The sequence below is a fragment of the Lepus europaeus genome, chromosome X, assembly GCF_033115175.1.
Source record: "Lepus europaeus isolate LE1 chromosome X, mLepTim1.pri, whole genome shotgun sequence".
Lineage (NCBI taxonomy): Eukaryota > Metazoa > Chordata > Mammalia > Lagomorpha > Leporidae > Lepus > Lepus europaeus.
This window is the reverse complement of record NC_084850.1, coordinates 48,670,303-48,813,695: the sequence shown is the minus strand read 5'-3', so window position 1 is coordinate 48,813,695 and position 143,393 is coordinate 48,670,303. Positions and strand designations below refer to the sequence as shown.

Here is a 143,393-nt window from a genome sequence, read left to right as displayed (position 1 = left end):
AGCAGAGAGCTGGATCAGAAGAGGAGCAGCCAGGACTCGAACCAGCACCCATATGGGATGGCACTGCAGGCTGCGGCCTTACCCGCTACGCCACAGCGCTGGCCCCATTAATAAATAAATCTTAAAAAAAGCAAAAAAGAAGAAACACTGATGTCCCCCAAGATATTAACTGGTGTTCTGAGGGGAAAAAAAAGATTCGATCAAGCATGTTTGCGAAATGCTACAGACTGAATCTCCCTCTAAGAGACTCCCAGAACACATTAGCATATGAAAGCTCTAAGAAGTCCTGCCAGAAATAAGATCCTTTTTACCTCTGTTTAGCATTTCCCAAACATATTTGACCATGGAACGTTTATGTTTTCCTCACTTATTAGTATCTCATAGGGCATCAGTGTCTCTCAGAATGTAATATTGGCAACATCACCAGAGATATGGAGAGGTAGATATAGAGATGTATGTGTGTGTGTGCATGCATATGCATGCATATGTGTGTCTATATCATGGATATTAATGAGTTAACATAAGTTCCATGGCAATAAATTCCAAAGATATCTGTAAGATGAGGTAGAGTGGGATTCAGGTTTAAAATAAGGTATTGATCGATGATTGTGCATTCTGATAACATTGATACTGGCCTGCAGTAGGTTATGAGTGCTGTTCAAAATGAGCTCATATGTTCTGGCCTGAATGAATTACCCCTAGGCTACTGAGAACCTGCAAATAAGATCGAGCCTTAGGAAAATGTATAAAGGTACAAATTGGAGAAATATCAGTGTTATATCCCCAAAGCGGAGAGATGAGCAACTTTCAAAAGGGGAAAAAAATGGATTCTGCAAACTGAAGACTGGTGGACTTGGTTTGAAGCAAGATTCATATCACTCTTCCTCTTACCCATTTCAATACTTCTTTCTGTTCCTTGAACTTTTCATGCCCATCCTTGCCTGAAGTCTTTGCATTTGCTGTTCCCTCTGCCTAAGGCATGGACTGGCAACCTTTTTCTGTAATAAGCCAGTAGTGAATATATTATATTTTGTAGGCCACGTGATCTCCATCCCAACTATTTAGCTCTGTTGTGGAATGCAAATCAATCATAGACAATACATAAACAATCAAACTTTATAAAATACAGTAATTGAGCCTCTGTCACCCACATAGGAGACCCAGATGGAGATCCTGGTTTTGGACTGGTCAGCCCAGCCTTTGGGGAGTGAACCACCAAATGGTAGATACCTTTCTCTGTTTCTCTGTATCTCACTGTCACTCTGCCTTTCAAATAAATAAAATAAATCTTAAAAAAAAAACCCACGCAGACTGTGGACCAGATTCGACCCAAGGCCATAGCCGTTCAACCTGGAGAGCATTTTGCCAGGATCCTTACATGACTAATCCTTTTTGCTTAAAATTCAGTTCAAACATCATTGTCTCAGATTACACCACCCAGTCTAAAGTAACTACACATATACTTGCATTTAAATCTCCCTATTTTAATCATTCTCACTGTGCATATCACTGACTGACATTTTCTTTATTGACTCGTCCCTGCCTCCTACACACACCAGCATAATAACTAATGTCTATTGAGTTCTCATTGCGTGCCCAGCAGTGTTCTAAGCGCTTTACATGTATTAACTCTTTTAATCTTAATAATATCCTCCTGACAATAACCTTTAATCTCTGCCATTTTATAGATGAAGAAATGAAGGCTAAGAGATTAAGTAATTTATCCCTGATCTCATAGCTTAGCTAGTGGTGATTCTAGGATTTAGACCCAGGCTCATAAGCATTGTGCTATACTATATCTCAGTTATGAGCTTCATGGGAGCAGGATTCTTATTTACTGATAACCTTAGAATAAAGTCTAGAGCAGGGGTGGGGAACCTTTTTCTGCCAAGGGCCATTTGGATATTTATCACATCATTCACAGGTCATTTAAAATGATCACCTTAACAATTAGCCTGCTATAGATTTACTAAATTTTTTTATTTTTTAAAAGATTTATTTATTTATTTGAGAGGTAGAGTTACAGTCAGAGAGAGGGAGAGACAGAGAGAAAGATCTCCCATCCGCTGGTTCACTCCCCAGATGGCCACAATAGCCAGAGCTGGGCCAATCCAGAGCTATGAATCAAGAGATTCTTCTGGGTCTCCCACGCAGGTGCAGGGGCCCAAGGATTTGGGCCATCTTCCACTGCTTTCCCAGGCCACAGCAGAGAGCTGGATTGGAAGAGGAACAGCTGGGATAAGAACTGGCACCCATACGGGATGCCAACACCACAGGTGGAGGCCTAGCCCACTATGCCACAGTGCCGGCCCTGATTTATTGAATTTTGAGTCCTGCCTGCAGTTGCCTTGTCAGTGCCAGACCAAATGATTTCACAGCCTACAGGCCAGATGTTTCCCATCCCTATTCTAGAATAATGCCTGGCTTATAAGTGCTTAATAAATATTGGTAAATTTAATATAAAGTTTTTTAAAGATTTTTTTATTTATTTGAAAGCAGAGTTACAGAGAAAGGGAGAGATACAAAGAGAGGTTTTTCTATCCGCTGGTTCACTCTCCAAATGGCCACATCAGCTAGGAGTTGACCTGGCTGAAGCTAGGAGCTTCTTCCAGGTCTCCCATGCAGGTAGCAAGGATCCAAGCACTTGGCATATCTTCCACTGCTTTTCCAGGCCATTAGCAGGGAGCTGAATCAGAAGTGGAGCAGCCAGGACACGAACCGGTGTCCATATGGGATGCCAACATCATAGATGGCAGCCCAATCTGCTACATTTTAAGACACTCAGGTTATTAAAAGAAGACAGAATTCACTAGGAATAAGATTAACTTGATTTCCATCTTTGATAAGACTGCTTTATAGGGAGAACAAAGAAATGGAAAGGATGTTGAATTTGTTTAGACTTTAGTGAACATAAAGCAAGGTCTTTGCTAAAACACTTAGGTTTGCTAGATCTTTCCATGTCATTTAACATTGTTACTCTTTTCTTTCTTTTTTTGGCTTCCATGACATTTTTCTATTCCTTAGTTCCCTACACAACTTACTATTCTTTGTCCTTCATGTGATCCTCCTCCCCTATCAGCCCCTAGAATGTGGGTGTTGCCAGGATCCCAAGCCCAGTTCTTAGCTCAACCTACTTTCCAAATTCTCTTAGGTGGTCCCATCCATTTTCATCGTTACCATTTTTACCATCATCCTGATGACACCTTAATTTATATCTCCAGGCCATAACGTTTACTAATCCTGAAAAATCCCACAGGCATCTCAAGTTTAACATGTCCCAAACCAAATTCTTTATCTCCTTCCCATACCTATTCCTTTTCTTATATTCCTTATCTCAATGGCACCACTCAGTGACCTCCACACAAGAAATCTGAACATCATTTTGTCTCCTCACTGTCTCATCACCCTCCTTGTCCCCTCATATCTAAATACTGATCCAGTCTTAGTGATTTTGCTTCTCAAATATTTCACAACTCACACACACCTAATATCTGTAATCTACTCTCAGCCAGGGTCTCTGTCTTTGGTTTTGAACATATCCAAATTGTACACACAGCCACCAGAATTAGCCTTTTGAAGTGAAAATATGCTCATGTGACACCTTATTCCCTAGAAGATGGAGCCCACGTTACATTAGGACCATACAAATCTCCTCTACCTTGCCAGCTGCTGTGTCACTCACAGCTAATGGTTCAGCATTTCCCAACTGCTTGCAACATTGCAAGCCCCCATGGAAGCACTTTTCTGCCTTTGTTCATGCTGTAGCCTCTAATGCTCCTCTTGAACCACACAATCTGATTTGGAATTCAGGTGACTCAAGTGGCATCCTCACTACTGCACCAAATGCCGAGCCTCAGCTGTCTTCTTCTCAGGCATGCTGAACTTTCCTCTCTCATAGGACTTGTCCATCCATATTTTTATTGCCTGTTCACATGCCTGTATCCTTCTTCTTACTATGAGTTCCCTGAAGGCAGGGATCATGCCTTATCCAAAATGGTACACAAGATGCTGTGTACAGTGCTTGGCACATAGTATGAATTCAATGACTGCTTGATGAATCAGCTATGTTATGGCCACAACACACTGTTGGCTCATTGAACTGATGTATAATATCCTTAATTCTTTTTCACAAAAGTAATTGTTATGTCATGTAGTAAGTGCAACGGTAGAGGTAAAACAAAAGAACAGGAGCAGAACACCTAACTTGGCCTGAAATGGGGGTGATTGCAGGGAGGGGAGACACAGAAAATGCACTCATTCAAACTTTGACTGCAATAATAGAAACAGAATATGAGAAACCAGGGAAGAAATAGTGTGGATCTACTTTTCATGGCTCTACTCCATGGAAACAGCATTTCGATTGGTAGGGTAAGTTGGATTATTCAATAAATTCCAGTAGCATGGAAAACATAAAGCTAAACCTCAGAAATAGTTGAAGAAACAGGAAAGGATTAGCTAGGATAAAGGAAGATTGTGAGGAATCTTATGGTTTTCTTCAAATAGTTGAAGGGTTATGTTATGAGTTGAGTTTCATCCCACCAAAATATATGTTGAAGCCCTAACCCCCAGAATATCAAAATGTGACCTTTATTGTGAAGAGCACCTTTGCAGATACAATTAATTAAGATGAGGTCATACCAGAGTAGGGTCCAATCTAACTGATGTCCTTATGAGAGAGGGAGAAAATTGGACACAGACACAGAAGGAAATGGCCATGTGAAGATGAAGGCAGAGATCAGAATTACACTGTCCTAAGCCAAAGAACAAAGGTCTCCCCCACCAAAAAAAAAAAAAAAGAAGAAGAAGAAGAAGAAAGAAAAAACACATCAAGAGACTAGGACAGATTCTTCCCTATGGCCTTCAGAGGGAACATAGTTCTGTTAAAACCTTGATTTCAATATTTATCTCCAGGGCCAGTGCTGTGCTCTAGTGGGTAGAGCCACCACCTGCAGTGCCAACATCCCATATTGGTGCCAGTTTGAGTCCCGGCTGCTCCACTTCCAATCGAACTCTTTGCTATGGCTTGGGAAAACAGTAGAAGAAGGCCCAAGTCCTTGGGCCCTGGCACCTGCATGGGAGTCCTGGAGGAAGCTCCTGGCTCCTGGCTTCAGATCGGCCCAGCTCCAGCTATTGCGGCCATTTGGGGAGTCAATCAGTGGATGGAAGACTTTCTTTCTCTCTCTCTCTCTCTTTCTCTCTGTGCCTCTGCCTCTGCCTCTCTGTAACTCTGACTTTCAAATAAATAAATAAATATTTTTTTTAAAAAAAGAATGACAACATATGCAGTGAAACCAAAAATTATTAAAAAATCTAGCTCCCATAGCAATGATATAATGAGTCTTTGTTGTTTTAAGCCCTGTAGTTTATGGCACTTTGTTAGAGCAGCAACAGGAAACTAATACAGACTGTCATGGAACATAAGGAGCAGATCTGTTTTTTGTAAGACCAATGGATTGGAAATATAAGGAGATAGAAATGCTTCTTTATATTGAATGAAAACCCCATAGTCATGCTATCCAAAGATTAAAATGAGCAGTCATGGGAGCTAGCAGGCTCATCACTGGAGGTCCATGTATAGGCTGAAGGTTTCTTTGACTGAGATTATAATAATGATATTAATAATAGCACAACTACCGTCTTACCTTAATTTGAACAAGTCAATTCAAGCTAACATTTATGAAACAATTGGGAATTTCTGAATGCTAATTGGATGTTTGATTATATTAATGATCTCGTGTCATTTTTAGGTGAAAATTATTGCATGATAGTTATAATGAGGAGCTGGCATGTGTCATAGTGATTTAAGCTGCCACCTGCAATGCCGACATCCCATATGGGTACCGGTTCAAGTCCTGGCTGCTCTACTTCTGATCTAGCTCTCTGTTGATGGCTTGGGAAAGCAGTGGAAGATGGCCCAAGTGCTTGGGCCCCTGTACCCAAATGGGGACCCAGAAGAATGTCCTGGCTCCTGGCTTCAGCCTGGAGCATCCGGGAATCAAACCAGTGCCCATATGAGATGCTGGCTTTGCAGGTGACGGCTTTACCCACTATGCCACAATGCCCTGGAAATCTCATTTTTACAGTGATAATAAATGTAGGAGAAATGATGGAATTATAAATCATCATTTGTCCACCATCATCATAATAGTTGAATCAGGTGAGAGTCATCAGTGACTGCTAGAACTAATAGATGAAAGTAATGAGATATTGATATGGTCTCAAGTACCTCCTTACTTATTAGTGCAGAGGAAAAAATAGTAATTCTAGGGGCCGGCACTGTGGTGTAGTAGGTTAAGCCTCTGCCTGAGGTGCTGGCATCTCATGTGGGCCCCAATTCAGGTCCTGGCTGCTCCACTTCCCATCCAGCTCCCTGTTAATGCACCTGGGAAAACAGTGGGAGATGACCCAAGTGCTTGGGCCCCTGCACCCTTGTAGGAGCCCTGGAAGAAGCTTCTGGCTCCTGGGTTTGGATTGGCCCAGCTCTAGTCATTGCAGCCATTTGAGGAATGAACTAGCAGATGGAAGATCTCCCTCCCTCTCTCTCTCTCTCTCTCTGTTTTTCCCTCTCTCAGTCTGTAACTCTGCCTCTCAAATAAATTAATCTTAAAAAGATAGTAACTTTAAAGTAGAATAACCTAGCAAACAGTATTTTTTTAAAGATTTGTTTATTTTTTGAAAGGTAGAGTTACAAAGGGAGAAGGAGAGACACAGAGAGCTTTTCTATCCGCTGGTTCACTCCCCAGATGGCCACAATAGCTGGGGCTGAGCCAGGCTGAAGCCAGGAGCTAGGAGCTTCATCTGGGTCTCCCACATGGGTGCAGGGGTCCAAGCACTTGGGCCATCTTCCACTGTTTTCCCAAGCCATTAGAAGGGAGCTGGATGGAAAGTGGAGCAGCCAGCACTTGAACCTGTGCCCATATGGGATGCCGGTGTGCAGACAATGGTTATGCCCACTGTGCCACAATGCAGGCCCTGAAAACAGGATCTTAACCAAGTGATCAAATTTAATATGATCAATAATAGAACAAATTAACATCATGAAGCCACTGAGGACACAGCATTTCTGTGATATTATTTCCTAATGTGTATAAACTGAATATAACCATGAGGAAAACTCAGCTACTCCCAAACAGAGAGACATACTACAAAATTTCTGGCCTGTACTCTGCAAATTTGTCAATACTATGAAACACAAGGGCTATAAAACTATTCTAAATTAAAAGAGATACAAAACTGAGTGCAACTCATGAGCTGAGTTTTTTTATGTAACAAAGGAAATGATTTGTACAATGTACTTAACCAAATCTAAATTAGGACTGTAGATTAGTTAATATTGCATCAATGATAATTTCCTAATGTTGATCATTATACTTAGTTATGTAAGAGTGTCTTTATTCTTAGGAAATACACTGAAATATTTAAGGGTAAATGACATCATGTCTGCAACTTACTCTCAGATGATTCAGAACAAAGAGGGATGTGTGTTCATGTTTGTGTGTGTGTGTGTGTGTCTGTGAGAGAAAGAAAGAGAGGAAGCAAATTGGTGAAAATATGCTAAAATGTTAGCATTTGAGGAACCAAATTGATTTAAGGGTCAAGAGTAAATTGTGTTTTTTACTGTTCTTATAACTTTTCTGTAACTCTGAAATTATATCGAAATAAAAAGCTGAAAGGGAAAAAGTGATTATGAAATGAAGAAGTGGAGACAGCAATTCCATTTCAACTTTTTTTTTTTTTGTTACTTTTCAACATCTTTCAACAAGTTTGAAGTCCAGTGGTGGTAGTGGTTGCAGCTGCTGCTATTGTACAGATGGGACAGACTTGTGCATGTTTATAACTTTGGGAGAAACAACAACTAGAAATAGGATAAAGACACAGGAGAGAGAAAATATGTTGGCATGAGGCCCATTGTCTATCCTTATACCAGTTCTATCCTGTCTTCTGAATTGCAGTTTTATGCTAAGTTTTGAAATCACGAAATGTGAGTTCTGCAACTTTACTCTTCTCTTTCAAGATTGGTTTTGGCTATTCTGACCATTTAATTGCCATATAAAATTTAGGATCAACTTGTCAAGTTCTATTTTACAAGCCAGCTGGGATTCATAATAGGAATTGCATCAAATCTATAGATCAATTTGGGAGTCCTCTTGCAATATGAAGTGATCCAATTTGTAAATATGGGATATCTTTCCATTTATTTAGGACGTTTTTAATTTCTTTTTTGAAACATTTATTTTATTTATTTGAAAGGCAGAGTTAGAGAGAGAGACAGAGAGAGGTCTTCCATCTGCTTATTCACTCCCCCAAATGGCCACAAAGCCAGGAGCCAGGAGCTTCAAATCGGTGCCCATATGGAATGCCTTCATTGCAGGTGGTGGCTTTACCCACTATGCCACAACACCAGCCCCTCCTTAATTTCTTTCACCAAATTTTGTATAGCTTTCAGAGTGTAAGTTTGACACTTGTTTAATTAAATTTATTCCTAAATACCTTTTTAAATCCTTTTATGCATGCAATTGCTTTCTTAATTTCATTTTGGATCTTTATTGCTAGTGTATGAAATACAATTTATTTTTGTACTTTATCTTGTATGCTATAACTTTGTTGACTATTAGTTCTAATAGTTTTTTTTAATATTTATTTGAAAGGCTTGGAGACACAGAGAGGAGCATGCAAGGGTGAGACTGAGAGCAAAAGGGCACTCTCATCTGCTGCTTCATGCCTCCAAATTTCAATAATGGCTCCAGGCTAGGGGCAGAAGCCAGGAGCCTGGACCTCAATCCAGGTCTCCCATGAAAGGAACCCAATCACTTGGCCATTACTGCTGCTTTTCAGGGTCTGTATTAGCAGGAATCCAGAGTCAGGAGGAGCTGGATATCAAATTCAGATACTCTGATATGGGGCATTGGCCTCCTAACCAGTGTCTTAACCACTAGACTAAATATCTATCTCTAATAATTCCTTTTTGTGATTTCCTTAAAAATTTCTGTATACAAGATCATTCCACCTGTAAATAAAGATAATTTTACTTATTTTTTTCAATATGAATGCCTTTTATTTCATTTTTACTACCTAATTTCCCTAGCTAGAAACTCCAGTACACATTGAATAGAAATACTTTGTTTCTGGAGTGGGCATTGTGGTGCAGCAGATTAAGCCACTGCTTGCTTGACTTGAATCCTGGTTCCTCCAATTCTGATCCAACTTTCTGCTAGTATGCCTAAGAGGTAGCAGGTGATGGCTCAAGTGATTTAGACACCTGCCACCCACATGGAAGACCCAGATGGAGTTTCTTTTTCAGCCTGGCCCAGCCCCAGTTGTTGCAGCCATTTGGGAAGTGAACCATGAGACGGAAGATCTCTTATTCTCACGTTCTCTTGCCCTCTCTCTATCACTCTGGCTTTCAAATGAAAGGTTTAACAATCTTTTTTTTAAAGATTTATTTTGTTTATTTGAAAGTCAAAGTCACACACAGAGAGAAGGAGAAGCAGAGGAGAGAAAGGTCTTCCATTCACTGGTCATCCTCAAGTGGCTGTAATGGCCCGAGCTGCACCAATCTGAAGCCAGGAGATTCTTCCGGGTCTCCCACGTGGGTGTAGGCCATCTTCTACTGCTTTCCCAGGCCATAGCAGAGAGCTGGACCAGAAGTGGAGCGGCCAGGACTCAAACTGGCGCCCATATGGGAGGCCAGCACTGCAGGCGGTGGCTTTACCCGCTACACCACAGCGTCAGCCCCTAAAAAATCTTTCTTAAAAATAAATACCTTGTTCCTGATCTTAAGGGGAAGCTTTCAGTCTTTAAGCATTAATGATGTTAGCTGTGGAGTTTTCATAGATATGCTTTATCAGAGTGAGGAAGTTCTGTTCTATTTCTAATTTGTTGAGTGCTTTCCATTATAAAAGGGATATTGACTTTTTTCAAGTGCCTTTTGCTGAGTCTATTGAGATGATCATGTGTTTTTTTAAAATTAATTTATTTATTCAAGAGGCAGAGTTAGAGAGACATACAGAGACAGAGACAGAGATCTTCCATCTGCTGCTTCACTCCCCAAATGGCTGCAGCAGACAGAGCTTGGTGAATCCAAAGCCAGGAACCAGAGTCTCCCACGTGATTGCAGGAGCCCAAGGACTTGGGCCATCCTCAGTGGCTTTCCCAGGCCATCAGCAGAGAGCGGGATCAGAAGTGGAGCGGCAGGGATTCGAACCGGCGCCACAGGCAGACTTAACCTACTACACCACAGTGCTGGCCCCAACTGTTGCAGTTTTTTATTTTTTTTTAAGATTTATTTATTTATTTGAAAGTCAGAGTTACACAGAGAGAGGAGAGGCAGACATAGAGAGAGAGAGAGAGGTCTTCCATCCGATGGTTCACTCCCCAGATGGCTGCAACGGCCGGAGCTGTGCTGATCCGAAGCCAGGAGCTGGGAGCTTCTTCAGGGTCTCCCACATGGGTGCAGGGGCCCAAGGACTTGGACCATCTTCCACAGCTGAGAGCCAGACCAGAAGAGGAGTAGCCCGGACTAGAACCGGTGCCCATATGGGATGCCAGCGCTTCAGGCCAGGGTGTTAACCTGCTGCGCCACAGCGCTGGCCTCTGTTGCAATTTTAATCCTTTATTTTATCTATATATATTCAGCATGATTTTGAAAGCCATATTGTAAGAATTACTAGAGGAGTCATCTAGTCACCTAGTGGAAAATCTCTTTACTCACCCAAAAGTATACTGCACAAGACAATTTTGAAAGCTTTTTCTGACTTAGGAAAAAACAACCTTGGGAGTAATCCAAATGGGCAGCTCGTAGGAGTGGCTGGCAGATACTCAAAGATATCTTTCCAGAAATACCATGTGATAAAAACAAATTTTAATCTCATGACTTTATAGCTCTCTTTTTCTTGGAGGTGGGCTTTGGAACAGTAGTTAAATTGTCACTGGTGGGGGGCGCATTTGGGGAAGCGGTTAAGATGCCACTTGGGCCGGCGCCATGGCTCAACAGGCTAATCCTCTGCCTTGCGGCGCCAGCACACCGGGTTCTAGTCCCGGTCGGGGCGCCGGATTCTGTCCCGGTTGCCCCTCTTCCAGGCCAGCTCTCTGCTGTGGCCAGGGAGTGCAGGGCAGGATGGCCCAAGTGCTTGGACCCTGCACCCCATGGGAGACCAGGAGAGGCACCTGGCTCCTGCCTTCAGAACAGCGCGGTGCACCGGCCGCAGCGCGCCAGCCGCGGCGGCCATTGGAGGGTGAACCAACGGCAAAGGAAGACCTTTCTCTCTGTCTCTCTCTCTCACTGTCCACTCTGCCTGTCAAAAAGTAAAAAAAAAAAAATGCCACTTGGGTTGCCTGCATCCCATTATCAGGGTGCTTGGCTTCAAGTCCCATCTCTGCTTTCAATTCTAGTTTCTGGATAATGAGCACCTGGAGAGGCAGCAGATGATGGCTCAAGAACTTAGGTCTCTGTCACTCACATGGGAGACTTGGACTGAGTTCTGGATTTCTGGCTTTGGCTGGCCCAGCTCTGGTTGTTGTAGGTGTTTGGGGTTTTGGAGAGTGAACCAGGAGATGGAGTCTCTGTCGATCTGCCTTTCAAATAAAAATGAAAAAGTAAAGATGCCACTTGAGCCACCTACATCCTATATTGGAGTGCGTAGGTTTGGGTCCCAGTTCCACTCCGGTTCCAGCTTCCTGGCAATGCACACGCTGAGGGGCAGAAGGTGATGGCTCAAGTACTCTGGTCCCTGTTGCCCATGTGGAAGACCCAAGTGGAGGTCATGGCTCCTACCTTTGGCCTAAACCAGTCTCAGGTCTTATAGGCATGTAGCCAGTGAGCCAGTGGATGAGACAATCTCTCTCTCTCCCCCTCTCCCTCTCCCTCCCTTCTCCCTTTCCCTCTCCTCCCTCCCAAATAAAAAATAAAAATTTAAAAAAAGAAAATGAGCATTCATGTTATTCAGAGATATGGAGGAAACTACCAAGAAACAAACAAAAACTGATGAAAAATAAATTATTACCAGGGAAGAAGCCTAGGGTAGAAAATGGTGCGACAGGATTTTTGCTTTCCTTACAAATTTTTCCAGACCTATTTTTTGTCATTTAAAGTAATGGATTTGTGTTCCTTTGATAATTTTTTAAAATTTCTATTTATTTTAATTGATTTTATACAAGCTCTATTTGCCTCTCAATCAGAAAAATTACTTGTAGCTTAGACAGCACCTTTCTTAGCTCCTCTAATAATGACTCTGTCCTTTGTTCTAGGCCCTGTCTAGTGCACTTGGGCCTCATTCCTTTGTAATCATAACCTCTACTCTACCACCAATGGCTCTACTCCCAACCTGTGTGTACTGATGGTCCTCTTCCCCACTTAATGCTGTATAATTGTTCAAACCTGGTAAATGCCACTCTTAGGATCATTGGTAGGATCATCCTCACTCTGTCTTTTATGACCTTGTCTAAATATGATCAGAGTCGGTAAACTTGGAAGGCTTCCATAGCCTTGGCAACTCATGACGACAGCCTAGGATGGTTACTGGCGCCATAAACTAGAGTGTCAATTTGTTGGGTCAACAACAGGAGCCACTGTGCACTTGCTCCTCATGTGGGATCTCTGTCCTTAATGTGCTGTACATTGTGATTTAATGCTATAACTAGTACTCAAACAGTATGTTTCGCTTTGTGTTTCTATGTGGGTGCAAACTGTTGAAATCTTTATACTAAATTGATCTTCTGTATATAAAGAGAATTGAAAAATGAATCTTGATGCAAATGGAAGGGGAGAGGGAGCGGGAGAGGGGAGGGTTGCGGGTGGGAGGGAAGTTATGGGAGGGGGAAGCCATTGTAATCCATAAGCTGTACACTGGAAATTTATATTCATTAAATAAAAGTTTAAAAAAAATAAAGTAATGGACTTGTGTTCCTTTGATAATTTTTTAAAATTTCTATTTATTTTAATTGATTTTATACAAGCTCTAAAAAGTTATCATTTTGAGACCGTGGAAACAAGATCATAGACTCCAAATGAAGTCTCCTTAAAAAGAAAATTGTGATTTGGCTGACTCAATCTGTCACACCTAATTAATTCCTGAAGAACGCTTCGCTCTTGACACCTGATGGTCAAATTGGTAATGTGGTGAACAGCTTCAAAAATAAGATGAGAACGAACGGGTTTGTTGCAGTTTGTACCATTTAATAACTTCTCAGAGAGATCAATATGGAAAAAGGGTTTCTGCTCAGCAATTAAGGTAATTTAAACTTAGAACGGAATGGACTACTTGCAGATGTGGTGTTGTTCTTTAATAAGCTTTCCAAGGGGTTAGATCTGCGAGTGTGTCTCTACTGGCTTCTTCTGTTACAGACCCGAGCTAGTTTTCCAAAACATCCTCTACTGACAATCAAAGTCTACACAGAACTCATCTCTCACCCAGCCCCCAGAGTGGCCCCAGCCATGCTGTCTGCACTCTTTAAAACCTAGATTCCATTTGGTGTGGATGATACAGTTATCTAGGCGTGTGCCATTTAGAAACCTCAAGGCATTTTCAGCATCAGCTCTGTTGTGGTATTCTCCAAAACAGAAACCACATGCTGCTTTCTTTTTATTATCCAGGCCCATAAATACATTCTTGGTGTCACCACATCTACTAAGGAGCTCATATATTTGCTCTTCAGTTGTAGAAAATGAAAGATTACCCACGTACAATGTGGAGCTTTCCTTCAGTAATTTTTTATGTTCATTATTATTGCCACAGAACTGCTGGTCCCAGTCCTCACTCAGTGCCAGAAAGGAGTTGCTACCCAGAATTCTCGAGTTGCTGGGCAGGGTGCTCAGTAGGCAGAATACAGACAGTAGTTCTCGGTCCAGCTGGAAGCAGTGAAACTACCACTGAGACCCTAAATTAGATTTTGAAAAAGAGAAGTAACAAGGAGGAAAACAGAAGTACAAACTTCTGGATATTTAAAAGATTTGTGTCCAGATGCAATGACATTGCAGCTCCTGACTGTGAGATCCATGTCAAGGCAAATTAAAAATGGACAGTTCCAAGCTCCAGAACATAGTCATAAAATCCAAGTTTCCAAGTCTTCCTAAAAGGGAAGTTGTGCTGTCTTTGGTTGACTTACATCTTGTGTACCTAATCTATCACCAAAGAACACTTTTAATAGCAGTATGCTCTTGGAAAATATGGCATAATCCAACTAAATATTTTAAATTCTCACAGAGAATAAGTACTACCATTCCTGATCGAGGACTAGACATTAGATATGCACAAACACAGTTGAGATATAGTCTTTCATAATTTGCAGTTCAAGTCTGTAATATTGGAATCAATACATTATCTTGTTAGGTTACACAAAGGGTCCCTGTATACTATGAAGTATGTAAATAGCTCTATAAAAATGAAAATTTTCTAGTAAAATACCTTTGACCAAAATTAAAATTAGATCTTATTAGTATAATTCTACTTGTCGTCTTACACTTTAGAAATACTTCATTTAATTACTTGAACATTCCAAATCTATTTAAATGTCCTTTCTAGAGAATTTGAACTAATGTGCTTTTTCTCCTTTCCTTAAATCTTTACTAAAATTTCCTACAGCAGTCATAAACATTAAAATTATTCAACTGGAGGCAGGCATTGCGATACAACAAGACACCAGCAGCCCATATCAAAGTGCCTGGTTTGAGTCCCAGCTATTCCGTACTTCTGATCCAGCTTCTTGCAAATGCAACCAGGAGGCAGTGGATGACAGCCAAAGTACTGAGTTCCTGTCACCTGGGTGAAAAGACTGGCACCTGGCTTTGACTTGGTCCAGCCCTGACTGTTGTGGACATTTGGGGAGTGAATAAGGGAATGGAAGATTGATCTCTCTCTCTCTCTCTCTCTCTCTCTCTCTCTTTCTCTCTCTCTTGCATTCTGTGTCACTCTGCCTTTAAAATAAATAAATAAATAAATAAATAAATAAATAAATAAATGCTTAAAAGGGAAGTGAACATATGAAAGAAAGATTCAAATTGGTTTTTAGCTACAGTTTTCAAAAATAAGCATTAGTTCCCTCCTTCTCTCTCCTATTTTGCAGTGGTTCCTAGATTTTAGTGTGAACGAAATACCTGAAAAACTAGATTAAAATGCAAGGTTTTGTAGCCCACCTCTAAGAGATTCTGATTCAGTAGATTTGGAGAGGGACCTAAGAACTTCATCTCTCAGTGATCCATATGCAAGGGCCACACTTTGCATAACTCTGTTGAGCAAGTGCATTGTCTTAACAAACATTGAATGAGTACTCATTTGTCAGACATTACACTAAGTGCCATGAACACAACAATGAAAAGACACAGTGAAAGTGCGAATTCTAGGAGTCATTGTATCCCCAGCCCTAGAAAGGCAATGATTGCACACACAGGAAATATGCAATAAATATCTATTGAATGAATTTATGAGCAGATGAATGAATGAATTCATAATGGAGCCGGGGGAGTATAGCTCAGGGGGAGAGCATTTGACTGCATAAAGGAGCCATGAAGTCAGACAAGAAAGACAACACCATGTGATTCATACTATTTTAGGTATTTTCATGGAGGAAGGAGAGAAGGAAACTAATATTTATTGAGAATCTACTTTGTGACAATTACTTTATGTAGTTATGCTGACTTGGGGACATCAGAGAAGGTTTATGGATAAGGGGCTACATGCACTGATTCTCAAAGGATGACAAGGGTATGTGTGTGTGTGCGTGTGTGTGTATGTGTAGGTGTGTAGGAGTTTAGGTAATGAACCAGGCAAAAGAAACATGTGCAAGGGCAAAACACAGTCAAAAGCAAATAAAAGTAGAGAAAATGGTAATGGAAGACTAAATAAAACCAGGTGCAAACAACAATTCTATATGATTCAAAGCAATGAAAATGGAAGTCTTGCTTTTTTAGATGCTGTCTGAAGAGCAGTAGGAAGCCCACTGCCCAAAAATCATCTTTTTGACAGCCTGTCAATGATGTCTGAAAATGTGCCCTTGGAAACTCATTGCTTTGAGTCATTGACAAATTGCTCTGTTAAAAAACAAGTATCCCTCTAAGATTTCATTTCCCCTTTTTGATCTAGTTACTAGATTGGCAGATCAGAGACTATGATAGCTATAGTGGATTTCATTTCATCCAGGAATTGGATGAATTTTCCCATAATTTCCTTATAGATGAGATGGGAAAACATAAGCTAAATGCTTGAGCTGTTCGTTAAGATGTGCCTGTAACTAGTTAAACAATCATACCTAAAGAAGTAAATGAATTGTTTAGTATCAGACTGGAAGAGAAGTTCTAGAAGTGAGCCAAAAGGCCCTGTTCTTGGCCACATCTTGTTTAGTTCATTTATAATTTTGACTCACTACAAATAAGAGCTTTTAAAGCAGTCAGAGCAGTCCAACAACAGATGAGCTGCCTTGGAGAGCAATGAGCACCAGGCCCTGAGGGATTCAAGCCAACCTTGGAGAACCTATTGCCCAGTAGTCAAACACTGGGGAGGCCTCATTTAATCAGTGTATTGTTATGAATAAGGCATCAATTTTGAAGTTAAAAGACCTTGATTTAAATCTCAGCTTTACTACTTATCAGTAATTTGGCCTTGGGCAAGGCCCTTAACCATACTGATTTCAATTTCCTCACTTGTCAACTGAGGCTCAAAATACTTGCTTTTCAGTAAATGCTGTGACAAAGTCATATGTAAAAGCCCTTAGCACAGTGCTTGGCACACTGTAGGTGTTTAATAAATAATAAGAATAATACCTACTATTCTGATTCAGTGTCTCAGAATAATACAAACAAATGCGTCTCATATCTACTGATGATACAAAGGTAGGAGGGCTTTTGAAATGAACTGGGCAGTCCTGGATAATGCAGAGCCCAAACTGATAAGGTTATTGATAATGCTTAACACGAAAAAAATATAATGTCCATTTTTTATCCTCAACTCAGGGCAAAGGGGGCAAAGTGAGGGATATCTGGAAAGAGCACAGGCTAGAGAACTCTATTTTATAATTGGGGCATCCCAGACTCCATTCATACAATAAACATTGAATAAACAGAGACATGATGGGATGGTCATCTTGACCTTATTTGAGCAAAGAAGATAAGGAAAGGAAGACAATAGATAGTATTGGAAGAGTAGGCAGGGGTAAGTTGTCACAGGCATTGTAAGGCATGTAGAGCAGCTTGGACTCCACTAGTAAGCAGTAGGGAGCTATGATAGGCCTTTAAGGAGTGGTATGATCTGAATTGCATTAGAGAAAACTCATTCTAGCAGCAATGTGAAGGAAGGCTTAAAGGAGAGTAGGCCAAGAGAAAGGAAGACTATTTAAGAAGCTCTTTGGATAATTAATAAGAGAGAGAGATGATAATGAGCTAAGACTAATACACTGTAGTAACACAAAGGAGAGAAATTTCAGATAGATACAAGAAAGATAGATTTAATGGGTCTTGGTGACTGGTTGAATGAAGAATGAAGGATAGGGGCCGGTGCTGTGGCATAGCGGGTAAAGCCACCACTTGCAGTGCCCACATCCCATATGGGAGCCAGTTCAAGTCCTGGCTGTTCCACTTCCAATCCACCTCTCTGCTATGGCCTGGGAAAGCAGTGGAAGATGTCCCAAGTCCTTGTGCCCCTGCATCCATTTGGGAGACCTGGAGGAAGCTCCTGGCTCCTGATTTCGGATCGGCACAGCTCTAGCTGTTGCAGCCATTTGGGGAGTGAACAGGCAGATGGAAGACCTTTCTCTCTCTCTCTCTCTCTCTCTCTCTCTCTCTCTCTCTCTCTCTTTCTCTACCTCTGCCTCTCTAGAACTCTGCCTCTCAAATAAAATAAAATAAAAATATTTAAAACAAACAAAAAGAATGAAGGATAACTCCCAAGCGCCATGGCTGGTAACTGTGTGGATAAAGTTCTAAATCACCAAAATGGTTGTAGAGTGGTAGAGGAGGAAGGGAGGATTTGAGAAAGGAAGGTGAATTTGAGACATACTGAGTTTGGTTTTGATGTACCTATGGGACATGCCATGTTCTATATGTCTAGTATCAATTTTCCATACATATCTGAACCTCAGAGATGTCTAGGGCCACAGATATTGACTTAGGTGTTGGTAGCATGCAGATATAACCATGGGAAAAGATGAGAGTGTTTAGGTTAAAGTTATAGAACGAGAAAAATCTTTGGAAGGACTGGCATTTAAGGGGTGGCAGAGAAAGAGTCCACAAAGGAGCATAAGAAAGATTAATTGCAGAAGAATGGGAAGGACCAGGAAGGGAGCAACATCACCATAGCCAAGGAGTAGGCACTTTCAAGAAAGCCATGAGAAGAGAAATATTTTGAGAGTGATCAATTATATTAAATGCAGCAGAGACAGGTCCAATAAAATAAAGACTTAACAATGTCCATTAGGTTTGCCAATTAGGATGTAATTGGTTTCCTTAACAATAGCAGTAACAGTGGTGTTCTAGGAACAGAAAAGCTAGAGTAGGGGCTGAGACTATGGAGCAAATGTCTACTCTTCAGAAAAGCTTCTGTGATAATGGAAGAGAAGTAGGACAAGTGCCAGTTGTGTAGACAGTGGAAGGAACATTTTGTTTGCTTGTTTGTTAAGGAATGGAGGTTGAGTATATGTAAAGGCTGATGGGAAGTAGCCAATAAAAAGAGATGGAGTGGTTTGAAAGACAGATGAAAAGGGGACAGCTGATGGAGAAATGTCTTTAAGGGATTGGGAGAGTACAGGTTCCAAAGCACAGGTGGATGATTTAACCTTGAACTGGAGAGATATATCTATTCCTTCAAGACGAAAGAAAGTAGAGACCATGATATTTAGGGATGCAGCTATGTGGCAGGGTGTGAGGGCGGGAAAATGAGCACTGCCATCTTATGGCCTAGATTTTCTTAATGGAATAAGAGATGAGGCCATCTTCTGTGAATAAACTGTACGATGGAATCAGTTGGTGAAGTAGAGTGGAGGTGAAAATGAGTGAAAGGATGAAGTTCATAGATGGGTCATCTTCAAGGACATTAAGAGCATTCAGGATGGTGGCCATAGTTGGAGTAGAGAGAAAGGCTTGTAAGTGAGGTACTGAGGCTCTTGATAAGTGATAGAAATGGAGGATAGCACATGATAGTGGAAAGGATTTGGAAGAGGTTGGCTATACCATCTCCTTGCCTCATGGAGAGAACAGAAGCTTCTATCCTTGAGCCTTTGGGGGAGAGTTGTTAGGTACATGGCCCAAAGTAGGTGCTCAGTAAGAAATGACATACTCGGGGCCAGTGCTGTGGTGTAGTGGATAAAGCCACTGCCTGCAGTGCTGGCATCCCATATGGGCGCCGGTTCGAGTCCCAGATGGTCCACTTCCTATCTATCTCTCTGCTATGGCCTGGGATAGCAGTAGAAGATGGCCCAAGTCCTTGGTTCCCTGCACCCACATGGGAGACCCAGAAGAAGCTCCTGGCTCCTGGCTTCAGATTGGCACAGCTCTGACCATTGTGGCCAGTTAACCAGCAGATGGAAGACCTCTCTCGCTCTCGTTCTGCCTCTCCTTCTCTCTCTGTGTAACCCTGACTTTCAAATAAATAAATAAATCTTAAAAAAAAGAAGTCACCAAGGACTAATTAGGAATTGGGTATGTTTAGTTTAGCAAAGAGATAGTTAAAAGGGGTTATGATGGCTATCAAACAAAATTTGAAGGACTATTTCTGCTCCATATGTTAAAACTAAGAAGAATGGACAGGGGCCAGAGCTGTGGCACAGTAAATTAGGCCTCTGCCTGTATTGCTGGCATCCCATATGGGCGCCGGTTATAGTCTCAGCTGCTCCTCTTCCGATCCAGCTCTCTGCTATGGCCTGGAAAAGTAGTAGAAGATGGCCCAGGTGCTTGGGCCCCTGCACCTGCATGGGAGACCTGGAGGAAGCTCTTGGCCCCTTGCTTCCAATGGACATAGCTCCGGCCATTGCAACCATTTGGGGAGAGAACCAGTGGATGGAAGATCTTTCTCTCTGACTCTCCCTCTCACTGTCCAAAGCTCTACCTCTCAAATAAATAATAAAAATCTTTAAAAAAATGGACAGAAGTTATAAAAAGAAGATTGCAGTTCTTTTTCAGCACAGTTTTTTTTACTTAATCCACTGATGAAATGTGAACTTATATAGTCTATGTAAGTGGAGGCTGGATAAACACCTCCCTGCTTAGGGTGTTGGAAAGGCCACCCACACGAGGCTTACCTCCCCAAAGGTTAAAGAGAAGATGGAAAAAGCAATCCAGTTGTCAGGGGCCACAAATCATTGAGTTGACTCATATACACTGTGAGAGACTATTTCCTACCTAAAAAGTAGAGCTTGGCTGGAGTAGAAGGCCCTCCCTGACTCTTGCTACTTAGGGAAGAATTAATCAGAGAATCTAAAAATAGAAGGAACACTTGAAGAATGACTCAAAATGATCACAGTCAAAATCCTAAGGGGAGAAAGGAAGGAAGGTGGCAAGATAAAGAAAAAAAAACAAAAACCTTCCAGGAAACAAATTTTACTAGGCTTCTGGAACTGTGAGAGACTGCAGAGAATCTTTACAGTGGTTGCCGTAAACTAATACTTGGTGTTGTTTCAACTATTTGGATGGAATAAGGATTTGGATTCTTTTAAAAGCCAGGCTGTTTCTGTTCCAGATGTAAGCAATAGCTCTGAGAAAGGAAATTAGAACATGTTACATGCCTTACCTTTATAAGATTGTTTTCAGCGGGAAAGAGAGCTGAGAACAGTTATTGAGACACGAACTCCAAGACCAGTGATCTAGCTTGTGCCAAGAGAAACTAGTACCTTATTGAGACTGCTTAGAGCTCTCAGTGATAGAAAATGCTCATATGCATTTAACCCCTGTATTGAAACGGCCTGTCAAACATAAAATGAAGCAGAGTGGCAGATCCAAAGCAGAGACAATGGCCTGAGGCAGCCGGCAAAAGAAAAGAATAAAAGAGAATTTAGTATAGAAGTTGATCTCAATTAAATCAGGAACTAGGCTTGAATAATTTTGTTAATCATTTGCACTATATGTCCTTGCTATTCAAAGTGTTGTCCAGGAATCAACAGGAGTAACATCATTTGGTAGCTTATTAGAAATGCAGGATTTTAGACCTCTCCAGAGACATGCCAATAACAATTTGCATTTTAACAAGCACTGTGTTATTTGCATGCACAGTACAATTTGAGAAGCACTGTTGTATGTGGTTTCTAAGTTGACCTTTTGCCTAACAAAACTCTCTACCTTCCTCCTTCTTTCTCTCTCTTCCTCCACCTCTCTTGGTTTCTGTCATCTTTGTTTCCTTGTGAACCAAAAAACAATTGGCTGATAGCCATAGCAGTAATGTTCCTGATATATCCAGATAGGGAAAAGAAAAGAGTGGTTGACTATAATTGCTAAGAACTGGTTTGGCTTTAGAGAACCATTGACTTGATTTGCAGTAGTGTGCTGCCTGTATAACTTCTGTAAAGCTCATTAGTGTCAGTCTCCTCGTGTTCAAATTCATGGAAAATGAATATTATGAAAAAATGCATGGATTTCAGTTTTTTGTACCAAAGTATACTTCTTTTTTATAGGTTTTTAAAAATTTATTTGAAAGGCAGAGTATCAAACAGAGGGGAAGACACAGAGAGGGACAGAAAGAGAAAGAAAGACCTTCCATACTCTGGTCACTCCCCAAATGACTGCAATGGGTTCAGCCAAACCGAAGCCAGGAGCCTAGAACTACATCCAGTTCCCCCATGTGGATGACCGGGTCCAAGGACTTGGGCCACTATCCAATGCCTTCCCAGGTACATTAGCCAGGAGCTGGGTTGGAGGCGGAACAGCTGGGACTTGAACCAGCCCTCTTATATGGGATGCCAACATCACAGGGAGCAGCTGAATATGCTGTGTCACAACACTGGCCCCCAGAATAAACTTCTCTTAATCCTATTTTCTATAAATCTTTTGCAGTACCTTCGTTTCTATCTCATAGTGCTGTGATAAGGATGAAATGAGGAGAAGGTATGTAAACCGCTTAGCACTATGCCTGGCACACAGTAGGTGCTCAGTACATGTTAGTCATTAATACCGGAAGTCATCCGTTTTGGAGTGAAATCAGAAATACTGAAGAATTATGTTATGACTAGCTGCAACTTTTCCAAGTCCTTGAATTTTATCTGGAGAATCTCCAGAAAGTCCTGTGCACCTCATTTCAATTCAACCTCCTTGACTCCAGTGGCAGCAGTCAAGATAAAGTATTTCTTGTTCCACTGGACTCTCTTCTTCCAAGGTTTCCTACTTTTTCATTACAAATGGCCAACTCTTCTAGTACATGAAAGCTAAAACAAATATTTTCTATGTTGGCCTGGAAATAAAATTCCACTTATAACAATTTTTTTCTCCTGTAGAAAAAAATGCATGCCATCTTCCAAACAACTGACTTCAGAATGAACTTTGAGAAGTTGACCTATTTGTAAATTGCAGACTGCTTGTATGTCAATATGGGGGGGGGGGAGTGGTCACAAAAGTCTGGATAATCCCAGTTCAAAGTTCCAGAGGTGGCTGAAAGTCAAATGAAAATGCTACATACAGAGAGTGGGAAATAGGGCAAATATATCAATCTGAGTGCACAGTATTGAGATTTAGAAAGCTAGTACAGGAAGAGAGATACACCTTGTGAAGGATATTAAAAAACAGCAACAATGACAACACAAGCCATTTTTCTACTATATTAGGCCAGAGAGATTCTTAATCAGTAGCTTAGAATCTACAAACAATATCCAGGCCCTACAAGCTAACTGTCCAAGAAGGGCACCCTCTTCCTGACTTGCTCTCTGTGGTTTGTCTGGATTCTTGGCCCAGACAGCAAGGCAGTAAGAAGTGTTGCCCCTCCATCCTATTCAGACCCATACCCTGACAGCCAGCCCTTAGGTTCTGTACTTTCCTCCACCCTTAGTCTCTCTCTTCCCAGAGAGGTCAAGGCATCGGAAAAGTACAAGACAGATTTTTCTTACAATAACAATAATAACAAAGGATCATGAAAAAAGCAAAGGACTTTTTTATGCCTCCTCACTGAAGTCATGAGCAGGAAGACTGATTGTATCTAGGGGAATTCTGGATTCACATCACAGCAAGCTGGCACTATCTGATACTTATCGTTTACAAATGCCCTTTAAAATATCCATGAAGCAGGGTGGTTATTTGGCTTTACAGTTAAGACAACGGTTAAGATGCCTGGATCACATATTAGAATACCTTGTTTAGAGTCCCAGCCCCACTCCAGATTCCAGCTTCCTGATAATGTACACTATAAGAGGCAGCAAGTGATGACTCAAGTACCTGGGTCCCATCCCTGCCTCCCATATGGGAGACCTGGATTGCGATTCTGGCTCGTAACTTCAGCTTGGCCCAGCCCCAGATTTTGCAAGTATTTGGGGAGTGAACCAGTGGGTGGAGCATCTGTCCCTGTCTCTGTCTTCTTGCCTTTTAAATAAATAAAATGTGCATGAAACTATGCAAAAGCACTAAAACTTGCACTAGCTCAGGAAACTGGGGAAAAAGTGACTACCAATTTCTGGCAGGGCAGGAACTTTTGCTAACTGTTGTGAGGAGATGGTGTTGGATTAAGAAACATACTGACAGTCTACGTATACTCTACCTTTGATCCACAGCAGCAAATGTGCCCAAGAAAAATAGGTAGTTTTTAAAAAAGATTTATTTATTTATTTGAAAGGCAGGGGGGGGGGAGAGGGAGAGAGGGAGAGAGAGGGGAGAGGGAGAGAGAGAGAGAGAGAGAGAGAGAGAGAATCTTCTATCTGTTGATTCATGCCAAAACCAGGGGCCAGGAACTCCATCCTAGACTCCCACATAGGAGACAGGGTCCCAAGCACTTGGGCCTTCAGCCACTGTCTTCCCAGGCACATTAGCAGGAAGCTGGATGGGAAGTGAAGTAGCTAGGATTCTAATAGTACTCTAAATGAGATGATAGCATCACAAGGGGTGGTTTAAACCGCTGTGCCACAAAGCTGGCCCCTAAATTTATTAATTAACTTCTACCAACTGACTTCAGCTTAGCAATACAGAGGCTGTGCTAATCAGAAAATGAGAGTCATCCTTTCACCATACAGAGAATGTTTTCAGGAGCAGCCATGGTTCTGCTCCATTTCTTCCATGATTAACTCTTCTGTGTGTTTTTGGAAACTACACTGTGAGCATATCATGCAACTGGTGGTAGTGGTGGTTGGGGCCAAAAGTTGCTGCCAGGAAAAGCTCCAAATATAAGACGTTATATCTGAAATAATGTAACATGAAAAACTGCAGAAATGGACAACCCAGAAGGTCAGACAGAAGATTCCATCTCAGTCCAGTAGAACCTAAAAACAAGCACAGCAGTAACAAAATACTATCAGCAGTCACCATTCGTTGTGCAATTATTATATTCCAGCTTTTAGATTAAGCACTCTACATGCTAAGCATTGTCTCATTTATTCCTCATGGGAAACACAGGTTATCATTCAAATTCTTTGGAAAAGCTCAGGTAATAATAATGATGTCTAGCATTTATTGAGTTCTTACAAGGCGCTAGACACTTAGTGTTATTCATCCACCATCTCATTAGATGAATGCCAACTAGACACAAGAAAATAGGATAAACACATTGGCCTTCCCAGTTCATCCTTCAAGGGTCAGTTCAAATTATCATCTCTTCTAGGAAGTAAAGGAAACCCTGACTCTTCCAATCAGAGTTAGGTATACCTACTCTTTTCCTCCTATAACTACCTTGTGATTTCTTCTATCACAACCATTATCATATATACTGTGATTATATAGTACTTTACTTGTCTATATTATATATTATCATATATACTGTGATTATATAGTACTTTACTTGTCTATATTTCTTCTACACACACGTATGCACACACACACACACATACACATACACACATCAGACTGTGAGCTCCAGGAAAAACATCATAGTTTTTAAGATACAATAATATATGACCTCCATAAAATAGGTCTATGAAGAGAGTCTGGTCAATATGTTAATTCACCTGACTGTGGTAATCATTTCACAATGTGTATGTATATAAAAACATCCTGTTGTACACCTTAAATATATACACTTTTATTTGTCAAGTATACAAAAAATATAACTGAGGGAAATTAATAAATAAAAGGAGAACTTAAAAAAAGAAAGAAAGAAAATATTTACCAAGTCCTGTCCTAAGAAGACTGTAGAGACTTGGGCTCTGAAACCAATAGGGACCCAGGTGCCCCAAGCCTCCAAATGTGTGGGCTACTTTCTCTAGAGGTTAACTTTGACAACTCTTATTCTGCATCCCTACAGTTTCTATCATGAAAGGAAAATGCACAGTTCCAGGCACTGGTCCTATACTTAAAATTCAGATGTTATATGGTCTCCTAGATCAGCCCAAGGTGTTGAGGTTAAGGATCTAGGGTGAACTGAGTGTACTGAAGCCTCAGCAAGGGTGCCTTTGTTATCAAAGGGGTCACTTCTGTACGATCTATAGAAAAGGGGAAGTGGGGGTAAAAGTAGAGGCACCAAGGTGTTGACAGTAGTTACCTGGAGTGGTAACTACTAGTCAATGTTCTCTGTGCTCTTAAATTTGAATCTCAGGGCCGGCATTGTGGCATAGCAGGCTAAGCCACTGCCTGCAATACTAGCAACCCATATGAGCACCAATTCAAGTTCTGGCTGCCCCACTTCTGATCCAGCTCTCTGCTAATGCACCTAGGAAAGCAGCACAGGATAGCCAAAGTCCTTGGGCCCCTGCACCCGTGTGGAAGACAATGATGGGGTTCTCTGCTCCTGGCTTCAGCCAGGCCCAACCAGGCCTTTGTGGCCACTTGGGGAAGTGAACCAGCAGATGGAAGGTCTCTCTCTCACTCTCTCTCTGTCTTCCTCTCTCTGTCTTTTTTTTTTAAAGGCAGAGTGGACAGTGAGAGAGACAGAGAGAAAGGACTTCTTTTGCCATTGGTTCACTCTCCAATGGCCGCTGCGGCCGGCGCATCGTGCTGATCCGAAGCCAGGAGCCAGGTGCTTCTCCTGGTCTCCCATGGGGTGCAGGGCCCAAGAACTTGGGCCATCCTCCACTGCACTCCCGGGCCATAGCAGAGAGCTGGACTGGAAGAGGAGCAACCGGGACTAGAACCCTGGGTGCTGGCGCCGCAGGTGGAGGATTAGCCTAGTGAGCCGCGGCACCAGCTTGTCTTCCTCTCTCTCTAACTCTGCATTTTAAACAAACAAACAAACAAATAAATAAAGTTTATACTCATTTGAACATGCACATAGAAAAGGGGGAAGCTAAGATAAAAGTTGCTCTTGAGTGGCAGAAGTGTAGGTAAGTTGAGATTTCTTCATATCATTCTGTACCATCAATTTTTTAAAATCAACTTGTATTTACTTTTAGAATAAAAATATTTTAATTTATGTAACTGAAGCATAGTTTTTTGGTCAAATGATATAACTAGAAAGTCCCTCTCCTTCACTCCTTTCCTCTGGTACCTAATCCCATCCCTTCTCTGGAAATAACCAATATCAACAATTTATTTGGGATCCTTTCACACAAGGATCTATAATAATTTAAACAACAGAAAAATGTGTGAATCCTGAATAGAGCAAATATCAGTTGTAATAAAAGGATGAAAACTCCAATTATAGTAAAATAAATCAGTGTTTGGGGAGTGAACTAGCAGATGGAAGACCTCTCTCTCTCTCTCTCTCTCTCTCTCTCTCTGCCTCTCCTCTCTCTGTGTAACTCTTTCAAATAAATAAATAAACTCTTTAAAAAAAAGAAAACCCTGAGTTTTCAAAATGATCTTCTCAGGTGATTTCAGTGTAGGCATCCTAGTGCCTATCCAAGGCCTGAAGTTTGATTATGAGCAAGAGTGGAGCTTAGGGGGATGGCGCTGTGGCATAGCAGGTAAAGCCAACACCTGCAGTGCCAGCATTCCCATATGGGCACCGGTTCGAGTCCCAGCTGCTCTACTTCCAATCCAGCTCTCTGCTATGGCCTGGGAAAGCAGTGGAAGATGGCCCAGGTCCTTGGGCCCCTGCACCCCTGTGGGAGGCCTGGAAGAAGCTCCTGGCTCCTGGTTCCTGGCTTTGGATCGTCGCAGCTCCGGCCATTGCAGCCATCTGGGGAATGAACCAGTGGATGGACGATCTCTCTCTCTCTCTCTCTCTCTCTCTCTCTCTCTCTCCTCTCTCTCTGTGTAACTCTGACTTTCAAGTAAATAGATAAATCTTAAAAAAAAGAGTGAGGCTTAGAGTCACACTGATTTAGGGTCAATTCCCATCTTTTCCGCTTGCCAGCTGTATGAACTTGGTAAACAATTTTGTATCTCTGAAAGCTATAAAACAAGGCTGACTCACAGGATTGCTGTAAGGAATACATGGAAAATTGCTGTAAAGCCGTTAACGCAATGTTTGGCATATGTAAAAGTTCATTCATGTTAGCTATTATTATTCATATTATAAGGAATTTGGTCTAGAACATGGACTCTTAAAACATCAGGGAAATGAATAAACGTCAATGGAAAAATATTACAATTTTATTTTTAGTAACCTCTAACTGAAATTTTTATTTCCTTCAAGTACAAATGCATATAACACATCACAGTACTATTAGCAGTGCCTGTGACTTTGTCATCAGTAGAAATCATAAGCAGCTTTATGTCACAATACTGCTTTTTAAAGGCTTATTTATTTACTTGAAAGGCAGACTTACAGAGAGAGAGGGAGATATGGAGAGAGAGAGAGAGAGAGAGAGAGAGAATATTTTCCATCCACTGGTTCACTCCCCAAATGGACACAATGGCCAGGAATGGACTAGACCAGTCTGAAGCCAGGAGCCTAGAATTCCATTCCATCTCCCACATGGATGGCAGGGGCCCAAGCACTTGGGCCATCTTCTGCTGCTTTTCCAGGTACATTAGCAGGGAGATGGATAGGAAGTGGAGCAGCTAAAACTTGATCCATCACTCCTGTAGGATGCTGGCATCAGAGGCAACAGCTTAATCTACTATACCACAGTGCCAGCCCCCACATTACAGTTCTTACAGGTATCTTTAAGCATTTTTACCTTTGAAGTTATTATGTTTTTTTTCCAAAAGATTGATTTATTTACTTTAGAGGCATAGTTATAGACAGAGAGGGAGAGACAGAGAGAGAGGTCTTTCATCCACTGGTTTACTCCCCAAATGGCCACAATGGCCAGAGCTGGGTCGATCCCAAATCAGGATACAGGAGCTTCTTCTGGGTCTCCAATGTGGGGGCAGGGGCCCAAGCATTTGGACTGTTTTCTACTGCTTTTACAGGCTATAAGCAGAGAGCTGCATGAAAGGAGGACCAGGGACATGAACTGGCACCCATATGGGATACCGATGCTGTGGGGAGATGCTTAACCTACTATGCCACAGCACTGGCCCCTATCATGGTAATTAAAGATGCATCTTGATCTTACTGTTTATTTATACTATTTATACTATATCAATAGGTGTATAATTATATAACACCACAATTTTCTGTGTTTTGTATGTTGATAACTACATTTCAATATAATTTATTTCCTTTGTAATCCCATATATTTTATTGTATATGTCTAAAAGCATTGTTCTGAAAAAAGGATCTAATAGGCTTAGGTGTACTCTTCTTTTTTAAAGATAGATTAATTTGTTTGTTTGTTTATTTATTTAAAGGCAGAGTTACCAAGAGAGAGAAGGAGCAGCCAAGAAAGAGAGGTCTTCTATCTGCTGGCTCACTCCCCAAATGGCCACATCAGCTGGAGCTGGGCCAAGCTGAAGCCAGGAGCCTGGAACTCCATCTGGGCCTCCCACATGTGTTCAGGGGCCCAAAGACTTGTGCTGTCTTCCGCTGCTGTCTCAGGCCATTAGCAGGCAGTGAGATTAGAAGTAGAGCAGCCAGGATTCAAACAATTGCCCATTTGAGATGCTGGTGTCACAGGTGTTGGCTTAACATGCTAAGCTACAATATTGAACCCAGGCATAATCTTTAAGTGTCCATGGCAAAAATAGTTAAAAACCCCTTAACCTTTAAGGATAGAAGATTTTTAAATCCTTACTAGCTTTAACAGTGTACAAATCAGTGACAAACAATTGTGAAGGCTTGTAGGGGGGGTGGTAATCTGATTTCCTCAGTTAAGATAGGTTAATGCAATAGTATATCGATGATAAGGAAATGGATTTGCCTACAAATCTCCATTGTGTGTCTTGATTAGAACCTAACTGTAAGTGTTTAAGGTAGCTACCTATTGTGCTACACTATTTCTTTGTGCCTCAGTTGCCTTTTCTCTTAAATGAGGATGATGGTAGTATCTAACTCACAGTGGTTTTTTTTTTCTTAAGGTTCATTTATTTGAAAGGCAAAGGCAGAGTTACAGAAAGAGAAGGTGAGACAGACAGAGAGATCTTACATCCACTCTTTCACTCTCCTAGATGGCTGCAATGGCCAGGGCTGGGCCAGGCTGAAGCCAGGAACCAAGAGCTTCATCTAGGTCTCCCACGTGGGTGCAGGGGCTCAAGAATTTGGGTCATCTTTCTACTGCTTTCCAAAGCACATTAGCAAGGAGTTGGATTGGAAGTGGAGCAGCTGGGACTCGAACAGGCACCCATTTGGGATGCCATGGCTTAATCTGCTATACCAGAAAGCCAGCCCCTACAGGATTGTCGAGACAATTAAATTGGATGACGCCATGTAAAGCACTTAGCACAGAGCCTGGCACATAGTAGGTCATCAAAATTTCAGCTACTAGCGCCGGCGCTGTGGCACAGAGGGTTAAAGTTCCAGCCTGCAGTGCCAGCATCCCATATGGGCGCTGGTTCGAGTCCCAGCTGCTCCACTTCCAATCCAGCTCTCTGCTATGGCCTGAGGAAGCAGTAGAGGATGGCTCAAGTCCTTAGGTCCCTGCACCCATGCCAGAAGACCCAGAGGAAGCTCCAGGCTCCTGGCTTCAGATGGCTCAGCTCTGGTGGTTGTGGCCAGTTAGGGAGTGAACCGGTGGATTGAAGACGTGGGTGCAGGGGCTCAAGGACTTGGGGCCATCTTACCCTGCCTTCCCAGGTGCATTAGCAGGGAGCTGGATTGGAAGTGGAGCAGCTGGGGCTCAAACCGGTGCTCATATGGGATGCCAGCACTGCAGGCAGAGGCTTAACCTTCTATGCTACAGTGCTGGCCCCATGTATAATCTTAAAACAGATGTTAAACTTCATAAATGCTTGATAAACCCATCATAAAAAATCATGTGATGGCTGAAAGCACACACTGTGAAGTCAGAAAGATGTGAGTTCAAACACAGATTCCACCATGCATTCCTTATATAACCTGAGAGTTTCTTTAACTTCCCAAAGTCCCCATCATCGCTGGAATCATAACATCTACTTCATAAGGTGGCTGTAAGGATTAAATTAGATAATATATGTGAAGTGCCTGGCATATAGCAGGAATTCAATAAATGGTATCTCTTATTTTTCTTATTAATTGCCAAATGTATGAGAAACTTAAAGGGGGTATATTTTCTTCTTGTTTCATATTATGTTCCTTGAAGTTTGGCCCCCAAATCTCTTTTCAGCCTTAGCTCTTATTCCATCTCTCATATTTTATTCTCCAGTGACAAACATTAAACTACTTTTTAATCCACACCCTTCCCCCAGCATATATGTTTTTACATCCCCAAGCCTCTGTCCACTAGTTTGCTACAGATGGTCTCTGACTTAATGATGGTTTGACTTATGACTTTTCAAGTTTATGATGGTGCAAAGGCAATACACACTCAGTAGAAGCCGTACTTTGAATTTTTGTATTTTCCCAAGCTGGTGATATATGCAATAGGATACTCTGAGTTGTACACAGTTCCCAGTCAGCCACAAGCTCACTGGAGTAAACAACCGACACTCTGCAGTGTGTTGTGCTGCTAAACTAGAAGGGTAGGCAGGTTAGGTGTATTATATGCATTTTCAACAACAATATTTTCAATTTATACTGCGTTTATTGGCAAATAACACCATTGTAAATCAGGAAGCATCTGTAGATTGTCCTTCTCTCCTGCCAGAGCTAATCTCTCCTCTGTGCTCTGACAGCACATACCACCCCCAATACACACACCCACACGCACACACCAGACGTCTATCATCACTTACCACTTGTATTATTTTGTCTGTCTACACATCTGTTTTTACAGCTAGAACATGAGTTCTTGGAGGACCTGGACTGTGTTTTATTTACCTCTGAATCCCTACTAACACCTTACTTGGCAGAGGGCAAGTAGAAAGTAAATGACTGTTGAATGATTACACCTGAGAAGGAGGTGTCCCTTCTACTCCCTTGTTGCTCCACCCGGAAAGCCACCAGGTCTGCCTGGAGAGGAGGTCTGCTCTACTCTCTGAGTTTTGTTGCTGAGAGTCTCTCCATCCAACACAGTGTGTGTCAACAAAGCAAAGCTTCACAAAAAAGAGCCAAGGTGGCTTTGCTCAGTGGGCCTTCCCTCGCAGAGGTATGCAATACATCAATAACAAGCTGGGCTTGTATGCAAATACACAGCACCTCTCTGAACTATCTGGATTTTTTTCTATATCTCAATTATATTTGCTCTTGATCAACCTGGGTATAGCATGAAAAGCTGTACTGAATTATTAACAGTACTGCTTGAGAGCAAGAATTACCACAAGGGAAATGTCAAGGGGACAAAATCTTGAGTTTAATAGTGCCAAATGCCACGAAGGAAATACTTCCACCAAGCCCTCATCCCAAGGTTATGCACAAAGATAAAAGGACTCAGGCAAATTTAGAAGCAAAAGGCCCAGCAATTCTCAAAAAACAAAACTTAAATAAACATTTATGGATCTAATATATTTTTATCAAGTTTAACATAAAATAATTATAAACAATAGGAAAAATTATAAGTGCTGTAATTAAAAAACAATTTAGTAGGCTATAAGTCTACACAATGCAGATGAAATTTCCTATTCTACTACCTCCTCTGGCTTTTGTCCAAGAACATTTTTTAAAAAGACAACGAAGAAGAAAAAAGAGGGAAATTAACATATTCAGAGGATTGGCTGTTGAGAGAAGAAATGGAGACTCTATCAGTCTATGAGAATTCAAGGACCCTACCTCTGTTCTGCTGGTCTTGTCAAAGACCTCTCCTCCCTCCACCAACACTGCTTTCATCTCTGACCTTGGGATCCTTTCAGGAGCCAAGGCTACAGCCTTTAAAAAAAAAATTCTGGAAGCTACAGTAGAGAAAATACTGTCCTCCCCATTTCCCCCAATCATGGGGTCCCATGTAAGACCTTGGGAACAGAAGTTAGTTGGCTGCCCTTTGCTCCTAATTGATGTCTGTGGCCCCTGGAGGAAATTTGAAATATATAGGAGTCCAGTCTGCATGGATTCAGGCCAAGTGTAGCTCCACTATAAAGAGGGCGGCTCTGACCCTGACTGCCATCCGGGCCTGTAACTTGGTCACGAGACTCAAGTATGGGCGTCTAGCCGCCTCGCCTCCTCCTTCTAGTCCCGCCGGCTCTCAAAACCGACGCACTGTGGATTCCACTAGGAGGCACTTTGGTTTCTCCCCAAGAACTGACTGAGCGGCGTGGGCAGGGACTGTTGGACGCCTGGGGCACAAGGTGGCAGTATACACTGCTTTATTTCAAAAGTCACGGGCTTGTGAATGAAGCAAGCTGAACAGGGGGGTGGAGAGGGCTGACTGAAATTGAAATCTAGTTGAGTTTGATATTAAAACGGAAAATCTTGAATATTTTTTCTTTGGGGGAGGAACAAATAATTATTGAATCCTACACACTGAAAGTATTGCAAGTCTCTGAGTCCTGAATTACCTGTAAAGTTTGCCACTTGCCCACCCAGCACATCCCTACATCTCACAAAGCTGGGGTACGACCCAAGGCACCAGAGTGCCTTGCTCTCTCCACAGATCTGCCCTTTCACTTTACCTCAGTTCCAGAACCATCCGCTCCTCACTCAGAGCCCCTAAGCCTAAGCTTCCAGGCGTGCTGTGCCTTACTCCTCTCCCCAACCCCCTCAGACTCTAATTTTCACAGCTTTGAAAAAGGGTAAGGACAGGGGATGATCACCGCAGGTGCCAGATGGGGTTCAGAAAAAAAAAAGTGGACAAGAAAATGGAACAAATTTGGGAAAACGGGGGAAGATAAGTGAAGTGAGGAGAACGCGGGGTTGCTGGAGTGAGGGAAGTCGGGAAGACCAAATGAGCGAAATGAAGGCAGAAGGAAGAGAGAAAAAAGGGAAAGGGGGAAAGGGAAAGGGGGAAAGAGAAAGAGTGAGGAACTAGAAGATAGGAGAAGAAAAAAATTACCAGAAAAAGGGCAAAGAGAGGAAATGGGGGGCGGTGCCGCGGGTAGAGGAAATAGGCGAAGGGGAAAAAAGGAAAAGATTTTCACAATGAGAGAAATCGTGAGAGTAGAAGAACAGCGAGAAGGAAGGAGACGATTGAGCGGAGCGAAAAGAGCAGAGAGTTGAGGGAAACCTGCCGGGAAGCTGGCATTCCGGGAAGCTGGGACCGCGGATCGCCTCAGACGGGGTTCAGGGAGGACGTGAGGGAAAGACGGCAGACAGCAAATTGAGGGGAAAACAGATCGGGAGGAAAGACAGTAAGTGAAGAGGATGAAAGGGACAGAAACTGAGAGTTTGAGTGTGCTTCCCTGAGTTTTACGTAAGACGTTTATTGGGTACTCCTGAGGTGTGCCGGGCGCCCTCCGACTCTCCGCAGAGGCAACCGCACTCTTGGCAACCCCTCCCCCCATCGAAAAAAAAAAACGGCCTCATGGAGGGTGGCAGTTAGGGCTATGATCCGCCGGGGCGCTCGAAAGTGGCGTCCCTCCTGCAAGGGCACCCATCCATGGTGGGACTAAAGATATTTTCCCTCTCGCGGAACTCGAGCCCCGAGAGGCCAGTGAACTAGGGCGGCGCGATGGCCCGGGGGCGGCGGCGGCGGCGGCGGCGGCGGTGGCGTTAGCAAGTGGCGCGGCGCGGGGAGGGGGGGAGGGGGGGAAGGACGCTTGTCAATTTCTGGCATAGGATGCGCCGCGCGCGCTGGCAGAGCCCGAGCTGAGACGCCGGGCACGCGGGCGAGGGTGCGAGCCGCAGCGTGGGTGTTAGGGTGCAGGCGGGGCGGGGCGAGGCGGGGCAGGGGGCAGAATAGAGATCGAGATCGCGGCGGGGCTCGCGCCCGCTAGGGAACCAACGGAGGGGCGTCCTCCGCCGGCCCCTCCGAGGTGATTTACACGCCGTCACTGCTCCGTGCTGGCTCCGGGGCGTGTAGATCCCTCGCTCGCTCACTCGTTCCCGGCTCCTGCCACCGCGCAGCCAGCACAGCCCCAGGGAGCCGGAGAGCCCGAGAGCCCGAGAGCCAGGGAGGGAGGGAGCTCAGGAGGGAGGGAGCGAGGGCGCGCCCCGGTTCTCCCTCTGCCCTGCTGCCCGCCCTTCCTGCCGCCACAGGTCCGCCCTGAGTCCCGCTCACACTTAGGAAACTTGGGACTGCGCTGGGGCCGCGTGTGGCACCCCAGGGGGGCGGCCCCGGCCTCAAGAGGAGGGGGAGGAGGAGGAAGAGGAGGAAGTGAGCCCGAAGGATCCGTTCGGAGCTGTTTGTCCAGCTGTTTGTATTCGCACCCCCGGCACTACAACCAGAAGGGGGCCGAGCCGAGGGTGGCTGGCTTGCGGCGCTCATTTCCAACTCTTGTCACAGCTTGTCTTTTCCAGGCACCCTGGAGTCCCCTCAGACCAGCTCGGCGGGTGGGCACCTGCCAGCCGCCCCTGAAGTTTCGGGGCAGGCGACCCCCGAGTCTGGGAAGATGGCCCAGCCCAAAATCGAGTGCCGCTCACCTGTCGGCCTTGACTGCTGCAACTGCTGCCTGGACCTGGCCCACCGCAGCGGGCTCCAAAAAGGCAGCAGCGGCGAGAACAACAACCCGGGCAGCCCCACCGTGAGCAACTTTCGGCAGCTGCAAGAGAAACTGGTCTTCGAGAACCTCAACACCGATAAGCTCAACAACATAATGCGGCAGGATTCGCTAGAGCCCGTGCTGCGGGACCCCTGCTACCTGATCAACGAGGGCATCTGCAACCGCAACATCGACCAGACCATGCTCTCTATTCTGCTCTTCTTCCACAGGTGGGTGCCTGGGCAAGGAGGGGAGGGGGGACGCGGCCCGGCTCACCGCAGCCTCTGCTGGACCCTCATCTATGATCACAGGCGCAACCAGGAAGTTCAGGAGGGGCCCCAGGAGATCAGGTTCACGGGCTCCCGACCATGACCAGACCTGGAGCATACCTGGGGTACTGCGCTGCTGAAGGGAGACCCCGGGCAGGTGCAGGCTATTTTGAAGGGTGCCCGCTGAGGCTCTCCGTGGGGGGTACTGGGGCCCAGGAGGTGGGCAGAGCCCAGAAGACTTGGAGGGAGCTAGCCCTCCTCCCTCCTCAAATGTATACATTCCCACAGCCCCTTTGGCCATTCAGCTGGTGCATCTTCCTCCAGGGACTCAGGTTCACCGTTCTCAAAAGCCCATGTCTAAAACGTCCAAACTGGGAGTGAAACTGTGAGGGCTTTTAAATTAGAGTGCCCTGACGGACAGTGCGGGCAAGTAAAATGTCAGGACAAATTAAGCTGCTGTTGCTGGTTGGCAGCAGGGGAGGGGGAGAGGGCGAGGAATAAGAAAAACCAAGAGAATATGTTGAGACTCTGGATTAGGGGACCCCACCACCTCCATGGATCAGAGCCTTCAGTTTCAAACGTAGGTTAAAAGCAACTCCAGGGAGCATCCTAGGACATCTAATTGTGTGTGGCGGGAAGGTGGATAAATCCATGTTCTTGCAGCAGACTTGTGTTCAAGTGCAGGGCAGACTTTCTAGAAATCCTGCTGGGGAGGCAAGGAAGAGAGAGGGGAGGGGAGAAACACAGTGCTGTCCAGAGGCTGAGCTGCTCTCCTGAGTACTACTTAACAACAGAGGCACTTTAGAGGCAGGAGAAGCAACTTCAGGAAAGCCAGCTGTGAGGTTTTTTTTGGTATTCTTAGCGCCATTGAGACAGGGCACCGGGGTATGTGTGTCTGGGGGTGGATTTAATTCTTGCTCAATGACAGGTTATGTAAGAGAAGGACATCCCCACTGTGGGAGACCTGGGTTGTTGTAGTACAAGTTATGGCTCTACCTTTCTGTATGAGCCTGAACAAGTTGCCTGACATCTGGGGTTTCTCTAAGGCTCCTTCTGGTTCTGGGAGTCTGTAGGTCATGGGCAGGTGTTATGCCCAAAGTTATAAGAAAATTCTGAGCACTCGTAAATAGGGAATTTTAAAAGGAACTGAGAAAAGCAGGAGCTCCCCTCACTTAATTCTTAGAGGAGGTTTACCTCCTTTGTCCCAAGCCAAATCCACCATCGCACTCCCCTCGCCCCAGCCCCCAGTGGTTCCTGCAGAGACCCACAAGGCTGCGGACTTCGTTAGTGTCCTTTTAACAAGTTGTACTTCTCAGGTGTTTTTTTTTTAATTTTTTTTTATGCCACTGAAACCCTTTGCCATCTATTATTTCACTTTAGGCATCAAATTATCTCATTGTCTAAAATAAGCCCGTCCATGGATGAAACAGGTTTTGAGGGAATCTTCACTTTTAGTGAAAGATTACTACCCATGTATTCAGCCCGCAGACGCTGAAACCCTGCGGAGCGAAATCCCTAACAGGCTCCTAATGATCAGCTGGGCTCAGTTGGAGAGTGGCGGGGGAGGGTGGTGGGGGAAACCCAGAGGGAGTGCCTGTCGCATTTCATTCCCTCAACTAAGAAAGACACTGTCTCTGGCTTTGGTGTGAGATGGGGTGCCTCCTCTGTTTCTTGGCCTAGGAGGGTCGGACCCTGGTGAGTGAGGTTAAGGCTGAGAACCTGAGATCAAGGTGTTCACATGTGCCACACCTCGGGAGCGTCCTTGCTGTTTGGATCTCTTAAATGGAGAGACCTCCTTTGTCACCTGCTCCACTGACACCAGTTTATTGATGCTTGGTCCTTGGCAAGGCAGGGAAATGCTACAGGGGGAGTGGGTGGAGGACATTGAAGGCCTGGGTTCAAGGTGGGGGTGAACTGTTGGAGTATGTGTGAGCACCCTGACTCCTGGGGTCTAAGCAACTCAGCGTTCCAAACCACTGAGGAGTAAACCAGCAAGCTAAGCTGTCAGGCTTCACTGAGGCTGGGGAGTGACAGGGTCCTGTACTAACAGCCTTATAGTTTCAGCAGGACAGCCTTCTCTCACTTTCTGTGACAACCAGGATCTTAAAGATTGCAGATTCTGAACACAGTTTATTTTCCAGAGTGTCACGGTCAGTAGCAAACTATCAGGCCATTCTTGCTGGTCACGGGGCTTCTCTAGTGCCTGGAGCTCCACAGCTTTCTCCTAAGTGTACATTTCCTCTTTTGCTTTACATAATTCCCTGGGTTTCTATCTTCATACATTGTTTTTACTCCTATTTCATTTAATTATTTGACATTCCAGGCCCCTGTCTGGGTGTCTTTTTCCTTTGTCCGCTTTTTTAAATGCTAACACCCACTGTACACCCCCTGCTCCTCACCTCCCTCTTGCAGACCATTCCCCTGCTTCAAGGGCTCTTATATGCTTAGGAAGAAGAGCAGGTCACATGCTTGAATTATGTCTGGTTTGTCTGCTTTGTCCTGTCCCTGGCTTCCCATTTAATGCTCTTGGTTTCCTTGGGACACAAGAGTGTAAGCAAATCAAGGGTAGGGTTGTGTTTTACTTGCTTGATTTTCCCTCAGCATCTACTTACACAGTCAGTATTCATTCAATAAAGATACTTTTTGTTGAATAACTACTTAATTATCGGTGTAGTCCCATGTAAAGATTTTTTAAAAGATTTATTTATTTATTTGAAAGGCAGAGTTACAGAGAGACAGAGTCAGAGAGAGAAAGAGAGAGATCTTGCATCCGCAGGTTCACTCCCCAGATGGCTGCAATGGCTGGAGCTGCACCGATCTGAAGCCAGGAGTCAGGAGCTTCCTCCGGGTCTCCCATGTGGATGCGGGGGCCCAAGGACTTGGGCCATCTTCCACTGCTTTCTCAGGTCATAGCAGAGAGCTGGGTCAGAAGTGGAGCAGCCAGGTCTTGAACCAGCGCCTATATGGGATGCTGGCACTGCAGGCAGAGGCTTTTCCCACTATGCCACAGTGCTGGGCCCTCCCATGTAAAGATTTTACAACTTTAGTTTTGTCTATCAAAATCATTTTTTTCAGTTTTAACTATGTGCAGTAACTAATAGTATGGTGGAAGTCCTGATGGACAGTACTGTGCATACTCGTACAAATCAGTGGTAATGGGCATGTAGCTTGTTGGTTATATAAGTGGGATTTCTAAATTTTTGGGGAGAAGTGTGTTTTTTTAAGATTTATTTATTAGGGGCCGGCACTGCTGCGTAGTAGGTAAAGCTGCCGCCTGCAGTGCCGGTGAGTTCCAGCTGCTCCACTTCCAATCTAGGTCTCTGCTATGGCCTGGGAAAGCAGTAGAAGATGGCCCAAGTCCTTGGGCCCCTGCACCTGTGTGGGAGACCCGGAGGAAGCTCCTAGCTCCTGGCTTCGGATTGGAGCAGCTCCAGCCATTCCGGCCATCTGGGGAGTGAACCAGCGGTGAACTCTGCTTCTCCGTCTCTCTCTTTCAAATAAATAAATAAATCTTTAAAAAATTATTTATTTATTTATTTGAAAGTCAGAGTTACAGAGGAGAGGCAGAGGCAGAGATAGAGAAAGATCCTCCATCCACTGGTTCATACCCCAAATGGCCGCAACAGTCAGGGCTGGGTCAGGCTGAAGCCCGGAGCCAGGAACTTCATCTGGGTCTTCCATATGGGTTTAGCGGTGCAAGGACTTGGGCCATTTTCCGCTGTTTTCCCAGGTGCATTAGCAGGGAGTTGAATTGGAAGTGGAGCAGCTGGGACTCGGACTGGCACCCATATGGGATGCTGGCACTGCAGGTAGAGGCTTTACCTGCTATGCCACAGTGCCAGCCCTGGGGAGAAGTGTTTTAAAGATTATCCCTTTGATCTTGTGTTGTGTAGCTAATAACTATGAAGGATTAATAGTTAACTGTTATTGCACATTTCCAATGTGTACTAAACATATCTACATAATCTCATTTAATATTTATACCAATCTGATGAAATGGATATTATTATAATCACCCATTTTTATTTTATGAAGAAGGAAAATGGGGCTTGAAAAAATTAAGTAACTTGCCCAGTGCCTAATAATGAAAAGCTGAATCAAGACTCTGGAGAACTGAAATCAGTTGGAGTGTATGAATGGTCTATGAAGAAAGAATTGTTAAGAATAATGAAGAACTAAACGAACACTAAATAAGTTATTAGAACCCTCAAGAATTTTCTATTAAGCAGAGGTAAATGGATGCCCAGAATCTTTCCAAATGGTCAAAATGTCCTTGTTAAGTAGAGGGACCAATCATCCTGGTCCTGAAGCACAGGACTCTGGGTGCGCAAACTGCAGTTGGTCCAGGGAAACTAGGATGGGTCTTCACCCTATTATTAGGAGATCTCATCTTGTCATTTGTGCTTCCAACACTAGAAAACTTAGGAGGGAGATAGAATATGCTGGACAGACAGCTGAAGTTTCTTTTTCTAAGGTTTATTTATTTTGAAAGGCGGAGCAATAGAGAGAGAGCAGGAGGGTGAGGGGAGGCAGAGAGAGATCTTCCATTCACAGCTTCACTCCCCAGATTGCTGCAATGGCTGGAGTCAAGAGCCTGCAATTCCACCTGGGTCTCCCAAGTGGGTGCAGGGGCCCAGGTATTTGGGCCATGTCCTGCTGCTTTCCCAGGGACGTTAGCAGGGAGCTGGATCAGAAGCAAAGCAGTCGGGACTGGAACTGGCGCTCCAATATATGATGCTGGCATCGTAAGTGGCAGTTTAACTTGCTATACCACAACCCTGGGCCCCTGAAATTGCTGATTTATTTTTTATTTTTTAAATGGTTTATTTTTGTTTACTTGAATGGCAGAGTGACAGCAGAGAGAGGGAGAGAGGGAGAGAGAGAGAGATCTTACATCTCTGGTTTACTCCCCAAATGGCATCAGTAAAGCAAGGAGCCCAGAACTCCATCCAGGTCTCCCACGTGGGTGGCAGGGGCCAAGCACTTGAGCCATCTTCTGCTGCTTTCCCAGGCTTGTGAAGTTTCTAAGTTAAATGGAGCTACAGGGCCAGTGCTGTAGTGTAGTGGGCTAAGCCTCCACCTGCGGTGCTGGAATCCCATATGGACTCTGATTCTAGTCCCAGCAACTACTCTTCTGATCCAGCTCTCTGCTATGGCCTGGGAAAGCAGTACAAGATGGCCCAAGTGCTTGGGCCCCAGCACCCACGTGTGAGACCCGGAGGAAGCTCCTGGCTCCTGGCTTCAGATCAGCTAGTCTCCGGCTGTTGCAGCCATTTGGAGAGTGAACCAGCAGATGGAGTACCTTTCTCGCTGTCTCTCCCTCTCTGTGTAACTCTAGCTCTCAAATGAATAAATAAAATCATTAAAAATAAATAAAAAATAAGTGGAGCTACAAGGGCACTTCAGAAATTTTGTAGAAAATGGAATTTTAAGTGGGGCTTATTTTGATAAAAAATAATTGTAGGGAACCAGCATTGTGGTGCAGTGGATAAGCTGCTGCTTGCAACAGTGGCATCCTAAATGGATGCCGGTTTGAGTCCTGGCTGCTCCATTCCTGATCTAGCTCCAGGCTAATGCACCTGGGAAAACATTGGAGGATAATCTGGGTGCTTGGGCCCATGCCACCCATATGGGAGACTGTGATAGAGTTTCAGACTCGTGGTTTCAGCCTGGCCCAGCCCAGCCATTTAGGCCATTTGGGAAGTAAACCAGGGAATGGAAGATTCTCTTCTCTTCTCTTCTCTTCTCTCTCTCTCTCTCTCTCTCTCTCTCTCTCTCTCTCTTCTCTCTCTCTCTCTCTGTATGTGTATGTGTATGTGTATGTTTATGTGTGTGTGTACATGTGTGTGTCTCCCTCTCTCTGTAGCTCTGGTTTCAAATAAATTAACCTTTTTGAATGTGAAATCCATGCATATGAGAGGTCTTTAAAAAGTTCATGGAAGGTGTTGTGGCACAGAGGTTTAAGCTGCCACCTACAAGGCTGGCATCCCATGTCTGAGCACTGGATTTGAGTCCTGGCTGTTCCACTTCTGATCCAAGTCCCTGCTAATGTGCCTGGGTAGGCAATGGAAGATGACCCAAGTAGTTGGGCCCCTGCACCTGCATGTGAGACCCTGATGCAGCTCTTGTCTCCTGGCTTTGGCCTCTCCCAGCCCTGGCCTTTGCGGCCATTTGAGGAGTAAATGGTTGGAAGATCTCTTTCTGTCTCCTCTCTCTCTTCTTATCAAATAAATAGATAAATCTTAAAAAAGAAAGAAATAAAAAGCTTCCTAAGTTGAAACTTAAAGGACCTTCATTCTCTGATCTGCAAAATGTAGCAAGCTGGAGTGGCAGTTTGGCAATATTCTGTTGTGACTGTTGTAACCTCGCAATTTTTTTCTAAGATTTTTTTCCCCCAGTACTTCCTAATGAGCTGTATTCTGCCTTTGGCCTCAGAGCACACCTGCCCAGAATGTTCTGAAATTCTCTGAATCTGAATTCCCTTCCAGCTTGAAAAGCCCTAAAATTTCACCTTTAAGCTTCTAGAGTGGCACTAACTGGTTCCCACTCTTTCATGCTCAATAATAACAATAATAGTAGCAAACTTTTCTAATTGCTCTGTACGTGCTAATTCATTTAATATTCCTATAGAGCTGATATATAATGATGAAATGGAAGGATCCAGATTGACATCAGGTTTTTAAGAAATTTTGGCATAAGAAATCATTTGTGTGTCTTTAAGTGAATTGTAGAACTAATGATTGCATCTTATATATTCCTCACTCTGGCTTCCAAGGAGGTAGCCACTTGTATGGAGTGATTTGAAGGGCTGCCTGCTGTAGTGCCTCAAATAATACTATTTAAGACTCGGCTCTCTGTCCATATTCTGTGGAAAACCCCTCTCCCATAGCACCACTTATATGTGGACCACACCGTGAGAAACCTTGAATTAGATTGCAACCCTTTGTCAACTAATTTACCGTTTGATTTTGAGGATGGAATTCTTTGTTGTAAAAAGGTTTTGGGTTTCTATTTGGGTAAGTCTATCATTCTTTGCCTTTGTAATTTTTGCTTTTGGTATCAAGCTATGTAAGACCTTCCTTAGCCCAAGGTAATTTAAAATAATTATTTCCTGAGTGTCTAGTGGTCTGGATTAAGGGGCATTTTCTGTTACAAATACAAATGCATTTGCAAAGTTAATATTTATGGTTTGGATACCTCATGAGAACCCTGACATGTAAATTATGTAAATTATCTTTAGCTAGGGCACAGATATGAATTGCATGTGCTATGAGACTAGTATGTGATGGCCAGTCCTTTCACTGGTAAGTAAGCCTGGTACCCTATCCAGCATCTACTATTATGTGTATGTGTGTGTGTGTGCATGTGTATTATATTATTATATGTGTCTATATTGTATTTAATACACATATACTAGTAAAATATATATTACATAAAATTATAGCCATTTTTAAGTTTACAGTTCAATGACATTAAATAGATTCAAAATACTATTTAACTATCAGCCATTTCCAGAACTTTGTCATCATCCCAAACAGAAACTCCATTTGCATTAAACAATAACTCAGCCTCTGGTAACCTCTATTCTTTTTTTTTAAAAGATTGATTTACTTATTTGAAAGGCAGAGTTACACAGAGAAAGAAGGAGAGGCAGAGAGAGAGAGACAGAGGTCTTCCATCTGCTGGTTCACTCCCCAGTTGGCCACAATGGCCAGAGCTATACTGATCTGAAGCCAGGAGCCAGGAGCTTCTTCCAGTCTCCCACACAGGTACAGGGGCCCAAGGATTTGGGCCATCTTCTACTGCTTTCCCAGGCCATAGCAGAGAGCTGGATCGGAAGAGGAGCAGCCGAGACTCGAACGAGCGCCCATCTGGGATACCAGCACTGCAGGCAGCAGCTTTACCCTCTATGCCACAGCGCTGGCCCCTGGTAACCTCTGTTCTACTTTCTATCTCTATGAATTTGCCTATTCCAGATAGTTCATATATGTGGCATCTTAGAATACGTGACATTTTGTAGCTGGGTTCTTCCCCTCAACATGCTTTCTAGGTTAAACCACGTTGTAGCACACAATAGTACTTCATTCCTTTTCATGATTGAAAACTATTCCATCATATGGATATACCACATTTTATTGATTTATCCATCAGCAGACTCTTGGGTTGTTTCCACCTTTGGCTACTGTGAAGAATGCTGCTATAAACATTGGTATATAAGCATCCTATTGAGTTCCAGCTTTCAGTCCTGTTGGGTATACACCTGGTGATGGCATTGCATAGCACCTACTGTTGTACACAATTTTCTAGTCTTCTGCTCATAGACCATACACATGTAGTAATTATCATGAAATGAGCAAACATCTGTTTTGTCGGGGGTGGGGAATGCTCCCCTCCTGAGTCAGCTGCAGCTACCTGTGATTACAATGAAAAGAAAGCGAAGAATTTGAACAAAGTGTGATGGTGCCAGCTGGAAATAGAAGTTTTAGGGGGAAACGATTGGTATGCAATCTTCCTAAGTTGTGGACTGGTAAAAGTTTCAGTGTGGGGGCTGGCTCTGTGGCACAGCGGGTTAATGCCTTGGCCTGAAGTGCCGGCATCCCATATGGCACCAGTTCTAGTCCTGATTGCTCCACTTCTAATCCAGCTCTCTGCTATGGCCTGGGAAAGCAGTACAAGGTGGCCCAAGTCCTTGGGCCCCTGCACCCACTTGGGAGACCTGGAAGAAGCTCCTGGCTCATGATTTTGGATCAGTGCAGTTCTGGCCCTTGCGGCCAATTGGGGAGTGAACCATCTTATGGAAGACCTCTCTCTCTCTCTCTCTCTCTCTCTCTCTCTCTCTCTCTTTGCCTCTCCTCTCTCTGTATAACTCCGACTCTCAAGTAAAAAATAAATAAATCTTTTTAAAAAAAGTTTCAGTGTGTATCTTATGAACGGCCAGGCTCTAGGGTACCTTTTAAAGAGTAACCTACGACATCACTGCTTATCACTGTCTACTTTGTGTGGATTTGTTTCTCAGACCTTCAGTTGGGGTGACAACTAATTAGGAGTCGATAACTATGGGAACAGGACATGGGAAAGCCATGTTGGGAGAAGACAGGTAGAGAGACAGGGTTGGAGTCCATGCTTGGGGTTCTGGGTGGCATAAGAGCTCAAGAGGTTTGGCTGCTGTTGACGAACAATGGAAAGAATAGATCATGAATTTGATCTGCATCTCAGTTTTGCCAGGAGTGGGCTCATGTGAGCCCATGCCTTAGAAAATAACTCTTTCCATGGTGACCTTATTTCCCCTCCCTGCCTGAAGAGAATGTTAACACTCCTGCTTATATTTGAACTTCCAGATAAACTAACAAGCTCTCAATCCCAGGTAGGATGTTGGTTCCTTTCCAGACCTGGTTCTGAAGGCCAGGGAGTCTGAGTAAATGGAGATGGATGTCTGGCCAAGGCTGCCAGAGTTTCTTGGACCCCTTGAGTGATGGAGTCCAAACATAGTAATTGCCCCTACCTTGTAGGTTGGTTGAGAGGAATGTAGCTGGCTGCATCTGCACCCGGTGTTGGCCATTGTGCTGTGTTTGTGCATCGCAATTTTACTTCTACCTGAACTTTCTCCACTTATGTAAGGCATCCTTCAAGATAACTGCAAAGCCATAATCTGCCATGGCTGACTGAGTTTACATAACAAATTGGTCAGTGTCGTGTAATAGCCTCTTGAGCCCCAGAGAAACCAGCATGCTGAGTGGGACTAAATCTTGGGCTCATTTGGTCGAGCACTTTGTGTACTCAGTACACTCTAACGAGAGCATTCCATGACCACAGGGGTCAGGAAGATAAATTTCCCTTTTAGATGAAGAGAGAGAGCAATGACGGTTCAGGACATACTGTGCTGTCCCAGTGCATGCTCTAATGAGACAAGGGTTAAGGCCTCCCTGTAGTACCACAGATTTGGCAGACAAAGCCCTCCAAAGAACCCCATGAGATCCTGTGACGGCAAGAAGGCTATATCCCAGCCACAGAGCCACCTAGGTTTGATGAGGAGTCAGGTCAGGGAAAATGGCTTTGGGAGGCCATCGTATACCATGCTGAAATCCAGCTTAGCTAAGAAGCTCAAGTGGAAATAAGACAGGGTCTGAGAGAAAAGAAATCAAGCTTTCCCTAATGCTATTCCACACAGGAGGGAATCTTATCAGCAGGCAAGTCAAGTTCACTTGTATCTTCTAGCTGGAAATCCTTGCCTCAAAGTGGCTGTCACCCCTCTGGAAATGGTCTAAGAAGTGTAAAATCCCGGCCGGCACAGGAGACTGAATGGGAAGCTTCCCATTGTGCAGACACTAGCTCCCGAGAAAACAGGAGCTGGAAGCAGGTTTGGTCAGTGATGACCCAGGCACGCTATCAGCCTTCCTCTCCTGGGAGCCACTTTCCTCAAATAGGTTCAGCCTGAAACTGGGCCCCTGCCTGTGGACATAGCACCACAGGGACCTTCCCCGTCCTTCCTCGAAGGAAGAATTTACTCACAAAATAACCTTGAGTACTCAACCCACTTTCTCTTGTCTTCTTCAGGGGAGATGGAGAGCAGCTGCTCATAGTTTAGGGGGCTGGCCAGGATTCTGATATCTAGGTGATTGGCTCCAGCTAGCCCTGAGGAAGAAGGGGGTGAGAAGTGAGAGGAAGGGAAGTGACGCCAGCAGCTCCTTTCTGGCTTACTTCCCCTCCAACGATACCCCTCCATTCAGTGCTGCTGTTCAGCCTCACTCTCAGACTAGGCTGGGCCTAGGCCAGCCTGAGGGCCCTGACTCATATCTTGCATAGTACCTGATATAACAAAGCCAAGGTAGGGATATATCAAGCTTCTGCTTGCTCAATGGCATGTTTTCATGGGGCCAAGCATTCAAAAGCCTAGTGGGGGTCCAAGTCACCATAGTCTTCACACTTCCCAAGGAAAAAAATGCTCTTTCCCCAAAATTACTTCCCCAGAGATACATATCAGGCTGTGAAGGTGATCCCCCTTCTGCCCCATAAGCAGCAAACATGAGCAAACAGGAGAGCAAGAATGGACTTAGTTTGGCCTGAGACATTTTGGGGATGGGGGCTCCTGCTGTCACCTGCTAAAGAGACCACCTGGTACATGGAGGGGGCCCAGAACAGGTCTTAGAAGTTCCTCTTCCTTTTGTGCATATGTGCCTTTTGGTCCAGGGATCATTCTGGGGGCCCCCAGCCTTACTGATGTCAGATAGAAGGGTTTCCTTGAGGCTGGAGGAGCTGGTTAAAGGAGGGCCCTTCAAGAGCCAATTCCCAGTCCATTCTCCCACAGAATCTCAGAGTTTCCAGGCTGGACCAAATTTACCATGATTCTTTGCTCTCCTCTTGGCCTATTGAAAAAAGTGTATTACTGGCTTGGTGCAACTGAACCCCAGCGAAATCAGGTTTGCTGGATTCTATGACATATTTCAGTAGTAAATTAATCCAACTAACTAGAGCACAGAGTATCTCCATCAATATAGCATTCCATTGGCTCAAGGGTTGAGACTAAACCAATAGCTCCTCTTCTTCTCTTCCCTTGTTTTTGCCCCAGCCTTCCCCCACGGTGTTGCTAGCAGGTAAGTGGCAGATAAGCTCAGAAAAGGAGAGGACATTCTCTTCAGTTCAAGCAAGAGAGAGGAATCAGGAAAACAAAGTTAAAACAACAAACAACAAAAAACACACAAAAACAAGGTCAAAAAGGCAGCATGAGAATTACTAGCAGGCATGGTTGGTATCCAGAGTCAGAGTCCTCAGACAAGCCCAAGACCTCCATCCCAGGGCTCAGGAGAGCTGGGCACACTAAGTCTCCCAGATCGCAGTCAGCATCCAGGGAAAGTCAGGGGCCCTGAGATGGAGGTGCAGAATTTCCCTCTGTGGTGACCTCTCCTTCCCAGGTTTCCAGGCCCTGCTTATCCTTATCCCCTCTACCCTTTGGGTTCATAGTCAGTTGCAGTGAAGGAAAAAGGAAAAATAAGGAAAAACCTCTGCTCAATTTTAAGGCAGCATAATCTGCCTGCCCATGTGCACAGAGAAATGAATGATGGCAGCACCTCATCCAGCCTTGGACTGAGTGACCAAGCACTTCAATTAATCAATCCATCATTTATTGACCAAGGGTCTGCTCCTTATTGAGTGCTGACTGTGGATTTATTGAGTGCCTATCCTGCTAAGCATCGCCGAGGACAAGGGAGATGTCAGAGGCTGGGACCTGGGTGTGAGGAGTTGAGGAAGCACCCGGGGGCGGCGGGTTGGGGAGTAGAGCAGTTGCTCCCAAGACCTGTGGGCAAGAAAGCACTGGAGCTTTTCAGGCCTCTGAAAACCACTTTAGGCTCCTGCTGCTGTGAGCAAGGCCTTAAGCTTACTGCTCCCTGGGTCTGCAAGTCCCGAGCTTGGGCGGTGCCAAAGCAAACTAGGAAGGGAGAGTCTCTTTATGGCGGCAGCTTCCAGCAGGGCCTTCAAGAAAGGGTTGGCTTTGGCATGGTGGGAAGCAGCTGTGGCTGTGGGGGAGGGGGGCAGAGAGAGAGCTCTGCTTGGGAAAAGGCAGGGGAAACTTGCTGGTCGAGCAAGGCTCCTGGGTTAGAAGGGGCGGTTGTGGGTTGAGAACGCTTCTGGTTCTCCCTGGGCAGAAACCCAGAGTCACGGAACAGCCCTTACCCTTATTGTCCCTCTGTGACTCAGAACAAGCTGGACCCTAGTACCCTCTCACTGGCAACCTGCATTAGCCCTGGGTAGGTGGAGGCCTTCAGACCCTGGGAGCAGGAAGGTACGACTCCCTTATGACTGGAGAAAGACAGCTGGAACCAGGATGATTGAACTGGGGGGTGAAGTCAAGGGTAGGCCCTAGAGAAGCCTGGGGGCTGTGGCTCTCTGGCCTCAGTTTACATGAGGCTCCTTTTGAGGTAGGAAGCCGTAGCAGGATGGTGTCAGGGTGCTGCTATGAGAGTGTATATACCATTCACCCAAGTCTCTCTGGAAAAGTTGCTGGCAGCCCTCCTGGGTATCATTTTAGCCCAGCTTGCACCTGAGTCAAACCCTTCTCCATATGCCCTATGAATGAAGGCCCTTGGATAAGGCTGAGCAAGGTGGGAAGCTTCAAGCTGACAAGAAGAGAAAGAAATCTGGGGTGAGCAAAAGGAACAAGCTCCAGGGAACCTGGGGAAAGCGGGTACTGTTCATACCTGACACTCCGTTCTCACTTTCTAGGGCCTTCATCTGTGCCCACATCCTTTCCCACCAGCGCTCTGCATAATTCACATTTAAGTTCATGCACAGATTCAGTGAACAACAAACTTTCACTGTATACCTTCAATGTGCAAGGCTCAGTGTTAGGCACCGGGAATACAATGGGAACCACAAAAGACAAGGTCTGAGCTGTCATGGAATAGTCAGTGGGGTGTGGGGAGACAGATGCTAACTAGATAGTCACAATAGTAAATGTGTAATTACAAACTGAGTGTCAAGAGGGAAAAGGAATAGCCTTCTGTCAGAGTATGACAAAGGATCAGAAAAAAATTTCTGGGGAAGTGATATTCAAGCCAAAGAAATGAATCTCTAATGCTAAAATTCTAATAGTCAGTCCCAGGCCAAAGGAGACATTTTTGGACATAGGACTTTCTAAGGGACTTCTCCAGGCCATGAGCAGCCAGCAGGTCTAAAATGGGAGGACAGACAACATTATGACAAGAGGAAGAGATGAGTTTGAGGCCCATGGGGCTACTATTACTTAATGTCATCCTTTGCTAAAAATAGTCCATGACAATATGGAAATGTGTAAAGGCTGACCCTGGAAACTAGTGATAAAGTGGATATAGCCTGTGGGGAGGAAAATTTGTTTTCATAAATTATTTACTGTCAAAAACAAAAAAATACAGGGAGGGGTCGTTTGGATTTTCTTTGCCCTCTGCAGACTTCCTCCTGGGCTATGAGTGCTTCTCCTTGTACAGAGGCAGTGGGGCCCAGAATTTTAGGCTGCACTCCTTTCTGGAGCCCACGGATGTAAATTTTCTGGGCTGCAAACGTGTGATACTTGTCCAGGCAGAAAAACAACTGAATGTGGAAGGGAAGGGAAGCTATACCTGTGAGAGGAGCAAAGAAATTGATCAAGGGGCCCTAAGGAGCTTTCATGGAGAGAGGTGGCCCCACCACAATGGCAAGGCAAATGATAGCTGAGAGGTCAGCACGATCCAAGGGGATCCCATTGTAAAGGGTCAGGATAAAGCTAATAGGACTTGTTAGGCCAACAGGACTCGGTTAGCCAGCAGGAGGTAAACTGGGACCTCGTGGGACATATGGGGCAAAGCTAAAGGAACCAAGATTATTGACCTAGAAGAAGTTTAATGGTGGAATGGAAGGTGGCAGGGGTTGGGGAGGGGAGAGAGATTGACCTTTAAGTACAAGTCACAACACAGAGATGGTGACTCGTTGTTTCCCAACCATCCCAGGAACAAAACAAGAGGAAACAGGACTCACTGTAGCATGAAGAATTGAGATTAGATAGCAGAAAGAACTTCCTGACTACAAACAGTCAGAGAAGCTAGATGAAATTACCAAGGGATGTTATATGTAATTTACAAATATGGGGAAGGTGATGACAGTAGTGATGAAGAAATGGATAAAAATTTGAGCAGGCTGGCTTTATAAGGCCTGTGGATGGAAGGGGACAAACGGGGGGAAAGCACAGAGGTCAGGGTAGGTGCCTATAAGGATGAGAAAAGTTGGCTGTCGCAGCGGCTCACTTGGCTAATCCTCTGCCTGCGGCGTCTGCACCCCGGGTTCTAGTCCTGGTGGGGGTGCTGGATTCTGTCCCGGTTGCTCCTCTTCCAGTCCAGCTCTCTGCTGTGGCCCAGGAGTACAGTGGAGGATGGCCCAGGTCCTTGGGCCCTGCACCCGCATGGGAGACCAGGAGAAGCACCTGGCTCCTGGCTTCGGATAGGCACAGTGCCAGCGGTAGCAGCCATTTGGGGAGTGAACCAACAGAAGGAAGACCTTTCTCTCTGTCTCTCTCTCTCACTGTCTAACTCTGCCTGTCAAAAAAAAGTGCATATTTTTTCATGAAAATATTTTTGTAATGAAAATGTCAATGAAATGGCAGGTAAACGCCGATTAAAACTAGCATATAATCATGATGTGGGGGGATGCACTAAGGAGCTGCTAGGGCCCCTGCTAGCATTCTCCGTCTTGTCCTCTGACTAAATTAGTCTCACTGAAGCGCCCCATCCCCCTACACTCCAGCAGTTTGAAGGAGTAGCCTAGTAGCCTATGCTGAGGGCATTGGGGCCAGGCTGCCCACCCCCAGGACTTGTGAAGGAGGAAGATTTCTCCTTCATGCACACCATGATGATTAGACATAGGGGATCCAAGAGCAAGCAACAAACCATGCAGGATCGCTGCTCCAGGGAACTTACAATTCAGAAGTGGAGACAGATGCCAAATAATAGTTACACAAATAACGATGTCATTACAATTGATCATAATTAGAAGGCAAAGGACAAGGCAGCAAGAAGGGCACAGGCTACAGGGGCTTCATCTGAGATCAGAAAATCTGCCAGAGAAAATTGACTCTGTTAAGACTTTGGAGCACTGCTTTTGCCCCACTGCAAGTGATTCTTATCCAAAATCGGTAGCAAGGAAAGGCAAAATGATCCCAGTCACCACCAATGCCCTAAGATGTAGATTTTGAAACTCCTCTGGCTCACTGAAAACCTGTAGGTAGAAGTAAACACCCAAGGAAATTTTCTCACTGCCAAGATCAGGCAGCCTTGATTTAGGCAGAATGATTCTGCGAAGGCCATAATGTCTATCAGCTGAAAATCTGGATCAGGAAGACTTTGAAGAGCTCATCACCTGTCAGATGAGTAGGATGGAGGTCAGTAAAGAGAATTAAAACAACAACAACAATGCACTGAAAATTACACTGGAAATTGGCCCCCAGAAATGGCCATGTCTCCAAAATGCTGGGTCCCCAGTCTCCTCTATAAATGTGGGAGGCTTCAGTAGTATATTCTAGCACTAGCTACAAGGTGTACCCAGGGCTGTTGAGCAGGGGCCTGCTGCCGGCAAGCCAGGATCCCAAGCAAGGCAGGGCTCCACTTTGCTCTTCCCTGTCATTCTCTCAGAGGGTTAGGAGGTCCGGGCCCTTGTGGGGAGCTGGAATGGGTTTCTGCACCCTTGGTACACCCTAAAGGGGCCGCCAAGGAGCAGAGGACATGAGCCACCATGTGCTCCTGATAGACAACCATCGACTTCAGCAAGGGACAACCTCTGGACCTCAGTTTCCTTGTGTAGACATTGGTGGTCATGTGGTTAGGAAAGTGAAGTGAAAAGCCACTCCTAGAAAGCACTGAGTTGCCTTTCATTATTATTAGGCCAAGTCGTATGTAGATCCTGCACAAAACCTTATCTGGACTGCCTTGCGGCCCCCCTCTGACTAAATTCACCCCTCCCCTTACGCTGTCCATCATGTACCCTCTCCTACCCAGAGCCCGCTGACACCTGACACCTGAAGCACAGGCCAGCAAGCTTTTTCGCTGTCAAGGCTTGCTCTCTCAACCTTCTTCAATCACACTCAGGAATAAGAGTAGCTGAGAGCTCTTCTGGTTTCCCTGCTGAGGGCTGAGCTGCTCCGACCTTTGAAATGTTTACTGAATATCAGAACCTACAGAAGTTCTGAGGTGCCCTAGTGGCATGGCTAACAAATAGGGGAGGATTTCATTGGGCCATGGGCCTGGAAAGCGCCTCTTCAAGACCCTGTGCTCCCTTCTCAGGGTTGGTGGCTGACACCTTCTTCCTTCACATATGCCTTAGACACAGACACAGAAGCTCAGGAGAACTTTTGTGGCTGTCCACTCTGACCTCTCCCATTCCAAATGAGGAAACTGAGGCCCAAAGGAGGGTGGGTACCTGCCCCAAACAAAGCAGCCAATTAGTGATCAGCTGGAAAGAAAAACCGGGTCTCCTGATTCTCTAATCCAATGGGCTTCCGACTTCTCGTCTCTAGACGGCTGTGCACATCCCATCCCAGTAGGTACACAATATCTCCATGCCAGGAGACCAGCTTTAGACCCACCTGATGCCAAAAACGGTGTTTTCTTATTTGATTTTATTTAATGGAATTGACCAGTGGTTTGGGTGTTATGAAGCCCCGGTCCTGGAATCCTGCTTCGGCTCAGGCCGGGGCTGCATGCCACAGCCACAGTCATGCAAGGGGGACAGAAAGGCCTGCTGTTCAGATTGGAAAAGAAATCCATTGCTGAAACATTGGTCTTTTTGAAAGTTCCAACCACAGGGGCTGGCTGGCAGAGCCGCCGTCTGGGCTCCCCCGGAGGATCCGGCCCTCCCCTTCGGTCTGGGAGTTAGTTTAGGAAGCTGGCCCGGCCTCGGCAGAAGATCCCGAGGGCAGCACTCGCCCCAGGAGCTGCAGCCTTCCCTCGGAGCCTGAGAGCCCCGAAGGCACAGAGGGCCGGGAACTTCCTCCCTCCTCCTCCACAGCTGAGCCAGCCCAGGCTGGCCCCGAGGCTCCCTGAGCACATTTTCTTGCGAGCCTGGGAAAAAGTTTCCAGTTGCTCCCGCCCTAGCCCTGCAGCTACAGAGAGAAAATGAAATAGAGAGCCAGAGCAAGAGCAAGAGCAAAACGAGACAGAGCCCTCAAGTGAGAAAGAAGAGTGAGCTGACCCAGGCCAGGCAATCAAAGCCTTCCCTGCGCAGCAGCAAGATGAAGGTGGAAAGACCGGAGGAACCTCAGCTCATGGAAGAGCCCCAGCTCGGGGAGGATCCAGAGCTCGATCAGGAGGCACAGTTCCTGGAGGAGCTACAGCTCGAAGTGGTAGAAAGTGGATCAGAATTGGATCCAGAAGATCTGAGTTTGAGTCCAGACTTTCCTACCAGTCTGATGCTTGAGCTTGAGTAAGTAAACTCCCTGCCCTTCCGTGGGCTGCTTTCCCTACTTACACAATGCAGCAGGGGGGAGACAAGAGGGTCTCCAGGGTCTTTTCCAACTCAGATATTATAAAATCTTGATGTGTGGGATAAGATGCATAGAAACCTGAATAATTTGTTGAACCTCTGAATGTCAGAAGGATGCTGTGGGGCAAAGAAGGTTCATGTAAACAAGCAAAAATAAAAAGAATGAGAAAGTGGTAAACGTGTAAGAGTCAAAACCACAAGGGGAGGTTCAGGCTGGACAGATATTAGGTTAGATTTTCAAAACTCAAAAGTGAAAGGCTTGTAATATGCTGTGTTATGAGAACCAGGGGGGATGTCATTAATGTACAACTGCTAATGGACCTCTCAACCAAATATCTCCCAGTGACTGATGGTATCGACCTCAAAATGCAGGTGCTGAATGCAGAATACATTTATTAAGTTCTTTGCAGAAATTTTCAATTGAATGGGGGGTGCAGGGTTGTGATGGTGATGGGAGGATGGGGGTGGATTTTCGGATGCTCACATTGAGATAAAAATCACAGCCTAAGAAGAGAAACTGGAGTGGCCCTGTGAATTAAAAACCTGCTTTCTTGGTAAATCACCCCTCTTATCAGACCCACTGCCATGTGACTCAATGCAGAACCCTTTGAGAATCTGATGGCCACTATATATAGCTACTATCCCCCTAATAATGCACAAACTACCAAAATCTGGTGGGCTTGGGTGGGTTGGATGTTAATATTTAGTACATTAGACTGAGTTCAGATTCCTTCAACCTTGGTCGTCTCTCCTTGGGCTATGTGATGAGAGTCTGTAAACCGTAGCAGGTGACATTTCACCAACCAGAGAGCTACTTACCAGGCCAGACATGATATCTTGGGGCTCCCTATTTTGCAGATCATCTACAGTATCGTCTGCCAACTTCATACCCACCAGCATCTCCACTGCTGTGGAAACTGCAGTGGGGACAAGAGGAACCTCTCTCTACCTGTCCAGACACCTGCCTGTGGTCCTAGTACCGTGGTACCATCCAGTTTGCTCCTGTGATGCTTGCCCCCCCCCCTCTTCTTGGCTCAGTTCACTTCTTCAACAATAACTTTTTGTGGCCACTCAATTGATACTAATCAATTATAGATTCCTAAGATTGGAAAGAATCTTGAAATTTCTATAGAACGATGGTTTTTCAAAGAATGCTGCTTGATACAGGGCCCTTAGGGTCTTCCTTGGACTTAGGGTTGAGGATGGAAGAGGAATAAAAGGGAGGGAAGTCTGGGGGAGGGGTAGAGAGGCAATGGTGGAGGTGTATTTGAGTGAAAGAAGGGGAAAAGATTTGTAGGCCAAAAAGAAAAAGGTGGGGATAGATTGTGTCACTGCCCTAACCCAAGTGAAGTTAAGAGAGTGTCACTGCCCTAACCCAAGTGAAGTTAAATCTTAAACAAGGTCACAAATAAGACTCTCCATATGTCTTTCAAAGATTGTAGGATTTTTGATCCTCACCTGGCTTGCTTTTCCTCACCAGAGGGTTTTCAGGCTGGGCTTCACTGAACTAGAAGGTCTCACTATGTGGGTAGTAGATGTTCAAGGCCACTGGGAGCCCTGGGAATCAGGTGAGTGGATCTCTTGACCTCAGCCCAGCCTCTCTCCAAACAGTTCCACTCCTCTAAGAAGGACTTTGTGTCCAGAGACACAGAGAGCTTCCAGGCTAGATTAGGTGATAGGGATAGGGATGGAGGATGATTATCTGTTTAACAACAACCAAGAAAGATGTAAGCCACTGAGGGACTTTAAGTCTCTGACCAAACACACGTCCCTTCTAAAGTGTCCCCGGGGGGTGGACGTGCTGCCTCAACTTGAAGGCATCCAGCACAGGCTGGTTCCCGTATTGGTCAGCCCTGATTGTCGGGCCATCTGCTGAGTCAAACAGCTCTGCGTAGATCTTTCTTGCCTGCAGAATGCTTTGGCCCCTCCTCTCACGTTCCCCTTGCAGTCCTCCTTTGTTTCCTGACCACCGGGGGAGCAGGCATGGGGAGAGGGGCTGTCAAGGAAGACAGGGTTTCCAGCTAGGGCCACCATGTGCTTCATAGGGACTGTGTCAGCAGCGGGCCAACAGGCAGGCTACTGATGTGGGCTTGGGGCACTCCAGCTGATGCAGCCCCTGGGGCCAAGGCAGAGGAAGTCTATTCCGCAGAGGACACTGGCCGAGTTAAGTGAAGTCTAGTGTGGAATTCTGGGCAAGGGAAATAGCTCGAGGGAAGGAACACTTGACCGGGAATAAGTGGCCCTGTGTTCTGCTGCAAACTCCAGCCTTGGCTGGGGCTGTCACCTGAAAGGAGAAAAATCCTAACGGCCAGCGCCCTGGCCCTGAGAGGAAGGAGGGAGGGAGCCCGGCTCAGGAGGGCATCTTGGCCATTTGGAGCAGTCTAAAGCCCTGCCGGCTTTACATTGGAGAAGGAAATAAAGCCGTGCTTGTTGGCGGTGGGGACCATCTGCGTGCACTATACAGAGAGCACTGTTTCCCCAAGTGTGGTAAACATACGCTCGTGGTGTGCAAGATGATTTTAGGTGCTATGTGAACTAACTTTGTTTTTTCTATTTTTATACCTATATATTTATTTCACATGTATTAGAGGAAAATGTGGCTAGCACATATACCCTATGGTTGCAAAAATATTATTTGTAAGGATGAGGCATTTTCAAAAGGTGAATCTGCTTAGAGTTAACTTAGAGAAAAGAGCTTGACAATGGTAGACAAATAACTAGTGTCAGGGACTTGCAGCTACACTGTGTGTACTAACAGAGATGAAGCAAGAGGAGCTGGATGATGGGTAACAGGAACCATTACAGTGTGGTTTGAGATCGCCTTTTCCATGTGCACCTAGTTTGAAGTCCCCCCTCTGACAGCCTATTCCAAGTGCAAGCACAACTGGCTATTTTTATATCTCGGGTGTCCTTCTCTGCCCTATGACACTCAACACTCCAGATTAGCAGGAGGCCTTTCCCTTGGTCGAGGGCATGGTCTCTACCATGCTCTGGCACACATGGGGAAATAGGCACCGGGGAGCTGATGGGGCTGTCCTCACCAGCCTCCATTGCTTTCTTCTTAGCTGTGTTCACCAGGACATATTCCACTCAAATTTAAGGAGGTGTTTCTGGGAAGAAAGTCAAGAGATCACAATCCTCTGAGTGCCTAAAGCCACAGCTGAAGGATAGGAAATAGGTCCCTATGGAAATTTCTCATGGATTTGTGCTGATTTCCAGAGAGAATGAGACAAGATGTGTTGGGAAATGTGTACAAAATGAAACTGTACAAGAGGGTTCTCAATTCTGCCAGGAGTTTGTGATAGATCCTGTGTAAATAAATTTGGCCCAGGTGGGTATTGTGGCCCAGTGATTGAGCCACCACATCCCATCCCATATTGGAGTGCCTGAGTTCGAGTCCTGACTCTGTTTCCAATCCAGCTTCCTGCAAATGCACACCCTGGGAAACAATTCAAGTACTTGGGTCCCTGCATCCATATGTGAGACCCAGATGGAGTTCTGGGCTTCTGGCTGCAGCTTGATCCAGTCCTGACTGTTGATTGGGGATTAGTTTAAAAGAAAGTAAGTTTGACTTTGATCTATTTCCTCCTTCCATTGCCCTGTGATATAAAACATGATTGCTATTCTTGTTTCCTCTCAGAGCTCACCGTGGGGATTATGAAGGTGGGAGAAGCAGAAAGGTGATGAAGGTTACAGGTCTGGGTTCCTGCCTTCTCCCTGGGTTATACCTTTAGAGCCTTGTGTGTCTTTCCTATGTTGTCCAATCCCTTAAATTGTCTTTAGCTAAAGGCTCAAGCAGAGACAGCTGATCCTCACACACCTCTAAGAAAGGAAATACCATGGTGTCCTATGTTCATACATTCCAGAGATTAACAACCTCTGAGACTGTTTTTCCTAATTCTGTCCTCCAGCTTTCCTGTATACTACTTAACATGGCTAAATGGTAGCTGTCATCTCCCTTGTCAACTTCTTTTCCAAATTAGCTAAATCAGTTTTTAAAAAAACCTAAACCAGTTTGTATTTCCCCATCTTTTAGATATTTTTCAGATTCTCCACCAGTGGTTTCATTTTGTCCTCTGTAACAGCTGAGATTGTAGCACAAACACCTTTGCCTTTAGCCATTCATCCCAATTCCACTTCTGATCAGTGACACATACATGTAAGATGGCAGGTTAGGAAAGGAGCAGAATTAACTGGACTTAGGAGGACTCAGTTGCCTGTCCTAATCCCCTGAGCTAACTGTCCCGCAAGACATTGGAGCTGTGTAGGGTTTCATTAGTGGCTGACGACCATGGGATAGAGAAGGAAGATGACCTCAGAGTTCCTGCATGCTTCTTTCCTATTTAGAGTATCCAGGATCATACTCAATTCTTAATGATATCAAGTTGTGGGCTAGCAATTCATTGTAACCTCTGCCTTTAGCTGCCTACCCATGCAATCCCATTCTCTAATTTGGGAAGAGTCACATTTTGATTTTCCCTGTATTCATCAGCCACTTCAAGGATTATCCATAGCAATATACACATAGTGTGTCCCTCTGACACACTTACCTTCTAGCTAGTTTCTGGGAACCTAAGCGTGCAGGGTCATTGTGACACTGGTCTGAGTATAAATAAAGAAGATTCTTGCAAAAATAAATTACCTACTCACATATGGATTCCAAATCTAAACATGGTTGATTTTCTCATGGCTGAGGTAACATATATGGTATGGATAATACAAAAATAAAGATAATACAGGGGAAAACATCATGTATAGCTAGCTTTAGCTAAAGGCTTTAGCTTTAAAATTGCACTATGGGTCTCATTTGTTTTCAGTAGTTCTGCCTTTCTTATTATTTGAGCTGATATGAAAATGAGTTTGCATCCCTGGAGTATATAGAAACTGGGAGTATGTAGAATCTGGCAGAGGGAGAAGCTAACCCAACACCAAGCATTGCCACCCATATTTCACAAAGTGGGGAAGCTACTTGGGAGTTGATTTCCCAGCATACAGAAGTCATTTCTGTGTGTCTTTAGAATGTGTCATATGGTTGTTTATTATGTGGATTTGTCCAGGAGGGTTTAAGGGGTCTGCCCACTGGTACCTAGTTTGACTTGGGCACACAGAGCCAAGGAGTTCCCAGGAAATCAATAGTTCCCTTCTCCCTCACCTCAACCCCGTGGCTACGCCTGGTCTGATCATCTGACCTGTGTGTCTAAACGAGGTGGTGCAATTCGTCTGAGGAAAATCACGTCTGAGACAGGAAGGGGCACAGCAACCTCTTCAGTCAAGGATTTATGTATCTGTCACAGGAGGGAAGTGTGAGCTGAGAAATGACTCCCAGAAGTGCTAGAATTGGAAGAAGCAGCACTGCTACCTCTCACAGTCAGTACTGTATTCATTGGGAATCTATGCTCCCTCAAGAGGCTGGCATCCTGGCCCTTCCTCCCTTCCTCGAATCCATCCTCACTCCCTCTCCCTCCTCTCTGACTCAGCACACCCTTGAGAAAGCAGAGCAGAGCTGGCCAGGTGCACCATGCCCGCAGCCAAGCATTAGGTGAACGAAGAGCGGGGGCTTGTGTTGCTTTGTGTCCAGCGATCAGAGGCCAAGGGGACAGGCCCCAGACCTTTGAGCCAGCCACAGTGGGCTCCATAGCTAATGCTATTTTGCCCTGGCTGGCACCAGTGACAACCTGGGCGGATGGGGTTTCTCAGGTCCTTGCAGCCCACTGAGACCAGCCAGCCCCCTCAGCTGGGCTCTGTCTAGTTCTAATTATTGCTGTCTTTGTGAATGGATTTTTGCATTTTTGCCTGCCTTATGTTATCATGGCTGTTGGCCCTCTGCTGAGCCTGGGGCTGAGTCTTTGCTCCCTGTCCCTTCCCCTGCTGTGAGGCTGCCAGACTGGCTCTCTTGGCAACCTCATTAGCTTCCAGCGGTGTCTCTGGGGAATCTAAGCTGGGCAGCAGCACTCCTTCTTCGGGCTGTCATCCTTCCAGATGGCTTCTAACCTCTCCAGTGCATACAGACCCCAGATGAAAAGTTGAATCTAGCTGTCTTTGGGGCACCCACTCTGCTCAAGTCTGTGCCAGGCACTAGTGGAGCCAGGCTAAGAGAAAGCCCAGGCCTCCAGCACAGCTCTTTTTACATCTAGATCCTGTTCTGTGTCTCCAGGACAGGGGTTTGGCCATGGGGGGAAAATGCCCCTTTACAACTAAGAACTAATGGCTGTTTTCACAGCACCTCTTCTCAGGAAGCAAGAAGTGGGCTATTGGTACAGGTATTTGGTAAAGTAGTTAAGGCGCTACTTCGGATTCCTACGTCTCACATCGGAGTGCCTGGGTTCATGCCCGGGCTCCAATTCCTTCTGACTCCAGCATCCTGCTGATGCACACCCTGCTAGGTAGCAGGTGATGGCTCAGGTACTTGGGTCCCTGCCATCCACCTGAGGAGATCCCGATGAAGTTCCAGGCTCCTAGCTTTGGCCCAGCCCAGCCCTGGCTGTTACAGGCATTTGGGGAGTGAATCAGCAGATGGAAGATTTCTCTGTGTCTGCCTGTCTCTGTCTCTCAGATAAATGAAAATAAAAATTATAAAAAGAAAGGAATGAGCCATGCCAGGCCTTAAAGTTTAATAGGGAAAGTGAATGCCATCCAGGCTCCAGACTGAGTCCCTCCTCACCAGCATATGATCCCTGCATAAGGTGGGAGGAGATGAATATGAATTCTGGGGAAATGCCTCAGTCTGGAGAGATTTTTATCTCTGTTGCAAACCTAGTTGTCAAGTCAGAACCACTTTCAGTTGGAGTAGAGGAAGTAGGCCTAGCCCTCAGAAAATGGTGAAGTGGGTAGAACTTATTTTTGACATTCTCTTCTCTCTCCTGATCTCCCTTCTTCCCCATTCTTCCCTCTAGCACAAACCCCTTCAAACTACCCACAGCTGCTCAGGGCTCTCAACTATAGGATAATACTTCCTGTTCCAGAAGTTTCCTGTTTCCTGGCCTCCTAACCAAAGCCTTCAGGACCTTGCTTTCTGCTAATGCTAATGTGATACAATGAGTACAGTTAAGGTGTAAATAGCTGATAGTAGCTGAATGTGCTCTCCCCCTCCAAATCCCAATTGTATTTAAACCTGAACCTTCAAAAGGAGTAAACAACTGCAGGCACTGCCAAGGGATAGAGGAGCTGAGCTTTTTGGGCCTGGTTCCTGTGACCTTTATCCCCTCAAGTCATGCTATGCAGGCAGCCACCCTCTCCATCTATGTGGAAGGCTAGCCTGGCATCCCATGGCTGATTTTAGCAGAGGGAACTGGGAACATCCTGCCTAGGTGACACCCCCAGTTTAGCCTGCTTGGCCTTTGGTCCCTCCCCCTGACCAGCCAGGCAGGCACTCATGGAAGATACCCAGGAAGAAAGTGGAAATCCTCCCTCGTGTGTGTGTACCTGGCTCCGGTGACTCCAAGTATCTGAGAACACAAGAGTGAGGCAATTACTTGTAATAGCAAAACCATTCTTGCTTGAAGGGAGGAGCTCTCAGCACTTACAGAGCAAGGGTTACAGTCCTTCTGAAGGGCCTGTTGCAAAGCTATTTTTGGCTCATTTGCTCTTCTTTCCTCCTTGAGTTCTATTCCCTTCTAGGCCCCTCAGGAGTCTCTCTCTCCACCTCCTTCCCTGTGTCTGTGCTCGCACAGCTTACGCAGGGGAAGTAACCCCTAGCCAAGTGATTCTGTCATCCAACTCATTTTCCAAGATGGTCCCTCTGCTCCCTTACAAAAGAGCAGGGACAAAGACTGTCTGGGCTCACATAACAACCTCTTCCCCTCCGCCCAAGCACACCGGAATTCCAAACGCTCTCGTTTCCTTCAAGCACAAATGACTTTTGCTGCTGATCCTCTGCTCTGGGTTACCCATTTCCTGCTCAGCCCTGGCACAGCACACGTGTCTCTGTAGCAGCTACCTCAGGGTAATTTGAGAAGCAGCTCTAGGCCACCACATGTGGAAAAAGAATCAGGGGGAAGACACATGTGGAATAAGAATCTCCTAGACAGAGAGATGCTGGGCTTTTGTAAATAGCTTTAATAATGTAGAAATGCCAGCACTGGATGTTTCTAGAATGCCAGCATAATTTAGTCTTAAGTGATTTTTAAATTATTATTATATCTTCCCAGTTTCAGCGACTGTAACAAAGTTCCTGACACTGTTCCATAGGCCTCAGGCAGTTAGCTACCACCCGTCTCCTGGCTGTGTGAGTCTGAGGCACTCGTGCCCCTATCCAGCTTGGAGCCTCCAACTTGTCCCTGCAGTATCTGATCAGTTTCTGCTTAGTCAGTCAGATGTGTCCTGTTGCTGAGCCTGTTTGGGTGGGGAGGATGGGAAAATGGGACAAGTGCTCCGTGACAGAGCTGTTCTCAGTCCCCCTCACAGCTCCCCAGCTCTCACTCCTTGTTCTGTGTCTCCAATTTCTGGGCACCAATCCCAGGCAGGCCCAATCTCCAACCTGTAATGCTGGGTCTGCAGTTTTGCTCGCCATACTCGCTTGGCCACCTTGCCTGCCACTTCCACCATTCCTGTGCTCAACCCTTGGGGTGGTGGCAGGTTTCTACCTGCCTAGCCACTGAGCCCACCTAAAGATGCCTAGCCAATTCCTTTTGGCTTTTTCCTTCTTGTTGTGCCAGGAATGCTCATTCGTGGTGGAGCCCCAAGTTGGCTGTCCCCTCAAAGCTAAGTGAGAAAGCAGGAGGGGTGCTCACACTCACTTGTCCATGCTTTTGTTTTACCAATTTATGCATCTATCTCTATCTCTATTTTAAATTATTTATTTGAAAAGCAGAGAGACAAAGACAGAAAGGGATCCTCTTCACTGGTTCATTCTCTCAAATACCTACAACAGCTAAGACTGGACCAGGCCAGTGCCAGCGTCCCAGAACTCAATCTGGGTCTCACAACTGAGTGGCTAGAACCCCATTTCTTTTTTTTTTTTTTTTTGACAGGCAGAGTGGATAGTGAGAGAGACACAGAGAGAAAGGTCTTCCTTTTTGCCGCTGGTTCACCCTCCAATGGCCGCTGCGGACAGCTCATCTCGCTGATCCGAAGCCAGGAGCCAGATGCTTCTCCTGGTCTCCCATGCGGGTGCAGGGCCCAAGCACTTGGGCCATCCTCCACTGCCTTCCCGGGCCACAGCAGAGAGCTGGCCTGGAAAAGGGCAACCGGGATAGAATCCAGCGCCCCAACCGGGACTAGAACCCGGTGTGCCGGCACCGCAAGGCGGAGGATTAGCCTGTTAAGCCACGGTGCCGGCCCGAGAACCCCATTTCTTGAGCCATCTTGGTATCCCTCCCAGAGTGTACATGAGCAGGAAGCTAGAATCAGAAATAGAGCAAGGACTGGAACTCAGGTACTCTGATATGGGATGCAGATGTCCCAGTGTTTTAACCACTGTGCCAAATACAGCCCTTGGATGTACATTTTTAACTGGCCCCCAGAGCCCATTGCCAAAGCTGCAATCCCATTCTAGAGCAACTGGGAGTGCAGGCCTGGGACCCTATATAAAGCTATGAGTAGATGATAGGTGTTGCATCCAACTGTGTCTGCTTTCTCTGTACCATGCGCCCCAGCTGCTCTAGTGCTCATTTTAAGAACACCAGGTGCTAGGCAAGGGTCCTGCTCTACATTCCAAATTGACTGGTGTCCTCTTTTGAAACCCTAGGGTTCCACTGGAGTGATCTCCAGGGCAAGTGGGAGGCCCAGTGAGTGGGACCCCATGCCCTTCCCACAACACACATCAACTTGAGTAGCTCTGTTTTCATCTGCCATATAGTTTGGGTTTTCCATATGAGATTCTGTTTGAAAGAAAGGATCTGCTATTTTGTTAAAAAATTCCCACTTTTTTTCTCTCCTTGTCCTCTTCCCTCTGGCTCTGAACTCTGCTCGTGGACAGTGGGGGGTAACAATAATCAAACACTGATCCCTACTGATGTTTTGACTGGCTCCAGGCTGGCTGACAATGTCAGTGCCTTCACCCAGCAAAGATGGCGAGAACAGGCAGGTTGGCAACTCTGCTTCTCACTCATGTGGCTGTGTCTCCACCCATCATTAATAATAATCCTTCGCATTTGCATAGCACTTGACCATTTCCAAAGAACTTTCACAGACTTTATCTTATTTGATCCTCTCAAAAGCCTGTGAAGGCGGCCAGAGCAGGGGCCGTTATTTACATTTTACAGACTTGGGAGACTCTTGAGACCATTGAATCACTGGCCTCTCTGAAGAGCTTACTAAACGGAACTAGTCAATGTGCGCTGAAGAGCTGGTTCAAAGGAACAAGGGTTGGAAACATGATTGACAGATGAGAGAGATGAGGCTGGAAGAAGGAAGGGCCCACAGTGCCCCAAATCTACCAGCTCAGTTTGAGAACCATTTCAAAACCAGAAGGAACTTTGGGAAGGGAACTTTTTCCCTTCTCCATGACAGTGGCTGCCGGGGCTCCTGCACTTGTCTCAGTTCCCACTCCACAAACCTAATCTTGTCACACACCTCTCATGTGGCTCATGGAGCAGAATTTCAAGTCCTAAACTGCAAAGGCTCATAGAGATCGTTTAGTTGAGTCCCTCATTTTTTAGAAGATGAAAGAGAAGCCCAGAGATAGGAAAAGTCGTGCCCAAGGTCACACAGAGAAACAGGCAGAGATGAGTTGAAACCTCTACCTCCTGACTTGCAGTCCAGAGAGTTTTCCGCTATAACACACTGCTGTCCTCCTCCTCCGCTCCTGTGTGTGTGCATGTGTGTGTAGGGGTGTGGAGAAGGCCCATGGGCAGCTCCTAGAATGCCTGTCTGGTGAACTGCTGTGGCCTGGACCTTGTACCCATATGCAATGGCTAGGGGTTAAAGACATTTATAGGGCCTGAGGTATGATAGGGTGTGAGAAAGACAGGGTTCAAGGTTTCTCTCCCAAGGGGATTCACCCATATAAACTGCTCCAGGTAATTAAGATCCCAAAAGAATTGGCAGCTGCTTGCTGAACAAATTAGACTCTGCCTTTATGGGCATGTTCTGTGCTCGAGATCAGAGGGCCCTCCCTGATGTTTGGTTCATTAGTCATTGTTCCCTGTCAGAGCAAGCACTCAGAAAATTGGATGTCTGGCAACAGCCTGTATTCAGAAATTCAATAGCAGGAGCAGCAACGGCAGCAGCCGAGTGTCTGGGACAGTGCTCCATGCACAGTAGGTGCTTGCAAAATGCTTGTTAGCTAACTAATGAACTAAGTAAAGAAAGCCTTTAGTCCTCTGTGCTATTCAGAATGAAACAGTGTCAATAACAGATCTTATTGCATTTCAGCCGAGCTACATTTGAACTTTTTAATGGGCAAACTGGCGGGACTTGGGTAAAAACTCAGTGCAGGCTGGGATTGCTATATAGACTGCACTGTTTAGGTCCCAGAGCCCACCACCTAGATGTCGCACCACATTCTGCTTAGACTCATTGCTCCCTCTCTGCTTGCCTGGGACTTCCTTCTAGTGGAATCCAGAAGCCTTTCCCCCAGTTCTAGGCTTCTTTGGCCAGAACAGAATAAACCTGGCAGGGGATAAGAGGAGGTCCCAGGGCATGTGTGATGAAGGGGAAGTGCACAAGCTCCAAGAAGACATACAGGGCAAGCGGGCTTTAAAATTAACTTTTCCTTCTTTACTGTCTTGCTACAGGCTGGGCCTGCCAGGTTAATTTGGACAGACACTTTCATATTGTTCTTAAATGTCAGGAAAAGATTTTTGTTTTTGTTTTGTTTTGTTTCTTATACTAAATGTTCTTAGTTCAAAATACCCAGGATTCCTTGCAAAGGTCAACTAGCATAGCAGGACTAAGAGAATCTTAGACGCTCTTGGCAGTCATTAAAGGTTACCACTGGTGTCTTGTCTATAGGCCAAGGGAGTGAACTCTGTGAGAGATTCAAATGTCCTTGGTAGACTTTTCCACCATGCTAAGAACCATTAAAAAGAGGACTTCTCGCGGCTGGCGTTGGTGGTGTAGCATGTTAAACCACCGCCTGCAATGCCAGCATCCATGTGAGTACCGCTTCAGTCTCCGCTGCTCTATTTCCAATCCAGCTCCCTGTTATATGTCTGGGAAAGCAGCAGAGAATGGTCCAAGCATTTAGGCCCCCGCACCAATGTGGGAGACCCAGATGAAGCTCCTGGCTTCGGCATGGCCTGGCAAAGCCCTGACCATTGTAGCCATTTGGGGAGTGAACCAGCTGATGGAAGCATTCTCTCTCTCTCTCTCTCTCTTCAAATTCATTGACCCTTAGTATTTTCAAACTTCTGTTAAGTTTATCTAATGAATTTTTATTATTTCTGATTTTGACTTTCAAATTCTAAAATGTCCACTTAATTTTTAATAGATTATGTTTCTTCACTGAAATTCTCCAGCTGATTACTCGTTTTGACAATCTCTTCCTCTAAGACTTTGAGCATGTTTACAATGGCTGTTTTAAAGTTCTTTTCTGCTAATTTCATGATTTAGGTTATTTAAAATTCATTTTCCACTAAATTCTTTTTTCTTCTTGATTACAAAGAAAATTTTCATGTTTCTCTGAAGATCTCATAATTTAAGAAAAAAATATTGGGGCCGGCATTCTGGCACAGTAGGTTCAGTCTGTCTGCCTACAGTGCCGGCAGCCCATATGGGCGCCAATTTAAGACCCAGCTATTCTGCTTCCGATCCAGCTCCCTGCTAATGCGCCTGGAAAGGCAGTAGAAGATGGCCCAAGTACTTGGGCCCCTGTCACCAATGTGGAAGACCCATAAGAAGCTCCTAGCTCTTAGCTTTGGCCTGGCCCAGCTCCAGCCATTGAAGCCATTTGGGGAGTGAACCAGCAGATGGAAAGTCTCTCTCTCTCTCTCTCTCTCTCTCTCTCTGTGTGTGTGTATGTATGTGTGTGATTGTATGCGTGTATATATGTCTATCTGGTTGAGGATGTATTTGAAAGCTGGACTATTCTCAAATCTTCAGCCTGCCTAGGAGAGCCATCTTGCCCCCTCTTCCCTTTTCTGCACTCGCAGACCTCAAGTTCTCTGTGTCTACTTCCTCCTTTATAGGGACATATTTTCTACTATGTACCTACCCCTCTTTTTCTATTTCCATGATTTCTTTTTAAAAAAAAATATTTATTTATTTGAAATGCAGAGTTACAAAGAGGCAGAGAGAGAGAGAGAGAGAGAGGTCTTCCATCTGATGGTTCACTCCCCAGATGGCCGCAATGGCCGGAGCTGAGCCAATCCGAAGCCAGGAGCCTGGAGCCTCTTCCAGTTCTCCCACACGGGTGCAGGGGCCCAAGGACTTGTGCCATCTTCTACTGCTTTCCCAGGCCATAGCAGAGAGCTGGATTGGAAGTGGATCAGCCGGGTCTCGAACCCATATGGGATGCTGGCACTGCAGGCAGCGGCTTTACACTATGCCACAGCGCCGGCTCCTATTTCCATGATTTGAATCACCCCACATCACCCTACCACAACCTCTTCTCCCAGGATGCCTGTAGTCTCTTTCGACAAAATGAGGATGACTCCACTGGTGAGAACAGCACTCAATGATTGGGAAATAATCTCCAAGCCAATGAAATGTCTGCTTAAAGATTGTTCTTGGATCAATGGGAATCCTGCCGGTCACCCTTGGACAGATTAACATTGTCAAGAAATGTAATATAGATATTCAATCCTAGAATTTTGGTGAATTCGTTAAAGCCTTGTTTTTAGTTCCATTTGGATGGAAAATCATTTATTATCTTTCGTCTGACCCTGTGCCTCCAAGAGAACTCTTATTCTGTGAAAATAAGGGCTGAGGTAGGCAATTCACACATACTCGTGAAATCTAAGCAGATTATCTCACCAGTGGCTATAACTGTAATAAACTAAAGTGACCTCTGTTTAAACAAACAGATGTTTGGAACTGACAATTGAAGTGCAAACATGACCCTAATTAATGACTTGGTTAGTAGTAATCTCTTTAGATGCATTAGCTAAATTCTCAGTCTTTAGCTATAACATGGGTCTCCAGGCTACCTTTATGTTTTTCCTATTAGAAATTAAAGATTTCTAGCTACTCAGTTTGTATAGCAGGAGAGAAGTAAAACCTAGAGATAGTTCTGGTGTGAAGATTATCTTGGGACAAGTATTCCTAAATACTCAGGGCTCTCATCTGCCATCAGAACCATTCCACTTATATCTGCCTATAAGTAAACCTATAAACAAAGTACAGGTTAATATGCATTCATGAGCATCCATGGTATCTAATATCAAATGGTTTCCAACCAGTCATTCACTCTGGACATGAAGTACTCACACAGCTGAATTCAGGGAGACTGCCACTTCTGGGCAGGAACCTAGAAAGCAGCTTACAACCCTATTGTGAAGAGATGGATGAAACAAAGTAGAGGATGCTGGGAAATAGAATGTTCAGCTCCTGGGCTTCATAGTTGTTTGGTGTGAAGCACCCCATCCTTGTTTCAGCTGCTTATTTGTTATCTCATCAGGATGAGATAGGGAGGGGGTGGCTAAGTCAACTGACGCTGGCTTGGGTGGCCCTCCTTTCAAGAATGGCTCTTTCTTTGCTGCAGCGGATCCATCCAGCTGCAGGTTTCCGTCATCACTGGATTCTCTTGCAGATGAATTCAGAAATTATACTAGCCTCCCCAGTTGTTGTTACTGGGTTGAACAAGCACTATTGAGGCTATCCTCTTGGTCATGGCACTTTACTGGGTGCTATAGGAGGGGGAAAGGGGAGGAAAAAAACACCAAAGGCCTATTTTACACCCTTCAGGCGCTTTGGGTCAAGCTGGGGAGATGGGATGCTCATGGAAAAATCACTTGACAAAAATTATAAAGGTAAATTTCCACATATGCAGAATAACACAAACAAAAATGTTCTATAAAATGGCATTAGCTAGAATAAGTAGCAGTCGCAACTCTCTGGAATCATGGTGCAGAACTTCCTGAGTAGCAAGTCAGGAGAACCTGGTTCTGTTCCACATGTGCATAGTCCTCAGCAAGAACAGGAAAGGAGGGGATTAGGACAGTTTCTACAGCGTGGATTTTTTAAAAGATTTATTTTATTTATTTGAAAGACAGAGTTACAGAGAGAGGTAGAGACAGAGAGTGAGGTCTTCCATCTGCTGGTTTATTCTCCAAATGGCTGCAGTGGCTGGAGCTGCACTGATCTGAAGCCAGGAGCCAGGAGATTCCTCCGGGTCTCCCACATGGGTGCAGGGGCCCAAGGACTTGAGCCATCTTCCACTGCTTTCCCAGGCCATAGCAGAGAGCTGGATCGGAAGAGGAGCAGCCAGGACTAGAACCGGTGTCCATATGGGATGCCGGCGTTTCAGGCCAGGGCTTTAACCTGCTGCACCACAGCACCGGCCCCTACAGTGTGGATTTAAATGTTGAAGGTAGTCATCATGATTGTGGTCCATGTTGAGTTCTTTATTTTAATGGAACCTCTCCCAGATAGCCAGAGCACGCTATCTCAGAAAACAGTGTATGTTATTTCCCCACTGGCCATAAGGAAGGGTTGGGAGCATGCAGTAGTGGAAGGTTGGCTTTGTCAGAGAGGACAGGACAGCAGTACTAGTCACCTCAGCATTAGCCTCCATCCCATGGCATAAGCACTGACCTTGTTGATTTAATTTTGGCCTGAGCACCCAGGTTCAACCCTGTGGACTTTACCATCTACCTACAATCTGGCTGTAGAGCTTGTTCAAAATTCATAAAGTTCTCCATGGCTTACCACCTTCTCAAAGCTAATTTACATTCCCGCCCATCACTTGCTTTGCTTTTCTGTGCTCATTTCAGGCTAGACCTCAGCTGGAATAATTACATCTGGGCTTGGAAGGAGCAAGGTGGGCTCTAAATCCCAAAGGAATGGTAAGAGCTACCTATCTGGAGTTGTCCCCCACCTAACCAGTGGAAAAACTAGGGCTGGACTCCCCAGTAAGAATAGTATAGAAAAGGTCCAAACCCAGATCAGGCTTGACATTGAGCCCCAAATGTGCTACCCATATGGCCCAGCAGTGTTTCAAAGGCATGCCTATTGGCAAGCAAAGGAGTCTAGAATTCCTGTCTCCCCACACCAGCATCCTGTCCCCAGCCTCAGTTCACCAGGCTGCACTGCCACTTCCACTCTGAAGCTGTGTCTATTGCTTCTGAGTCCTGAAATTCCTTCTTGGACTTCAGGTTGCTTGATCTTCTTCCAGCCATGGCTAGGACCCAGAAGCATTTGAGGAAGCACCCTGACTTCTAGAGCCATACTTCTGCTAACCAGCAGAATTCTCTTCCCCACCCTGAGCCTCAGATTCTCTGCATGTAAGATGAAAGGGTTGGAGTAGATGATCCCTAAGGTGTTCTGGCTCCACTGCCTGTCCTGGGAGTCCAAGTGCCCTCCCCTTTTACACGAAGTAAACATTGCGTTGGGGCGGGAAGGGGACAAGGGACATTTGAGGACTTCCAGTTTGGAAGCTGGGGCAAAGTTCCCAGGCTGTGTTTGTTTTCGTGCCGTGTTTGCTTCTTCCCAACTGGCTCCTTCCACCGCTAAAGGCTGTTCTGGTGTGGGCTGTGGGTGCTCATGCTAGGGCGGTGCATGAAGGGCTCAACCATCCGTTGCCATCCTCGGAGCCTGGGCTGGCAGGGGCAAGTTCTGTCACTTGTGCTTGGGCTTAGATGTCAGACCCCTTCCCTTGGAAGCATTGCCGCTGACTCTGGGAAGTCACCTCAGAGCCACCAGTGGGTGGACAGGCAGGCAGCACTGGGGCTGTGACTGCTGGTGGGAATGGGCACTGTTCTTGGGGCTCCCAAGGAGTGGGAATTTCTCGGGGATGATGTGAAGAGCTCGCGCTGATCCCAGGGCAAGATCAGGTTCCCCTCAGGAATCTGGGAAACTTGCAGGGAAGCCCTGTGGGGACTGATCAAAATGTGGGCCTGGGACATGTTGGCATTGGGCAGTCAGTGGGGCAAGGGGAGCAAGGGGCTCTGTGACCTTACACTCTGCTTTGATTCCTCCAAGGAACCTTGCAAGCATTCAAGTTCTGCTCCTCAGTTTACTGCAATTGGGAGACATGTGAGAGCAGGATTCCAGAAAACCACAGAACCAGGAGTTGGAGAGCGGTCTTGTTGGTCTGTGTGATCACATGACACTGGACTCCCATTTCCCAGTCCTTTCGAGGGAAGCATTACTTAGCTAGGAGGAGACTAGGCGGGGAGAGCAGTGATGATGTGCCACACAGAAGGCAGTGCCAGCCACAACAAATAAGCACAGCCTCACACAAACACACACAGTCTCTCTCTCTCTCTCACACACACACATACATACACACACACACTTATTTGCATATATGTGCCTGTAAGTATATGCCAAAGCCTCACTGCACACCCATTCCAAGTCCTCAAACAAGGCTCTGTAGCACTGACTTTTTGTAAAGACACTAGTGGCCCAGTCCACTTCACCTGTTGGGACAACTTCACTTTGCCCAGGTGTGGGGGAGGGAAGAGGTTCCTTGCAAGGGGAGGAGCATTTTCTAAAGCAAGCAAGCAAGAAAGAAAACAAAGCAAGGCTGAAGTCCTCCCACAGGCAGACTCGTGCTCCGGGTGTGCTTTCGCAGGCCAGAAACTACAGAACTGGGAGTACTGCCAAGTGCTTTATCAAAGGAAACAGCCCGCCCAACAGCTGGAGATGGGCTCTTGCCAGCTGTGTGTGCCTCTCCGTCTTTCCTCCTTTTCTCTCCCTTTCTCCTATCTTCATCTATTCATCTCCTGCAGCAGCCTTGCACTTTGCATCTGGAGAGCCCACAGGTGGACTTCCTTGGACCACAGGGAGTACCCTGGATGCTGAGTAGCTGAGCAGACCAAAGCCCAGTTGCACTGGAGGAGACTGTCCTCGTGAGGGGATCTGTTGCTCAGAAGCTGGGCTCCAGGCATTGAGCAAGGGGGCTGCTGGGTTGCAAGCGCTTCTGCTGCAGCTGCAGCCTTGGAGAGATACAGTCCAGTAGTTCCTCCTTAACCTCCTTTTCGCCCATGGTGGGAGGCAGGTGCCTGGCTGGGCTGTGTGTGTTGGCAGCAACAGGGTGTTTTCCAGCAACCTCAGCAACTTCGCCATCCATATTCATTAATTAGTTAATTACTTGGATTCATTTCTCAAAGCTTTGGGCTTCCAAGTAGGGGAGGAGACAAGGTAGGGTCTGGGAGAGCTCTGAAATAAAAGGTGTTCTCCTCTTCCTAGGAGTGGGGGAGACCATTGCCAGACACTAAGGAGAGAAAGGGCAAGGGGGACTTCCTATGGCTTCTCCCCTTCTTCCAGTCCCTACCTCTTCCAGGCTCTGTATTTCCTAGTTAAATGGTCAGCACAGTCTTGAAAGGTTGCCCCAAGCTGTGTTTGTAGAAGCAGCTTGATGGAGACCGAGGTCGGTGGGGACTGCCTAGTTCAGTGAGTGGCTGTGCAGGGCTTTGGGAGTTGAGGGTAACAGCCTCATCTCTGGGCGATTCCTGGGGCTTCACCCAATTCCCTGACCATAGCCTGCACCCCTTGCGTCCATTGATCCCTGGGGATGGCTCAAGACAAACCTAACATTTCCCCCTGAGAACCTGCCCTATGGGCATGGTCCTTGTGGTGTGTGTCTCTGCACCCCCCCCCCAGTGCCTGCTACATGCTGGAGACTTAAGTAATATCTGGTGGTCTGGACTCTGGAGAAGGCCATTTTAAAGCTGGCTCTCACTGAGTAGGAGGCAATAACTTGGTCTGTATGTAGTCCCTAATGCTGCCTTGTTGAGCTTATTTGTTCCTTAGCAGAGTTTTTTATTTTTTAGATTTTATTTATTTATTTGGGAAGTAGAGTTACAGAAAGAGAGAGGGAGAGACAGAGAGAGAGAGAGAGAGAGGTCTTCCATCTGCTGGTTCACTCCCCAAACAGCTGCAACAGCTGGAGCTGGGCAGATCCAAAGCCAGGAGCCAGGAGTTTCATCTAGGTCTCCCACATGAGTGCAGGACTTGGGCCATCTTCCACTGCTTTCCCAGGCCACAGCAGAGAGCTGGATTGGCAATGGAGCAGCCAGGACCCTAACCAGCACCCATATGAGATGCTGGTGCCACAGGTGGAGACTTAGCCTACTACACCATAGCACGGCCCCTCCTTAGCAGAGTTTTACTGAGAGAGTACAGTGAGATGCCAGGCACCAGGCCTGTTGCAATGGGGGGCTATCAAGAGGGGTAAATGTACAAATCTAGATCATCTTAGCTCTGGCCTCTGATAGATATTCTGCAGCCCATCCTCTTTCAGCGTCATTGTCTCCTGCCCTCACGGTCCTTCTCCACCGAGCTCTAAGATGTTGCCTTTTACTCCCTCTTCCTTCCTTGATACTTTGCGTACAAATAGTCACATTCCCATGCTCCATCACAAGTGGCCCTAATATATAAGGAGCCCAGGCCTTGGAATCCCTAGTCAATCACTTCCTAAATCTGGTGTGACTTTGGCTAACTTGTTTCATCTTGCCGAGCCTCAGATTTTCTCCCTCTGTAAATAGGGAATGATATGAATCATATTGACTCCATGAGTTTGGGGAAGGTTAATTGAGATAATATATAATAGATATGAAATGTGTGGAACAGGATTTGGCAGTGTAGGTACTCAGCGACTGTTAGCTGTTGGTATTTATTACTATCACTGTGTGTGTGTGCACGTGTGATAATTTAGAGTGTCTGGTGCACACAGCTGGACTAGCATATGATAGGACTATGTGATAAAGCATACACAGAACAGAAACCCTTACCTGGACATTCAGAAGACCCTTTGGCAATTCTTTTTGTCCAACCCTGGCGACCAGTCCTGAGTGGAATCAGGTGCAGCTGTCAAGATCCTGAGGCGCAGCTCAACCTCTTCTCCCTGACACTGTCCTTCCCAAGTAGGGCTTCCCCTAAGGCCATAGCATTATCCTGACTCATGACATGGGGCCAAATGTCTTCTGGGAAATTCCACCTTTCTCAGAACTTTTCTGGACTCTGGCTTCCCATCTTCCCTAATTTGGGGCCTTTTTCTGTCTCACCTCTCCGCCCTACTCTGTGTCCTAACTCACTTGCACTTGCCATATTGCCCCATCATGTAGTCACCTTGATTGGGTCTGAAAGGACCAACCAGGACTTGAAAGGATCATTTGTATCACAACCTGCATATGACCATCTCCCTGAGAATGTGTGTGTGTGTGTGTGCGCGCGCGCGTACGTGTATACAGCCTGCAGCTTCGGTATGCGAGTTCCTCTGTATGTTGACCTTTGTAACATCAAGATTTCTCGTGCCTAGACCAAATACTGATTGCTCAATCTTCCATCAGCAACGTCCTCCGAGCACTGGGCAGTTAGAAGGATGCTGATGTGGGCATTGACACGATTTGTGATTGAGGTCCTTACGAATGGAGGTTTGTGGGGTTTGCCCCCTCCAGTTTCCTCACAAGGGCACTTCCGATGGTTGGCATCGGTAGCACGTCAGCTGCAGGGAGCAAATGGTGTGAGGGAAGAGATTCCAGGTCTTCTTTGGCTTTGACTGATTCCTTATTTCCTCTCCTTTCCCAGTTTGGGAGCATTTGTTGCTGTCTGAAGGGCTGGGCAGTGCCAACACCACAATAAACAGCTTGTCCAGTACACACAAGCTCTTTGGACCCTGAAATGTCAGCTGGCCAACTGGCTCACAGCTAGACCCTGCTGCGTGCCGTTTGCATCCGGCCCCGACAATGCCGCTCAGCACTTGTAGAACCATGTGTCATAGCAACAAGACTGGGGGTGGGGGCCCCACAGTGACCTGGCCCTAGCTCTGGGAAGCCAAGTTCAGGGGCTGCACTTGCGGCTCCTGGTCAGAATGATCGCCTTAGGGAAATGGCCAGCAAAATGGGCTGTCCTCCTCCTCCCCCCACCCCAGCTTGGCCCAACGGGCTGTAAACGGCCAGACTCCCTATGCCCCATATGGCTGAACCGCTGACTGGTTGTTGGACAGAAACATCTTGCACAGTGAAACCTAGTAGGGCTGTGGGACATATGCCTCTAGGGGGTACAGGCTGAGCACAAATGGCAAGAGAGGAGAGGGAGCAGCAGTGGGGTCTGGTGGCAAGAATGCCAGGTCAGGATCCAGGAAACCCGGGCTTTGCTCCCAGACCCCGCCACCAACTCCCTTGGCGTCCTTGAGCAAGATCACCCAGAAGGCAGGGTTGGGGGAGCAGGCAAAGGGCCAAGACCTTGCTTAGGATAAAATGAGCTGCGAAATCTTGTGCATGCATTCAGGAGGTAGGGATGGCCTGTTTAACCAGGAAAACTTTTCCCTGAGGAACTACCTAATTGTCCCTGATGCTTTGGATGCATTTGACCAGCAATGGAACCAAACTCAGGTGTTCAGGGGATGTATCAGAAAAGAAGGGGCTACTTTTTCCAAAATGCTTATCCTCTGACTTGCTTGGGAAACCAACGACAGAGATTCTTGCTTCCAAGACGGGGGGCAGAGACATTGTCCCTTAGCTATGGAGGACCCTGGAATTGTCCTCATGTCTACCTCCTGCAGCCACCCAGGACAACTTCTCTGGGGTATGTTGTTTGTCTCTGGTCCAAGGAATTTGTATGGAAGTGACATCTTCCAGCTCACCACCCCAAGAGCCCAACCTTCAAATACCCCCAGTGTCCAGGGTCTCACACCATGGCACAGACTTACTTTCAGGACCCACCTTCGCTCATAATCCCTGAGCTTCCTCTGCTTGGTAGCAACAAATATGCTATTTATCTGGCCCCATATCCTCAGTGGGAACTTACAGGGTGCAATAGTTTTCAGTAGCACAAAACAGAGTTGATAGAAGCTGCCAGTGTCTGACAGAGAGAAGGTGCTCAATAAATATTTATCAAATGAATCCAGTCTGGAATAAACTTTCAATTTCCTCATGTAAAGGTCTGTAGTTCATGGTAGAAATTTCAAACTTTGTAGTAGGCCCTGTTCGGGGGCAGGAAAAAGAAGCTGTTTTGAGACTGTGCAAAAGACAGCATGGGAGCAGCCACCCTCTGTGTGAATGGAGGAAAGGTAGGGGAGTGTGTGTGTGTGTGTGTGTGTGTGTGTGAAGGATGTCTGGGAAAAGGGCCAAAATCCACTGCAGCGTGAGAGCCTCCGACACTACCTAGTGCAGGAATACTACATGTGGTATTTAATTGGCTTTCTGGTTGTTTTGTTACTTAGTGAAGACCTTATATGGCAAATACGGGGCAAAGCTATGATTCCAGAATTTCTGCTGGAGCTTGGGCAGCTCTTGCTTGTTCCCAATCAGGTGCCAGTTGCCAGGGAGGGCCTTGAATCTGAAGAACATTACCTGAGGGAACCAGGAAGACCTTGGCCAGGATCTAGACAAATCACTCATAGCCCTACGTGCCCCCACTTCCTTGGTTAGTTCAGGGACTCCACGAGCTCTAGTCTGGTCTCGGTATCTTCTTCCCTTGACGAATTCTTGTGTTGTCCATGCCTTCACAGCAAGGTGAAGTCTGTGCCTTTGCCTTAGGGAAATAGCCAGCAGTGAGAAAGAGCGGCCCAGCAGAAAAAAACAAACAGAGTAAAGGTCTGCAGGTCTGTTGACGTTATAAGTGCTATTGATTTTACAAGATTTTTCCATCGGGAGGACAGTGAACTGACCTCGTTTTGCAGCTGGCTCGGGCTTTGACGCCACTGTCTAGGCCATGAACCGAGAATCTGCGAGGCTATAGCTTTATCTCAACACATACTTGATAGTCACCACTCACAGCAAGGCCAAACCTGGCCTCCCGGGGTGGGATGTGGGAGGATGTGGGTGACTGAAGGTCTCTGAGCTCCTTCTACCTTTCCCTGGGGATGTTGTGCAATCCCGGACCCAAGCCCTCTCATATCTTGCAGTGGATGTCAGCGGAGGCAGGCTTTTCAAGCAACAAGGACCTTAGAAATAAAGCTCACACAGGAAGAGGGTGGTGTTGAAAGAGCACTGAACTAGGAGTTGGTGACTTGGGCTGTGTCCCAGCTGTGCCATGAATTAGCTGTCTGATTTCAGGCTAATTTACATCCGCTCTACTCGGCTCAGTTTCCTCATCTGTTAAATGATAGATAGAAGTCCCTTCCAGCAAGTTTGTGAAAATACAGAAGCTAAATAAGAGAGGGAGAGACGTGGATGAAAAAATCTAGTACAGTGTGGAAGGGACAACCAGAAGAGAAAGGAGGGCAAGCTTCATCATGGTGGGGTGGAAGTTCCCTGAGTGGAGACTTGGAGACCTAAATTGTGTTCCTGATTCTATCACTAATGAGTTATGTGGCCATGGGCAGGTCACCCACTCTGCATATCACTCCCCACCATCACACACTTTGTACCTCATTCAAGCAGGATGAATGAGTTGAGTCAATCCCCTGAATTCCAGACTACCTTGTTGTTGGGAAAACTAGATATACATGGCAAACAATTAGGAAATCGACTCAGTGCTCAGTGGTGTGACATGGACAATAGGTGCATTTTGGGAAAGGGAGGATGATGGTGGCTGGCAGACTCGGGACTAAAGGGTAAAGGGACAGAGGGAAAGAGCAAAGTATCTGGAACTTGATAGACCTGGATCGAATATTGGCTCTGTCCCTACATGGCTGTGTGACTGTGTCGTTTGCTCAGCTTAAATTTCTGTGTCCTCACCCATAAAAGGAAGGAATTGACCAAGTTGGTCATTGAGGTTCTTTTCATCTCTATGAATATGCGAGAAAACAAAACACAATAAAAGAGGCCAGAAAATGTCAAGAAAGCTGAAGAGGGGAATTGTGCCTTCCAGGCAGAAGCCAGCCGGTGTGGATCAGGCCTGTATGCCAAGAGTAAAGGAAGATGGCATTCTCAGAGCACTAGTGGGCCCACAGGTGTGGGGGCTGGATGGAGAGGAAGGAGAAGGCAAAGCAAAAGGCAAGACAAGGTCATCTCAAAGGAGTGATTAGAAAGGACATGAGGGCATGTTCTGTGAGTGAGGGCTTGGTTGGAGGGCATGCAGATGAGGAGCCACTGCCTGGCATGGAGATCTTAAGAGGAATCAGATGTTGAGAGGGGTGGTGAGTGATACAGTGGACTCACCAAAGGATGAAATGTTAGTGGAAGGTGGGGAGCTGGAATGCTTTCAAATTGGCAGGACTTCTTCCAAGGGAAGAGTGTGGTCAAAGGCACATCAATAAGTCTTTGATACTGTCAGATTTTACACATCACTGATCCTTGCCCAGGATCAGTGATAATCTCAGGAGGTGTGGAAACCAAGGCCCTGTGAGGGGGTGCAACCTGCTTGGGATCGCATGAAAATTTCATGGCAAGGCCAAAAGCAAAATCTGGTTCTCTCTCCTGATTTAGAGCCCAGTACTCTTTCTTGTGTGACTCCTGTTCCATCCACTGGGTGTTCTTAAATCCCTAATAGGAATGTCGGCCCATTAGGCAAAAAAACAGAGTGAAGAAAAACCCATCCCAGGTAATTGAAGCTTCAGGAGGCCTTAAGAAGCTGAACCCTGTTGGATGGTACCTTGAGCAACAGGGCCAACGCTTGAGGGAGGGGCAGTGAGAGCTGCCTAAGAAGGAACAGTGTAGATTCTAGAGACACTTGGATCCTTTAAGTCCCGCTCCAGCTGTGTGACCTTGGGCTGCTCACAACTTCCTTGAATTTCTGCTTGCTTATCTGTCATCTGTAAAAAGTGACATCAAGTTTTTTTTTTCTGTTTTTTTTTTTAACTTTTATTTAATGAATATAAATTTCCAGTGTACAGCTTATGGATTACAATGGCTTCCCCCTCCCATAACTTCCCTCCCACCCACAACCCTCCCCTCTCCCGTTCCCTCTCCCCTTCCATTTGCATCAAGATTCATTTTCAATTCTCTTTATATACAGAAGATCAATTTAGTATAAAGATTTCAACAGTTTGCACCCACATAGAAACACAAAGTGAAACATACTGTTTGAGTACTAGTTATAGCATTAAATCACAATGTACAGCACATTAAGGACAGAGATCCCACATGAGGAGCAAGTGCACAGTGGCTCCTGTTGTTGACCCAACAAATTGACACTCTAGTTTATGGCGCCAGTAACCATCCTAGGCTGTCGTCATGAGTTGCCAAGGCTATGGAAGCCTTCCAAGTTTGCCGACTCTGATCATATTTAGACAAGGTCATAAAAGACAGAGTGAGGATAATAACCAATGATCCTAAGAGTGGCATTTACCAGGTTTGAACAATTATACAGCATTAAGTGGGGAGGAGGACCATCAGTACACACAGGTTGGGAGTAGAGCCATTGGTGGTAGAGTAGAGGTTATGATTACAAAGGAATGAGGCCCAAGTGCACTAGACAGGGCCTAGAACAAAGGACAGAGTCATTATTAGAGGAGCTAAGAAAGGTTCTGTCTAAGCTACAAGTAATTTTTCTGATTGAGAGGCAAATAGAACCTGATAGAAGGGGCTTGATAATAATCTGGTGGGCTTTAGGCCTTGTAAATTCAGAGGCCCAGACCTATCTATCTCTTCACATGGGGTATATCCTAAGGGAGGTGTGAACCTCCTAGGGGAAGGCACTCTGTTGACTTTCATTACTTGGCTGGCCTGGGAGGAGAGCTGGCCAGGTAAAGGCAGGGGGCATCTCTAACAAGAAATTTACAGTTCTGCCTGCAATGTTGCTGACCCTACTTGACCATCCCCTCAGCTGCAGTGGTCACTTTGGAAGTTGGGCTGAGTGAAGGGCTTTTCAGCTTAGAGCCAATAAGATCTGTGGCTCTGACCTGGGCATCCTTCGACTCCAGGGCAGGTCCATGTCCAGTGATCCAACTCTTGGCAGAGCTGCCAGGGCTCTTCACAAGCTGACTTCTGCTGAAGCCCAGGCTTACCACATTGAAAGCCACTGCAGTGGACTGGCCTGTTGGGTCTGCTTGAGGGCAGATCACTGTACAGATCAGTCATTAATCGGCCTGCCACCCATTGCTTCTGATGCCGAGCTTTCTTTTCCTCCTGGTTTGTGTTAAAGCAGACCAGAGGATGCAAGTCAAGGGAGTGCCCGTGTCCCATCTCTAATCTTCAAGTTTTTATGAATAATAAGTAAAATAATGCATGAGAAGTACTTGCCACAGTGCTTAGTACATAATAAACTCTCAATAAGTAGTAGCTAGCATTATTAACAGTATTGCTCTCACCAGTTTGCTATCTTTTTTGTCAATCTCACATCTCTGCTTGCTCACTTCAGCGTCTCACCCTACCACATATCGGCTGCTGAGCCTTGGGTCTCCAAGACTACCTTCTTCCATTATGAGACTAGCTTTCCCAGATGGCCTCTCCAGAGTGTCCCAATTCTTCCCAACCTGACTGCCAACATGGGGCCCCAGTAGTGGGCGAACAGAGGAAGACAGGTGGCAGGGACCAACAACATGAGGCTATGCATTGCTACCCTGTCACCAGTTCCCTGGCAAAGCCCAGCAAGGTCACCTTTTGCTTCTAATTTCCTCCTTTGGGGAGAGGAGGGTTGAAGCGCAGCCCAGAGGGAGTATTTAGATGAAAGCTAGGGCTTTGCTCTCACAGTTAGGGAGCAACTGTCCAATATTTTCCAGACTAAGAAACATTCTGGCTAAGGGGATCGCCATCACTTTGATAGGAGCAGAGCTATTCTAGCTGTGCTGTACTGAGGTGGGCCTCGTTCTCCAGGCCCCAGGCCAAAGCCCAAGAGCCCTTAATTCTGAAGATGACAGCCAGGTTTCCTCAGATGAGAAGGCTTTTGGGTGTAGCCCTGCAGAGGGAGCTGATTGCTTGTGTTGGGAAATTCAGTGGGTGCCCCAAATTGCTCCCCAGCCTCTCATCCCTGGGGGAAAGGTGGGGACACCAGAGAAACTCAGTGTAACAGGGCCAGGGAAGCCTAAAATCACATTCTAGAGTGCAGGTCCTAGAGATTAAATGGGCTTGCCCATTTTCCAGTTGAGAGGCGCAGGGGAAGATGGGTGGGGAGAGCAGATGGGCGGGGCCTACTGAACCTAGGGGTGGAGCAGGCAACTGTCTGACAAGAATTCAGAGGCCCCAAAGCAGACTCCACCCCAAACATCTCCCCCAGCGCATAGAGCCAAACAGTGGTGTGTTTCTTGAGCATTTGCTGAGTGGCTGAGTGTTCTGCATTGTGCTCAGCCTGGGTAGTAAGCTATGAATTTCAGTCGTTACCACTGCCCCCACCCACCCCCAGTTCTTTCCTCTTTACAGCTTTGATGGGGAGGGCCTGAGGTCAGGGCATGGAGAATAAGGTCATTCAGCAAACACTAATGGCCCTGGACAACCAGAGACAGAGAGTACGGCAAGAGGCCTATGGATGATGAAGGAAGGCCTGAGGGGGACAGGATGGGCAGTAAGGGGGACAAGGGTGGGGTGGGAGATGTTCTTACAGCAGGGTGGAGGTGGACAGGACACCAAATGTGGCACAGGGCCAAGCCCTGGAAGAGAGACAGAGATTGAGAGTGCAGAAGGGGGCAGGCCTACGACAAATACACACTCTGCAAGGAGGGTTCTATTATAGAACCAGAATGAGTCCTTCAGGCATGACAGGTACAAGGGGAGGCCCAATAATCTCTGATATTTGGCCAAGACCTTGCCATCAAAAAAGTTCCATCTCTCTGTCTCTGTCTCTGACTCTCTCTCTGCCTCCCCTCCACATACACACCCCTGCTCTCTACATAACAGCCCTGCCAAAGTGGGTAGGGAAGAGGTAATTACTCCCATTGGACAGATGAAGAAACAGACACAGAGAGATTATTTTTGATTTACCCAAGGTCACATACATTGTCTTAATTGCAGAGATGGGACCAGAACTTTGGTCCCCAGACTTCCAGAGAGGCAAAGGCCAGAATTGGATGGCTATCTAGAGTAGGTAACCCCCTCCATAGTATTGTTTCTTTCTTTTTCTTTTTCTTTTCTTTACTTTTTTTTTTTTTGACAGGCAGAGTTAGGCAGTGAGAGAGAGAGACAGAGAGAAAGGTCTTCCTTCCATTGGTTCACCCTCCAATGGCTGCTACGGCCAGCGCTGCGCCGATCCGAAGCCAGGAGCCAGGTGCTTCCTCCTGGTCTCCCATGCGGGTGCAGGGCCCAAGCACTTGGGCCATCCTCCACTGCTTTCCTGGGCCACAGCAGAGAACTGGACTGGAAGAGGAGCAACCGGGACAGAATCCGGCGCCCCGACCGGGACTAGAACCCGGGGTGCCAGTGTCACAGGCAGAGGATTAGCCTAGTGAGCCATGGCGCCGGCCATAGTATTGTTTCAAAAATTCTGGGAAGGACCCCCACCCTGTAAATGTCTCTCTTCTCTCTCCCTGCTCACCCATATGTGAGATTTTACTCTCAAAGTTACACTCTTTTGGATTGAAACCACGGCTTCTGCTCTAACGTGAGAAGCTGCCGCTGGAAGGCTGAGAAGAGAGGGCAAGAGCAGACATCTGAGCACCTCAGGATGATGTCTGGGTACATGCCTAGGAGAGGGCCTGGGCTGTGGCATGGGTGCTGGGGGCAGGTCAGGAGACGAGAGAAGGCAGCACTGGCAAACAGTGCTGGGAGGAGCTGTGCCCCAGTGTGAATGGTGGCCACTCTGGGAAGGGAGGGGGGAAGGGCACTTCTGCCCAGAAGCTGGCCTGACCTTAGGAAGCTCTAATGGGTGACTGCACAGGGCCCTAGATCTGAGCCCTTGCAGGGAGGCGGGGGAAGACTTCCATGTAGCCTTGAAGGAGGGGGAGAGGGGAGGGCTGCTGTGGCGCTGGCTGGACAAGGAAGCTGCTTGGCCAAAGAAGCCGGGATCCTGGAAGGGCGGGGTGGGGGTGGGGGAGCTATTCAGGGAGCTGGCCTAGAGCCAGGGGCCAGGCCCAAGAGGGTGAGCAGAGGCTTGAGAGCTCTGGGCCCCATTCCAGCTCCTGACCTTGAGTCACCAGGCAACTCTGCACTTTTCCTACCTCAGCCCAGACACCCATCAGGTCTGTTATCTCGGCTTCCCGTTTTACAGAATACTGTATAAAAGTTGCTCCCTTGATCCTCCTCCTGATGGATCCTCCCCTTCCTACAGGCTTCCCCTGCACCTTGCTTGTCTCTGGCATCTTGCAAGCCTTCTGTGCCTCCTGGGAGCTCTTGTTTGCTGCCTTTGGTCCCAGCTCTGTCCCTTCCAAACACAGGCTGCCCCTGTGCACAAAAGTGCAGGCACATTCTGCACCATAGGGCGAGGGCCTGAAGGCCTCATCCAGTGCTTGGCCTAGGCCTCTGGAGATAGAGCTAAAAATAAGCTGCATCTGAAAGGATCAAGGCTGAGCTTTTCAGAACTGACAGCAACCTTAGAAGACATTTGTACCATTCATTCACTCACTCACTCATTCCATTTGTTGAGCACATACTATGTTATAGGCACTTGAGGTACACCTCCAGGGCTCATGGCACTCTCAGTCTAAAGAGGAGTATCATTCATCCAATAAGCACACACATCAATATAAATTTGCATCCCTTAAACCTCACCTTTTACATTAAAGGGAAGATGAGCCCAGAATGGTTATGGGACTTTTCAAGGTTGTTCTAGTGGCCAGAACTCAGGTTTCCTGCCTACCATTCCAATGCTCTTCCTACCGTGCTCTGAAAAGAATACAGCACAAGTGTGATCTCTCTATACATAGAGCCAGCCATATCTATAGTCAGATCTATAGCCGTATCTATAGCAAGCGGCCTACTTGGCAAGATTTGAAGATCATCCCTAAGCAAGTCCTTGCGCCATTGCTCTCCCCTCCCCAATCTATTTGCTCTTCCAGCACAACCTCTCCCCCCCTACACCTAGGACTACATGAAATCTTTGGATTAAAGTCCCTGTGATCTGACTGGGGGAAGCTTGCTAAGCCATTATCTGCCATTTACACAAACAAATTTCTTCGATTTGTCCTTTAGGGCTGGCCCAAAGGCCAAGCACACATTTGATTTGCAGGAGGGAACGCTGGGAGTCTCCCTTAAAGAGGGCATTGCTAGGCAGGGAGGTTCCCCTTCCCAACCACTAGAGCGGTGGGCCCCAGGAAACTCCAGGCAGCAGGAGGGAACAGGTCAACTGAGGGAACAGGCAGGAGGAAGGCACCCAAAAAGGAAGCAGGAAGGTTCTGAAGACAGACTCCTGCTTCACAGTTTAGCCTTGGGGGCCAGCCCTGCGTTGACACCCTGATCGGTGACATTTTATTTCAAAATACATGTTTACATTTGGTCTTTCCTTCTACTGGATTATACTAAGGCTTTTGTCCTCTGCCCAGCCTGGTGTCTGGGTAGTTTGTGCTTATCTGGGATTACTGAGGGACCTTCCCTGAGAATGCTCAAGCAGCTACCCTTAAACAGTCCTGGCATTCTAGAGGGCTCAGTCTTCCAGGGAATTGTCTTAGGAATCTTTCAGTCAAGGGAAAGAAGCAGCCCCAGCCCCAGGACCTCCTCATCCTGACCCATAAAGGGCCCTTTTCGGCTTCCCTTGCAGCTGTGAGGAAGGAGGTTCAGTGGAAGGGACATTGGTGCAAGTTCCAGTCTCCACCTAGAGTGCAGCTGTGCCTGGAACTCTCCTAAAAACAAAGCCCAATCCCTAGCTAGTGACAACCCAGTGCTTTAGAAATCACAGGCCAGGAATTCTCATCTGGCCTCTACCACTTACTAGCTGTACAACTCCAGGCAAATCATTTGAGCCTCTCTGAGCCTCAGTTTCCTCATCCACAAAATGGGCCCCAAACAATATAATATGCAACTTGTAAGATTCCAAAAGCTAACGTATGTCATGTTCTTAGAACAGTGTTCGCTGAGCAGTCAATGCAAGGGAACTGCTGCTGTTATTATTTGGACCAGAGGAGGCTTTGAAGTCTCCCAGTGGCAGGTCAAGACCTAACAGCTGTCCATCTCGGCCTTCTTGTTAAATCAAGATTTGCATGTATCAGGCTCGCTTAAAGCAAGGCCCACCTGCAGGGCATTTCCTGCACTGGTGATTCATGGGTGGGATGCATTCCACCCACCTATTTTAAGCTGTAATACATTTTCTTCCCCCTGACGTGGATGTGTTTACACAGGGGAGGACGGTCCCAGTCAAAACAAGATGAAAATACACTGCTGGCTGGGAGCCCCAGGCTAACTGGTTTCAGGTCCTCTCCCAGCTGTCAGCACCTCACAACAGGGCCCTGGGTCTGGGGGGTTGGCCAGCCCTGTTCCCCTGCCTCCTGCATCCACTCGACCCAGTGCTGCCTGGTGTCAGGGGCTTCGGTCATCACCTGCTCAAGCTAGAGGGAGCCCCAGGCCTGAGGTTTTGAGTTTTACAAGAGCAAGAAGGAGGGGCGCTGAGGGGCAAGGGCTACCCTTGCCAGCTCTCGTGTGAGTGTTGCGTCTGCTGCCAGGGTGGCCTGGTGCACAGGCAGAGAAGGCCACTGCCAACAGAGAGTAGCAGAAAATGGCCAAAGAAAGCTCCCCCAGAGACCTGTCCTTCTGCCTGGAATTTCTCCCACTGGACTCATTCCTTTAGGTTAACAGTAGGCTGCTGGTAAGAAGAAATGATCCCAGGAAGAAGTCACCAACTCCTGTCAGCCACAGGCTCTACGTGGGGGTCCCTTTCTCAGCTTTACCACCTTGGAAATCAGGCTGTGGAGCTTGAGGAGGATATGCCCAGGGAGGGTGTTTTGCTGAGCAAGCAGTTAGCATCTCCCAGACAGGGAGCACTGAGGATAAATGCCCCCAGTATGCCCAGGGCAGTCTTGCTGCTCCTCATAGAATTTTCTTCTCTTCTCTTCTCTTTTCTTTTCTCTTCCCTTCTTTTCTTTTCAATCTTTAAAATTTATATAAGGTGAACCAATTTCATGTATTTCATATATACAGATTTAGGAGCCTAGTGACACTTCCCACCCTACCCTCCCTCCTGCCCATGCTCCCACCCTCCCTTCTCCTTCCTTTCTTACTCTTTCTTTTAATTTTACAATGATCTACTTTCAGCTTATTTTATCATCATAAGCTTAACCCTCCATTAAGTAAAGAATTCAACAAATAGTAAGAAGAAAAAAAAAACCTGCTGATCCTCAACAGTAGAGATAAGGGCTATAAACAATAATCAAATCAAAAAATGTCAATTTATCTTATATACATTGCATTTTTGTACTCCATTAGTTACCACAGATCAAGGAAAACATATGATATTTGTCTTTTTGGAACTGGCTTATTCACTAAGTTAATGGTTTCCAGTTGCATCCATTTTGTTGCAAAAGACAGTATTCCATTCTTTTTTATGGCTAAGTAGTATTCTGTAGTGTGTATATACCGCAGGTTTTTTTTTTTATTATTTATTTTTGAAAGTCAGAGTTACACACAGAGAGAAGGAGAGGCAGAGAGAGATCTTCCATCTGCTGGTTCCCTCCCAAATTGGCTGCAACAGCTGGAGCTGTGCCGATCCAAAGCCAGGAGCCTGGAACCAGGAAATTCTTCCGGGTCTCCCACATGGCTACAGGGGCCCAAGGACTTGGGCCATCTTCCCCTGCTTTCCCAGGCCATAGCAGAGAGCTGGATTGGAAGTGGAGCAGCTGGGACTCGAACCAGTGCCCATATGGGATGTGGCACGGCAGGCAGCGGCTTTACCTGCTACGCCACAGAGCTGGCCCCAGTACCACAGTTTTTTAATCCAATAGTTGGTTGATGGATATCTGGGTTGATTCAATAGCTTTTTTTTTGTTATTTAAAAGGCAGAGTTACAGAGAGATAGAAGGAGAGACAGAGGGAGAGAGCTCTTCTATCTCCTGTTTCACTCCCCAAATGACCACTGAAGCTAGGAGCCAGGCACTACCACATGGGTGGCAGGGGCTCTAACACTTGGGCCATCTTCCACTGTTTCCCAGGCCATTAGCAGGGAGCTGGATCAGAAGTGGAGCAGCCAGGACTCAAACTGGTGCTCATATGGGATGCCTGCTACATCACAACACTGGGCCCCATTCCATATCTTAGCTATTGTGAATTGAGCTGCAATAAACATGGGGGTACAGATAACTCTTTCATATGCTGTTTCCATTTCTCTTGGGTAAATTCCCAGGAGTGGGATAGCTGGGTCATATGCTAGATCTATTTTTGGATTTCTGAGGAATCTCCATACTGTCTTCCACAATGGCTGTAAAAGTTTACATTCCCACTAACAGTGTATTATGGTGCCTTTTAGCCCACCTCCTTGCCATCATTTGTTGTTTGTTGATTTCTGTATGAAAGCCATTCTAACTGGGGTGAAGTGAAACCTCATTGTGGTTTTTATTTGCGTTTCCCTGATGGCATAGCATTTTCTTAATAGCTTGCTTTTACTTAGCCAGAAGAGGAGAGAACATTCTCCTTTGCCGTGAAATCCCCTTTGCCTGAAAACTCAAGGCCAGCAGATAACCAAGACCCATCATAAAGCCCCACCCTCAGCAGCACCCCACCAGTCTATGCCTAGCCAGCCTGGATCACTTCTTACACAAGCCCCCACTATTGGAACATAGCTGAACAGGTCATCATGTTCTTTCCCTGAGAAAAACCAAACAGCTCTCCCTCTGAGAAAGACTTTTCATTGTAACAGGGCACCTCAAGACTTCAAACCCAAGGGGGACATGAATGGTGAGAATTTCCTTTACCTTGGCGGACGTCCGGGTATTTTTAGGCTGGACTTTTTTTGCCCCCCTCCACCCCTATCATTCCAGTTTTATGGCTGTCACTCACTCAGAGAATCAGATCTGCTAGTCCTAAATCCCTCTTTGATACTGGTGCCAGCTGAGACTTGGCTGCCCTGCCCTTGGGCTTTATCACCCTCTAGTGCTCCCTGTGGGTGACCCGTTCCCAACTGACCCAGCCCCTTTAACTAAAGATGGAAACTGACCAAAGTCCCAGCATTTGTGGAGAACCAGGAACACACACATGGGTGAATTATCCCTTTTATTCAAGAGGTCGAGCCTTGCTTCCAGCTCATTAGTGGCCACTTACTCAATTAAACTGTGTTTGCGTTTCCCAAGTATGTTTGATTTTCACAAGTCCTTCATGTTTTTAACTAGAGAGTCTCTCTCAGACAATGATTCTTCCCAAATTAAAGTGTTAACAGAAGGCTAGTACATGAATTTGTCTATAGTTCTTCTCTACCACGGCCATTACCAAAGTTCTAACACTTAGCCGGTTCTTTTTCTTTATTTATTAAGCACATTTACACCACATTTATTCCATGTGCCAAGTGCTAGTCCAGGCCCTGGGTGTACATGAGTGGGAAAGACGAGCCCCCACCCCTACAGAGTTTATGTTCTGGTCTAGGAGGCCGGTTGATGCATACTTGTGACCTTGCACTGCTTACTTCAATCATGAACCTATCTGGCTGTGCCTTCAGTTCTGCTTGGAAGACTAGAGGTCCTGCTGATTACTGATTGTTTGTACCGTTGCAGAAACTCTCAAGGTCAAAATGTTGTGCAAGTTACAAGTCCTATGTACAGAGACAGATTGCTAAGACCTTCAAGAGGATCATTGAAATACTAATTCCATTTTAACATCAAGTCCTCACACTACTCTTCACCAGGAAGTAGTATAGATAACTTGTGAAACTGTGGGAACAACAACTGGAACCGGAAAGAACGTTAGAAACATTAAACTTTGGAGCAGAATTGAAAGAGGTGCACATTTAGGGAGCCATTTTTTCTAGCAGTGTTTGGTGACCAGGGTCCATATCCATCATGAAGTATATCACATTCACATAACCCTTTTCTACTCTCCAAAGAGCTCAGCTATAGGGTGTTCATCAAATCTGATCCGGAAACACAAGAAGCTCGCTTGCTCTCCCTCTCTCTCTCTCTCTCTCTCTCTCTCTCTATATATATATATATATATATACACACACACACATTATACATACATATTATGTCATCAAGAACAGCTTCAATCTGTAAGAATGATACATGAGATCTTTAGAAAATCCATGACAAATGCATATTATAAAAAAAGTATGCACGTGGGCCGGCACCATGGCTCACTTGGTTAATCCTTTGCCTGCAGTGCCGGCATCCCATATATGTGCCGGGTTCTAGTCCCAGTTGCTCCTCTTCCAGTCCAGTTCTCTGCTGTGGCCCGGGAAGGCAGTGGAGGATGGCCCAAGTGCTTGGGTGCCTGTACCCACGTGGGAGACCAGGAAGAAGCCCCTGGCTCCTGGCTTCAGATCGGCGCAGCGCCGGCCGTATTGGCCATTTGGGGGTGAACCAATGGAAGGAAGACCTTTCTCTCTCTCTCTCTCTCTCACTGTCTAACTCTACCTGTCAAAAAAAAAGTATGCACGGATTTCAATTTTTTTGCACCAAAATAAACTTATCTTTTAATTCCATTTCCCACAAACTTTTGAAAGTATACTGTTTCCAGACTTTAGATGTCCATAGACATGTACACCATGTGTGGGATATATGTTTTATAGGGGAGCTTTATTTCCATTTCAGGGATGATGAGCTAGCAGCCTAGGGGGTTTAGAAGCCTTATGTGTAGTCCCCTGGCTGACTAGTAGCCAAGGGGGAAAAAGAACTCTGGTCTTCCAACATATTTTCTTCCCACTTGACCAACTTCATCTAGAATTGTTGCTAGAGGTACTTTTCTCAGAGAAAAAAGGCACTGGTCGGGGAGGGAAGTGTCCCTTTCTATTCTTTTTGGGCTCAGAACAAGCTGCCTGGGCCACACTCATCACTGTGCTAGCATATTGTTGGAAAGAAATTGCCCAGTTGTCGACATGGCAGATGACTTCTAGATTCTCTTCCAACCACCCTCAGGCCCCTTTCCCCAAGAAATCCAGAGTATCTGTGAAACTCCCTTCCTCTAAGCTGCTGAGCTAGTCACTGCCTATACTTGGCTGTTCCTCAGTTTCCATATTTACTTTAACTCTTCTGCAGCTCTGTCAACAACATCCACAATATTATTAGTTTTAGCAAATAACAGAATGTCAGAACTGTTGACCAGGATTCGTTAGTCGGTTGTTGAAGCTCTATCCCAGCACATAGGGGCTAGTGTTCTTCTTATTTTTCAAGGTGTATGAGCTTTGGCAAGAAGCCTTTCCCAGTTAGCCCCGCCACATTCTGCTGTCTATAGGTCTTTAAAGCTGCTCGTGCCCACAGAGGCTCTGCTCACAAAGACCTGGGCACTTCTGTCTTTTCCTGGTGGCACAAAGCACTCTGTAAGTAAATTTTTCAAAAAAATCAATGCCAATACTTGGAATCTATTTTTGTGCTTTATCCATATGATCTTGTTGTGGCCTTTTAACAGAAATCTGTTGTGAGGATATTTCAAAATCTTCACGGATAATAGAAGTAAATGTTAACCTTAGGGAATGGGTGTTTAGCCTAGTGGTTAAGATGCCCATTTCCCACATTCGAGTACCTGAGTTCAGTTCCTGGCTCTGGTTCCTGACTCCAGCTTCCTGCTCATGCAGACCCTGGGAGACAGCAGTGATGGCTCCAGTGATTAGTTTCCTGCCACCCACGTGGGAGACCAGGATTGAGCTCTTAGCTCCTGGCTTCAGCCTCGTTCAGCCCTGGCCATTAAGGGCTTTGGGGGAGTGAACCAACAGATGGTAGCGCGCTCTCTCTCTTAAATAAATTTTTTAAAAAATTTTAATGAGAATTTTTTTTGGCACAAAAGTTTTTTTGAAATTCATGCATTTTTTCATAATATGCTTATCTGTGAACTTTTTGAAGATCCCGCCTTTGGACAAATCTTAAAATTTTGGGACACCAAAATAAACTTATCTTTTAATTCCATTTTCCACAAATGTGTTGAAGTGTGCTCATGCTTGGTAAGATGGCTTTAGTGCTTAACATTCATATTGTCAGGAATGGTATTTCAGGTTGGCACTGAGAATCTTCAGGCTTCTGACCCAAAATAACTTTCTCTTCCAGTCCCACTCCCAACACTGACTGTCTCAAGGAGCAAAAGAGGTTAAAAGGGTTGCTGTGTTGCTAGCAGGCAACCAGGAAGTCCAGGCCTTGGGGGGAAAGCAAAACCTCTGTTTATTTAAGCCCAAAACCTAGCAGGCAGTGTAAATTAAACATAAAAATAAAATAAAATATCAAAACACAGTCCAGATGTGTAGCACAGAGAAGAGCAAATTCCCCTTCAGTAAGCAGTAAAGGTGGCCTCTTGGTCAGGGAAGGGCTCCCAAGCATTACGCTGGGGTGAGGATGGTAGGGGTGTGTGAGCTCCAGGCTTGGATCAGGGTGAGGATGGGCGTGTCCACAGAGATCCTGGCAAGGCTTTGTAGTCAGCCCCAGCAGGTTCCTGAGGGACAATGAGTCACACCCCTCCAGCTATCCTGGAAATCAATCCATATTTGACCTTGATCAGACACTGGCAGCCACAGGGCTGGAGGAGAGCTGGCCTCTGTAGAAGGGAGGTGCATCAGTGAGCCAACCTAAAGGTGCTGTCAGAGAAAAGTCAGCCCTTCCTATTCTCCATGCTGGGTCCTTCCGTCTTCCCCACTGTGAGATCTGCGCCCTGCTTCCCTAACCTCACAGGCTAAGTTCCCATGGACAGCTGTGCAGTGTCTTAGAATCGGTTCCTTGTAACAGAGAGGCAAAATTTGCCAAAGATTTAGATAGAAATCAGAACAGGTTCAGGGCTGTCCCTCTAACAGTAGCTCTCACTAATGTCCTGATGGGGCTTTCAGGAATGAGAGAGACAGATGGCACAATAAACAGCAGGCCTGAAATACACTGCACCGCACCGGAATGTGTCATACAGAGTGAGTCTCAGTGCCCCCAAGGCCCTTCAGGGAGCCCCTTTATTGGCTTTCACCTTTTGGCCAGTGGTTCCTAAAAAGCAGCTATATGGGCTGGTGCCAGAACTGTACACAAATCAGCTAAAACGTGTCCTTCCCCTGCCCCTGGCTTATTCCACTGGATTCCCTAGGGCTGGAACCCAGGTCATCTTTATGTTTCCGCAAGCTCCATGGGTGGTCCTGACGTTAGGAAGGTCATCTAAACTGCTTTCTCTCCAGCCACAGTCCACTGTCTGCTGTGGGCCCAATTGTCTTCTGATGCTGATAAGCTACTCACCATTCTGTTGAAAGAAATCCAATAATTTGGGGGCCGGCATTGTGGCATAGCGGGTTAAGCCACTGCATGGGATACCGGAATCCCAACAGTTCCAATCCAACTCCCTGCTAATGCACCTGGAAAAGCTGTGGAAGATGACCCAAACCCTTGAGCATCTGTACCAAAGTGGGAGACCTATATGGAGTTCCTGGCTCCTGGATTCGGCCTGGTCCAACCCTGGGCATTGCAACCATTTGAGTAAAGCAGTGGATGGAAGACCTCTCTATCTCTACCCCCCCCCCACACACACACAGTGTGTGTGTGTGTGTAACTGTGCCTTTCAAATAAATAAATAGGTCTTTAAAAATATGGTAATTTAGTTCAAATGCAAGTGCTAGTTCACACTGCTGGTGGTTAAATGTGGCACCCTTCCAGGGCTGATTCCACAAAGTGTAAAGAACTCCAGGAGAGATCACTGGAACCCAAAGGAATCACTGATGGTGACCCTTTGTAGGCACTCTGGTGGCTGGCGGCGGCAGCTCTGAAAAGTAGCTCGGAGGGGGATTTTTCTCTTGGTACCTTCAGATCACACTCCTTGGGTAGTCAGTCACAGGCGCAGCAAGGCCAGGACTGGCTCTAATTAGAACTGCTCTCATGAGGACCCTGTGGGCATCATCTCTGATTGTGCACAAATGGTGTTTGTCTTTATTTCTCCTTCATTTAAAAGTGTCTATCATAATGTATGAGTGACATCTTTGAAAATTGTGGTCCTGGCAGTGTCGGGACTTCTTGTTTGTGGCATGTGGGCTGAAGCTTCAAACTGGTTCCCCTTATGCTCCCTTGAATGCCACTCTAAAGTTCTACTAAGACCTTGTCACCTATGACCCCTGTATAGAGAGAGACCATGGCTTGTTATACTCAGGCCTGGCCTAGAGTACCCTGCCTTGTCATGTCCTGTGGCCTTACTACTCCTTTGGAGTCATGAGGAGGTGGGGGAGAGATAGATGCCCCCTCCGCCTGCCTATCTGTGAATTAGGTGCTGTGAAAGCTGAAGAAGTCTGCGTAAATACGTGTGCACTTTCTTGCGTCTTTCTTCCGGGTCAGGTGTGTGTATTACTTGTCAGCAATTTTCAAACCAAGTCGGGTGGCCTTCCTTCAGCCCTCCTGGCACTCCTTTGAGTTCCCTGGCACTGTTCCCATGGTTGTGAGGCCCTGCCCAGGGACACTTATTTCTCTCCTTTCTTTGCAGCCTGGGAGTAGTGTGCCCCCCTCCGTCCCCTCCTGCTGCTGCCCCGCACCCTAGTTCAGCTGCCTTCCTTGCATCCAGGAAGCCAAGGGGAGGGGTGGCTGGAGAGCCAGAGGCCCCTTGCAATCTGCAGAGCCCCTCTTCACAAGTCATAGACCATCACAACAGAGGAGCAAGGAGCTAGCTCAAGTGAGCACATGGTGAATAGCTCCTCCGGCAGGAAAGCGGAGGCCTCAGCAGCACAATGAGAGAGCCCTGGGAGGCTTATAATACTGACCCATCGTGGTCAAGGAGCCTGAGCGGCTGAAGAGCCAGCATTATTAACCGTCCTTTTATTCCCTAGGGAACCTGTAGCACTTCAAAGGTCACACATTCTCTGGTGGGGCTCACAATGGAGCCAGGTGTGCCCCCTCAGAGCCTCTGCTCTCTTTACAGGTCCCTTGTCTCTTGGCTTCACATCCCCGACAGGATTCCCCTGATTCTCTTCTTCCAAGCATTGCCAATAGCCCCCAAGTCCTTCACGGGCCACTCAAAGTAACCCTGGCAACTGCCCGAGAAAATGGCTTGGAATTTCAGCTCTTGGGACTGCTCCACAGAGCAGAGGGGATAGGGAGAGGCCGCGCCAGTGTCTCCCTGGCCTGGATAGGCTACTGCAGACAAACGGACATGGACAGTGGTCATATTTCCTGCTGCTTTCTTTCGCAGCCCCTGGAAAGGCTACAGTGCACCAGGATTTCCTGAGGGTGGACTTTTTGGAGGGGTCTGGGGGGCATTTGCCTGCTTGAAGCTGCTTGCCAGTCTGTGAGGGAGGACAATGAACCTCACTCAGCACCTGCTTCTAGGAGAGATAGTAAGGGTAAGACTGAGATGAGCCAGCCAGGGGCAAGAGGCTGGCAGGGAGAGGTGAGCCCTCTGCTGCTGGGGAGGAAGGAGCTGGCAACGTAGAAAGCAAACCCCTTTGTCCTTGTTCCCTTGCTTTACAGGCCCTCAGATTTAGGAGGGGAATACAGGTGAGAGACCCTTCTTGGCACTGTCAGCCGCAGTGTCAGAAGAGCCCATAGGTCCCACACAAACTCCAAGCTTGGTGGCTGCTGTATTATATCCATCAAGGTTGGCACTGGCCAAAGGGAGGGATGGGGAGAAGAAAAGCACAGCCCATTTTGTGGGATGAAGCAGTGCCCAGGGACAGTAGTGGTGTAGTTCCTCTGAACCCCAGGCTACCTTCCCAAGCACTCCCAAACCCTGTGCCTTTTTCTGAGCAAACATTTCACTAAGGTTTTAACCAGTAGGGAGGCCTCTGAAATTGCCAAGACTCGGGATCTTCTGGAAGGAGGCACTTATGACTTGTACTACTCATTTGCTTTTTAAAATTTCCCTGAAATGTGCCTTGCGCTTTGGCTAAGCATCAGTCTACTTTGAATTGAATTTTGAATGATAATGGCAACTAGCATGGGGAAGGGGAAGAAGGATGTTGATTCTGTTTCCCAAGGTTAATTTTACAAACATCTCATGCTTCTAGCTGGATAATTGGGATGGTAGAAAACATGAGAAGAGGGCTTGAAAAACTTATGGAGGTAAATTTTCCCAGCTGCAAGGCATAAAGAGAAAGGAGACAGGCATAAATATTGACACAAGGTTCATGAAATTTAAGATCCACTGACCTGAACTGCATTCCTAGATAAGTCATCAATACTTCCAGTCCTACTGAGATGCCAGGACAACTCTCCCCTACTCCCCATGATTATCGATCAAAGTTGAGATGATGAAGATGTTTTGACAAGAGCAGTGTTTGGAAGCCAGAATCGTGGTATAGCAGGTTAAGCTGCCACCTGCGATACCGGCATCCCATATGGGCATCGGTTCGAGTCCGAGCTGCTCCACTGCTGAACCAGCTCCCTGCTAATGTGCTTGGAAAAGCAGCGGAGGACAGCACAAGTGCTTGAGACTCTGCACTTATTTGGGATACTTGGAAGAATCCTGGGTTTGGCCTGGCTTAGCCCTGGCTCTTGCAGCCATTTAGGGAGTGATCAGTGAATGGAAGGTCTCTCTATCTCTCCCTTCTCTCTCTCTCTCTCTCTCTCTCTCTCTCTCTCTCTGTAACTCTGCCTTTTCAAATAAATAACTAAATCATAAAAATGAAAAAGAGCAGTGTTTGACTTCTCTGAATGAGGTGGGTGGGATAGAACACTTTGTAAAAACGGGGTTTGGTTCCGCCTGGCCCCTAGTGTCACTCAGAGATTGTTTATGAAGCTCACATGGGCCCCTGTCCGGGAAGGAACTGAAAGGCACAATTCATTGCTCCTGCCATCATTCACCGCCAGAGTTTGTCCCAAATCAACTGCTGGAGCTGCTTTTCCAAGAGAGTGCCCATCTCTCCACGCGCCAGAATTCTCCTTGGGCCCCCTGTCACCCTCCATCGCCTGCTGCATCTGCATCTGTGTCCTCCTCCTTGTCTTCCTGCCCTCCAAAGTCGGAGCTCTGGGCCCCGGCCATGCAGAGCAGTTCACATGATTCACAGAGAACAAGGCGCTTTCTCTGTCACCATCTTTCCTGCTTGCTTTCCTGCGCCTGGACTTTGGGGATTTTCCGTGAATCCAAAGTAACTGTGTAAGTGGCAGTGGCCTTCCTGTGCATAATTGTCCACGCTGGAATGGAAGCACAGGCAAAGAAAGAAGATAAGAGAGAAGCAAGGACAAAGTCAGCCATGGCATTTCAGCCTCCTTATTCCCCCAGCCTCTTCCGCAAAAGGGACAAGTAAGTAATTCGAACTAGACAGAACCTCAGATGGTCGGGGGCCGTGGTGGAGGAGTAAGTGGGAGGGATGTTTTTCAACCGTCCCATTAACACTGTGCTAACACTCTCGCGCTCAATATCCTTTTTGTATTTCCTTTTCCAGCTCCTAACCCACTGTTTGCTTTGTGGCTTGTCCCGCACCTCTTGCATGGTGTCTTTTTCCGCTTCTTCTGACACAGGACCCTGTGTTTTGCTGGCAATATTGCTGAATCTTTGGGTGGAACATTCCCTGTAGAAAATAAGGAAGATTTGCCTATAAATAGTTTCCTTCTGGCTTCGTGGCACACAATGCTTCAAGTGTGACCAAAAGGGAAGTGAGATGTTCCCCCTCATTGCCTCCCCAACCTACTGCGCCCAGTCCTTGTCAGTGCGCTGGGATTCTCCTACATGAGGATTCTGCTGTCCAGTCTCTGTTCCACTGTCCCGTGGGAAGCTGCAGTGGGAAGGGCTTTTGTCCTGGAGAGTGTGGCTTTTGAATAAGTGGAACAGACCAGTGGGAATGCTGAGCCACTTCTTCCAGCTTAAAGGGAGCAAACTGGCTTCCAGGGCCTGCTCAAACGGAGGCAGATGGCCCTGTCCGCACTACGCCACCCTCCCTCCATCTAGAAGGTCACTCCGGAGAGACGTGGTGTCAGCTCTGTCGGTTTCGTCGTGAAGCCCCACGGCGCTAGAGCTAGACCTGAGAATTAGCAAAGCGCCCAGCTCATCAGCTAGATGCCGTTACTCCGCTGGTTTGTGATCCAGCCTACTTTGTGCTTCTACGGGTGTCGGGCTTGCTGGGCTCTTGAATCCCTGCACCACTGTTTCCTGTCTGGGGCCCACCTGCACAAGACGCAGATGCTGAAATTCTTGAGGATCAGCACATTACTCAGAAATAGTAGATCAGATGTTAAATGCCATGCACAGCAAAACCGCCCCTCCCCAACTGGCTTCGGTGCAGCTCCTCTGGGCAGAGGAATTTTCTGCTGAGGGTTAGGCAGAAAACCCTCTGTGTTCCTTCCCCTCGCCCCCTCCCCTCCCCTCTCCACCCCGATCTTCCCTTCACTTCTTTTTTAGAAAATCTTTCTACAGAGATATTTTATTTTATTTTTTAAAAAGATTTATTTATTTATTTGAAAGGCAGAGTTACAGAGAGGCAGAGAGAGAGAGAGGTCTTCCATCCGCCGGTTCACTACCCAGATGGTCACAACGGCTGGAGCTGAGCCGATCCGAAGCCAGGAACCAAGAGCTTCTTCCGGGTCTCCCACAGAGGTGCAGGGGCCCAAGCACTTAGGCCATCCTCTACTGCTCTCCCAGGCCACAGCAGAGAGCCGGATCGAAGTGGAGCAGCCGGCACTCAAACTGGTGCCCACATGGGATGCCGGTACTGCAGGTGGCAGCTTTACCTGCTACACCACAGAGCCAGCCCCCAGAGATATTTTGTTCCATTGTTTTCCTGTATCAGATCCTCACGTCCAGCCATTCTTTGGGAGTAAAAGATCTTAAGGTCTCGAGGTGATCATTTCTAACACAACAGAACTAGGGGTGTAGAGGGGATGGACTGAGTGTGCGCTGAACCTGAGATCTTTTTGCAGGTGTTTTTCTAAACGAAATCCCTGAAGTGAGCTTGTTTTCTTGGTGTTGACCTTGTTCTCCTAAAAGCTGAGCATAGCAAGAATGGGGGGGGGGGGGGGGCGGGATGAGTTCATTAAGGGTGCCAGTGTGTGGAGCCCCAGGAATTCGAGGTTGCACTGAACCGTGATTGTTATTCTGACACTCTGTGCCTTGCTTGAGATTTTACAGACCCCAAGACTATGTGTGCCGTTCTAGAAAGCAGCAGGTTGGGTTGCTATTTCCTAGACAGAGGTAGGTTTCTCTGAGGAGCGCCTGGCTGCTTTCTGAACCGCTGTGGGTGAGCCCAGCCCTCCTCTACAGCTCGTCGGGACAGTTTGGATATTCTCTCCTAGCTCGAGTGTGAGCAAAGCCAGCTGCACTTGGACAGCTCAAAGTGGGCCTCTGGACCCCTCTGACCCGTGGCACTGCCGGCGGCCCAGGGGCATGTCTCCTGGCCCTCAACCTTTCCTCCTCCTCACCACTCTCGGGCGCCTCCCACCCATCCCCTAACTGCCTCGACTCCTTCCTTTGAGCTTCCACCCATGCACTAAACCCACTCCCTGCCCCACTAGCACCTGCAATAGAAAGAAACTTGGTCTCTAGGCCGGGAAGCCCTGGGCTGGATTCCTAGCTCTGCATCTGCTTAGCACTTTGGGTGGCCACGCCTATGTTGCACGGTTTGTGGCCTTGCCAGCACCGGATCTCCTCATAGCTGATGCTCCATGGATGACAGCTACTTTTTGTCAGTGGGTGAGTCTCAAACTCGGCTTGTTATTTTTTGTTTTTTTTTTTATTTTGTTTTTTTGTTCATTGAAGTGTGATTAGCGACCAATCCAAATGCAGCTTTGGTAGCAAACTTGACTCCTTTCCCATCCCTCGCCAACCTGTGAAGACTTCTCTGCTTCTGCCTCCACTAAATGGAGGCCCGGTTAAAGGAGCTACCTTACTGATGGCCTGTGCCCAAAGTCCCTGTGGTGGTTTACCCCCTGCCAACCCAGTTTATTTTTCTCTCCTCCTTTTCTTCTTATCATCTCCTTTGGAATGCTGGAGTGAATAGCAATAGTTTAGGAAAATTGAACAAGCCAGGGAAAGGTCAACTCAGAGACTCTGTTCTGTGTGGCACAAAGGGCAGATTAATATGTCAGGGAATACCAATATCAGTTAAGCTCATGACTTAACAAGTTTTTTTTCCCTCAGATAATGCTCTTGATGACCTATAAATATAGACCACATTTTGTTCTGTCTCCCACACACAGCTTAGTTACAAACACCAGCCTCAGAAAATTTTTCTGAACATTAACAGAATACCCACCTAAAGTATGGTGAAGAAAATCACCACTTTGGGTTCATGCAGCAGGTGTTCTTGGGGAGCTCATTGGTGCACACTTTGCAAATACAGTGGCCATGATGTGCATGTTACTGCCACCACTATAATGTACCAGTGGAGCCCCACATCATAGCCAAAAATGTTGGCTCTTCAGTGAGCTAACTGCCCTAGAAGCCTGAAGGAAATCAAGGCCTTCAAACTGGGCTTGGCTGGGGCCATGGCCAGGGTGTCAGTGCCAGGCACCTGGTTAAGAGAAATATCCTGAAGCAAACAATAATTACCTTCTTTGCTGATAAGAGGCTCTAGTATTTTTCCAATAGCATGATTGCATTAGGATATTTCTTTGGACCACAGCCTGAAGAGCACTGATTCATGGGTACTGGCTTTAACTTCATCCAAACTATTGTATATGTAGTGGAACCCAATGTTCTGCTTATGGTCATGTATTAGTGTAAATAATATGCCTGGTTGCATCACCTGTTCCTTTCCCTGCCGAGGCCGCTCCTTCTGGTTGCAATTCTGTTTCTTTCCACCAGGTGGCCTCGCCTAGAAAAGTGCAGGAGAAAAGGCCCTCAGGCCTCTTTTGCTTTTTTTTTTTTAAAGCTTGAAACTGAAAAGAATGAAAATATATTTTGATGGAAACACGTGCAACTCTTATTAGGCAACTATCACTTTGTTTTCCTGGTGGCTTGGTGTCTGTTTTTTTCCTGAAGTGCTCACTAATGCCAACACATGGCAGGTGTTTTCCTGGGATCGGTTATATATAGCCTTGGTTTGTAGTTTTGTTGTCATTTGCTGTTTATAGGAAAGTACAACATTTTGTTTTTTTAAAAAACAGGGACATGAGCTCCTGGGTAATACTGAATATATTTTCTTTACACAGTAGGGCGTGGGGACCAAAGAGAAAAGAGCTGGTATCTTGTGGTCACTCCAGTTCCCACTGGCATACTCTGTTTTCCCCACCTCCTCTGTCATCCACCTAGCTGCTCCCTTGCACATGTCCACCCACTCACTGAGTTTCTGAGCACCCTGTCGTCCATACACATTCATGCACAGATTAGCACAGACCTGTGCATTTGTCACATGCATGTCACTGATCTTTGCGTGTGTCTATACAGGGACAGATACTCCCACATTTATGCACTCCAAAGAACATGTGAGTGGGTGGGTGCCAGGGTTTGGGGCAAGCCTGCCACCAGCTGGCTGGGTGAGGGGACAGTTGCATTTGGTGAGACAGTGCACATTCAAGTCACAAAGCGTGTGTGCGGGAAGGAAAGTTAGGCTCCTGATGGTGAGTGAGGGTGGGGGTTCCAGGGAGTGTGACATATGAGAGCATTGCAAAGCCATTGTGGTATGCTGGCTGACACCTCAAAAAAAAAAAAAAAAGAAAGAAAGAAAGAAAAAGGAGCTTTTAAAACCAGCATCGCCCTCTACTGAATGTTTTCCACCTCCTGCTGGGACATTCGTACTTCTTATTTCTCTTGCAATCAGCTCCCGTTTGGTTTTTACCAATCTTCAGAGTCCTCTATTGGAGATGCCAGTTGGCACAAGAAAGTGCTGAACTGTTTACAGTCCCAGCCTAAGGTTCAGGGAGGGGATGTGGTTTAACTGGGCCACAAAGCCCGGTACAGGACTCATTTGCATGGCCCCTGACGCCATGTGACGCAACCGGCTCCTCCTATATAAAGAAGCAGGAGCCGAAATATCTCCGAGTCTGGGTTGGACTGGCGGCCGTGGAGTCTGTGACACATATTAGGTGACACCCCTCGAGTCACTTCCCTTCAACTCCAGCTGGAGCGCCTGCCTGGCTTTGGGTCTGCTTCGCAGCCTTCGCCCTCCTCCTAGCCCCAGGGCCGACTCCGGCGCACAGCCCAGCCCAGTGCAGCGCGCCAGCAGCCGCCAGCCGCCCAGCCCGCCCTGCCCAGCCAGAGCTCCCCGGCAGCCCGAGCCATGAACACTGAAATGTATCAGACTCCCATGGAGGTGGCGGTCTATCAGCTGCACAATTTCTCCATCTCCTTCTTCTCTTCCCTGCTTGGAGGGGATGTGGTTTCCGTTAAGCTGGATAACAGGTAACCACTGGATCCGGCTCCCGTGCCGAGTGGAGCAGGGGCGCCGGCGGGGGCTGGGCTCCGAGCTGATCTCCGAGCGAGCCGCGCGCCGCTGGTCCCCGTTCCCCGCGGTGCAGCATCCTGGGAAGGGGCGGGGGTAGGGGACGCAGGAGCGGGGCGCAGAGCGGGGAGGGGGGGTCACCGCTGCGCTGGGAGCCGCCGTCGGAGCGTCCCTGCGGCCGCTGCGCCATGAGAACCAGCTGCTGCAGCCGCAGAGACAAGCGGGAGGCAGAGGGGCGGCGGGCAGGGCTGGGCAGGGGGCTGGCCGGGGCCGTGCGCCGCTGGGGAGAAGGCCGGAAGCTTCCCGACTGGAGAAGGAATTCCTAGCTAGGTTCAGAACCCGGTAGGTTTGCCCAGGACCCTCTGGGCGGGCGGCGGGAGACTGCCTGGGTCGCGCGCCCCCATTGTTTGCATATCGCTGGAGCAGGCCACGCTTTCCGGTGTGCCCCGGGCCCCGCGCGCCACTGGAGTCGGTCGCAACTCAGGGCGGTGGCGGGCGGTGGCGGGCGGCGGCGGCACGGAGCTAGCCGGGGTGGGGAGGTGCAGCTTCCTGCAGGCGCCAGGGAGGGACCTAAGGACAAACTGCCCGAACTCCAGGCCGGAGAGGTGAGAGAGAGGAGCCAGGGCAAACGGAGGACTTTGGCCACCGCTGCCAGATACTCAGAGTGGGGCCGAGTGAGTAATGGGCCGCTTTGCTTTTTGTCTTGGCAGTGCCTCTGGAGCCAGCGTGGTAGCCATAGACAACAAGATTGAGCAGGCCATGGTGAGTGGCATCACTGCGTCATTCCCATCCCCAGACTTAGCTGCTGCTTATGTAACTCTGGGCAGGACTGAGGGGGGTGGTTGCAACAGCCATTAGCCAAAAGCCTGGGGAAGCAGGCAGCTTGCTGCCCAGCCTTCCCTGGAGGCCCTGGGTAGAGTCCAGGCAAGTGGCACATTGTAGGACATTTCCAGTCTACCCTCGCTGGGCTTGCTCCTTTCCTCCCCTCTTGTCTCTCCCAGGGCTTTGCAGCAGCCTCTGGCTTCCCTCCTGGGCTGGTTGCAAGGCAGGGAGCTCAGACTGCACTTGACAAGGGGCAGAGCTCATTGGATGCAACCGCACTGCAGTGCGTCTGCAGAGCCTGGGCTGGGGTCAGGAAACAGGAAGCAAAGCACCCCACCCCCTTCTCCCTCTCCTTACCAGGTAGAGGTCACACTCTAACAAGCAGCCGAAATGACCACAGAGGGTTGGGGCTTCCAGTCTTTAGGAGCCACTTCATTGTGCCCCTGGGGCCTAGTGATACAGTTCCCTGCCCCAGTGCGGCTCTGAGATTCAGAGAGGATGCAGCAGCCCCTGAACCTTCCTCCCGGTGTCCTGTGTCCTATCCGGCCAGGCCGCAGGGCAGCTGTGACTCCTTTGCTGGCTCCTATGGAGGAGACATTCCCAAATAGCCCGTTTTATTCTCTTGGGAAGATTTGTAGAGCAGACAAACTGTATGGAGTACACTCCAGGGCCCCCACCCCCTGGGATCTGGGTCAGTGGTGGGGTCTTACGTGGTAAGAGGGACATAGCAAACCACCGGCCACCGGCAGAAGTCTCACCCTCGCGAAGGTCCCCGCACAGCCAGCTTTGAATGTCAATAGAAACTCGCAGAAGGAGCCCATGTAGTTCGAACTGGGCTCCCAGCCCTGGCATGGCCTAAACCAGGTAACAGTGCTGGGTGAGGGCTTCAGTGCTTGAGAAAAAGGCAGCCACAGAGTTGGGCTGGAGGGCGGTGGCATGAGGGGCGGCACGGGCCCACGGAGGGCAGGGTGATGGTGCTGTGGCGGGGCCGCGGCAGCTAAAGAATGGCTTTGCTAAGCTTTCCTCTGTGGCAGGATCTAGTGAAGAATCATCTGATGTACGCTGTGAGAGAAGAGGTGGAGATCCTGAAGGAGCAGATCCGAGAGCTGGTGGAGAAGAACTCCCAACTGGAGCGGGAGAACACCCTCTTGAAGACCCTGGCGAGTCCAGAGCAGCTGGAGAAGTTCCAATCCCGGCTGAGCCCCGATGAGCCAGCTCCTGAATCCCCAGAAGCACCCGAGGCCCCCGACGGCTCTGCGGTGTAAGTGGCTCTGTCCTCAGGGTGGGCAGAGCCACTAATACTTGTTCTACCTAGTTCTTTCCAGTTTGTTTTTGGCTCCCCAAGCGTCATCTCACGTGGAGAACTTTACACCTAACATAGCTGGTGCCAAGAGATGTCCCAAGGACATGGCCACCTGGGTCCACTCTAGTGACAGACCCCTGACAAAGACCAGGTCTCTGGAGGCTGAGTTGTGCGGGGTCTAAAAACCCCAAGCCAGCGAGCCTCTAATGTTACCGTGCCCTGGGAGCTCCCAGGGCCTGGGCAACTTAGCCGCAACTGGCAAAAGAGAGAGGTAGTTTGTGATGTGACACCAGGTTGCTCCAGAAAGTACAAGGGGTCTGTTTTTCTGTTTCTTTTTTCATTTCCATGGACATCTTCAGCAGCTTCACCTGACAATGACTGTTCCTATGAAGAAGCCACTTGTGTTTTAAGCAGAGGCAAACTCTCTCTTCTGCCCTGCCTCTCCAAGGGCAAGGGGGCACAGATAGGCGAGATTGAGCCAAGTCAGCCTTCTGTTGGTTAATATGGTATAATGCATGGCTTTGTGCACAGCCCAGTGTGGGATTACAGCTTTGGGATGACCGCTTACAAAGTTCTGTTTGGTTAGTATTGGCATAGTTTTTTCTATATAGCCATAAGTGCGTATATATACCCATAGGGCTAGATCTATATCTTAGTGTAGTGATGTATACATATACACATACACCTACATGTCGAAGGGCCTAACCAGCTTTGGGAGCATTGACCGGTCCCTTATCTCCTAAGGCTAATTCCTTGACTGTGTTCATTTACCAACTTGATCCAGTTTGTCCTCCAGGTTAAGTGAGACTCGAGAGGAAAGGTAGGGAGAGGGGGCCCAGTGTCAGGATGTGGCCACAGATGCCTTGCTGCTGTGACCCTTTTCCCCATCTGTCCACTGGACACGTGAAGTTCTCTTTCGAATGCCAAACCCACCATTCACTGGTGCTGACTACATAGAATGGGGTTGAGAGAAGATCAGCTCGGACTTCACCGTGTCATCTGAAAACCTCTCTTTTGTTTGTTTTCTAATTCTTGCGGGAAGCTTTGGTGTGAACGTAAAGCTGGTGTTCTGTTATGGATGAGGGATGGGCAAGAGAATGGCTTTGTTCCAGTGGTACCTGGGGGCGTGCCCGGGGAGCTTGTTTCAAGGGTATTCTGTGACAGTGAACACTTTCCACTTTCTGACACCTTATCCTGATGTATGTCTCCAGGATTTGGAATTTTGATGTTTCAAATGTAGCTTGAAATTTCAATAAACTTTGCTCTTTTTTTTCTAAAAATAAACTTGGTGTCTGACTGAGTATGAACAATCCGGACAGGAAAGGTCCATTACCCGGAGGGAAGGGGCTGTTTCTCTGACTCCCTGAACGTACTTTGAGCATCCCTGAGTTTGTGTCACCCACACAAACACCCCTGGTGGAGGGCGCACTCTTTACCCTCACTGGGGAAGGAGGCTGAGGCACGGCCAGTTCAGTGACTTGCCCAAAGTTACACAGCTATTATGGGAATTGAGACTCAACCCCACATCCTTCCCACCTCCACATGAGGCTGTGGCAGTGTGCTGTGACATGATTGCTACCAAACAGCTTCAGCTTAGCAGGGTGATTTGGGAGGAAGGATACCTCGAGGAAGGCCCAAGACAAAAGGGCAGGGTATGCATGTGGCGATCAAGAAGGAAGAAACAAGTATACCACGAGTGAGTGTCTTCCCATTCTCAGAAACACTGTCAGGATCACTGAATGCATTTCCCTTAATATCAATCCACACATGACCCTTGGCCTTGGCAAAGGAGCTAAGAGGGCCTTAGTGAAAAACAATGGGGAATTTATGAGGTGGCAAAACGATCTCCCTCTTCTCCATTCTCCCAGACCCCCGCCCAAGGAAAGAAGCCATCAATCCTGCTGCTCCACTGGCAGTGCTGAAAGTTCTGTTACACAACCCACCAGCCATGGCGGGCAGGGCCAAGTCCAAGGTTCCTGGACTCCAGTTTACATCTCCTGCCTCTCTTCGGGATTCGTTAATATCCATCACTTTCCAGCTCCATGCCTCCCACACCTGCAGTCCTGCCATATCCGACTAGCTATAAATAAGCATCCACTGTCTCTTCTACCACACCACATCCGGGTCCCACACTGGCCTCTGAGCCGTGTTCTAATCCTGCTATGCTCCAAGTGAGAGGGTCACCCCTGTTTAAGTGATCCCGTTTCATTTCTGCTTCCTGTGGCATATATACCTATCCTTTTGCCACTTGGAACTAGGACAAAATTCCTTGATATTCCTTAGCAACAAACCTGAAGGTGACCAAGATGTTCTGGTCCCTTGCACCAATCACTGCCCCCAGTGTAATCAAAAGGACATGCTTCTTCCTCTGTAGAGTTCACACACATCGCTCTGTTCCTTTCGAATTATCAAAATCCTTCCCTAGAGTATTGTAGACCCCGCTTGCTGGCCTCCCAAACTACAATTTCCCCACTTGCTCTTAACCTCTTTACTCATGATGCCAAGCTCATTGCTCATGCCTGCCTGTTTGGCCATGGCATGCAGATTTCACATTGCTGGTACAAATAAAAACTTTGTTTTCTTTTTAAGATTATTTATTTGAAAGAGTTACAGAGAGGAAGAGAGAGAGAGAGAGAATCTTTCAACCGCTGGTTCACTCCCCAAATAGTTGCAATGGCCAGGGTTGCACCAGACCAGAGCCAGGATCCAGAAGCTTCTTACAGGTCTCCCATATGCTTGCAGGGGCCCAAACACTTGGACCATCTTCCACTGCCCTCCCAGGTGCACTATCAGGGCTGGACTGGAAGCTGATCCCACATGGGAAGCCGGCACGGCAGGCAGTGACTTTACCCACTACAGCACAGCACCAGTCCCAAAATACAAATACAAACTTTGGACTAGCACATTCATAGTCCCCAGGCAACAATTCTCACCTACCCCTGCCATCCACATCTGGACCTGGCTCTCCCAATTCCCACTTGCACCCACCACCACCCCTTCAAATCAAGCTGAGAGACAGTTGCAGTATTCAGCTCATCTCCTAGTGATGCCCTACACCCTATTTCCAGACGGGCAAGAACCAACATAAAAAAAAATGGAAACCCAGAAAATATGCCAGCAATACCCCAAGCCTGCCCCTTGCTCTCTGCCTCTCTCGTAGGCAGGTCCTTCTGTACAAGAAAGGGGAAAAAACTTGTGCCGCAGTCACACAGTGGTAAAGAGAGAACAACTTCGTTTCCTAGGCAACTCCGACTAAACAGAGACAAACATTGCAACTTCTGAGGCCACAGCGGTTAGTAGACTAGATAAGAGGAACTTTACATGTTTGTTAGTCACATATAGGGCAGCTCCTTGTTGTTGTTCCTCAGAGAACCTACTGGGGTGGAGAAAGGCAAAAGAACACACTGCTCCTGGAAAGACGTTCTGGGCTCTGAGATTCTAGCCTTAGATGATCCTGCCAGGTGCAGAGCAAGGTAGAGAACACGAGATCACAGCAATAAGCATCTCCTGCGTGGGTAGAGCTGCCTCTCCCGTGTCCTCTCTGCCCTCTCATCGGCTCCTCATGGCAGCCCTCCCAGCGCAACCACAGAGATCACAAAGAGCGCAGCTCCGTGTCCCCGTCCTGAGTGCGGAACATTCTGTTTCCTGCCCTTAGGAAAAAAGAGGCCATTATGATTTACCTCCATTGGACAGATAAGAAAACAGAGCCACAGAGCCCAGCACTCCACTGCTCCCACGAATCCCATAGGGGACTGTTCCCAACCTTTGTGGACACAAGGACCCCTTTTATTTATTTATTTATTTATTTATTTATTGTTATTATTTGAGAGGAAGCGGGCTAGGAGGGGCTGCCATCCTCTGCTTCACTCCTCCAAATGCCTGCAGTATCTGGGGCTGAGTGAAGAACTAAAAGCTAGGAGCCAAGAACCAGGAAGGCAATCCCAGTCTCTGATGCGGGTGACAGGAACCCAGTCACTTGAGCGGGCTTCCCGGGGTCTGCATTAGCAGGAAGCTGGAATCAGGAGCCACATACTGAACTCAGGTACACTCACATGGGATGTGGTGTGTTAACTGTTAGACCAAATGCGTACTCTGACAAGGGCCCCTTTTAAATGTCAAAAATATTCGCAGGGGCAGGCATTTGGCTCAGCAGTTAGGATGCCTCTTGGGAAGCCATGCATCCCACACCAGAGTCCTTGGGTTCAAGTCCCAGCTCTGCTCTCCATTCCAGCTTCCTACTAATGCACACCCTGGGAGAAAGCAGATGAGAGTTTAAGTACTTGGGTCCCTGCCACCCACACGGGAGACCCGGATTGAGCTCTGGGCTCCTGGTTTCACCTTGTTCCAGCCTGGATGCTGCAGATATTTGAGGGAGTGAACCAGAAGATGGAATGATCTCTCTCTCTCTCTCTCTCTCTCTCTCTCTCAAATAAAATCAATAAATAACAATTTAAAATAGGGGCCGGCGCTGTGGCACAGCTGGTTAACGCCCTGGCCTGAAGTGTTGGCATCTTACATGGGCACTTGTTCAAAGCCAGGCTGCTCCACTTTCTGATCCAGCTCTCTGCTGTGGCCTGGGAAAGCCGTAGAAGATGGTCCAAGGCCTTGGGCCCCTGCACCCATGTGGAAGACCTGGAAGAAGCTCCTGGCTCCTGGCTTCGGATTGGTGCAGCTCCAGCTATTGCGGCTAATTCGGGAGTGAACCAGCAGATGGAAGACCTCTCTCTCTCTCTCTGCCTCTCCTCTCTCTGTGTAACTCTGACTTTCAAATAAATAAATAAATCTTAAAAAAAATATTCTCAGACCTCCCTCAACCCAATAGGAGTTGAACTTTTAGTAGTGAGAGAGAGAAAAAAAAACTTGACAGTGACTGTGAATTCAGTAGAACTTTCTTTCAAAATGTTAATTGCATTTGTCAATAAACCACGGATAGGGGTTTGAAAACTAGAACAGCGATGCATACGTTAATTAACTAGATTTAGCCATTCCACAATGCATATATATTTCAAAACATCACGTTGTACACAGTAAATGCGTACAATTGTGTCAATTAGAAAGGAAAAAAAGAAAACCAGAACAGAAACGTGGGGGGTAGATAATCGACAGATAAGGACTACTTGGAGCGTAAGGTGCAAGGCTCTCAGGCTGAAGACAGCCGCACAGGAAGCATTCCAATGAGGGCTCCAAGGCGGAATCCGGGAGTGAGCAGCTAAGGAGGCAGGGCCGCTGGGGCCTGGGCTACAGGGGAAAAGACTCTAGAATGACCACGGGGAAGAGGGTTCCTGAGCGGCTGGCCCTGTTGGCATTATGAATTTGTCCTAACATCATCTTACTTATTCTGGAAAATCTAGCTTTTAAATCTCTCCTCCCCTCCTAGTTGGCTGGAAATTAATGAACATAATTAGAGCTTTATAGATAACCCCGTTCTTCAGGTTGTCTCATGTAGAGAAGCTCACTGGAACCCACATACACAATATTTAACCACTTCCACTAGATCAGGCAAAATTTAACCGAGAGCTCTGTCAGTTAGCTATTGCAAGCCCAAACAGTTGCCAAGGAGGGACTGGCTGGAAGAGGCAGTGATCACGAGAATTAATAACAATAGCTAACACTTACATGCCACTAACTTTATGCCAAACACTGTTCTAAGTCCTTTTATAGCTATTGCCTCTTTTAATCCCCTCTACGAATGTGTGAGGGCTGTCCTCCTCAGATCCTCATTTTACAGCTGGGTAAATGAAAACACCAAGGCACAGAGAGGTTAAGCAACTTGCCCAAATTCATACAGCTACTGGGTGCATTGAGAAACAAGATGGAGAATTGGAACAGGTTACCTAATTCCTCCTGTGTAACCGGGAGTTTTCTGGGGGTGGGGGTAGGGGAGAAGGCAGAAAGGAGACCATGTCAGACTTGCAGAAGGGCTAAGCTAAGGGGGTCAGAAAAAAGCCCACCGGCCCTCGGAGGGGTGGGAGCGAAGCGAGAAGGACAAAAGAGGTAGGACAGGAGGCTGACTTGGCTGGCTTACAGCCAAGCAACTTTAGCTGGGATCTGATAAGTCTCAGGGAGCCGTGGTAGGCTTCTGAGCCGGAAAGTGATGTGATGCAAAAGATATTTGTGGAAGACGGGTCCTGGCAGCTGGAGAGGCTGCAACGGGGCAAGACTAGTGGTGCACCAGCTGTTGCTTTCATCCAGGTGTGAGGTAATGAGGGCCAGCCGGGAGAGGAGCAGGCGGTGTGGAAAGGAGAGCAAGGGACAAAGCCAAAAGACACTGCAGGCCATTCACAGCAAGTGAAACTGAACATGTAGATGTCCCAGATTAAAGAGGGAGGCAGGACTCGGAATTCAATGGCTGGAAATCCTTGGTGTTGTTGAGAGTCTGGGAAAGCCGGAGGGAGGCAGAGTGGGCCAAGGAGGAGATAACAACGTGGCCACGAGTCAAGGATGACGTGAAAATGTCTTGTTTTGTGTTGTTTTTGGTTTTGCTTTTTTTTTTTTTTGCTGTTTTCATTATGATACAGGAGGACTTTGCATAGTTCATGGAAAAGAGAATGAAATAAGTTTATTTTTGCAAAGAAAATTTTTGAAATCCATACATATTTTTTCTCACAGTGTGCATTTCCATGAGCTTTTTTTTTTTTAAATGAAGACTATTAGATTGGGACATTGAAAGGATTTTTATTAAAGATGAAAAGGCTGGTAGAGAAGGAAAGGTTGCAGATTAGGAGAATTCATATATTTTTAAAGATATTATTTATTTATTTTGACAGGTAGAGTTACAGACAGAGAGAGGGACAGACATAAAGAAAGGTCTTCCATCTGCCGCTTCACTCCCCACATGGCCGAAGCACCCAGAGCCGGGCCGATCCGAAGCCAGGAGCCAGGAGCTTCTTCCAGGTCTCCCACGCAGGTGCAGGAGCCCAAGCACTTGAACCATCCTCCATTGCTTTTCCAGGGGCATTAGCTGGGAGCTGGACCAAAAGTGGAGCAGCTGGGACTCGAATTGGCACCCAAATGGGAAGCCGGTGCCATAGGTGGAGGCTTAGTCCACTGTGCCACACCATGGGCCCTGCCATGAGCTATTTATTTATTTATTTATTTATTTATTTATTTATTTTTGACAGGCAGAGTGGACAGTGAGAGAGAGACAGAGAGAAAGGTTTTCCTTTTTGCCGTTGGTTCACCCTCCAATGGCCACTGCGGCCGGCACGTCTCGCTGATCCGAAGCCAGGAGCCAGGTGCTTCTCCCGGTCTCCCATGCGGGTGCAGGGCCCAAGCACTTGGGCCATCCTCCACTGCCTTCCCGGGCCATAGCAGAGAGCTGGCCTGGAAGAGGGGCAACCGGGATAGAATCCAATGCCCTGACCGGGACTAGAACCTGGTGTGCCGGCGCCGCAAGGCGGAGGATCAGCCTGTTAAGCCACGGCGCCAGCCTGCCATGAGCTTTTTAAAGACCCCCCCCCTCCAAGAGACACCACATGAACTTTGCCATTTTCCCCAGCTCCAAGTATCCAGTTGAGCGGTATTAGGTATATTCACGTTGCTGTGTGACCATGACCACCAGCCATCTCCAGAACTTTGTCATCATCCTACCCTGGAACCACGAGCTCCCCCCTCCCTGCCCCAGCCTCTGGTGCCCTGAAGGGTGTGAGTCGCAAGGACTGGGAGACTGGATGCACCCACTGAAAGACACGGGGCTGTGGGAAGAGGCTGATGCTTTGCAGAGGGAAGAGGGATTCCAACGCTGCTCGCTGGCTGAGCTAAGCATACGAGTATTTACGCAGGGAAATAGCTCGTAACTTGCTGAGGGAAGAAAAGTGTGAAGACAAGGATTTGAGCCTGAGATAGGAACACATCTGGGTGCCACAGGAGCTGAAACCACAGAAGTGGACAGACACCGGGGAGAAGTGGCTGCAAGGCAGGCTAAGCAGAAGGCCAAGAGTAGAGCCTTGGAGCCCAGCCACACAGAGGCTATGTGAGGCAGTGATCATAGGAGGAGGAAAGGCAAGCTATGGAGAGAGGGATGGGGAAGCTTGGAGGGAACACTGAGCTTTGCTGATCTGCTGTGTGTTGTTACCCTTTGGTCTATTTGCAGGTTTGTTTGGGCTTGTTTTACATTTCTTCTCCAGAATCCAAGTCCCACCATCTTATAAAATGAAGCTGGTTCCCCAAAATCACTTCAACTGATTGATGTGAAAGTCAGAGTGACAGTGAGAGCAAAAGGTCTTCCGTCCACTGGTTCACTCCCCAGATGGCAGCAACGGCCTAGGCTGGGCCATGCCCGAGCCAGGAGCCTGGAACTCCAACCAGGTCCCGAGGACTTGGACCAGCTTCTGCTGCTTTCTCAAGCACATTAGCAGGAAGCTGGTTGGGAGTGGAGCAGCCAGGACTAGAACTACCACTCTGACTTGGGACACTGGTGTCGCAAGGAGTGGCTTAACCAGCAGCACAAACAAGGCTTTGGAGAAGACTGAGGCAGCCGAAGTGTTCCAGGAAGAGACAGTCAGAGTGCTGGCTGTGTGGCTAGTTTTTCTCCAGCAAACTCTGTGAACTTGGGCGAGTCACTCACATTGCTAGACCTCAAGCTTCCAGTGGGTACAACAAAGGGGTTCCTTGGGAGCGTTTCTAAGCCAGGTGCTTAGTAAAACCCAGGACCAAGAAGAGCCGTCTGGCTGTGAGACTTGCACAAGTGACATCTGTGTTCTAGGTCCCTGTGTCCCTTCCAGTCCCAGGATTCTATTCATTCACAAATCCAGTTATCAAGCGGCCCTGTTAAAGGACACCAAGACATGGCCGCTTACAAAGATGAATGTGAAACTCAGTGCCCAGAAGCCTCCGTGGGCCTTTGTAGAGCAAGGGATCAACTCCAGCCTTACTGCTTAGCCATTTTCATTTCAGGAGCCTTGGGTAGTTGCCTGTAGCAAGACAACGCATTTACAAGCGCTGGCTCACCAAACTCGAATGGGAGAAAGGTGGGCCATTGCCACGAAGGGTGTCTTGGGTAGGCAGAGGAGCCAGGACTGCTTCTGAAAGACTTGAGATTGACGGAGATACACAGAGAAGGAAAGAAAGGAAAGAGATGGAAAGAGATGGCTGGGAGGGGGTGGCCCCCAAAGGCAAGGACTAAGCGAGTATGAGCAGAACTGCTGGCCCCAGCTCCCTGGCCCTTACTCAGCTGCATCCCTCTGTTGTTCCACGGAACCTGCTGCCATTGCCTAGGAAGCCAGGGCACATTTGTCATCAAAGCCTGCGTCTGTAGGCCCTGAACTCTCCCAAACACCTCTCCTTTGCTGCCCATTGCAATCCAGAATCCTGGAATTTTAAATGCAAAACTCACCTAATTTGTAAGAGGCACCTGGAGGCCTGAACAAAGTCCCAGTGAGTTGCATCACACCTGGGACAAGACATCCAGAGTAATGTGCTTCGGGGCTGCCTAGGGCTCAAAAGATTATCAGTTCCAAGCTCCTCGTTGAAGGTACTGAGCTGCTCACACAGTCAGCATCAGAGCCAGGGAAAGCCTTCTGGGGTTATCCCCTCTAAGGGTGACCTTGCCCTAGGCGTCAGTGTCCTCACCTATGAAACAAAGGGTTGCACCAGAGCAATAGCTCTTAACCTCGGCTGCACTTTGAAAGTATCTCCCATCTCCAGATATGTTGATTATACTGGTCTGGGAGTGCAGCCTCAGCCTTGGTGGCCTCGTGGGTGGTGCGTGAGGAATGTTCCAGTATTGACGTCCGCATCCATTTGCTCACTCGGTCAACAAACACCCGCACCTCCTGTGTGTCAGCCATGGGCGATGCAGCAGTGCCCGGGGTCAGATGGGGCCTCTGTGCTCCTCGAGCTAATTTCATGTTTCCCTGTGGAGGGAACACGTGAGACAGGACCAGGAGTTTGGAAGGTGGGACAGGATCCACTCCACATCGCTCTGTCCTCTCTCACCACCTTCTGGGTCTCTCAGCCTGCAGAGTGCGCATGTGGCAGCCCGACAGGGACATTGGTGGGGTACCCTCAGCTCCTGCATGTAAGGCAGGGGATGGGCTGGCTAAGCCCGTCTATCTCGCTGAGGAGGGGGTGCACACTGATAGGCTTACTGGGCTGCCAATCTACTCCCCTTTCTCCTAACAGTGCTATGATTAGCACAGGTGATTAAACCCTAGTCTTCTCTCTGGTTCGTGCATATAACCCTCTTGGCTGACTCTGATTTCAGGCAGAACAGGTGCTGTTTGTTAGACTCCTCAAACTCCAGAACATTCTATCAGGGCTCTCAGCCGATCTATAAACAGTCCTTTGACCCCCTTCTCAGTCACCTTTTTTCTCCTGCCCTAACTCTTGCCAGTGGCCTCTGCCCTCTATCTGGTCTCTCCCTGGTCAGTTCCATCTATTCCCAAGGTTGTAAGCAACTGTGCCATGCTAACAACTCCCACGTTTATGTCTCCAGTCTTAAGTGCTCCTCTGAGCTCCAGACTCGCATAGTCCGCTGCCTCCTTGACAACTCCATTCATACACTTCGCACGTGTGTCAACATCTATGGGACCAAAATCAAAGCCTTGACTCCCACCTCGCTCCACATGTGCCACCTGAATGCATGGCACCGCCATCTGCACAGCTGCTCAAAGCAGAAACCCGGATTGTGCCCTTCCCCTCCGTTTCCTCCTTTGCCCCCCCATGTCTGGTCCACTCTGCCTCCAAAACACACCTCCAACCCTTCCCTATCTCTCTGGCCCCGCTGCTGCTACCCGGCCTTAAGCCACCCGCCTCTCTTCCCTGAGGTCAAAAGCCTCACACATTGATCTTCCCCGCTTCCACGCTGGACCCTATCCAATTCCACATGGCAGCCACAGTGACCTCCTTAATGCCAGAATCAGATCATGGCGTTCCCTCTTTCAGCTTATCAATGGCTTATCATCGTACTTAGAACAAAGTCCAAACTCCCTCCCAGGGCCTGCCAGCGCCTGCGTGATCTGGCCTCTGCTGACCTCCCCAGCCTTTTCGCCCGTCACTCCCTGCTCTAACCTGGCCCCAGCCGCACTGAGCCGCTTTCATTCCTCAAATAGTCCCCGGAGCGTTTGTGCGTGTGGTGCCTTCCACCCAGAACGCCCCCTGCAGCACCCCCACCTCCTTCCCGGCCTGCCTGCTCATTCCTAGCATACTCCGGAGGCTCTTTCTGCCCAGCGCTCTTTAAAAGAAGTGTCCCCCCCCCCCCCATTCTCGGGACTTTCATTGCCTCCATCCCAGATCACAGGTCTCGGTGTTTGCTTGCTTCTGCCTCACTGCCCTGGAAGCCCCCACCCCACCCCACCCCACCCCGCCCACCAAGGGCAGGACCCGTACCTGTAGGCTCACCTCAACATCCTCAGAATGGACCCCAGTACCTCACACCTGCAACCATCTGTTTCTGGGACTTGCAGACGTAGCAGGTGACAGTGGGTCAGGGAAGATGTTGTGGGCAGGGGTGGTAGGGGAGGGGGAGATTGCCCCAAATCGTTCAAATTAAGCAAGTAAACTGGCCTGTCACCTGTGTCAGTTGTCTTTATTCTGTCAGCATTGTTGACTTAAGTCAGGTACCAGACTAGGCACTGGGGACATTGCTGGGAATCTGAGACATCACCCAGCCTAGGACAAGAATCCCTGTGCTACTTGCCTAGCAAAATCCCTACTGTTATATCCCATATGGTATTCTTTTTAAAGAGTTATTTTATTTATTTGAAAGACAGAGTTACAGAGAGAGGTAGAGACAAAGAGAGAGGTCTTCCATCCACTGGTTCACTCCCCAATTGGCTGCAATGGCTGGAACTGTGCTGATCCGAAGCCAGGAGCTTCTTCCAGATCTCTCATGTGGGTGCAGGGGCCCAAGGACTTGGGCTATCTTCTACTGCTTTCCCAGGCCATAGCAGAGAGCTGGATCAGAAGTGGAGTAAACGGGACTTGAACCAGTGCCCACATGGGATGCCGGCGCTTCAGGCCAGAGCTTTAGCCTGCTTCGCCTCAGCACTGACCCCCCATATGATATTCTAAATGCTTCCTTTTGCCCATATCTGTATTTTAACCCATAACATTCTAGGCCATTACATGGAGCTATTTGTCAAGCCACAGACTCATTTTAGGCAGAGGTATAGCATTAGTTAGGATTGACCACAATAATAGAAGAAATAGTACCAGCAACTTTAAAGAGATGGCTTATTTACCTCTCCCAAAAGAGAAGTCTGAAGGTAGGCAGTCCAGGATTGATAGAGTGGCTCTATAAAGTCATCAGAGACCCACATTGCTTTCAGTTTGCTGCCCATCATATTTAACATATGGCCTCACAGCACGATATTATTGCTCAAGCTCCAGCCATTGTATCCACAATCTAGGCAGCAGAAAGGAGGGAGGAGAGGAAATACGGCTTCTTTCTTTTGAGAAAACTTTCCATAAATGTCTCACACCATTTCTGCTTACATTTCATTGACTAGAACTTGTCACTAGGAGAGGAGGCTTTCTTTAACTGAGCACACTGCCATCTTCAGGCAAATTCAAGTTTTTATTACTAAGGAAGAGAACAGTCATGGGTGTGTCAGCAAGCGGCAGTTTCTTCAGGCATTTGGATGTATTGAGAGATGGGAAACAGAGAAGAGAAACAAGAAGAAAGCTTAGAAATGAGCTTAGAAAAAGTCTGTGACCACTGACTTTCTGCATAAGGAGATGTGCCAACTCCGAGGTGTCAGAGCTGGCTGCCAGGTGCCACCCTATGCCTTGGGGACACGGCTAGCAGAGCAGACTCCTGGGGGTAGGGTCATCTCTGCCACTGCTACAGAATTGTTTTTTTCTGGAATGGTGACCCAAGAAGCCTCTTACCGGAGCAATCCAGAAACTGGGAGCACAGTCTATCCTCCGAATCACCTTTGTGGAGACAGGGCTTAGTGATCCCCAGAACAGGCAGTCTCAAGTGAAAATGTTTGGTTCCAATATCTGACATCAAAATGCCAGCTCATCATCTTTGTTTTCAGTGTCTGTAAAAGAAACATCCATACAGAATGGGGTGAGGGTGGTGAGGAGAGGTGTGGCTCTGTGGCAGGGTGGGTTAAGCTACTGCCTGCAGTGCTTCCATCCCATATAGATGCCAGTTCGAGTACCAGCTGCTCTATTTCCGATCCAGCTCTCTGCTGTGGCCTGGGAAAGCAGGGGAAGATGGCCCAAGTCCTTGGGCCCCTGAACCCGTATGGGAGACCTGGAAGAAGCTCCTGGCTCCTGGCTTCAGCTTGGCCCAGCCCCAGAGCCACTGTGGCCGTGTGGGGAGTGAACCAGCAGATAGAAGATTCTCTCTCTGTGTCTCTGTCTCTCTCTCCCTCTCTCTGTAACTCTGCCTTTCAAATAAATTAATTAATTAAAAAAAAAAAACCCATGGCCTGAAGAGCCATGTCACGCTGTCTTCCACTCTACAATGCTCACTCGGGACGGACAGCCTATTGGGGATGCGGTGGGGTGTGTGTCTGCTCTTCTGGTGGCAGTATCTTCCATGGGAAGGTAGCTTCCTACCAAGCTAAAAGATGTTCTTGCGGGGGTCAAATGACCCCATCTGACCCAATTCTGCAGATGCAGAAGCATGGGAGCTATAGAGAGCAGCGCAGACAACAGGACAGCAGGGTGCCCCCGAGGGCCCGAGTGCTCCGTGCAAGTCTCTCCTCCCTCCAAAGGCATCGGTGTCAACATGGCAGCCTCTGCCCGGCAGGCAGTGTCAAGGCCTTGAAAGCAAAAGGCGAAGGGCTCTTTGGGCATGCTGGCTTGGAGGCTCCCAGCTGAATTCTTCCACCACTTGATGGTCTCCAATCTCCCCCCCCCACCCCCCACGGAGCCTGCGAAGCTACAAGTTAGGACATTGTTACAAACTGCCAGACTTCAAGAAAACTTTGTTCCTGCCTCGGGCAGGACCCATTGTGATGCCAGGCAGAGCTCTGAGGGGGTGTCACCTGACTGTGCCCATTCAGTGAGCGAGACTTACTCAGGCAGAACACCACTCGGGCCCCTCCCATGAATGCTGAACATTCTGTTTTTTTGCCCTTAGGAGGAAACTGGTAAATAACTGCGTTCTCCTCTCCCAGGCACACACCCCCCCTTCTCTGCAAAACCAAGGAATTGGGTCACGTTACATAAGTCAATGTGGTTTTGCAGGGCTGAACATCAAGCTTCAAACTGTCGTCCCACACACATGTTGGAACATGGCCTGTGCTCCCCCCGCCCCGGGCAACATGAAAGGCAATGCTGAGTTCCAAGGGTTGGTGCGTTGCTTTTCCGTACACTTCTGATCGTTTTAACTTACGTGCTTTGTTTTTGGTTTGTCTCCTAGAAGGACGTTAAGCTGTCCTAGGAGTACTTCAAACCAGCTCAGACAGGCACCCCATTAGGGTATAGGAAGGGGAAAGTTACCAGAAATCCCTGCCATGAAATGGCCAAGGTGAACCCTTTCCTCTTGTAGATTCAATCAGTCAGTTAGTCATTCACTTGTTCATTTAGCAAGTAGAAGCTGTTATGTGCAGGATCACGGAGAGACGAGGTTCCTGATCTCATAGACATTACATTCCACAGAAGGGAGACAGTGAGGCAGCAGCAGAGAAACAAACAAGAACACCACCAAATCGTAAGGAAGCTGAGACTGGGAGAACGGAAGGAACCTGCCCAAGATTGCACCGTCTGGGCCTTCTGGCTCCCAATATCTTCTGTATTCACTGGGCATATATTGAGCACCTACCATGTGTCAAGCCTGGCACTAGGTACTGAGGTTATAAGATGAATGACACATAGGGCTGGGGTGGTGGCGTAGCAGGTTAAGCCTCTGCCTGCAATGCCGGCATCCCACATGGGCACCGGTTCGACACCCGGCTGCTCCACTTCCAATTCAGCTCCTTACTAAATGCGCCTGGGAAAGTAGCAGAAGATGGCCCAAGAGTTTGGGACCCTGCCACCCTTGTGGGAGACCTGGAAGAAGCTCCTGGCTCCTGGCTTCAACTTGGACCATCTCAGGTCATTTCAGCCATTTGGGGAGTGAACCAGCAGATGGAAGATCTCTCTCTCTCTCTCTCTCTCTAACTCTGCCTTTCAAATAAATTAAAAATATACTTAAAAAAGATGAATGAGACAGACAAGGACCATGTCCCTGCACAGGTTATGGTGTAGTAAGAGAAAAAAGCTGTGAATAAATGCGGGCCGGGGGAGACTTCTAGCTTCTGGTCCAGCGTGGAAGAAGGTTGGAAGTCACAACTTCCACAGGTAAACCACAGGTAAAGAGCTGAGCAAACTGGAAAATCAACAGCTCTTCTTTTTTTTTTTTTTTTTGACAGGCAGAGTGGACAGTGAGAGAGAGAGACAGAGAGAAAGGTCTTCCTTTTGCCGTTGGTTCACCCTCCAATGGCCGCCGCGGCCAGCGCATTGCGGCCGGCGCACTGCGCTGATCCAAAGGCAGGAGCCAGGTGCTTCTCCTGGTCTCCCATGGGGTGCAGGGCCCAAGCACTTGGGCCATCCTCCACTGCACTCCCTGGCCACAGCAGAGAGCTGGCCTGGAAGAGGGGCAACCGGGACAGAATCCGACACCCCGACCGGGACTAGAACCCGGTGTGCCGGCGCCGCAAGGCGGAGGATTAGCCTAGTGAGCCGCGGCGCTGGCAACAGCTCTTCTTAGATGCGTCAGAGAAGTGAGGTCAAAGGGCAAATTGCTACCCCCTAGATTGGAGAGTAAGACAGGGAGGATTGGCAGCTTTGCAGACCATCAGGAACCCAATGTCACAGTCGGAAAGCCTGAACCGCAGTTAACAAATTGCAAGCCTGGGAGTTAAAACCTCCAGGAAGACACGATTGTGTAAGGGCACATTTTTGTGAGTTTTACCCCCAGGAGCTCTACCAAGTTTTCCTAGCAAATATCAGAAAAACCTCTCCTGCTGCTGGCAGGCAGAGAAAAGTAAACATTTTGAAATAGCTCAATGCATTCTGTTCTTCTGCCTGGAAAGCAGCAAATGTCAGGTGACTCTGTCACCCATATGGGAGACGCAGATGCAGCTCCTGGCTCTAAACTGACCCAGCCCCGACTGTTGTGACCGTCTGGGGGAATGAACCAGCAGATGATGGAAGATTCTCTCTCTCTCTCTCTCTCTCTCTCTCCCTCCCCCTCTCTCTGTCTCCCTTTCTGTTAGTGTGCCTTTCAAATGAATAAATAAATGTATCCTTTTAAAATAATTCAAATATGCAGCCAAATCTTAATGAAAAGTAAAGAAATGGAGAAAGATATACCCCGATAACACTAATCAGAAGAAAATGGGAGAGGCCAGCGCTGTGGCATAGTGGGTAAGGGGTTAAGCCTTTGCCTGTGATGCCAGCATCCGATATGGGTGCTGGTTCAAGTCCCGGCTGCTCCACTTCAGATCCAGCTCCCTGCTAATGGCCCCAGGAAAACAGCAGAAGATGGCCCAATACGTGGGACCTTACACCCATAAGGGAGACCCAGAAGAAGCTCCTGGTTCCTGGCTTCAGATCGGCCCAGCTCTGGCCATTGAGGCCATTTGGGGAGTGAACCAGGGGATGGAAGACCTCTCTCTTTGTCTCTCCCTCTCTGTTTGTAACTCTGCCTGCCAAATAAATAAATAAATAAATCTTAAAATAAGAAAATGGAAATAGCTTTATTAATTTCAGACAGAACAGACTTCAAGGAAAGTTATCAGGGATAAAGAGTGGCATTGCATCATAATAAAGGGGTCAATACTAGAATAAGACATAACAATCCCTTATGTGTACATGTCTAACAAAAGAGCATAAAATACTGAGGCAAAAACCGATAGAACTACAGTGAGAAATAGATGGACCCACCCTTGTAGTAGGAGACTTCAACATGCCCCACCCCCATCAGAAATGGACAGATCTGGCAGGCAGAAAACCAGTAAGGATGTAGTTGAACTCAACAGCATCATCAATCAGCTGGATATAATTGACATGTACGCACTGCTTCACCCAAGAACAGCAGAATGCACGTTTTTTCTCAAGCAGACACGGAACACTCACCTGGATTAACCACATTCAGGGCCATAAAACACACTCTAACAAATTTAAAGGAATAGGAACCATACAACATCTGCTCTTGGCCCGCAATGGAATTAAGCTAGAAATCAATAACAGCAAGATAGCTAGAAAAACCCCAAATAATTGGAAATTAAAGACCACATTGCTAAACAGCACATAGGACAAATAATAGATCCTGAGAGAAATTTAAAAATATTTGAACTAAATTAAAATGCAAATACACCTTATCAAAACTTCTGGGATGCAGCAAAAGCAGTGTGTTTCAAGGATAGTTTATAGCACTGAGTGCATATATTAGAAAATAAAGACCCAGAAAAATCAATAACATAAGCTTTCACCTTAGGAAACTGTGAAAAGAAGGGCAAATTATATTCCAAGCAGAAAAAAGGAAATAATAAAAGTTAGAGTAGAAATCAATGAAATTGAAAGCAGGAAATCAATAGAGAAAATCAGCAAAACTAAAAGCTAGTTCTTTGAAAAGACCAATAAAATAAAAAAGCTTCTAGCCAGGCTAAGAAAAAAAGATAACACAAATTACTAACATCAGAAATGAAAGATGGACTATTATTACGGATGTCACAGGCATTAAAAGAGATAATAAAGGAATATTATGGACAACTCTTAAACCCACAAATTTGATAACCCAGATGAAATGGACCAATTCCTTGAAAGATGCAATCTGCCAAAAGTCACAGAAGAACTAGAATAGGCCTGTCTATGCATTTAACTAATGAATTCAAACTGCTGAAAGGTTTTTACCATGAAATCTCTCATTGCCAGCACCATGGCTCAATAGGCTAATCCTCCGCCTAGTGGCGCTGGCACACCGGGTTCTAGTCCCGGTCAGGGTGTCGGATTCTGTCCCAGTTGCCCCTCTTCCAGGCCAGCTCTCTGCTGTGGCCAGGGAGTGCAGTGGAGGATGGCCCAAGTGCTTGGGCCCTGCACCCCATGGGAGACCAGGAGAAGCACCTGGCTCCTGCCTTTGGATCAGTGCAGTGCGCCGGCCGCAGCGCACCGGCCGCAGCGGCCATTGGAGGGTGAACCAACGGCAAAGGAAGACCTTTCTCTCTGTCTCTTTCTCTCTCTCACTGTCCACTCTGCCTGTCAAAAATTTAAAAAAAAAAGAAATCTCTCATTAAAAAAAATGAATCAAGACATAGCCCTCACACCTTTCACAAAAATTAAATCCAAATAGATCACAAACCGATTGTAGAATGAAAAACTATAAAACTCATAGAAGATAACATAGAAAAAATTTGGATGATCATGGGCACGGTGATGTTTTATGTACGACATCAAATGAGCAATCCATGAAATCAATCGCTGATGTGGCAGATTTCGTTACAATTGAAAACCTCTGCTCTGCAAAAGATGCTCTCGAGAATGAGAAGACAAAGCACACATTGAGAGAAAATATTTGCAAAAGACATGTGATAAAGAATTGCTAGCCAAAATATAACAAAGCACCCTTATAATTCAACAATAGTCCTGGCATTTGGCAGTGATTAAGTCTCCACCTGAGACACCTGCATCCTATACCAGAGGCCCTGCTAGGAATCCTGATTCCAAATTCCTGCTAATGCATTCCCTGCGAGGCAGCAAATGATGGCTCAAGTACTTGAGTCCTTGCAGTCCTTGTGGGAGCCCAGGATGGAGTTCTGGGCTCCTGGATGTTGCAGGCATCTGGGGAGTGAACTGGCAGATGGAAGATTCTCTCTCTCTGTCTCTCTCTGTCTCTCTCTTTCTCCCCCTTGTAAATAAAAAAGATAATAAATAAAAATTTAAAAACTCAACAATAAGAGAATGAATAGTGGCTGGCCTTGTGGCACAGTGGGTTAAGCCTCTGCCTGCAATGCTGCATCCCATATAGGAACTGGTTCAAATCCTGGCTGTGCCACTTCCCATCAGCTCCCCGCTAGTGCTCCTGAGAAGGCAGCAGAAGATGACCCAAATACTTAGGCCCCTGCCACCCATGTGAGAGACCAGGAGGATACTCCTGGCTCCTGTCTTCCGCCTGGCTCAGCCTCTACCATTGTGGCCATTTGGGGTGTGAACCAATGGATGAAAGATCTCTCCCTCTCTATCTCTCCCCTTCTCTGTAACTCTTCCGTTCAAATAAATAAATAAGTCTTTTAAAAAAGAAAACAAAATGAACAACCTGACTAAAATATGGGCAAAAGACCTGGATGGAAACCTCATCAAAGAAAATATGCAGATGGAAAATAAGCATATGAAAAGATGCTCAACATCATATCCCATTAGAGAATTGCAAATTAAAATAACAATGAGACGTCTATTGGAATGGCTAAAATCCAGAACACCAACAACACCACATATTGGCAAGGATGTGGAGCAATGGAAATTCTCATTCATTGCTGGTGGAAATGCAAAATGGTAGAGACTCTTTGGAAGATGGTTTGACAATTTTTGTAAAATGAAACATCCTATTACCATATGATGCAGCAATCACGTTTCTTGGTTTTTACCCAAGTAACTTGAAAACGTCTATCCACACAAAAACCAGCACCTGGATGTGCATAACAGCTTTATTCATAATTGCCCAAATCGGGAAGCAACCAAGATTCCAATCACTAGATGAATGGATAAGCTGTGGTACATTCAGATGATGGAATTATTTTCAGTGCTAAAAAGAAATAAGCTATCAAGCATGAAGACATAGGAAGAAAACTTAAATGGGTGTGACTAAGGGGAAAAAGCCAATCCAAAAAGGCTACATGCTGTCTGACTCCAACTATATGACATTCTGTAAAAGGTAAAACTATGGGGACAGAAAATGATCAGTGTGTGAGAGGTTAGTAGGCTAGAAGGGGTGAACAGGCAGAGAACAGATTTTTTTTTAAGGCGGTGCCACTCCTCTGTATGATCCTGTAATGCTGGAGACACGTCATTATACATTGTCACAACACATAGAATGGAGGAGGGGACTTTAAAAAGTCTGTGGGAAAATGGAATTTCAAAATAACAGTTTGGTGGGGAGTTTTTTTGACATCTATGTATACAGGAGTTTGCAACAAGTTCAAGGAAAATATATATGATGAAAACATTGTGAATGGGTTTCAAAATTTTTAGCATCAAAATACGCATACTTATTTAATTTTTTAAAGATTTATCTATTTATTTGAAAGGCAGAGTTACAGAGAGGCAGAGAGAGAGAGAGAGAGAGAGAGAGAGAGAGATCTTCAATCTGCTGGTTCACTCCCCAATTGGCCATAACTGCTAGCGCTGTGCTGATGCAAAGCCAGGAGCCAGGAGCTTCTTCTGAATCTCCCACATGGGCACAGAGGCCCAAGCACTTAGGCCATCTTTTACTACTTTCCCAGGCCATAGCAGAGAGCTGGATCAGAAATGGAGCAGCCAGGACTCGAACTGGTGCCCATGTGGGACGCTGTCACTGCAGGCAGCGGCCTTACCCACTAAGCCACAGCACTGGCCCCAAAATACGCATCTTTTAATGCCATTTCCCGTGTACTACTTGAAATACCCTCATAGAATAACAAGTGAATGCTAATGTCAACTGTGGAATTTGGGTAATAATATGGGTCATCAGTTGAAACAAATGTACCATTCTACTGTGGGATATTTGATAGTCAGGAAGGCTATGCGTGTGTGGGGTCTGGCCATGTATGGTGACTCTTGGTACTTTCTAGTCAACTTTATTATAGACATAAAATTGCTGAAAACCATAGAAATTGAAAAACCATAGAAAGTTGGGGTTTCAGGTCCCTGAGAGATTATCTGCCCACTGCACTCATGTGGCAGATGGAGCAGCTGAGGCCTCGTAAGAAGGTACTTGCCCACACAGCTAAATTGTAGCACAGCCTACGTCAAAACCAGCTCTCTTGCTGCTCTGTCCAATATATCTCACATTGCCGGGGAGAAAGGGTCAGCCCATTGGTTTTCAGTTAGATAAAGCCTTGCAGGAGCTCTTCTGAAGGAGCTTGCAGGTTCTGCTGTTGGCAAAGGGACAGAACATCTTAGCCCAGCCCATTCTCCCTCGGTGTGCAAATCTGATCAGGGGACTTCAAAAAAAAAAAAAAATCAGTGCTGTTGCCAAACTCATACCTTTCTTCTGTCCCAAGTCTGGCTGAACCTTCAAGGTGAGGGTCGACCTCAGAGGTAAACACCAGGAACAGAACCTTAGGCCCTTCTTCCTGTCCTGCTCTCAGCCCCTGTGCTCCTGGTCAAAGTCCAGAGTAAGATAGAACAATCGGCAAATGCATTCGTAAGGTCCCATGTATTCGTTTTAAGGGAGACTTTTTACCTTGATTAATGCCTTAGGCTCCCATGTCCATTAACATGTGTTCGAATCTCTAAGAGTGCATTTGTTGGCACTTCCCAGTGAGGAACCAGTATCTGCCAGCACTGTCCCCTCCACATGCCTGTGTGCAAGACTCAAGGTCCCGTTTGAACTAAGGCATGATGATACAGCACTATCCAGGTCTGCAGAGAGCTCCAAGTCACGGCACTAAGAATTTGACCTTCACTGCTTCCATCGCCCTGAAAATGTTTTCCTAAGTAACCCTTCAAAGACCTTCAAAGAGAGGTCTCCCTTCTTCAGCTAAACTCTATCCCCTCGCCTTGAGCTCTATCTGCCTGTAAGCCCCACCTCCCATGCCCAGCTGGCTCTCCTGGTTAATTCCTTCTTCCTCCGGATTTTTAGCCTTACCTGACTTTGCAGCTGCAATGGATTCACTTGTTTCTTGTTCTTATAATACAAGCTGGCCTCTACCATTTCAGCCTCTTCTCTTCTCCCCATTCCCTCCCCCTACCACTACATCCCACCTCTCTCCTTCCCTTGATAGCCCAAAACGCTGGAAGAAGATCCTCCCTTCACTGGCTCCACTTCCTCACTTCCCATTCATTCTGCAGCCCTTGCAGTTTGACTTCTGTCCACAGCGCACTCCTGAATCTGCTCAAATATCTGGCCGATGCCAGACCCAGAGGACACGCTGCAGCTTCTCTCGCTGCGGCCCTGGCCACAATGAACATGCTCCCCTTGAGACACCCATCTCCTCAGCCTTCCTGATCCTCTTCACTTCTAGCCTGCCCCCGTGTCTATTACCATTCCTTTGCAGCTGCCTCCATGATGTCATCTTCTCCTGCCCCTCTTACAGGTTTGTGGTCCCTAAAACTCTGTCCTTTGATCTCGTCCCCTCTCACTCCAGTTCATACACTTCTCCCATTTGGGCTTCATCCAGTCTCGTCATCCCAACCTCCATCTATGTTGCCACATCTCCCCCTGAGCCTCAGACCCATATATAATCAATCATTGGGTGTGTCCCACTGACCTCTCACATTTAACTCCTTCAAGATTGAACTTAGGAGGGCCGGCACTGTGGAGTAGCGGGTAAAGCCGCCGCCTGCAGTGTTGGCATCCCATATGGGCGCTGGTTCAAGTCCTGGCTGCTCCACTTCTGATCTAGCTCTCTGCTATGGCCTGGGAAAGCCATAGGAGATGGCCCAAGTCCTTGGGCCCCTGCACCTGCGTGGGAGACCTGGAAGAAGCTCCTGGCTCCTGGCTTCGGATCAGTGCAGCTCCAGCTGTTACAGTGAACCAGCAAATGGAAGATCTCTCTCTCTCTCTCTGTCTTCCTGTCTCTCCCTCCCTCTGTAACTCTGCTTTTCAAATACATAAAATAAATCTTAAAAAAAAAAGATTGAGCTCATCACCTCTCACCCCAGTCTTGCTCCTTCTTCCCTGTGGCCCATCTTGCTGAACAGTTCCATCATATATCCCGTCCCTTCAGCTAGAAGTCTGGGCAATCATCCCAGACTCCTTTTTCTCCTTCATTCTCTTCCACATCCAATCCATTAGTTTGTTCTGCTGGTTCTTCCTTCAGAATACATCCAGAACATGGTTGCTTTTTAAAAATATGTTTTAAGGGCCAGTGTTTTGGCAGAGTGGTTTAAACCACAGCTGCAGTGCCGACATCCCATATGGGCACCAATGCCTGTCCTGGTTGCTCCTCTTCTGATTCAGCTCTCTGCTAATGGCCTGGGAAAGCAGTGGGAAGATGGCCCAAGTGCTTGAGCCCCTGCACTCACTTGGGAGATCCGGAAGAAGCTCCTGGCTCCTAGCTTTGGCCTGGCCCAGCCCTGGCCATTGTGGCCATTTGGGGAGTGAACTAGTGGATGGAAGACTTCTCTCTGTCTCTCCCTCCCTCTCTCTGTCTGTAACTCTGCCTTTCAAATCAATCAATCAATCAATAAATCTTAAAGAAAAAGACAGCACTGGAAATCTTTCCTTATATTCCTAGTTTGAATCAACCATTCTCTCCACTGTGTCCTGTAATTAATCATGAAGAAAAGTCGACTGAGTACCTATTATGTGCTATCCTCCACATCCTGGTTCTATCAACTTCTTTTTTTAAAAAAAGATTTATTCATTTATTTGAAAGAGTTACAGAGAGGGAGAGGGAGAGGCAAAGAGAGAGAGATAAAGAGAGAGAGGGAGGTCTTCCATCTGCTGGTTCACTCCCCAATTGGCTGCAACAGCCAGAGCTGTGCCAATCTGAAGCCAGGAGCCAGGAGCTTCTTTCAGGTCTCCCACTCAGGTGCAGGGGCCCAAGGGCTTGGGCCATCTTCCAGTGCTTTCCCAGGCCATAGCAGAGAGCTAGATCAGAAGTGGAGCAGCCAGGACTCGAACCAGCGCCCATATGGGATGCCAGCACTACAGGTGGTGGCCCAACCTGTTACACCACAGCACCGGCCCCTATTAGCTTCTGATTTATGCTTCTTGTGTTTCTTTTTGTACAAGGGAGCAGAGTAATCTTTAATTACTCCTTCTTTCTTTTTTCTTGTTTTTTGTTTTTGACAGATAGAGATAGACAGTGAGAGAGAGAGAGACAGAGAGAAAGGTCTTCCTTCCGTTGGTTCACCCCCCAAATGACCGCTACGGCTGGAGCTACGCCGATCCGAAGCCAGGAACCAGGTGCTTCTCCTGGTCTCCCATGCGGGTGCAGGGGCCCAAGCACTTGGGCCATCCTCCACTGCCTTCCCGGGCCACAGCAGAGAGCTGGACGGGAAGAGGAGCAACTGGGACTAGAACCCTGCACCCATATGGGATGCTGGAGCGGCAGGCGGAGGATTAACCAAGTGAGCCACAGTGCCGGCCCTACTCCTTCTTTCTTAACACGAAATGACTCATATTTTTTGCACCTGGATTTTGTTGTAATTATTGCTATATCCCAGAAATCATTCTATATTGGTTTGTAGAGGATATCCTCATTTTTCTTTTACAGCTACATAACACTCCGCTCTGTGGCTCTGCCTTAGTCTAGTCAGCTACTCTCTGAGGTATGGACATTTAAGTGGTTTCTAGTATTTTACAATCAGAGCACTGCATTGAGTAATCTTGTGCATTTCCATATTTGGAAACTTCCAAGCAGGTAAATTCCTAGAAATGATATTGCTTAGTCGAAAGGTAAACGCATACCTAGTTTTGGGTGATATTATCGCATTCCCCTGTAAGTGTTGAATTGGTTGCCTTTTCCACCAGTATTGTAAGAAAGTCACCTCTGGCATTTTTGGAAGATGTTTATCTCAGCACATTAACAGGGTCCATTTCTTTTTTCTTTTTTTAACTTTCTTTTTAGTTTTTTTTTTTTTTTTTTGACAGGCAGAGTGGATAGTGAGAGAGAGAGAGACAGAGAGAAAGGTCTTCTTTTTTGCCGTTGGTTCACCCTCCAATGGCCGCTGCGGCCGGCGCATCTCACTGATCCGAAGCCAGGAGCCAGGTGCTTCTCCTGGTCTCCCATGCGGGTGCAGGGCCCAAGCACTTGGGCCATCCTCCACTGCCTTCCCGGGCCATAGCAGAGAGCTGGCCTGGAAGAGGGGCGACTGGGATAGAATCCGGCGCCCCAATCGGGACTAGAACCCAGTGTGCTGTCGCCCCAAGGTGGAGGATTAGCCTGTTAAGCCATGGTGCCGGCCTCTTTTTAGTTTTTAAAAAGATTTATTTATTTATCTGAAAGGGAGAGTTACAGAGAGGCAGAGGTGGAGAGACAGAGAGGTCTTCCATCCACTGGTTCACTCCCCAGATGGCTGCATCGGCTGGAGCTGCACTGATCTAAAGCCAGGAGCCAGGAGCTTCTTCCAGGTCTCCCATGTGGTTGCAGGGGCCCAAGCACTTGGGCCATCTCCTACGGCTTTCCCAGGCCATAGCAGAGAGCTGGATCAGAAGTGGACAGCCGGGACTCGAACCGTGCCCATATGGGATGGCAGCAGTGCAGGTGGCAGTTTTACCTGCTTACACCACGGTGCCGGCCCTAACAGCGTCCATTTCTTAGCTGACCTGTCATTGCTGGGGGCTGATCCATCCCAGTGCATCTGGAGTGTCTCAGGCATTAGCACACAACCTTGCCTCTTGAGCATTCACATTTCTGGGACAGCAACAGTCAAAACCAGGCCCTACATGGCTGAAAACGCTTGTCTTTCTTCCACCTTACCTGTTCTTTGTTGATGAAAACAATAAGCACATTAGGCAGGTTCAAATTCACAAGCCTACAGGCCGATCAGAAGGTCCTTGAACAAGTGTCAATTAGCTTGAGGGACACAGGAAGAAGTACAAGGAAAGTTTAACATTTTTCCAGGCCCGACAAGTACCAATTTGGTTTGTTCAAAGGCTCTTAATGAGAACAGGAATCCATCTTGTAAGTCAACAGCCATCCTATTGGGAAAAATAATAATAGAAGTGATTTACTGTGCTCCAAGGATCACACAGTGCTTCACACACATATATTATCTCATTTGATCCTCACAATAGATGCAGCCACGCTGGGACAGTTGCTTCAATGGCCAATCTCTGGTGTGCATTGCCTAGTTCACGGACTTCAGCTGTGATTTATCCACCCAGACTTCAAAGGGTTAAGTAGAGCTGAACTCTAAAGAACCTGAACTTATTAGAGGCACAGGGTTGGAGGAAGCCTGGGAGCAGGAAGTGGTCAGGAAGCCCAGTCGGCCCCAGGCTCAAATTTCCCTGACCAAGAGCCTCAGATGAATTATGGTGGAAAACCCCCAACTGAACTGCATCGTCTCCCTTTAATTTAGGCATTTTATAAACAGATTGCATCGTTCCCCAGAAATGAGGAAGGTTAATAATTTCCTTGGAAGGAGAGTTCCAAGCAGCCCTTGCGGCTTTGTGTGGACCTTCAAAAGAACTTCTGCAGACAGAGTCTGTGAAATTTTTTATACTTGCCTATTAAATTTTCACTAGGCTCCCCTGCCCTCATTAATATCATTAGCATACAGAACTGAGAACCCGCCCGGGATTTGTCAGAGATCCCCGATCCGAAGTGGGGAGCATAGGCGGTCCTTTTGCCAACTTCCCCAGCTGATGGTGCCCTCCTGCTTCTCCCGGGGTGCCCGGGACCTCCCACATGACAGCAGATCACGGCCAGGAGGTCATGGCAAGTGGCCTTCTCGTGACAGTGGAGTTCACAACCTCCAAGTGTCCACTTGCTTCTGCGAGCATCTCAGGCCAGCGCTCCAAGTGTAAAAGGGGCCGCGGGATCATCTTCTCTGGTGGGCGGCCCCAGCTTGTCAGGGCTCCTACGGCAATTTGGACAGCACAGAAGTCTGTGAAGTCAGCGCGTCAGAAAGCGGTTAGGAGAGGGGCGTGTGCGAGCTGAGAGCTGCGAATGCAGATCCTGGCTCTGCTATGTGCTAGTTGTGAGTTCCTGGGAAAGTCTCTGAACTCCTCTGAGCAGTGGTTTCCTCATCTGGAAAATCTTTGTTAAGGGAGATGAGTATCAGAGCACCTATTTCCCAGGTGCTACCATGGGTATTAAGCAAGAGAGGAAGTGCTAAGTGCTTAGCCTGGTATCTGCATAGCATCTACTACACACTCAGCATGTAACAAGTAGCAGTGGTGTTATGGAGCATTTCCCTGGATCCTCTCATTTCCTAGATGGGGAATGGACCTGGAGGGGGGATAGCCAACCCATTCACAGAAGAGCCAGGCTTAGAAAAGATTGCCTGGCCTTTTGCAATCCACCGCAGTAGCTCTCTTATCTGAAGAACCATCCTCCCAAAGCAGATGGGCAGGTAGCGAAATGAGGCCTGGCCAGCTGGAGCCCATGTTGGGGAGATGGCCATGCCGGTTTGGCTGGTGCCCATGTAAGTGGGCACCGATGCTGACTTGGAGCTAAGGCCTGTGAGATAAGGAATTTTCCTGTCTAGGATTATTTTTATGATTCTCAGCACCCCAGGCGATTTCAGCAAAGCCTTTTGGTGTTGTTTCTCCCTAATTGGTCCTCAACCTAGTTTTTCTGAAGAGCAAATGCTCCCAGCTTTGGGCCGCATAGCATTCATTCCCCTTTGCCTGTGTGCAAGGCACCCCTCCCCCAGGCCTTTTGGCCTGGGTGTGGGGTGGAGGAGGGAAGGAACTTCTCTCTGCAGCTCACTTTGTGGAGGGAAGTTCTGTGGCTTTTACAAGGGCAAGCAAATGGGGGAAGGGAGCAAGGATGCTGCGGCTCCTGGGATTGGCCAGCCACACAAGTGGTGTGTCAAAGAGCAGCCAATCCCACGTGAGCTCAGGCGTTTGCACCCCGCCCTCCTGACCTCACGTGGCCCCACATGAGGTTTCTGCTTGCTTGCTCTGAGACCCAGGGCGCACTGGGAGGCCTGCCCAGCTCAGCACTTTGTTATACTATGGAGACAGGAAAGACCTGGCCTGGAAGGACTTAGCTCCCGTCTGAGCAACAGCCAGACTAAACAGGGCTGGGATATGGAACTGAGGCTGATGCTGGCTGCACCACACCCATACACAGTGCAAGCACAGAGCACCGTAATAACGGAGCTCAGAGTCACTTCTTCCCTTTCCACTCTGAGCTTCGGCATCAGCCCCCAGAACCCCGTATTTGCCATGATGCAACAATGACTTCATCCTGCTAGAATCCGCCTCGCCTTCTCTGGTTCTCTGCTGACTTCCTTCTTAGGAGAAAATAGCATTAGGAAGCAGGATGACCTTGGGCAAGTCACTTCCCTTATGTGTGCCTCAGTTTCCTCTTCTGTACAATGTGTTGGTTGAACTCTCACTGAGATCTCTTACAGCTACCACCCTAGACCAGATCCTCATCATAAACTCCTGATTTGCCACTCTGCTTCTACGCTTGTCCCTTCTCTATCCATTGTCAGGGGACTCTTTAAAACATAAATTACAGGGGGTGGGGCGACACTGTGGCATAGCGGGTAAAGCTGCTGTCTGCAGTGCTGGCATTCCAAATGGGCATTGGTTCGAGTCCCGGCTGCTCCACTTCTGATCCAGCTCTCTGCTATGGCCTAGGAAAGCAGTAAAAGATGGCCCAAGTCCTTGGGCCCCTGCACCCGCGTGGGAGACCCAAAAGGAGCTTCTGGCTCCTTGCTTCGGATCTGCGCAGCTCTGGCCAGCTGGGAAGTGAACCATCAGATGGAAGACCTCTCTCTCTCTCTCTCTCTCTCTCTCTCTCTCTCTGCCTCTGCCTCTGCCTCTCTGTAACTCTGCATTTCAAATAAAGAAATAAATCTTAAAAAAAATTAAAAATTACATTGCACCACCTCCCAGCTTAAAATCCTCCTATTCTACTTTAAGTTCAAGTTCCTTACCATGACCCACAAGGCTTTCTTTTTTTTTAAAGATTTTTTATTTATTTACTTGAAAGCTCTTTTTGCTCCCTATCCGCCGCCATCATGGGTCGCATGCACACTCCCAGGAAGGGCCTGTCCCAGTCGGCTCTGCCCTATCGCCGAAGCATCCTCACCTGGCTGAAGCTGCCGTCTGACGACGTGAAGGAGCAGGTTTACAAACAAGCCTGACTCCCTGACAGATCGATGTGATCCTGAGGGACTCCCACAGCGTGGCACTCCCACAGCGTGGCACAGGTGCGCTTTGTGACAGGCAAGAAAATCTTGAGGATCCTGAAGTCCAAAGGACTTGCTCTTGATCTTCCTGAGGCTCTCTATTATTTAATTAAGAAAGCTGTTGCTGTTCGGAAGCACCTTAAGAGGAGCAGAAAGGATAAAGATGCTAAATTCCGCCTGATTCTGAGAGAGAGCAGAATTCACCGGTTGGCTCGATACTACAAAACCAAGCAGGTCCTCCTCACCAATTGGAAATATGAGTCATCCACAGCCTCTGCCCTCGTGGCATAAATTTGTCTATGTGCTCAAGCAATAAAAGCATTGTTTAACTAAAAAAAAAAAAAGAAAAGAAAAGAAAGAGCTAGAAAGGGAGAGAAAAGAGAGAGAGCGAGCAAGGTCTTCCATCTGCTAGTTCACTCCCCAAATGGCTGCAACTACCAGAGGTAGGCCAGGCTGAAGCCAGGAGCTAGGAGCTTCTTCTGGGTCTCCCTCGTGGGTGCAGGGGCCTAAGCATTTGGGCCGTCTTCTACTGTTTTCCCAGGCTATAGCAGGGAGCTGGATTGGAAATGCTGCAGCCAGACTCAAACCGGCACCCATATCGGATGCTGGCTTTGTACACAGCAGTTTTTCCCACTATGCCACAATACCGGCCCTGACCCACAAAGGCTTTATGTAATCTGATCCCTAGCCGAGTCTCACCTCCTGCCTCTCACACCTGAGCCCATCACGCTCTTATTTCCTATGTTCCAGCCACAATTGCTTTCTTGCATATTCCATACGCATGCCTAGCAACTAACTGCCTTGGGCTCCCACCCTCAGCCTGGGATGCTCTCTCCCCACTTCCCGCCTCTTTAGTTCATGCTCGTGCTATGATCTCAGCTCAAGGTCTTCCTGGAGTAAATCCTCCTGGAACAGCACCCTTCTCTCCCCCAAGCCTAAGTCAAGTCCTCCTGCTACAGACAACTTCACTGGACGTTGACTTATTTGCCTTCATGGCACTTAGCACAGTTACTACTCTCCGTAATTATTTAACACCCAGCTCCCTCACTAAACTGTGAACTCTCTGGGGGCGGAAACCTGTCTGTATTGTTCACTGGTTTGTCTTTAGCACCTTGTGCAGTGTCTGGCACAAAGGAGGAGCTCACTAAAAATTGGTTTAATGGGGGGCTGGCGTTGTGGTTTAGCAGGTAAAGCTACCACTTGCAAAACCGGTATCTTATATGAGTGTCAATTCAAGTCCTGGATACCCCACTTCTGATCCAGCTCCTTGCTAATGGCCTGGGAAAAGCAATGGAGGACGGCCCAAGTACTTGGGGCCAGATGAAGCTCCTGGTTCCTGGCTTCGGTCTGGTCCAGCCCTAGTTGTTCTAGCCATTTGGGGAGTAAACCAATGGATGGAAGATTGATTCCTATTCTCTCTCTCTCCCTCTTAACTCTGCCTTCCAAATAAATGAAGAAATCTTTTTTTAAAAAAATTGGTTTATTGAAGGAATGGATGAATGAAGATCCCTGCCAGCTTGAGCAGTCCACTGTGCCAGCTCCACAGCTCTTTAGCCTGCTATGGCCATGGCAGATCACTGTGTTCCTGTGTTCCCACATCGCTAAGACTATAAACCAGTGGTTGACCTCGCCTCTCCCAGGCAAGCTGGGAGCACAAATCTGTCCTTGGAAAAGACTTGGAATGCAGTAATTCTTAAAGCCAATGCAAAAGGCTTTGGTTTATGTTGTTGAGGTCTCCTGCTCCCTTCATGAGTGAGTCACTTTCCCCAAGTAGCTGCTAGGCACCTGCTGTCTTCCTGGACCTGCCCTTGATGCTGCTAGTCTTAGAGGCATTGGTCTTCCCAGACTTGGCCTGGGCACTTCAAGAACTCCCATGTAAACAACCAATTCCTATAGGCATCAGGCTGTGACGAGTGCTCAGGAGGACAGAGGGAAGAGCAACTGAGTACTGATTGTCCTGTGGAAATGTAGTGGGGGAAGGAGGAGGGGCAGAAGGTTGTCGGAGGGGGTAATCGGATTAGAGACGGAGCAGGAGTGTGTTTCAGGATGGAGAGAGGAGCATCAGGGAAGGACGTTCGTGCTGCGGGAGTGGGCTCTGTCTGGCAGGTGGCCACTAAGGACTGTGTGCCGGATGGCAGGACAGCAGGCACCTGCTGCACATTGCCACCCTCCGCCCGAGCAGTGCTCACCTGACTGCACCCAGGGAGCTTCTGAAACATGCAGAATCTAGGCCCTCCTCCTCCCCAGCCTAGGCCATTCTGATGCAGGGCATCAGGCTGGAGTTCATCCATCTGCGTGTTCAACAAAACTCCTCTCTGCCTGGTTCTGAGGTGGGTAACCCGGACAGTACGCTCACAGGCTTGCTTAGAGGTAGATTGGCAGTTGGCTCATGCAAGAAAGAACCTCAGTAGAAGCCCAGGACCACAGTGGCTCCTGAGATCTTTGATAGCATCACTGCTTGATGGGAGGGTGGCTGGGTAGGAGGAGGGAGTGGCTTTGGTGGTGAGTGGCTGAGCCCAGGTGAGGGTGGATGTTAACAGCTTAAGAGGAGTTCCAAGCCCACCACAAGAGTCCTCAGAGCCTTGGTGGCTGTCCATTCCCAAGTGTCCCACCACCACCAGCCAGGGATCTCTGGGGTGCCCAGTTGGTTTCTGGACCAGAAGGGAACAAGCATGATGAGGCTCTCCTTGGGGGGTGAACCCAGGAACAGAAGAATCTCCAGGCTCCTCCACACATCCAAACAGGCAGTGCTGGCAACGCGTACACTGGGCTCCAAAGGCACAGTCTGTGGGTGAGAGGGACCATTAGAGCAGGAGGTAAGTATACTTCACTCTTTCCTTCAATCATCTGTTCTTCCCACACACTTGTGCTGAGGGCCACACATCGTACCAAACCTTGTGGACTTTGGTTGGTCCACTATCTGCTCATCTATGGTACCCAAGAGCAGCGTGTGCATCTTAAAACTTCTCCCATAGCTCTTTTTTATTCCCTTCTGCCAACCAGTGCTCACTGAGTCGACCTCCGAGACTTCTCTCCTCCTACCCTTCTCTGCAGTCGCTGTGTCCCTGCCTTAGCACCAGAGCTTGATAACTCTTGCCTGAACCGCTGCAGAAGTTTCAGCACTGCTCTGTGCACACTCAGCATAGCACGCTGCAACCGGATTGATTTGATGGTCTCTTACTTTTCAAGCATTTCATGGAGGTGTAGTTTGCATACCATACAGTTCACCTGTTTTCATGTACCATTCAGCGATTGTCAGTGTATTCACAGATTGTGGAACTACCACAAGTTATTTTTGTCCCTTTTAAAATTCATCTTACTGGCTTTCAGCTACTGTTCATATATCTATTCTGATACTCAACTGAAAATACCAATGGTCTTCTAAGTGTACTTTTTTTGTAAAACTGAGTATTTTTCATAGGTGATAGAATACACACACACACACATACAATCCAATTTGAAAACATGCCTGTGTCTCAAAAAGGTCTCATAACCTTTAGCAGTCACTCTATTCCCACACCTAGTCTCGGGCAATCACTAAGGTACTTTCTAGCTCTACAGAGTTGCTTTGCTTTTCCCTGTGCATTTCATATAAATGGAATCATACACTATGTGGTCCTTTGTGTTTGGCTTTGATCGCCTCTCTTATTGTCAAAGTCTACCCAGTTAAAACCCTTGCGGAGCTTCCCATCATTCACCGTCTAAACACCATACCATGCTCTTGAACTTCCTATCATTCCCTAATACACACCATGTACTCTTTCCTGCCTCCATGCATTTGTACCTGCAATTCCTTTTCCTACCTGCCTTACCCTTCTCCCTAAGCAGGCAGTATTTCTGTGTGTTCAACTACCCATCCCCCAGAGTCTTCCACTTCCGCAAGCACGTTGCATTTGTACATGCTCTATTCACTGTACACCGCACAACACATGCCAGCTAGACCATGAGTTCCTGGACGGCAGAGACTCTAGCTTTTCACCTCTATAACACCTAATCTGAGATAGATCCTGGAACAGCCCTTAAACTCACAGTCTTGTGAGGGACACAATAAATCATTAATCAGCCAACCTACATTTACTGAGGCCCTCCTATGTGATGGTGGGAGGAGGGAGAAAATAAAAAGGAAGAGGCAAGGTGCCTAGCTTCTTGGAACTTACAATATAATGAAGAAAAAAAAAGATACAAGGGATCTTCGAAAAGTTCATATAAAATGTGCATTATAAAAAAAAACTATGTATATTTCACATTTTTAATGATTTATTTATTTGAAAGTCATAGTTACAGAGAGAGAAAGAGAAAGAGAGAGAGAAATCTTTAACTGCTGGCTCACTCCCCAAATGGCCATAGCAGCAGGAGCTGGCTAGGTCCAAGCCAGGAACCAAGAGCTTCATCAGGGTCTCCCACATGGGTGCAGGAGCCCAAGGACTTGGACCATCTTCCACTGCTTTCCCAGGCACCATTAGCAATGAAACAAACTTATCGGGACTGGCACTGTGGCATAGTAGGTAAGGCAATGCCGGAATCCCATATGGGTGCCAGTTCGTGTCCTAGATGCTCCACTTCTGATCCAGCTCTCTGCTGTGGCCTGGGAGAGCAGTAGAAGATGGCCCAAGTCCTTGGGCCCCTGCACCCATATGGGAGACCCGGAAGAAGCTCCTGGCCCCTGGCTTCGGATCAGCTCAACTCTGGCTGTTGCAGCCAATTAGGGAGTGAACCAGCAGATGGAAGACTCTCTGTCTCTCTCTGTCTCTCTGTCTCTCTCTCTCTCTCTCTCTCTCTCTGCCTCTCCTTCTCTCTAACTCTTTCAAATAAATAAATAAATAAATCTTTAAAAACACCTTCTCTTTTAATTACATTTTTCCACACACATGTGAGTTCCTCTTATGACTCTCCACAGATCAACAGGTTGCAAAGTGAAACATTACATAATCAAATGTTAGGTGGAGCTGTGTCTGGGGGGGGGGGGCGGCACTGTGCCAAGAGTCAGGATGAGCAGGGTGGGGTGACTTGTATTGGGGAGCCTCCAGAAAGCAACATGGAGGCACTTGGGGGCAGGGAGGACTTGGCCAGAAGTGAGAAATGTACACAAGCTTTTTGGATGGCAGCAAGAGAATTGCCTGAGTGACATCTTGGGGCAGAACAGAGGATGACTTAGGAGACAGAGAACAAGAGGTTGAGTAATCACTTTGGAAACTTAGTAACTTCGAGGCCTGCGCTGTGGTGTAAGTGGGTAAAGCTGCCGCCTTCAGTGCCGCCATCCCATATGGACGCCGGTTTGAGTCCCGGCTGCTCCACTTCTGATCCAGCTCTCTGCTATGGCCTGGGAAAGCAGAAGAAGATGGCCCAAGTCCTTGGACCCCTGAACCCGTGTGGGAGACCCAGAAGAAGCTCCTGGCTCTTCGAATTGGCTCAGCTCCTGCCGTTGACAGAAGACCTCTGTATCTCTCTCTCTCTCTCTGCCTCTCCTTCTCTCTCTGTAACTCTGCCTTTCAAATAAATAAACAAATCTTGAAAGAAAAAAAAAGAAACTTAGTAACTTCATCCGAGAGAGAAGGGTCTAAAGCTGTATCAGCAGGAACAGCCATGTGGCTGGCTTGAGAGACTAAAAATACAAGGGACAGACTTCAAATTAAAATTTCAGACATTTCTGGGCATCCCTGAATGTTCCCTGGCATCCCAACAGCAGCGGAGGTCAAGGTTGGGCCACACTGTGAAAGTCTTGAATGCCCAGCCATGGTGTTCACCCTGTGCCCTGGACAGGATTGGGTATGCCTTTTAGAAAGATGGCTCGGGAAGTGGCGAGGAGAATGGCTGGCTGGGGAGAGCAAGGCTGGAGGCTGTGGCAGCAATTGTGGGCACAGGGGATGGGGGCCTGAGTCCCGACAAGAGGGGTGTGTGGGCATAGAGAGAAGGGTGGAATGCAAGAGCAAGCCAGCTCCCATCAGATGAAGCACTTTAAAGACAAGGATGCCTTGGGGAGCAAGGCACAGGTTGTCTGGAGGGAGAGCAGCAGGCTCCCAGGAGAGGCTGAGCCGAGCATCTTGCAATGTTTCCCTTTTACCTGTGCCTGCGATTTTTCCCTGCTACCTGTGCTGCCCCTAGGGAAGGCGGTGGGAGAGCTTAGGTGGAAGAGCCTGAGCAGCTGCCACGACTGAAACGTTTCCCAAGCTTTCCCCTGGCTACTGAGTCCTGCACACTTCCCTTTCCATCAGGCTCCGGCGCCAGTCCAGAGCACACAGTGTCCTCCCAAGCAGATGCAAGCATTCTGGGCTGGGTGAATCACTGTCCCTGGCCAGAAGGGCCTTCCTGCCAGGGCAGAGACCAGGCAAACCCAGAGAACACGCCAAAGGACCTCCTGTGCAAACCCATACAGAAAGATCCGCATAGGACAAAACAACAGGTGTCAAAATAGTGCTGCCTCTTTCTGGGATGACTTTCAACACAGCTGATGGAAGAGATGGCCCAACTCAGCCCTGCTGGCCAGGAGCATCTAGAATACTCTCCTAGTGCAAGCCTAGCACTCCTTGGGGATGCAGGAGCCAAGAAGGCAGAGCTTGCTTCCTTCTTTTTTTCTTAAGATTTATTTTATTTATTTGAAGGGCAAAATTACAGAGAGAGAGACAGAGACAGAGATCTTCTATCCACTGATTTACTCTCCAAATGGTCACAGCAGCCCAGACTGGGCCAGGCAGAAGCCAGGAACCCAGAACTCCATCTGGGTCTTCCACATGGATGGCAGGGGTCCAAGCACTCGGGCCATCTTCCACTGCTTTCCCTGGCACATTAGCAGGGAGTTGGATGGAAAGTGGAGCAGCCAGAATGCAAACCAGTGTTCCTATGGGATGTTGGTGTGCATCACAGGCGGCGGCTTAACCTGCAGAGCCACAATGTTGGCACCTAGAGCTTGCTTCTATGTGTGGTTTGGCTTGGCTCTAGCCCAGACACATCTGAGCTAACATCAAATCTTGCCACTATCCCATGTTTCTCAGGGTTGCACATGGATGTGCAGATGGCTTTGGGCAGGGACAGGAGGCTGGTAGCAGGGGAAAGCTCATCCTCACAGGCAGCAAAGTGGGCTGAGAATTTTCCCCAGGCCCTTGCTGTCTTCTCTAGGACTTCTGTGGAGTGCAGTGGTCTCTCAGGGCCTGGAATAGAGCTGCCATTCCCTTTTGTGGCAACCTCTGAGCCCATGTCACAGTCACTGGGGAGACTGCCTCTATAGTGGTTAAGGGCAGTGGCTGGAAAGTAGCTGGCTTGGAACTGTAGGCCTCACTCTCTCTTTACGAACTACAGACCTTGGACAAGTTACTTTACCACTCTGAGCCTGAATTTCTACTACCAAAGGGTAAATTGGTGATAACAAGGGTGCTTGGGAGGATGAAATGAGATTACGCATGTGAAGGGTTTAGCTTGGTCTCTGACACTTAGTAAGCATTCGAGAGATGTTGGCTATTATCTATTATAAGATTATGTATTACAGCTATTCTTTTTTTTTATTTTTGACAGGCAGAGTGGATAGTGAGAGAGAGAGAGAGACAGAGAGAAAGGTCTTCCTTTTTGCCGTTGGTTCACCCTCCAATGGCCGCCGTGGCTGGTGCATCTCGCTGATCCGAAGCCAGGAGCCAGGTGCTTCTCCTGGTCTCTCATGCGGGTGCAGGGCCCAAGGACTTGGACCATCCTCCACTGCCTTCCCGGGCCACAGCAGAGAGCTGGACAGGAAGAGGGGCAACCGGGACAGAATCGGGCGCCCCAACCGGGACTAGAACCCAGTGTGCTGGTGCCACTAGGCAGAGGATTAGCCTGTTGAGCCACGGCGCCGGCCAACCTTTGTTGATTTTTATGCCCATCACCTCTTAGTTCCCTTCATCCTTCATCAGATTCTCTGGCCCAAGGTAGCAGCTCAGTACCCTCACCCCCACCCCACCCCAGCTTCAAGCTGCCATTGCTGGGCCACAGAACCCTCCCCACGGATCTTTCTTTGTGGATCTCAGGGAATCAGGTCCTGCTTCGCAGATGACAGTTCTCTCGGAGCTACTCAACCTAATTCAGAGCCATTTGCCCTCTCTGCCTCTGCCTTTCTTAAAAAAGATTTATTTATTTATGTGAAAGTCAGAGTTACATAGAGAGAGGAGAGGCGCGAGGTGGAGGGTCTTCCATCCACTAGGTCACTCCCCAAATGACTGCAATGACCAGAGCTGCTCCGATCCGAAGCCAGGAACCAGGAGCTTCTTCCGGGTCTCCCACGCAGGTGCAGGGGCCCAAGCACTCAGACCATCTTCTACTGCTTTCCCAGGCCACAGCAGAGAGCTGGATCAGAAGTTCAGCAGCGGGGACTCAAAGTGGTGCCCATATGGGATGCCGGCACTGCAGGTGGTAGCTTTACCTGCTATGCCACAGTGCTGGCCCCTGTCTTTTTTAAAAAGATTTATTTATTTATTTATTTATTTTAAAGACAGTTACAGAGAGGCAGAGGCAGAGAGAGGGAGATACAGAGAGGAAGGTCTCCCACCTGCTGGTTCACTCCCTAGATGGTCGCAACGGCCACAGATGGGCCAATCTGAACCCAGGAGCCAGGAGATTCTTCCAGGTCTCTCATGTGGCTGCAGGGGCCCAGGGACTTGGGCGATCTTCTGCTGCTTTCCCAGGTCACAGCAGAGAGCTGGATCAGAAGTGGAACAACCGGGACTCGAACCAGCACCCATATGGGATGCCAGTGCTGCAGACTGGGCCTTTACTCTATACGCCACAGCACCAGCCCCTCTGACTCCGCTTTTTACCTTTTCTCTTTTGTGCTATTGTCGAAGAAGCAGCCAGAGGTAGAGGGCAAAGGGTAGGGGCAGAGAGCAAGCCAGCTAGGCCAAACGGGGCTGAGGAGATGCTGAATCTGTCCCGTCAGCACTTTTTCTATGCGGGGTGGCAGCCGCTGAGGGACTATGCTTTGTATGTCCAAGCCCAATCCTGTCTGAAGCTGGCCTGTCCCAGGGACTACAGCCCCCTCCCTAGCAGGCTGTCTGATCTCCCGGGTGGAAGGAAGCAACAGAAACTCCCCGAGTGCAGATCTTCCTCCACGCAGCCCTCCTGGCAGCCCTGTGAGTCCAGCCCAGAGCATGGCTCTCTTGCAGGTCTCCACACCGGACGCCAAGCCTCCAACAGCCCTTGCTTGCCCCTTCTCAGCCCGTGAGTTATCAGGAGCCAGGGTGAATGTGTCCCCGGTGCTAAATCAGTTAGGAAAACTTGAGCAATCAAGTCCTGGATTTAACACCAGCTCCATTTCCCAGCTTTTACTACACCTTCTAGGGAGAACCTCATTAACTCCTTTTCAATCTCTAGGAAAAGACAAGCAAGCAGCTGGAAAAAAAAAAAAAGAGGACACGAATCATTCAAGCTGGCTTTGCAAAGAAAACAGGTAGTGGATGGGGGGAAAATAGAGATGTTATGCTTCAAACATCTGGGAAATGGTACGAGTCCTTTAAAAGCAAGGCTGGCTACGGGGCCTTTCCATTGGCCTTGCCCAGCCATCTCCCGCCCACTCAGAACGAAATGTTCTGTCTTTTTGTGGTTATAACCTCTTTTCACTTGGAATGACTTGCCTGTGTCTGGACCTTGCTCGGGCTGCCGCTCTAAGACGCTCTCACGCAATAATAAATTACCCAGTAAGCCTTGGTGCAAGATCTCCTCCCCTGCCCCCGCCCACTCTCTTCCCCCTCCCCTCTGTCCTCCTCGTTCCACCCGAAAAGCCGCTGTGGTTGGTTCCTTGGCGGCTTCCAAGCCTGGGCGGATCAGCACCGCTTGCCTGCCGCTCTCCCCCTCCCCCCACCCCGCCTCCCGCCCTGGTGACAGGCAGCACATGTCTCCCCACGCGGCTGCCGGCTGGCTGGGGAAGCGGGGAGGGCATGTGGGCCTCCATGTGGCCGCCAGACGAGGGCGGGGCAGGATGCTTTGCTCCGCCTAGGGCTCCAGCCAGTTTGAGTTCCGGGTGACTGGAGTGGGGACAAGAGGCACCATGGAGGTTGAGAGTTCTTCAGGTCTTCCAAACGCCTCCGACACATGTCCTCACACAAAACGCCCAAGAAAACAAAGCAAGCTCCACTAAGGAGGGGACAAGTGGCTTGGCAGGCGGAGGGGAGGTGGGGGGGAGGCGGAGGAGGGAACATTTGGCTGCAGAATCCCAGAACTAGAGTGGGATGAGGCAGTGGCAGGGTGGCGCACCCTGGCACAGCCTTGGAAGCCAAGCTTTGGGGTTTGGAGAGGAGCAGGGCTTAAATGCCTCTGCCCCACCTCCCACCCCCACCCCTCCGCCCCCTGCCCCCCAGGGAGGCAGAGGGTAAGACAGTGGCTCTCAAACCTGGTCACAAATGAAAACCACCCAGGGAGCTTTTATGACGCCTGATGCCCAAGCCTCACTCCACCCCACTGAGCTCAGCGTCCCCCAGGGTGGGGCACCCAGGCACGTGGTGATAATGCCCAGCAGAGGTTCAAAGCCAGCTGGGTGAGCCTGCTGCTCCTGCGGCCTGGCAGTGTGGGCCACACCTGGGAACTTGTCACAAATGCAGCAACTTGAGCTCCAGCCCCAACCTACTGAATCAGCAGCTGCATTTTTAAAATCACCGCTTTGTCCAGATATAATTCACAGGCTGGCACATTCGCCCTTTTAAAGTGTACGCCTCTGCGGTTTGTAATACATTCCCAGTTTGTACCACTGCCACCTCAATCTAGCTCCATTTGCATTGCTCCACAAAGAGACCCTCCGTCCCTTGCCCGGTCACTCCCCGCCCCCCACCCCAGCCATGGGCAGTTAGCATTGTGCTCTCTGTGTGCACATCTGCCCTTTCTGGGTACTGGCAACTACAATGTTGCTGGCAGAGCAGTGCCAGGTGAGAGACCTCGGAAGGAGCGTAGCCTTTGCTCCCTGCCCACGGTCACTGGTCTGTGGACACAAAGCTCTGGAGTTGCTACATTTTCAGCTTTCTTAAGAGAAGCCGAAAATCTTTTTTTATGTGAGCCCTTCCACGTTTTACAAGGTTTGGCAACTAATTCCAATTTGAGGGAAACACTGCTCACGCCAAAACAAAACGGGCCTGAGGGTTGTGTTCAGCTGTTAGCTGCCAGGCTGCACTTCTGCTGGTCACCGCCTTCTTACCCACGCCCACCGCAGTCCTCTACTCCAGCTGCGGTCTCTTTCTGCTTGCTCCGGTTTCGTGAACGGGGGAAGGAAACAACTGCTTAGAGACTTCTCACACAGCCTCTCACATCTTCTTCCTTTTTTCTCCAGATAGCCATGTGCTTTTTGGGAACCTGCTATGTATGAGGGGACTTCTGAAAGTTTGTGGGAAAATGAACTGAAAAGATACATTTGTCTGCGTGCAAAATTTTTTTGAGGGGGCCAGCCTTGTGGCGCAGCAGGTTAAGCAGTCACCCGTGACACCAGTGTCCCATATCGGAGTGCTGGTTAGAGTCCCCGCTGCTCTGCTTCTACTTTTCTTCTTTTAAGATTTATTTTATTTATTTGAAAGAGTTCCAGAGAGAGGTAGAGCCAGAGAGAGAGAGGTCCTCCATCCGCTGGCTCACCCCCCAGATGACCGCAATGGCCAGAGCTGAGCTGATCCGAAGCTGGGAGCCAGGGACCTCCTCCTGGACTTCTACGCAGGTGCAGAGGCCCAAGGAATTGGGCCATCCTCCACTGCTTTCCTAGGCCATAGCAGAGAGCTGGACTGGAAGAGGAGTAGCTGGGACCTGAACCAGTGCCCATATGGGATGCCTGTGCAGCAGGCTGGGGCTTTAACCAGCCAAGCCGCAGCCCCGGCCCCAGGTGCTCTGCTTCTGATCCTGCTCCCTGCTAATGTGCCTGGGAAGGTAGTGGAAGATGGCCCAAGTGCTTGGGCTCCTTACCACCCACACGAGAGACTCAGATGCAGTTCTGGATTCCTGGCCTCAGCCTTGCCAAGCCATGGCTGTTGTGGTCATATTGGGGAGTGAACCAATGAAAGTGAAAGATGGGAGGTTTCTCTGTGTCTCTCTCTGTCCCCCCCCCCTATCTCTCTCTCCCTCCCTCTCTCTCTCTCTCCCCCTT

The 143,393-nt window shown here is 47.5% G+C and overlaps 1 protein-coding gene and 1 pseudogene across 2 annotated transcripts; both read left to right on the top strand.

The window, feature by feature from the left end:
* Positions 1–34,217: 34,217 nt before the first annotated feature.
* On the top strand, positions 34,218–103,711 carry TSC22D3 (TSC22 domain family member 3). Of its 2 annotated transcripts, XM_062183927.1 has the most exons (4): positions 34,218–34,282; positions 34,753–35,178; positions 101,013–101,064; positions 102,159–103,711. In XM_062183927.1, the coding sequence occupies exons 2-4, from the start codon at positions 34,859–34,861 to the stop codon at positions 102,387–102,389; spliced, it is 603 nt and encodes a 200-aa protein (XP_062039911.1). In that variant the 5' UTR covers positions 34,218–34,282; positions 34,753–34,858; the 3' UTR covers positions 102,390–103,711. The 2 variants fall into 2 exon arrangements, with proteins under 2 accessions (XP_062039911.1, XP_062039912.1); XM_062183928.1 differs by lacking the exons at positions 34,218–34,282; positions 34,753–35,178 and adding an exon at positions 99,907–100,262.
* Positions 103,712–131,152: 27,441 nt separating this feature from the next.
* LOC133753308 (small ribosomal subunit protein uS15-like) lies at positions 131,153–131,614 on the top strand (annotated as a pseudogene).
* Positions 131,615–143,393: the final 11,779 nt, after the last annotated feature.

Bases quoted from the DNA above. Each gene is read 5' to 3' on its own strand.
- TSC22D3 (XM_062183927.1), top strand. From the start codon at position 34,859: ATGGCCCAGCCCAAAATCGAGTGCCGCTCACCTGTCGGCCTTGACTGC. The intron at 35,179-101,012 runs GTGGGTGCCTGG...TTGTCTTGGCAG, and splicing joins ATTCTGCTCTTCTTCCACAG to TGCCTCTGGAGCCAGCGTGG. The intron at 101,065-102,158 runs GTGAGTGGCATC...CCTCTGTGGCAG, and splicing joins ACAAGATTGAGCAGGCCATG to GATCTAGTGAAGAATCATCT.